Below are 132,739 nucleotides of genomic sequence, written 5' to 3' on the forward strand. Positions count from 1 at the left end.
ATATATCTGAACTCTTTTATGACGAAGAATGTTGCTTATATTGACGGCATCTATTCCTTTGTAAATTTGAGCTTAAGGGACTGGTGGCATGATTTGGAAGGGATATCGTCAATGACCCGTGGTGGTTTAAAGAGCCGCCTGTGATTGGCAACATCCATAATCATAGAGTTCAGTCTATATTCAGGTGTTGAAAAATCCAAGTATAGACTAGCTGTGGCTTCTTCAAATAACGTATATGAAACTCTCAATGGAACAGAGTAAAGTTTTGTACGAATATGATGTGAACCTAATTGTCTGTTGACGTAAGGTAAAAGTGAATCAAACGTGATATCATTTATACTGGGTCTTTTATATGAACGATGTCCATGACTGCGTTTCCGTCTTAGGAAAGAGTCCCATCACAGTCACGTTATTCCTTTGTGGACTAGTCAAAGAAGGTGTTGCACGTCTCATATTAATTTCCCTAAAGGTGTTGCATGAAAGATCAATAAAATTAAGTTATTCAAATATATGATAAAACCAATTGGAACTGATATGTTGATTCAAACATTTTTGAAAATAAGTTTAAAAGACGAGTATTGACAAAAATTAGCCAAAATAATCCGAGGTTAAATCAAGCAATAAGCGATTTATATGATTTTAGCGTTAAAATGGAGGGGTATCCCCGAATTTCAGAAAAACTGCCTCCGTGAAACAAAATAAATTTAGGATGAATACTAGTATGCTCTTCGAGTTTTCCACTAAAAACTGTCGTTTTGAAATTTTGTTTCACGGGGGCATTTTTTGTTGTTGTTGTTGTAAAATTCAAAAAATCGAAACGACTTCACTGATATTATTTTCAACTTCACCTGTACGTTAATTTTCCTTAGTAATGTATGGTCTACTGCGTGGTTCAGTGGGTAAGGTCGTCGAAAAAAATATGTAAAGATATATTCTTTTTTTGGGGGGAGTTGAACTATGTTCAATCTCCCTGGGTCATCACGCACTTTTCTGCGCAGTAATTTGTATTGATTTGTATAGTGGTCGTCAGCGGGGGTTCTGTGTCAGCTGATTTACTCCTAGGTAAATCAACATAAACTTTTATAAACATCCGCCATTAAATAATCCATGTAACTTTTCTGAATTGATCTAATTTTGATAATTGACATGTAAGTAAATGCAATGATATTGTATTCAAATCAATTTGAATACAAGATTTCGATCAAATTGATACTGATATACATAGAAAAATAAAAGATAAGGTTGAAAATTGTCGTTTGTAGCGCAGCGTCACCTATAAACATTGATAGGGAAACGAACGACAACTGCACACAAGACCTATTGACACCGTGGCGCGAAATATCGAATATGGTGCGAAACCTCAGAAAATTTACAAGAAATAACTCTACAACATTGTGTATGTGTATATATTTGGGTTTTTTTTAATGTGATATAAAAAATGCTTGATGTTACATGTATATTGAATTAAAACACGTCATTCCCAGTCAACAACTTTCGATCGGGATCGGAATACGAAATAAAATTTCTTATATCCGGTTGCAAAGTGAAACTGCTTCATGCTTCAAGTTATTGAATTACGTAGTAATTGCACGTTACACATTAGAGAACTGTTCCTTTTAATAAAGAAAGTCACAAAATAGATACAAAATGAGTGTACCTCATTCATTACTGTTACCGAGCTTTCGTCGGCGAAAATCTCGAAATGGAGTGTTTCGCTGCGCTTGATGACGGTAAGGTCCACATTTTCTACGTGAGTATTTTGATATTTGTTTATGAATTTTTTGCGCATACATGGTATGTCTCGGCTAGGAATAATGGAAACTTTCTCACCTATGTATGTAAAGACATATTAATCTCTATTTTTAAAAATGTAGAACACTTTTATCAAATGACAATGTTTGAAAACGCTTAGAGCCCCGATGTCAGAATTTCCTTTTCCAAAACATCAATATGTCAAATTCATTATCCTTTTCGAATAGTATGTACCATATTTTGTACCAGTTATCCATTTTGAATCCCCTATTACAATGGGATTTTGCTGCACTCTGTAATGTTTGAGTGGATGTCATGAGTGTGTGTCAAACAGAAATTTTAAGAGCATGGGATAAGGTGCTGCCATGTATTACTTCACTATCAAAGTTTAACCCAGTTGCCACAATGTTGAATTTATGCTGCAAAAAGGATTGGAAATTGCTCTGGTCAAAACACATTGTTTATTTGTCTACAGTTTATTTGCCTACAGATGAAAGAGACATGAGGATTCTCCCTCACAAACTGAAAAAAAAATAGTTATGGATCTTGTACATGTATAGTTTATTAATCACTATAGATTTCCAGCATCACAAGTCTGATTCCACAATATGCTTCCCATACTGTCAGGTTCATTCACCCCCTGTTTGAGCCACAGTATAATATCCCAAATACCTTGGCAATAAATAACATTATTTGACTAGTGTTTCATTTTTAGCGGAGTTGCGATGAAGTCGAACTCGGCTTATGATCTGATGAAGTGCCTTTGGGCGGGCAGGCGGGCACGCATCAACGTTTCATTTCCGCACCATAGCTCTTGAGCAAATTATAGGATCTCATTCAAACTTAGATGGATTGTCAGCCTCAGTAAAATGAGGAAGCCTATCGATTCTGGGGTCACTAGGTCAAAGGTCAAGGTCACAATGGCTATAAATAGACTGAAATTTGGAGACAATTTTGTTTTCCGCACCATACCTCTTGAACGAATCATACGATCTCAATCAAACTTAGAAGGATTGTCACCCTCAGTAAGACCAGGAAGCCTATCGATTCTGGGGTCACTAGGTCAAAGGTCAAGGTCACTGGCTATAAATAGACTGAAATTTGGAGAAAATTTTGTTTTCTGCACTATAATTTTTTAACAAATTATAGGATCTCAATTAAACTTAGATGGATTATCGCCCTTGATGAGACAAAGAAGCCTATTGATTTTGGTCAAGGGTTAAAGGTCAAGTTCACAAAGGATTTAAGTCGGCTGAAATTTATGTACGCAAAATTTTGCTCCCTGCTTGATAATTCTTGCAAACTTTTCTGCCGGTTCCCTCTATGCCCATTCCTTGCGCAACTCGGCTTGTGCATCTCCGATGCCGGACGATTTTTAATTTTTTTGCATTTCATTTATTTTGAGTTATTATACAATTATTTACCATTCCATTGATCCTCTACAGGACTGTAGTATACTCAGGTGACAGTTTAGCATATTGGACTACCTTTTCAAGTAATGTATCCTTAGAATTAGCTACAACTAGGATTAAACTTTAATGTATATATACAGGGGGAAAAACTTCTTCATAACTGCAAGGCATTGCTAACCATATTGATTTGAATGTTTGGGCCATAATATGTGGTCACATTTTTCATGAGAATATAAAGGGGTGAAATTCTAGAAAACAACAACACGACTTCAGTTACTCGAGGAGCGTTGTGGCCTATGGGCCTTCCATTATCCATGTTTGCTGTTGTAACGCTTTGAAAAACAACAACAGTTGATTTGTATCTAAAATCATGATAATATTCAGTCATTTATCCCCCTACCCTTCCAGTGCTATCTGTTCTAACTGAATTTCCACAATGTTCAACTCCCATGAGTACTTTCAGTACTTTGATTTTTTTAAACGACCGAGTTCGAATCCCTCATGAACACATTTTTTTCATATTACTTTTTCCATCTAGATTGCTTTTAATTGAAACACACTTCCTAGTTTTTATAAATGTTTCAGGTCAAATCTCTGTTTATTACAATGTACCGAGTTTGAAATAAGCTTCCAACCTGGACAGTTTAGTTTGTGAATGGGATTTGCTGTAAACACGCCGAATACAGTATGCAATTCCTGTGTTTTAATAGTGAAGATTGCTAGCGAGAACTTGTATGTTTTTCTGAGTGAAAGATGTTGACAAAGGCATAATATCGTGTCTTTCTCGAAAAACCGCTGTGAACTTTGCAAAGTTCTGAAAGAAAAACTTTAAGGCCAAAGAAGGTAAATAACCGTTAAACAGTTGGAGTGGATAAGATGTTTTGTATTCCAATAGCATATTGCTATGGTGAATTAATGTTTTCAGGTGCATGTACATATAATTTTGTTGAACTTTATTACTGCGTATTAAACTTCCCGTATTTTGTTTGTGGCCAGAGTCATGTATAGTTGCTAACTGTTTGTTGTAGAAAATAATACATAGAGTACAAGAGCTTTTAGACTGTAGTAGTATAGAATATTAAATATTTGATACACTCGTAACATGTAACCGTATGCATTGTTTCTGATACTGAGAAGTACGAAAGCCCAAGAAAAAACCACAATTTAATTTTCACGATTTCAAAACTTATGTACATGTATACTACATTTAAAGTGTATTGACACATAAATGTATCAGGCTTGCCCTTGGTACTAGGGAATGTTACAGGTATTTAATTGGCAAATAAGCAATAAGAGTATAAATATGGATGAGGGTCAGTTCTATATCACGAGTACTAGCACCGAGCTCCGATTAGGGAAAATTCCCGCATCGGTGCAACACCCCATTTCCCATATCTATAATTATCATTGCATCCATATAGAAATGCAGTACCTATTGTCCTGATCCAGTGATCTTCTCGTTGTCTACAAAAAGGGATACTTAATGTTGGATTGTTTGTGTGATGGTAAATTTTTTCCAAAATCCTGACCTTCATGGACAAGATGGAGTTATCTTGTTTTTGCAGGACGGTGTCTTTGATTTCCTTGTTTTTAAAGCTGCGATGGTTGGATGAAAGATGAAGATAACGAACAGTGATCAAAATAGAAAGTTGAGCAAACACGGACCCGTGGATATAGTAGAGGTGGAACCAGGTGCCTAGGAGGAGTAAGCATCCCCTGTGAGCAGGTATACGGAGTTATCCGTAGTTATTACTATTATATTCATTTATAAAGCGCACAATTACCTATAGTTTCTATGCGCTGTACAATGTTTGTGCTAATAATCATTGATAATATACTAATAAAAGACCAGCAAGAGCTATATAGAAAATGATAAAACAATAGAAAGAATTAAAATAAAACATGGTAGTAAAATGACGAAGTGGTTGACTTTGAGTTGACAAGATACAATTGGCATACAGGTATTCGTATGCTGGATCAAAATTCAGTTTGCAAGAGCTTGCACATGGAATCCTTGACATTACACCGAATTTCATACCGTAGTTAGAATCAATGTGCCATGAACAGCTTAACAATGGGTATGAAACACGTCAGTCAGGAAGTTGTATCCGGGAAGGAATTTTATCTCCTGTTCTTCACCAGTTCTTGAAGTCCGAAGCATGTTACATTCTTGTTCCATATTTCCATGCCGATTTATACAAAAAACTTTCGCATAGACGTCAAATAAAACTAATAGTTAGAATATACTAAAGTATTTGTAATGGTCAACCAAAATTTTAATAAGAATAGTTGAGTTATCAGTGAGATACAGCACTCACAATTCTTAATTAAATTAAACTAGGCTCGTGCAATGTTTTTGTTTACATATAGATTGCTCAATAGAAAATAGCATGTTTGAAACAAAATGTGCCAAACATTAAAAACTATTTCATTGGGTTCAGATCGAATTAACTTGTAAATTGAAAAAGATCTGCTTTAAATGAAATTTTTGCTAGTATAATTCCAATGTTATTAGTTATTACTGTTTTGATTGGACAAAAATAAAGCTGAACGATAGTTTACACATCAATAAATCCGAAAACGCGATGTATTCATACACGCCCTGAAAGCAAATAACGTAGTACGGGGAAACTATTCAAATTTTTGCAATTGTTAATAAAGTGAATGAATTGGAATTATAGAATCAAACATTCTTTTTTAAGAAATTATAGATGTGTAAATTCCGGACATTTTACGGAAAAACTTAACATAAAAGTGCTTCGCACTTTTATTCAGTTTGTGAGTAAAATGTCCGGAGTTTACACATCGATAAATTCTTCAAAAAGAATGTTTAATCCTATAATATTTAACTTACGTAAACAAGAAATATGACACGAGCCTTGTTTACATGACAAACAATTGTGAGCTATCCCATGTAACACGACAATTGACATTCACACTCACTACGTGAGAATTTATTAAAAAACTTCTACCTGAGGAGAAAGAATCTCTTCCTGTGGCCTTCAATTCGACATTTAGACATATCGACGACGTTTTGTTTACTAACAATAATAACTTTCATTCATAATTATGTCGATTCGATATATCCCTGTGAGCTCGAAATAAAAGACACCACAGAGTCGTCCACTTTTAATTCATACTTAGATATTTTATTGAAAGTAGACATTAACGGAAAACTGACAACTCAACTGTATGACAAACACGTTGATTTCAGCTTCTCCATCGTCAACTTCCCATATTTATGTAGCAATATTCCATTATCACCTGCATATGGTGTTTATATCTTTCAGCTGATTCGATATGCAAGAGGTTCTGCGTATGGCCAGTTTTTAAATCGAGGCAATCTACTGACTAACAAGTTGATGGTACAGGGGTTTCAACAGTCTCGATTGAATCAGCATTTCGCAAATTCTATTGGTCGTTATAACGATCTAGGTCGTCAATACAACCTATTATTGGGTCAAATGCTGTCTGATGTGTTTCATACCGATTGTTAGGCCGTTCTTGGCACACTGATTTTGACTACCGATAGCTCCATTTAAATGAGCAAGATATAGGGCTCACGGCGGATGTGACCGGTCGACAGGGGATGCTTACTCCTCCTTGGCACCTGATCCGTGTTTGCCCAACTATCTATTTTGTATTACTTGTGGGAATTATGAGATTGATCACTGTTTGTTATCTTCACCTTTCATGATCGTTTATGAATTTAAAACACTGCCTAGCCAGGGAGGCATCATAAAGTTGATTGCTTGTTGGAATTTTAACTCATGTAAAAACTCTACTGTAAATTCATTGATCGAAGTTGCCGATGTTTTCTCGATAGAACTTGAAGCGGCCGACGATGTTTCTGATCATGTTTTAATTCCTTTTATGAAATGTATGGGATAGTATACATAGAAATTTCTATATGTATTTATTCGTTTTGATATTTTTCATTTATCGTTTTGCTAAATACAATCTTAAAATTCAATTTACCATAAGTTCAATTGCGCATCTGGATTGAGTTGGCTGAGTAAAGTTTTATTCTGTTATTTCATTGGTTCTTTGATTTCATTGGTCATTTCATATTTCTTTATCGAATAATAGTCTTTCAGTATATGTATAAATCTACTGCGCTTACCTATGTAGTTAGAGCAGTAATACGTTTTGAAGAGTTACAACCAGCTGATATCTTCCGCATCTTATGGACCGCCGCGGTGGCCGAGAGGTTAGAGCGTTCGCCCCGCATGCGGAAGGCCCGAGGTTCGAATCCCGGTCGTGACACACCTACATGCAAGTCGTTAAAACAGGTAGTGACAGTTCCATCGCCAAACGCTCGGCATCAGATGTGAATGTCACGGGTCCTTGGAGATGACCTTAAAAACGGATGACCCGTGTCACAGTAGGTGTGGCACGCTAAAGAACCCTCACTGCTCAATGGCCGTAAGTGCCGAGCAAAGGCCTAAATTAGAAGCCCTTCACCGGTCTTGGTGACGTCTCCATATGAATGAAAAATTCTCGAGGTAATCAATCCGCATCTTATGGTATGTTATTTCTATATTTAAGTATATGTAGCTGATATAGGTAATTATTTTGCAAGTTATTTACTTTATTGTTATGTTGCTTTCAAAGTCGTAATGATTATATGAGCACACTGATTTTGACTGCGGACCGGTCAACAGGGGATGCTTACTCCTCCTAGGCACCTGATCCCACCTCTGGTGTGTCCAGGGGTCCGTGTTTACCAAACTATCTATTTTGTATTGCTTATAGGAGTTATGAGATTGATCACTGTTCGTTATCTTCACCTTGCATGAGTCTGTAAGATCTAAATCTAAATTATTTACAGAACACATGTACATATTTTTATAAAATATAGGATACTTCTAAAACGTTTACTGTGGGCACAATTTACAATTGTCATATTTCACTTATGCTTTTTCTTTCTTGATTTGTAATATTATTTATCGTTTATTGTAGGTCAATGCCTTTATTTTCTGCCAGTGTAAGCGATTTGTCCCTTAAGTGGCCTTGGTCACTTGGAACATTTGCTTATTCACAAGACTAGAATATGGTCGTTTCCACGAAAAAGTATCTGCTATGGCTTTGAAAAACTAAAACCAATGATAAATCAGTCAAATGAATCAAAATTTTGAATTAAAAACTAGTTTTGGTTGAGGCCAAAATAATTTCTATATGCCAAATTTGAGGCCAGGCCAACTTTTGAGGTCAGGCCAAAATTTGTGATGGATCCAAATTAAAGGCCAAAATTGGGGCCAGGCCAGGTTTTATAGTATGCATCGATCATAAATCTTACCACGCTGGCACTCGCTAATAGAAATGGGATACAGTTATTTGACGTAAATCAAGAAGATCTGGCGGTCTGGACAGTTAGACGGTTCCAGGTGTCCGTCTGTTCTCCAGAAGTTTTTTAAAGACCCGCCTCATCCTGTGATGAATCAACAAGATCCACTACAGGTATGAAGCGCCAAATTAACATAAACTCAAATAATTGAAGATATCTTCAATTATTTGAAGATATCATCAATTCATTTGATGCGCGCAACAATTTAATTAAAGATTTCTTCAAATAATTAATGATATCTTCAATTCTGAATTATTGCGCGCATTAAATGAATTGATGATAGCATTAATTCTTCTGGTGAATTGATGCGCGCTTTAATTGAATTAATGATCTCTTCAAATGAATTAATGATATCAACAATTGAATTGGTGCGCGCTACAATTCAATTGAAGAGAGCAATAATTGATATAATGCGCGCATTAAATCAATTGATGAGAGCAATAATTAAATTGATGCGCGCATTAATTCATTTGATGAGAGCAATAATGGATTTAATTCAGTTATTGCTGTCTTCAATTGAATTAATTATATCTTTAATTCATTTGAAGAGAGCAATAATTCTTTTAGAGAGAGCAACTATATAATTAAAGATATCTTCAATTCAACATATCCACAATTGAATAAATGATCTCTTTAATTGAATTGTTGCTCTCTTTAAAAGAATTGATGCGCGCATTAATCCCTTATACAAAAACATTGTAAATAATTAAAGATATCTTCAATTGAATTAAAGAGATCATCAAATCATTTATACCGATCTCTAAATCAATTATTGCGAGCAATATTTCTACGAAATTGATGCTCTCATCAATTGAATTGAAGAGATCAATAATTGAATTAATGCGTGCATCAAATCTATTATTGCTCTCATCAATTCAATTAATGCTCTCATCAATTGAATTGAAGAGAGCAATAATTGAATAAATGCTCGCATTAAATCAATTATTGTTCTCATTAATTCAATTGATGCGCGCATTAATTCAATTGATGAGAGCAATAATTGAATTGAGGCGCGCATTAATTCATTTGATGAGAGCAATAATTGATTTAATGCGCGCATTAATTCAATTAAAGAGAGCAATAATTGAATTGATGATATCTTCAAATAATTGAAGATATCTTCAAATAATTGAAGATATCTTCAATTATTTGAGTTTATGTTAATTTGGCGCTCCATATGCAGGGCGGTTCTATGGAAAGTCCGAAAGTGACAACCAAGAGAATTATATTCTTGATTCGAATGCATGAAACAAAAATTCGGAAACCTATCATTTGAAATATAAATAGTATTTTTAGAAAAAATGTGTGCAAAAAAGAGAATCCTTTTGGGTTCAATGAGGTACCAGATATATCGTGTGAATGGCTGTTATAGCACCACTAGCCTGGTTTATGAAAATCAAATACAAAGTCATCATCAAATTCAAAGAAGTGCATAGTTGTTTTGAGTGGAGTGCTCATTCATTTTAGTATGAATAGAATCAGAATCTGTAAGAATCGTACCAATTTAACTAAAATTAGATCCTATGATCCGCTCATTTACTATCGCTACATATAGCGGATCATAGGATATAATTTTAATTAAATTGGGAATCGTACAAACTCCTGCTATTTAAGGAATCGTATATACTCCTGCTGTTTAAGGAATCGTACATACTCCTGCTGTTAAGAAACCGTACATACTCCTGCTGTTTAAGGAATCGTATATACTCCTGCTGTTTAAGGAATCGTACATACTCCTGCTGTTTGTGTAAGATACAGGACACGGGGGTGACGAGTTTGAAAAAGAATTTATAAAACGTATGGCATTTATGATGAACTTTATTTACATTATACATAAAAATTGTTTCAATTCAAAGAATTTACATCATTCAAAAGTATGTTAACGGTAATAAATTGTTCACATTAGAAATCTTCACTTGAGATCATTCAGAGCTATGAAAACACAAATAAAAACAGACAATTTGTAGATGAATTGTAAAACGGCTTTACCACGGAACGTTGCATTTTCCGCAATTTACAAAAAAAAAGGGGGGATCACAGGAGGGAAAAAAGCTTACAACATAAGGAGATAAATGAAATGATGTTCCAATGTGCTGATGTTGCGATTTCAACGTAGATGGTGTCAATTGTGTACACAATGTTGTTTACAGGATTATGATGAGGCCACAATCAAACAGAAAATGTCAAATGCACTTTGTTTAATTGCTTTGTAGGCTATCCTTTTATGATTGCCTATTTCTGTGTAACTGACGTTCAACAAACACTATTTTCTGTAGCTGTCTGTATGTTGTAGTGTTGTTCTTGTCTGAGTGATTCTTGATAAGACTGTAACGCCCCGTGTAAGTCCCCCACAACATGCTGACAGATCCCCAGTATCTGCCAGGAAAGGTTTCTGAGGTGTAACGGTACATATCTGCCATTATCGTAGAGCAGCAGGGTGTGTAGGTGTGTCAGTGACTGTAGATACTGGGATCTGTTACCTAGTCTGTAGTGAGATAACACCAATAGCATCTCTGTCAACACAAACGGGGGAATCCATAAGGCATATATACCGTTTTGTTTACACACTTCTTGTTCTAAGATTAATTCCTCAATAAAGTGGATGTTTTGAGTAAAGATCACATTGTCTGCCCAGGCTGTTTTCATTTTCCTAGACAGAGACATACTACCTACAGCCTCACTGTATCTCTGTCTGTCTACATTACCCTCATACAGGATATAGGGCTGTGGTAGTCTTTGTTTAGTGAGATAAGTGACACGGAGTGGTTCATTATATCTACCTGTTCTACAGTAATACAGGGCGAGATACAATGAATGGGACACAGTGCCTACCCTTGATGCCAGTGTCACCATGTTACAGAAAATTCTGTCTACATTGTACAAGTCTCTAAGTGTATGGTATGAAGTACTATTTACCATTACGAAGGCCATGCGAACGAGTATGTAAGCTGTATAATACTGTAATGTTAATGTGTGGTATGGTGAGAGTGATAAGCTTGATAATTTATCTACTGTTGACAGTAAAATGAAATATTGAGAGAGCCCCTTAGCTGTAAACACGTATATAGACGTCTCCCTCCACACGATGCTATCTAAATCTACAACAGCTTCATCGTGTCCTTCAGCAGATGGAATCACTAAGGTCAGGTTACTGAAGGCTGGTTCTAAGATGGATCTGAGGGTTGGACTGAGTAGGAGACAGGACACGCCCGTTTGGTAGTAATGATAAAGCTGTTCCAATAAGGCAGTGCGAGCAGCACCTACAACTTTGTTAATGAACATATTGTTCTGTGGAATGAAAAATTTTGGGAATACGCCACGATAAACGCAGTGAATGAGGTATTCGAAACACTTCCAGAAACAATTCAGTAAATTGTTAGGGCGCCACTCAACAGATCCCTCCTGTATCATCCAGAATACGGTGGTTTTCAAGAAATAAGAACACAGTAATGGTTCCTCCACACCATCATTGACTATCTCCTTTAGAAATATTTTCAGAAGTCCGTAAACTAAAAATTGTGTATGATTCATATTATACACAAGTTTTTGCTCGGCTTGAGAAAACGACAATCTCCACTCTAATAGGTTTCCATTAGAAACAGTTTTACTTCCTATTGGCACACAGTGATATCCATCTTTTAAAATTTCTTCAAACATAGGTGCAGGAGGCCAAGCATACCGGAAACATCTTTCAATCCAAGGTCGTGTCAATTTAGGCCAATGTGTACCCGCAATACAAAGAGCATTGTCAAATTCGTTAGGTCCGACATAACTGTTAGCACAAGGACCGTGACTAGTGACTCTCTGGTGATTTTTTTTTTTTGGCATTAAATATTTCAATGCCTTGAAGTTGAACTAGCAAACTCGACATATAAATTCTGTCATTGACTGGAACAGCAGCAGTTCCGTTTGTTGGCCATGTCAGACACTGTAGTTTGACAAATCCGGGCGGTGTATCACTGTCCTCCATCAGAGTAATGTCGTGTTTTGTTCTATCGTAAAGTCTGGCCTGTGAGATATCGCTTATCAGTTTTTGCCTACAGATCCAGAACATCATGTCCCTGTCTGATGATTTAAACCTGAATCCTTCCCTATAACTGCCACTTAACATACGTCTTTCTCCTCTATATATCTGTACAGGTTTCTCTATCATTTCCCTCATGTCATTCACGTCCCTTCTGATGGTCACTTCAGTCGGTGTCCCTATCTTTCGACACAGACCTACGTACATGACTTCTGATACACGGGGAATGTCATCCATTCTGTAACTTAGTAAATAAAATTGGCTTATTGTGCATGAAATATTGCAGTCGCATATTAGAGTGCAGTTTAAATGTACTTCAAATTAGTATAATTTATGTATGTGATCTCCCATGGTTTGTGGTTTGATACAATTTATGTCAACGATGTTTTTCTATCCCAAGTATTGACGAGGGGATAGACAACACACGACGAGTTGGATGAAAGGTGAAGATAACGAACAGTGATCAATCTCATAACTTCTATAAGCAATACAAAATAGAGACTTGGGCAAACACGGACCCCTGGACCCACCAGAGGTGGGATCAGGTGTCTAGGAGGAGTAAGTATCCCCTGTCGACCGGTCACACCCGCCGTGAGCCCTATATCTTGACCAGGTAAACGGGGTCATCCGTAGTGAAAATCAGTGTGCGAAGAACGGCCTAACAATCGCGATGAAACACGTCAGACAGCATTTGACCCAATGATAAGTAGTATTGGTAAAATAGACTGGTATAACGACCATAGAATTTGCTTAATGCTGATTTTAAACGAGACTGTTGAAACCCCTGCACCACCAACTTTCATATTATTTAGAAACATTTGATGGATGAGCAGTTAGACAGCTGGATAGTAGCATCGAGTCAAACCTAGGAAGTATGTTTATGATTTTAGCCCCTAATCCTTAATATTTGGAAACAAAAATAATCGGATCCAAACAAATTGGGAATGTGTTGTTCATACAAATATGATTTAGTGTAGCCAATCTTCGTTATTCGAGGGTGATGTTGCATGCTGTTTCTCTGTTCAGGAAAGTTTAGGAAAGTTTACACGAGAAAATCTAAAAATATTTTTCAAAAACACCTTTAAAGTGTAAAGAAAATAAAAATCACATTTTCTGGCGTAAAATTTTGAATGGTTATGATTTGATCATATATGAATCTGCACTATAGGGCTCATGGCGGGTGTGACCGGTCGACAGGATATGTTTACTCCTCCTATGCACTTGATTCCACCTCTGGTATGCCCAGGGGTCCGTATTTGCCCAACTCTCTATATTGTATTACCTTATAGGATTTATGAGATTGATCACTGTTCGTTATCTTCACCTTTCATTGAAATGCTTCGCATGACCGTTAGTTTTTTGCGAAAAGGTGAAGTTAACGAACAGTGTTCAATCTCATAACTCCAATAAAGAATACAAAATCGAGAGAAGGGCGAGCACGGATCCCAGGACAAACTAGAGGTGAGGGTGGAAGAAGAAGATATAAAGCACCGAAATAGCAATAAACTCTTTTATAAACAATATAACCGTCCTAAGTGAAGAAATATTTAATATAAAGCACGTACATTCTCTTTATTGTATTTGAATAGTAGTACCCGGGGTTTATCGAAATTTAGCAGTGTGGGACTAGCGCGCTAGATCGTCCAGGCAAGTCTTGGTCGTAAGTTTAGGTGCAGTTTACATTCTCGTGTATTTTCAAAAACGAACGTCATTTTTCAGTAAACCTCTACTTTTTCAACTTTATTTATCTTGACAAAAAGCGATATTTCTGCCTTAAAACAAAGTATATAGAATTTATTAAATTGATTCAACCAAAAATCGGTTTGTTGATTGTATATGCTCGAAATGGTTTTAATCATATGAAGACGTCACCATTGCTGGTGAAGGGTTACAAAATTTAGGCCTATGCTCGGCGCTTACGGCCATTGAGCAGGGAGGGATTTTTATGGTGCTGGTACCACACCGATGTTCTACAAACATGAAAAATATACCATTATTCTTGTGACCACTTTTGTGTTGGTGATTACACTGAATACAAAACGATGACTAACAAAGAAACGTTTCGACATTTCTAATAAAAAAAAAGGCAAAGAGATGTAGCGGAAGACGAAGAATATAGATTTCACACAATTTATACCGGTATCAACCGCGACAGCTGATGATAAAGAATATCTAAACTATATTTGTGAAAAGCCTCTTTAAAAATCATCGTGCTACGGAAACCTGCAACAGATGATAATGGAGAATGTCGTTTACACAAGGAGATAAGGTAGTGCATGGATACTATTTTTGGTGTGCAGAATAAAGATATTTTACTTCAGAAACTTATCAACAGGACACCAGCTAGTGGCTGCACTGTCGCTGATTCATATTTGTTTGGAACTAAATATTTAAATGGCGTTTTTCAACAGTATATGTTGTATCTTGTTATTGTTGTTATAGTTCGTTTTTCAACAGTACATATACATATTGGCTAATCGATTGCTTTTAAACATTTAGATGAAACAATGTAGAGGAAGTTTACAAATGCTTCCATACATTTGAATCTATTAAAACCTATATCTAAAAATGTACAATGCATATACAAAGTCTTATTTCAGTGAAACCACATCATCTAAAACTAAGACGTATTTGAATTGTCAGCGTTAGATTCATTGTAATGTCCGCCTCAATTCTATACGAGATGTCTATATGATGCTCAAAATGGTTAGACCAATTAATCTGCATGACCAATATTGTTCCAAAATATAAATATGCGATTAAAATTTGATCTTTTTATGTACATCTCTTTTATCCATTAAATGGATTTATTTATCTATTTAATCAATTTATTCATTGATATTTTTTGCATTGACAGGATTCAAATCTTGTAGACTGGCTGGTACGATGTCTATGCATAAATGTACCCTTCCCAACCATACATTTCAGTCCTGCGCATGCCTGACGAGATTTATTTAATTTTACTTTTAGCCATGCGCGTACATAGAAATGCAGATTTTATTGTATCTCTGTCTTTGATTGGTTGCTTAGTTGTTGTTTTCTTCGCTCTTATTTAGACGTCACAAGTTGTAGATGAACTACCGGTACCACTACTTTAGACCTATGCTCATGGCCTTAGCAATGCAGGTTCTTTAAAGTGCCAACGCCTGCTACTACACCGGTCGTCCGTTTTCAAGGTCATATTCGAAAGACCCGTGATTCTCACTAATTCTAAATGCCGAGTGTTTATCGAGGGAGTAATGGAATCTTTGATTTGACTCCGTCATGTTACCAGCAGTGCTCGAACTCACGACCTCAAGGTTACGAAAGGAACGCTCTATCACTGAGCTACCGCAACAAAATTATACTTGTACACCTATCTTAAAGACACGCAAATTAAATGTGTCAATATCACGAGGCAGTCGCGACCATTTGATTTTCAGTTTAAAGTAATTTGATAGTGCATAAATAAATTACATGTATTATTCAAATTGAATAATTAATATTCCGTGAAAACACAATTTTTACATCTTTTATTCTATAATCAAAGTTAAAAAATATTTCAAAATGTATATTCATATTCAAAGATATTAATTTAAAACATATACATGTCTTTCTTCTAACGTGTTTTGTTACCTGTCTTAATCAATAAGTGTAACCCATGTGTGTAGAGATAAAAGCCTTGGGTTGGTCTGAAGATATCCGTATATCCAAACCTGCAACATAAAGACGCATTTATACATAATATTTACTGTAGCTGTAATTCACCAAGTACAATATTGTAACTTTACAGCATCGTATCAGACGCGTATTATCTTTAAATGATAAATTCGCGCATAATTAACTAATATAGATATGTTTACCGATCTATCGCTTCAGTCATGTAAACCTGACGAACAATGTATACTATATAGTATATATTTACCAGTCTATCGCTTCAGTCATGTAAATCTGACGAACAATGTATACTATATAGTATATATTTACCAGTCTATCGCTTCAGTCATGTAAACCTGACGAACAATGTATACTATATAGTATATATTTACCAGTCTATCGCTTCAGTCATGTAAACCTGACGAACAATGTATACTATATAGTATATATTTACCAGTCTATCGCTTCAGTCATGTAAACCTGATGAATTTATAGTGTATTTACCAAAACCTTGACAGTCGCTCAGTGAATCACTGCATATGAGAGAATAGCATGCGTGCGCGGTTTTTCATGCGACTCTCTTTCAATCACGTGACATACGCAAACCGCACAAAATGACTTCCTTGGTCACATAAAGTAATCAAAGTACTGAAAATCGCTAAGCTGACTTCATAAATTTTGTCTGAAATGTTAATGAGGAGGAACAGGAGAAGTTCATGCATTATTCTCTATATCACAACTAAATAATACATTTTCTGTAAGGGTCTCCGTGGCCGAGTAGTTAGAGCATCGCGCTCAATATCACACGGCCTACCACCTTTGTTCGAATCCCGCTCGCGCCGGTAAGTATACTTTCGGAAGGTCGCTGGTCTCTTCCCAGGTACATTGTATCTTGGTTCTCTCTTCCACCAATAAAACACTGGGCGCAACCAGAGGCGCCACCAGATAACTGAAAAATTATTAAGTGTGGCGGAAAACAGCAAAACAACAGACGTGAACGTGGCACGTATAACCATTTCATTAAAAGTTACGATTTGCGATTTAAGACCAATATTGATCGTAACTCTACAAATGTACGAGTGGTCTAAGACTATCGTAAGTGCTCCCACATGCACGTAAATGAGCAATAAATATAGCTGCCATACTGGCCCTGACTGAGATCATTTTGTGGTAGTATTTACCTGAGTTTGTTGACGGATCCAGGAATAGTGGTTAGGGGCGCAACTTTATGGGGTCTGGGGACCGCCTTGAGGTGGGAGCCCAGAGGGCGAAGCCCCCAGGAGCTCCTGGATTTTACAGATTTTATAGGGCTTGAAATTTGTCTCCTAAGTAGTCATTTTTACTATTTCCTGTCATTTTTGTTAGAGGGAAATCAATAAAATGACGCAAATTTTAACGGCTTTTGGAAACAAGAGGCCCATGGGCCACATCGCTTACCTGGTCACCTTGGCCTTTATATGAAGACTTTCCATATATATTTGCATGTAAAACCTTAGCCCCTATTATGGCCCCAACTACCCCTGGATTCCACGATTTTTGCAAACTTGAATCTACACTACGTCAGTAAACTTTCATGTAAATGTCAACTTCTTTGGTTCTTGAGAAGAAGATTTTTAAAGATTTTCCCTATATTTGTATGTAAAACTTTGACACCCCCCCCCCCCACTTGTGGCCCCATCCTACCCCCCGGGGGCCATGATTTGAACAAACTTGAATCTGCACTATATCAGAAATGTTTCTTGTAAATATCAGCTTTTCTGACTCAGTGGTTATTGAGAAGAAAATTTTAACTATATATTTGTATGTAAAACTTTTATCCCCCTTGTGGCCCCATCCTACCCCTGGGGGTCATGATTTGAACAAACTTGAATCTGCACTATGTCAGAAAGTTTTCATGTAAAAATCAGCTTTTCTGGCTCAGTGGTTCTTGAGAAGAAGATTTTAAAAAGATTTTTCTTATATATTTGTATGTAAAACTTTGATCCCCTATTGTGACCCCATCCAACCCCCGGTCCCATGATTTGAACAAACTTGAATCTGCATTATGTCAGGAAGCTTTCATATAAATCTCAGCTTTTCTGGCTTAGTGGTTCTTGAGAAGATTTTTAAAGTTTTTCCCTATATATTTGTATGTAAAACCTTGATCCCCCTTGTGGCCCCATCCTACTCCCGGGGGCCATGATTTGAACAACTTGAATCTGCACTATGTCAGAAAAATTCCATGTAAAAATCAGTAGACCATGGGCTAGTAAAGGTAATGGGGGACCCCCTAGGGATTTTTGCAAACACGTATTTTTTTAAAGTACATAGTCCCTAGATTATAAATCAGGTTGTTTGACATTTCTATGTGGGAGCGTAAACGAGTTTTGGGGCAAAAAACATGAAATTTGTAAAAATTATGGCCAAAAACTGGAAAAACTCTTCAGATCCGATATAGATGTAATTGACATTTGCAAACAAGTATTTTGTGAACGAATGTAACCCTTTGTTTATATATATATAGTTGTTTGGCATAAATATGTGAGGGCAATTACGAGTTTTGGGGCTGAAACATGATTTCTTTCTTTAAAAAGTGACGAAAAATAGAAAACTCCTTCAGATACTTCATGTATATTAATGACATGGACATTTGAAAACAATTATTTTTTGAAAGTCTGTAACCCTTTAACTATAAAAAAAACCTCTTCACATCCGATATGGATGTCATTTACATTTACAAACAAGTATTATGTGAACTTATGTAACCCTTTGATTGACAAGATGTTTGACTTAAATAATTGGGGACGTTTACGACTTCTGGGGCTAAAACATGATTTGTTTTCTTTAAAAATCGCCGAAAAATGGAACAGTTCTTCAGATCATATATAAATGATATGGACATTTGAAAACAATTTTTTTTTAAAGTATGTAACCCTTTAATTGTGAATAAGATTGTTTGACATTAATGCAAGGGGACCTTTTCATGTTTTGGGGCAAACTCATGAAATTTGTAATTAAAATATTGTTTAAAATTTGACAAACTTCGAGAATCTTACACACAATATGGACATTTGCAAAAATGTATTTTGCATTAAAAAGAACTTAACTCCTTGTTTATGTATCAAAATATTTGACATTAAGGCGAGGTATATGAATTACTGAGTTATTTGTAACAGATAGTCTTGCATGCAATATTAATCCAGAATTTGTAATCACATTGCAAATAGTAGTTTCAAACTCTTGAGTCTGTGAGTAACTTCTACAACCAGCCGCGACAAACCTAAGTCGTTAAAACAGGTAGTGACAGTTCCACCGCCAAACGCTCGGCATCAGGTTTGAATGTCACGAGTCCTCGGAGATTACCTTAAAAACGGATGTCCCGTGTCGCAGTAGGTGTGGCACTGCTCAATGGCCGTAAGCGCCGAGTAAATGCCTAAATTGAAGCCCTTCACCGGTCTTGGTGACGTCTCCATATGAGTGAAAAATTCTCGAGAGGGACGTTAAGCAAAATACAATAAATCAATCTACAGTGACATAACATGTTTGATAATGTAATTAACTTAGTACTTCTTGTCATTTTAAACGTGAGGTGCTTAGGTAATATCCATTTGCCATCCATAGCTGAGACACATATATCCTGAGAGTACGATTTGGGAAGCCTTTTTGCCCTTGAAAATAAGATGGGTTGTCTGATACGACTTGAGAGAGTCATGCAATGAGATATTATATACACATGTATTCAGAGATGATGGAGAGGTGACCATGGTAAGTTATTGCATGGTAATTTTGTGGCAGTGAGAAATCTGCCTTTTGATTATCATAGCAGATTCTTGAAAGGGCTAACGCAAATGCAGTAGCAACACATATTATATAAGTTCGCCTTTGGAGTTTTCCGAAATTCAATTTTGCTACCAAATTTTCTTTGTGTTTTTGATTTAGGTTTCAAGTTTTGTAATCACGGTCATATGAATCGGGATAAATGACAAGAATTTCTCTCTGAGCATTGTCATACTCTCAACCACATGATTCTACACGATATTTATCTCCATATATTCGGATAAAGTCAAATGCCTTTCCATGTTGCTCAAGAATTATATAAATTTTAGGTTCTGACTTGTTTAAAGATCATCGGACTTAGTGTACGTTTTTATACAGGTTGAATAAAACATCCCCCTTTAGAAACCAAATCAATATACTGAACTTTACTTATAGTTGTCCCGTGGGTATTTGGGTTAGAAGGGATAGGTCCTCAGTACCTTTTGCTTGTCGTAAGAGGCGAATAATGGGGCAGGAAAACCATTGTCCCGTGGGAATCCAGGTTAGAATAGGTCCTCAGTACCCCTTTGCTTATCGTAATAGGCGACCAAACGGTACAGTCATTTGGATGAGATCGCAAAAACCGAGATCTCGTTACACAGCAGATGTGGTATGATAAAGATCCCTCCCTGCTCAATGGCCGTAAGCGCCGAGCATAGGCCTAAATTTTGCAGCCCTTCATCGGCAGTGGTGACGTCTCCATATGAGTGAAAATTGTCGAACGTACACAATATACAATCAAACAACTAATTTACTGTGTTATAGTAACTTATATTTTATGCAAAGTTTTTTAAATGACTTCTACTGTTTTTGTCACACACTTTACCAGTTTGTTTTTTCCTTGTACTTGAGTTCCTATGTTACAGAACAGACATATATTTATGGGCGGGGAGAAGTGTCGAAATTGAACACAGGTTGAGTGAACGTCTATTAGTTTTACAGTTCACTTGACTCAGCGCAACTTCGTCAACGCTCAAGTTTTACTTCTAGTAACTAATATATGTAGATTATTATAACACCAGCGAGAGAAACCATGTAAGGCACCATTTAAAGCTAGTAAACAATATATGCCTATATTATTCTTGGGACTATGTCTTATGTGGCATCTTTATAAGTAAGCTGAAAATTGTAAAGGTGTTCAATATTACGTATGACAATATATTTATTTATTTTACAATTGTAGATTAATATAATTCATTAATCTAAATTATTCATAAATTAGTTTATTGTTTGTAATATGTCATATTCTCAATAGTCGAGCCATTATTTACCAGGGTTTCCCCTATTTTTGCATCAGTCAACAAGAGATGTTTACTCCTCCTAGGCACCTGATCCTACCTCTGGTGTGTCAAGGGGTCCGTGTTTGCCCAACTATTTATTTTATATTGCTTATAGGAGTTATGAGATTGATCACTGTTCGTTATCTTCACCTTGCATATTCAAAAGTAATCCACGTGCTTTCTTTTTATTGATTATATACATTTATGGGCTTCCATACATTTGATATATCGTGTGAGACTTGGAAATGTGGACAACGACTTTTATATTGAAAGGTTTATTTATTAATAGCTCAAGATTGTATATATATCATATAAAGATAGGGTATATGGATTATAGTATCTAGGAATGAACCGTTTTTCATACTGTTTATTTAGTAGTATTTAGTATTGAACATGTTTTAAAATAGGCACATGTTATTTTGGGAATGCATTATACACTGTAATTTCGTAAGACATGAATTTGTAGACATTTAAAAATATGTACCACTTCATAATACACTGCATGTTTTCTATTTTTATACGTTATTTCTCACAAATGTCCTCTCTGGGTAGTCCCTATCCCGTTGTGTTTACAATGTGTCGTCTTTAATGCGGTATGGAACACCGTAACAGCCATGTTGAATTTGCCAAAAATTCTATAAATTCAAAGGCCATATCTTGAAAAAGCCCCAACATAAATTTATCAAACAACCTTCATTAACCTTTATTTTATACACACTTTTAAAAAATCATAGTGTAGAAAATTCCCTAGAGGGTAGAGGTAATGTGTTACTGGCCCATGGTCTACAGCTTTTCTGGCTCAGTGGTTCTTGAGAAGAAGATTTTTAAAGATTTTTCCTATATATTTATATGTAAAACTTTGATCCCCTATTGTGACCCCATCCAACCCCCGGGCCCATGATTTGAACAAACTTGAATCTGCATTATGTTAGGAAGCTTTCATGTAAATCTCAGCTTTTCTGGCCCAGTGGTTCTTGAGAAGAAGATTTTTAAAGATTTTTCCTATATATTTATATGTAAAACTTTGATCCCCTATTGTGACCCCATCCTCCCCCGGGGGCCATGATTTGAACAAACGTGAATCTGCAATGTCAGGAAGCTTTCAGGTAAATCTCAGCACTTCTGGCCCAGTGGTTCTTGAGATGAAGATTTTTAAATGATCCAACCCTATTTTCGCATTTTTGTGATTATCTCCCCTTTGAAAGGGACATGACGCTTCATTTGAACAAACTTGAAAGCCCTTCACCCAAGGATGTCTTTGGCCAAGTTTGGTTGAAATTGGCCCAGTGGTTCTGGAGAAGTCGAAAATGTGAAAAGTTTACAGACGGACGGATGACGGACAAAATGTGATCAGAAAAGCTCACTTGAACCTTCGGTTCAGGTGAGCTAAAAATGAAAGTTTTTCCCAATAAAAGCAATTCAAAAAGTAAAAATAATCATTTATTGCTTCGAGAGTGGATGAATTTGTTTCTTTTATCGTTTACATTTTTTTAAACAAGGGACCACGATTGCCCTTAAATTTGAAAAGTGGAGGGAGGGCGGCTGCGCCCCCCTTAAATCTGCCACTGACTAAAACAATCACCATGACTTGTAGTCTGCTTTTTCACGAGAATACCGAGCCCGAGTTTGAAATTAATTCGAGTTTTCTTTCTTGGCTTCACAGATCTACTGAAATGCCAATCGGCCAAACTAAATGTAATAGCAATAGATTCATCGCTACTCTAAAAAAAAATAAGGAGGATTTATCGAAAACAGTTGTCTCAAAAAAAGGGGGGTTTTGGGTCACATGGGGCTTTAATGAATATATGAAGGTATGTTTGGATACAAGTATAGTAGAAAAATATGTTAGGAATTTTTATATCAAAATAAGACAGCAACACAAGGATACAACGATATCAGGCCTCAACCGTGAGTAGCTTTTTGTGCACCGTAAATCGAATGCTTTTATAAAGGGTGGATCTGTAGCTCTCTGATCTGTCCCAATATTTTCTCGGAGAGCTACAGTTCTGCAGCTAAGTTCTTTGTTGCTTCGAGCTTTATAATGTGTAGTGACGATCACTTTTATGTTGCGCATCTTTACAGTATCTTTGTCCATCACTAAATATTTACATTCACTGAATCTTTTCTCTTATATTTCTTTTGAACTTGACATTGCTTTCATCATACAATAAACACATGTTTGTTGCAAACTAGATCGATCCGGTTTTCTAGTACTACCTGTCTGCAAAATCATTACCAAATATGGAATGTCATCAAGGTCAAAGGGTGCATTGGCTGTTCCATTTAACGTAACAAATGGGTAAAACCACAGGCACTCGACGTTTTAAATATTTATAATAAAAACAATTGTCTTCCTGTAAACATAATATTCACAAGATATATCACGCCACCATCTTGGTTTTCTTTTTTACCAGCTACACCGCTTGATAACAACGAAAAGTTCGATATATTATAATAATTAGACCCCTACCGTTTAGGCCAACTCTGTCAAGGTCTTACCTCTCATATCGTCATGGTGAACTGGAAATAAAGACTAATGAAATGAAGGTAGCAATCATAGCAGTAAAAATTTGTATAATGCATTTTTTCATCTCCCGATGAAGCAACAACGAAAGCATTTTATTGTTCAAATAATCCCCTTCCACGTTTTTGCAGGAATGGTTGTCTTTCATCGTCTCGCTTGTTTCAGCCACACGAACACAAAATTCCTTGACAGGGAATGGATCTGGTAGACGACAGTATGGAACTACCAAACGAGACATACTGAAGGTTTCTATCTATCTTCAGAATATTCTGTCACTAAAGATGATGGAAATTCCATGATTAATTTGCTTTTTAGCACTGTATCGAATTTTGAAGGAGAGGTTATCGCGTTTTGAGCAATGTGAGTACTTTTCTCGAGTGGATCTTGATGTCCACGGGGTAAAGTATGTGATGATTTCAGCTTCTCCATCGTCAACTTCCCACATTTATGTAGCAATATTCCATTATCACCTGCATATGGTGTTTATATATCTCAACTGATTCGATATGCAAGAGCTTGTTCTGGGTATAGTCAGTTTTTAAATCGAGGTAAGCTACTGACAAACAAGTTGATGGTACAGGGATTTCAACAGTCTCGATTGAAGTCAGCATTTCGCAAATTCTATGGTCGTTATAACGATCTAGTTCGTCAATACAACCTCGCCTTGGGTCAAATGCTGTCTGACGTGTTTCATACCGATTGTTAAGCCGTTCTTGGCACACTGATTTTGACTGCGGATAACTCCGTTTACCTGATCAGGATATGGGGCTCACGGCGGGTGTGACCGGTCAACAGGGGATGCTTACTCCTCCTAGGCACCTGATCCCACCTCTGGTGTGTCCAGGGATCCGTGTTTGCCCAACTATCTATTTTGTATTGCTTGTAGGAGTTATGAGATTGATCACTGTTCGTTATCTTCACCTTGCATAGAACCATTTGTCTCTTCCTGGTCTTTGTTCCCTCCTCTGTAACACAGAAATCTAGATTCGTTTCTTGTATGGAAGGATTGGTCACCAAATACTTATCAATTCCCATAACAGCCCCCGCCTTCTTGAGCCTCGCCCTTTCTTCTGTTTGTTTCCAATTGTGGTTGTGAACTTCTAGAAGATTCTTGAAGGATTCTGGATTCTCATGTACATGTATACCTTCATCAACTTAGTCATATTGCGGAGTGATTACTTTCAAAAACTCTGGAAACACTTTTGAAATCGCGGAATATCTGACCCTGTCTAATTCCTTTAGATCTAGCTACACCATTTGTAGGGTATTCTTCTGGCTACTGATGAAGGAACGTAACTTTGTTTCATCTTCTATACATGCTGCAGAAATTGTTTTGATACGTTCTCAATGATCAAACATGTGCGTATTCAAGGAATCTACCATGCACGTGATCTTGGCAGAATGTCTTCTGCTGCTCTTGAATTTTTTTCTTCCATCTCTCATGTTGTCTTGCGACTTCTGTTGTTTCTCGACAGATTTTTCTAGATCACCCCGTACTTAAATTCCTCCTCTATTCCCTTGTTCTCTGTTTCTGTTGGGTGCGTTTTATGATATTTTGATAGGGACCATTCTTAGCCATGAGCTTATCATATACATCTCTGTGAATCTCTACCAAGCAGTCTACGTTTCCAGACGGGACTGGTTAGCAGAAAGTAAGAGGATCTTTGTTGTATTTCTATGTAGTGGTACTGCTTATCTTGTCTGTTCCTACTTCCTCTCTTATATTTATACCATTTGTCATTAGTCATCTCCTATCTGGATGTTTTCAGCATATTCAGCTTCCTTGTCATACATTTCATTTGTCATTAGTCATCCCCTGTCTGGATGTTTTCAGCATATTCAGCTTCCTTGTCATATATTTCATTTGTCATTAGTCATCTCCTGTCTGGATGTTTTCAGCTTATTCAGTTCCTCTGTTATACATTTCATACCACTACTTTTATGACTAAGAATTCTTCATTTCCAGTGATCACAGATGTTGCATTTAAAACAGTAGACAGTCTCGTTTAAAGTCAGCATTTTGCAAATTCTACGGTCGTTATAACGATCTAGTTTGCCAATACAACCTATCATTGGGTCAAATGCTGTCTGAAGTGTTTCATACCGATTGACAGACCGTTCTTGGCACACTGATTTTGACTAAGGATAACTCCGTTTACCTGATTAAGATATAGGGCTCACGGCGCGTGTGACCTGTCGACAGGGGATACTTATTCCTCCTAGGCACCTGATCCCGCCTCTGGTGTTTCCAGGGGCCCGTGTTTGCCAAAATCTCTATTTTGTATTGCTTATAGGAGTTATGATATTGATCATTGTTCATTACCTTCACCTTTCAGTGCAAACTGACCTTGTTGTTGTTTAAGTTGACATTTGTTTGAAACTTTGATTGACACATAGGTGGGACGCATGTTCTCAAGGGAAGGGAAGTCAAATTATCTCCCTTTGGTTATGTAATTGAATAAGTGTAAATATGTGTATTGATTTAATAGATTTAACAAGAATTAATATTATAAGATAATAAAACAAACAAAAATAGTTTATACATTTCGTGAATAGTCAGGAAACGTTTGGCCCGTAATTTATATATATATACAGTGGAGCCTCGTTAATCCGGACACTTTGGTTCCCAGCAAAATCGTCCGGATAAATGAAGCGTCCGGATAATTGAATCGCATATTTTCTATCTTTACATAAGTAACCAATATATGCCTACTTTATTGATGCATAGTGAATTAAACACATTCTATCATTGGATTTGACCATTTGCATTAGTAAATAAATTATGATGATGTTAACTTTTACATGTATTTCAAAGCACTAAAATTTAATACGTGTTCAGTGTATTTGCCTGTGCTTACATTGTACATATATATGAGCCCTACAAATAAATATACAAAACTATGTACTGTATGCACTAAAACAAATAATGAAGCACTTTATGTAACTATAAGTAAATGAATCATTAGTAAAGTAACTAACATAATCATTTACACTTCAAACATTTCATCACACTTTTACTTCTTAAAGAGGCCGGTAATTTCCATATGTCACGATTCACGGGTTCGGCGGTCTGTTAAAACAATCTTCATCGTCCAAAGTTGATATAAGAATTTCGTGATTATCATGTCAGTTGACAGTATTCTTTAACCAAAATTCCATCTGCCAGAGTTTATATTTCTTATTCTATAATTATCCAAGACAATATCGGGAGAACAAAAATCATTTAAGCTCGTAATATCAAGACCTACTACTGCTTTGATCTAGCCACGCGCACCTATTATTTTCATGATGCGATAATAACGGAATAAAACTCGGGTGAAACTTAACATTACGGGTACATTCAAAATTTAATTGTCATTTTCCTTAAAATGGTAATTTTCTCACTTCTACCCAGAGTTTAAAAATTCGAAAGCAATAAAGCTCTACAACATCGTAACAAGAATCAATCGTACACAGGTACATTCTACATTCATGACATTATAAACGTTAAAAATTTACTACATATACATGTACATGAACATACATGTATATTTCAAGCCAATCAACAGTATAAAATCCAGAATCTAGAAGTATAATCTACACTCTTTAGATTTGCATAAGCCGATAATCAATTTACGAATCAGTACAATTGATATGTGTAACACATGTAGCAGTTAACAAAATTATCATTACGACATGATGTATAATTTATTAATACTATTAGGGTATTGATCAAGACTATAAAATAATATGCTACAGATTTATATACAAAATCCAACACTACACGCAATAAAGATCTTATGTGCGAAAATTGGAAATACAATGTCTCGATCGGCACGTGCTACATGTATCTAATTGACATATCATTACACACCACCTAATCATAGGGAGGTGTTGACAGGGTACAGGTAATCGCTTCAATTAGACACTTTGGCTTGTTTTCTTTATAATTTACGCCTTGCTAAAATTGTCCGACAAAGACCTTCCCTAAACAAAATTACCGTCCGGATTAACGGTACAATTTTCAATGCATTATAACGTTTTGTAGTAAAAAGTGACCGTCCGGATCCGGAACGCGAATTTCCGGATTAGTGATGCAAAATAACGTATAAAAATTCCGTTCCCTAGAAAAATCGTCCGGAAGGTGAAGCGTCCGGATTAATGGCGTCCGGTTTACCGAGGCTCCACTGTGTATATATATATATATATATATTAAATATTCTATACAATTGCATCGAGAGATCCACTCTCCTTATAAAAGATCTTAAACACTGAATGACACAGCGACTGTGTGGGATTGCATCAGTGTGTATAAGTAGCGCTTATAGGAGCATAACAAAGCTTCCTTTTATTAGGGAAGTCGTTGTGGCCGAGTGGACTTACGCACTGGTTTGACAATCTTGCTAGGCGGTGGGTGCCGTACGTCGCTGGTTCGACCCCGGGCTGGGGCGAAAATTTTCAGTACCTAGTTGTGATTATTTAGTGCTTTATATATTAATTAATTGATTTTCACATGTATCGTTTATATCCTAGGGGTAAACGTAAGGTTGGGTGTTATAATTGTTTGTTTGTGCTTTATATTAAATATTCTATACAATTGCATCGAGAGATCCACTCTCCTTATAAAATATCTTAAACACTGAATGACACAGCGACTGTGTGGGATTGCATCAGTGTGTATAAGTAAGGCTTATAGGAGCATAACAAAGCTTCCTTTTATTAGGGAAGTCGTTGTGGCCGAGTGGACTTACGCACTGGTTTGACAATCTTGCTAGGCGGTGGGTGCCGTACGTCGCTGGTTCGAAAATTTTCAGTACCTAGTTGTGATTATTTAGTACTTTATATATATATATATATATACAATGCCTTTAAAAGTATTTTACGTGGATTTTAATGTAAGAGTCCTTGTATTACACATACATGTAGTGTGTGTTTATCGAAAACAGGAAGTTGACTGGAAATTGCGGAAGTATGTTTATGGATAGACCACTTGTAATATTTGAGTATACATATATGCAAGTAGAATACTGCATCAGATTGATTCCCAGTGTTTAGTTGACGCTCTGTAAAAAAAAAAAACTGAAATAAAACTCCTGCATGATTTGAGGTCACGATACAAAATGGCTATTGTGGGATATTTACTTTACATTTGTTTCATGAGGGTGTGTTATTTAAGCTGCTCACAAGTCGGACAGTTTGAGGTAAGAAGTTCGTTATTTGGGGTAAAATATCAAAATGATGTATGATTTGTGTAGTACCGTGTTACCTCGGTATAACATAGGAGTTATGAGATTGCATTGATCACTGTTCGTTATTTTCATCTTTCACGAAAGTCACATGACACACGAAATTTACAGCAGCTGATGGCAAACGTCCCCGTCGAGGCCTCATGGTACAGAGCAAACGAACATTGGCGGAAGTTTGCAAGTTCAAGTTCAAGTTCTTTATTACCCTTGAGCTAAACGGCTCATCAGAAACAGAATAACATAAATATGGTATATACAGACATCACACAGGAGAGTATACATAAATAGAACAAAAGCTAAATTAAGCATCTCTTTTTAAACATGCTAAATACAAGTATTTACCTAAATTAATCAATTCTTTGACATGTTGAACACTTGGTAATTGAACTAGTTTGAAAGTACTTGGTCTTTCATAATAATATCTTTTTATATATTTTGATATCAGTTCATTATAGAATGGACATTGAAGAATGAAATGGAATTCGTCTTCTACAACAGACAAGCTACATTTTTCACAAAACCTATCTATTGTTTTTTGCAATGCCATAATGTCTTCCTTTTTCAATATTTCGATTATGAGATGAAGTTCTGAATGTACTTAAATATTTCTTATATTTGCTATCGATAGGTTTGCACAGGTAATATGTACAACAATATTTTGAAGTTGAAAATTTTCAAATTTGCTTCATTTTGTCAAAAAATACAGTTTTAGTAGAAGGTAATCTGAAAAAAATTTAAAACCCCTGCTGGACTCGAACCTACGACCTACAGTTCAGCAGTCAGTATTCTTTTTTTTTTTTCTCTTTTATTGATTAACATTTAAACAGATATCACAGACTAATCATCAGTTACAATCACATTTAAAACACTTTGTATCTAAAATATGAACAATAATATTCCCTCTGTTTCTTTCAATAGAGGATTTCTATGTAAGAAAAACTTTTTAAACAGGTTCATTTTCTTTTCTAAAACAGTCAATTGATAATGGTTATATGAAATGTAATGTCTCAATGTATATCTACAAAGCCTTTCAATATCAATTTTCTTTTCACTTTGCAAAAAAATCTGTCTTCTTCTATAAATACAAAATCTGCATACTGATATAAAATAATTTACAAAAAATACATTCACGTTTTTCATACCCTTATGTAATGCTGTCATGAATATTTCTTCAAAGTTTAATCTGTTAAAAACATCACTTTCACAATCTTTCAATAACGATTCAAGATGATAAATAACAAAATTGTTCTTAAATTCAGCCAACTCTTTACATCTAATAAATAAATGCATTATATCCTCGCATTCTAGCATACAAATTGGACATATTTTAGAATCAGACTTCCCTATCTTAAAAAGTTTCTCATATGTAAATATAATATTGTGAGAAATTTTGAAATCCAGTTCAGTAATATCTGGTGTTTTGTATAACACCCATACCGTTTCCCATCGCTTTTCAATGGATGATTTATCATTCATATCAAGTTTATCTCGCCAATAAATATTTGACACCGGTTCTTGAAACATTTTTTGAACTAACAAATTATAAAATATTTGTACTGTACCGGATTGGAACACTATCCTTTGATCTCTATATGAAATATCAAAATTTGGCTGAAAGCATGTTCTTTTGTACTCATTTTCATGAACATAATTTTTCCATTCTTCTGGAATAGATAATAACAAATCCTTATAATTTTTTGTAATCAGTGAGACATTTACCTCTGAATTTTGTTCTTGAAAAATCTCCACAATACATGATATTGGTAAAAATCCCGGAATTACTTCATATGAAATATCCTTGACATGTGTAATACTAGCACTAATAAAATCTTTCCAATTCAACATTTTGTTTCTTCTTTGTACTTTCGGATTAAAAAACAGACAATAATTAAAAACATCATTTTCTTTTTCTGTAACAATGATATAATCTTTTATGGCATACCATGCACAAAATAATTCATTGTAAAACTGTGGTAGACCCTCTAAATCTGTTTTCTTAAACTGTAGTAAAAATATCTCCATTCCTGCTCCTAAATTTTGAATCTTTGATAGGAAATATCTAAAAATATGTTTCCACAGAAAATCTTTATTACAACAAAAGTGCTTTGCAAGAAACTTTAGTCTAAATGATAACATTTTTAGATAGATATCAGCTATTTTCAAACCACCATTGTGTTTTTCACCAATTATTGTTTTATAAGATACCAAGTGTGAGCCAAAATTCCATAAAAAATTGGTACACTCCTTTTGAATACTGTCTCTAGCCCATTGTGGAATCGATATAACTGACAATGAGTACCATAATTTAGACATGAACAAGGTATTAATTAAAGTGGCTCTACCTTGAACTGCTAAGGATCTCTGTCTCCATAAATTAAGAGTTTGCTTAATGTTTCTAACTTTGTCTCTCCAATTTAAATTTTCACACTCTACTCCATTTTTGCCAAAATAAATACCAAGAATTTTCATGACACTTGTCTCAGAAACACTCAATGATATCTTTTCCTGTTCAAAACTTCTACCAGTTCCTATACACATTATTTCAGACTTGTGAATGTTTATTTTGGCACCAGATGCTTTTTCATACATGTCAAATACTTTGAAAACTTCAAAAACAGAATTTTTGTCACACACTGTCATTGTAGTATCATCAGCATGTTGAAACATCAACCCATTCTTTTCTGACATTGGTATTGGAATACCTCTTATTACTGTATTTTGTTTCATGACATAATTCAGAGGTTCTGCTGATAAAACATATAATAATGCAGATATTGGATAACCTTGTCTAACAGAATTTTTAATAGGAAAATATTTTGTTAAATGTCCATTACACTTTACACTACTGTATATATCCGTATAAAATATCTGTACCCATTTTCTAAATTGGGTTCCAAAACCAAATACTTCTAATACATCAAGTAAATACTCATGACTCACTCTATCAAAAGCTTTTTCCTGATCAATTTTAACCACATAACCCTCTAAATTATCCATCTCTACCATATCAATCACATCTCTAATGCTAACTAGAGTATCTGCAATATCTCTTCCTATTATACAACAAGTCTGTGTTTCAGACACAATATTTGGTAATACCTGTTTCAGTCTATTTGCCATAACTCTTGCTATTATCTTATAATCTACATTTAACAGGCTTATAGGCCTCCAGTTTTTCAACAATTTCTTATCTCCTTTCTTCTTGTATAACAACGTAATAACACCCATTTTCATAGAGTTAGACATCGTTTGTTTTCTGTTAATTTCTTTAAATAAATTGAGTAGAATATCTCTTAATTGTGGTAAAAACATTTTATAAAATTCAACAGTCAACCCATCAGATCCTGGGCTTTTATTATTAGCCATTTCCTTGATTGCAGTTTCAATTTCTTCTTTGTTAATATCCCTTTCACACATTTCCTTATCATTTTCTTCAATTTTTCTATTCACATATGACAAAAACTGTGCCTTACTTTCAGAGTCAATTCGCACTGATGAATATAAGTTAGAATAGTAATTGTACTCTATTTCTAAAATTGAATCAATATCCTTCTTTATTTCTTCTGTGTCACTCAACAATTCTTTTACTGAATTTGATTCTTGTCTTCGTTTTTCTAAATTCAAAAAATATTTCGTGCATTTATCTGATTCATTTGCCCACTGTGCTTTTGATCTAAGTATTGCACCCTGACACTTTTCATTTTCAAAATCTGACAATTCTTGTTTGATTGCTTCATATTTTTCAATATCAACTTGTACTCCATTTGCTAAATTTTGTGAAATTCTTTGCATTTTGTTTTGTAAACCATAATATTCTTTATTTCGTTCCCTGGCTCTAGTTTTGCTAAAACTTTGAGAAAACTTTTTGAGCTTGTATTTCAAATTATCCCACCACACCAACATTGAATTTTCATATAATATACAATTTTTTTCTCTTTCAATAATTTCTATGATTTTTGTTTTATATGTATCATCATTCAATAGCAAATTATTATGTATCCACAACCCTGGTCCTCTTTCACAAACAGTATTATTCAAGTACATCACGACCATCGAATGATCGCTTAGTGTAGTTTCAACATAAAATATATTTCTAACATGTGTTCTTATAACGTGTGAAACTAGAATGTAATCTATTCTACTTTGAACTAACATGTTTCCTAATAACATTTTTCTTGAAAAAACTTTTTTCCCTCTATTTCTACTTCTCCATAAATCTGCTACACCATGTTGATTCATCATATTGAACAGGGCTTTGTAACCCTGGTCATATACATGACGTGTCTTACCACATCTATCAATCTCTGCAAGTGTGTTATTAAAATCACCTAGTATTATAAGATTCACTGAATATGGAATGATACTAGACATATCTTGAAAAAAATTGGCCCTTTCTTTTGCAACGTTAGGTGCATATATGTTTATAATATCAAAATTTTCATCATTTTCTTTGTATTTTATATGTAGAAATCTACCATCGCACCCTTTTACATATTGAATATTATCTTTTAATTCATTTCTAATCAAAAAAGCTACACCCTTTGACGACGTCTCAGAGTTATTGTACATAATACTTCCTTTCCATAAATGTTTATATTTTTCAATGAAGTCATCTCGCCAATGAGTTTCTTGTAAACCAATGATATCATACTTCCTTTCATCCAATAAACTAAATATCATTTTCATCTTATTTACATTACACAATCCATTACAGTTCCACGAAGTTACTATCACCATGATTGTAATTAAGAATAAGAGTTTGTCCATTCTTTCCATTTCATTTATTCTTTTTTGCGTTTCTCTTCTTCTTCAATTTCTTTTTTCTTTTGGCTTTCCCCTCTACGATGATGATTTCATTTTCCGAATCTGTTCCTACATTAGAGTCACTCTCACTCCGCTCTTGAATCATGTTTTCACAATCTTGAGAGGCTTCATTCAATTCCCGTTCTTGAATTTCGTTTTCACCATCCTTAGGGGCATTTTTATTAGTAGACATATTCACTTTATCGTTTTTATTCACAATAATTTGATTTTCTGTCGTCTCAGTATGTTTCTTTTGTTTTGTTTCCGCACAAATAAGTGATTCGTCTATATTTTCGTTCTCATGTTGCACCCCTTCGTTCGCCTCTTCTGTTTCCATATTTGTGTTACCCTCTAACACGTCCTCTTTCTCCACCTCAGACACTTCCAATTCATTTTTTTCTTCAGAACTGTGATCACTCATGCAACACTGGCATTTAAATGTCCATTCACCACACTGCTCACACAAGTGATTTTTACAGGCCCTCGCGTAGTGACCTTGCTGCTTACACTGGAAGCACACAAATTTTGGACATGCTCTAAATAAATGATCACTCGCGTAACACAGCGAACACACTTTCATTTGACCGTTATGAATACACCTATGATACTCCTTTTGAAATTTCACAGTGTATGGAAAAGAGGGCATATGAGGAGGTAGTTTCACCCTAACGTACCTTGTTCCGTCAGCAATTGTAGTTCCAGGATAAAATCGTCTGTTAATAGGTGACAGCAATTCAACACCCATTGATGTTAAAGTTTGTTCAATCTCTCCATCATCAATGTAAGCAGGAAGGTGTAAAAAACTAACAATCAGTGAAGTCTGTACAACTTCACGACATTCAAACAAATCATTGCCAAGTCTTATTCCTTCCAGCAAATATTGTGTTGGTGCTTTTCCATCAAGAGTAAGTTATACAAATTACCTGATTTAGGCACACATGCATAAAGAGACCCCAAACCACAGTTCTCATTGACGAATTGTATTATTCCCTCGGGTTTGATGAGAGAATTGTCTCTAACATTTACAACCACAGTGTTCTCACGACAGTACTTTCTGTCTTTGAATAAATTGTTTGATCCGCCAAGATGGCTGCCACCCGACGTGGCTGCCATCTCACGTTTATGCACAATTATTTACAATGTTCTCAAAGTCTAACTATTTTACACAGAAAATTGAAACATATATACATAAAGCCTTCTGCAGAACAGCAGTCGGCAAATATACTACTCACAGTAGACGCAAAAAGGTAAATTTTCCGACACACAAAATTTCCTCGTGCTCACTACAACAAGTAGACCGGAAGTCTCTCTGTATTCTAACCCACTGAGCTACTCGGTTAGGTAAATAAATAGAAAAGGAAAAGTCAAATATTACTGATATCGATTTTGTCATCCATTTTTCTAAAGGAAGTCAGCCATTATGACGATGTAGAGTACTACCTTAACCAAGCTGTTGCAAGAAATAAAAATATCATTAAATTACAGGATTTAGTATGAAGGTTAGGCAGACGATAAAACATGATCACTAAACAGACCCTAGAACAATGGAAGAGGATAGCACTACCCCTAACACCAGCGGCATTGACTTGGTAAGTCTTCCAATCTTTTATTATTGTCATTATTGCTATTTTTAAAACAGAGCTTAATTTGGTGTATAATGATTATACATGTATGTGTTATAGCTGTTTGATAATCTGCTGTGTGAAAATGCAGTATAAGATGATTGAGCTTCAACACAAAGTAGACCTGCTAGAGAAAACCACGGCATCCCAATTAACAAAAATAGAGCACACGCAAGAATTGCACAGAAAAGCTCACTATAATTTTACAACAGATCTGGAATATTTGACTCAGTCTGTTGATGAACTACGTTATCTAGTCAAGATTACAGTAGAAAAACAAAACCATTTTAAAGAAATCTTTACAAACCATTCCCAGGATTTGCACACTTTATACCGAATTCACTCAAAACACCAAGAAACCTGCCTGCACACTGCCAAAGCTGAGTTAAAACACCAATTTGATGTTGAAAGACGAAAAGTCTTTGAAAGGCTCTTCGAGCAAAAAGGACAAAGTGTAAATGAAGTGTTAGAATTGTACTCACTCAGAACTGGCGGTACTAAGAGTGCGGGATGTCAGTCATCTGACCACCATGTGTTGGAATCACGTGCAACTATTAGGTCCCTTAGGCACTTGTTTACTGATATAAAGATGAGCGTCCAGCGGTGGATGGTGACGTCACAAAGTGCTCTTTCATCCTTTCAAGGGTTAGTGTACCGACACGTGACTTCTGAAATAATGGGTGTTAAATTATGGACTGTAGGACACATCCAACGAAAGTTAACATATAATGCAAAGCCTTTAAATAATCTAAAAGGACAAGTATCTAGAAATACTGCAAAAATACTGGTTTTGAACAACACAATGAAACGGAATTCCTGTTCTTTTCCGAGTTTTACACCTACATATAAACCAAGGCATGCAACAAGGACAACCACTAGAGACTCAGGAGAGGAAACAAAAGACTATAGCAAAACCACTAAAGACTCGGGAGAGGAAACAACAGACTCTAGCAAAACCACTACAGACTCAGGACAGGAAATGACAGACCATAGTGAAACGATTATAGTCTTAGAAGAGGAAACAATAGACTATAGCAAAACCTCTACAGACTCAGAAGAGGAAACAATAGATTATAGCAAAACTGCTACAGACTCAGGAGAGGAAACATTAGACTATAGTGAAACCATTAGACAGAAGCAGATAGCGGACTACAGACCAGGTGAGATCAATCAATTGCTATAAAGTTCTGCCTTCTGTATAATGATACCGATTCACTATTTTAATGTTAACAAAGTATTTTCTATGTGCAGATACATCGTTGGGGCCTCTATTTACACTCCTCCTACTAACACCACTTATGTGTATCTTCATGTGCTGTTTATGGCTAATGTGCTCCCGTGTGACTAAAACTATCGGTTCAAATGAAAGAAAGAATCATTCTTACAAGAAATTCAAACCTTCAGAGGCTCAATCAACTTCAAAGGTAGTTTATCATTTTGCATCAAGTAGAAGAAATACACTATAGATCCATTTAACTGGTGATTAAAGACATTAAGAAATCCAGACACGTGTTTTGTATGTTCATGATGTTATGTTGATTTAGTATATATCTATTTGACATAGAGCAAACTTGAAAATTCGCTATGCTTGGTTGGTTTTGAACCTGGGATCGATCAACAAATATACGTACAAATGGCATCGGACCTGGTTGACACTAAATGCACTCTGCAAATAAAAAGAGTTTTGGTTCATTCCACAGAAATCCTTCACACTATACCACCATCCAAGGTTGGATTATTTTTCGAAACCCTATTTGTATCACCGTACAAACCAGAAATAAAGAAATTTATTTCATTTTCGACATTTCTAATTTGCATGGTCTGATATTTTTTATGCATGCTTTAGTTACCCTAATCATGGTCATATCACCTTATTTCATGTAGGTCTTCCTTATGTTTGTGAATTACAACGAAAAGAATTTGATTATAGAAGAGACAGAGGGTCTGAGGAGGAAGACGTTGTCACTGCTACAAAGCTCTGGAGGTAAGAGACACTGTCACTGCTACAAAACACTAGAGGTAAGAGACACTGTCACTGCTACAAAACACTAGAGATAAGAGACACTGTCACTGCTACAAAACACTAGAGATAAGAGACTCTATCACTGCTACAAAACACTAGAGATAAGATCAAGAGACACTGTCACTGCTACAAAACACTAGAGATAAGAGACACTGTCACTGCTACAAAACACTAGAGATAAGATCAAGAGACACTGTCACTGCTACAAAACACTAGAGATAAGAGACACTGTCACTGCTACAAAACACTAGAGATAAGAGACTCTATCACTGCTACAAAACACTAGAGATAAGATCAAGAGACACTGTCACTGCTACAAAACACTAGAGATAAGAGACACTGTCACTGCTACAAAACACTAGAAATAAGAGACACTGTCACTGCTACAAAACACTAGAGATAAGATCAAGAGACACTGTCACTGCTACAAAACACTAGAGATAAGAGACACTGTCACTGCTACAAAACACTAGAGATAAGATCAAGAGACACTGTCACTGCTACAAAACACTAGAAATAAGAGACACTGTCACTGCTACAAAACACTAGAGATAAGAGACTCTATCACTGCTACAAAACACTAGAGGTAAGAGACACTGTCACTGCTACAAAACACTAGAGATAAGAGACACTGTCACTGCTACAAAACACTAGAGATAAGATCAAGAGACACTGTCACTGCTGCAAAACACTAGAGATAAGAGACACTGTCACTGCTACAAAACACTAGAGGTAAGAGACAGTCACTGCTACAAAACACTGGGTGTAATAAAATCAGCAGCCGCTCATCAAACAAAGCATTGGCGGTAAGCTGCTCCTCACTAAAACACAACGCAATGGAAATAAGTTGTTGCTAATCAAACAAAGCATTGGCGGTAAGTTTCTGCTCACCAAATACACACGGCTATTATTCATCAAACAAAGTACTGAAGGTAAGCAAATACTGACCAAATAAAGCACTGGAGGTAAGCTGCCCTTCATCAAAGAAAGTGCAAGAGGTAAGCTGCTGTTCATCAAACAAAGGAAGCACCATGCTTGACACATCAGTTTGTGTAAACATGTATGATTAAAATAGTAGTACAAGAAACACATGGAATGTATCAAAAATAACATTTTTTTTTCAATCCCCTTTTCAGCTGAGGTGACTGTGGTTTACTATTGGGAATTGTCTTCGAAACGCCTTGATTGTGGACAGCTGTATGCGCAAAAATTGACCACGATTGATAAAATGAAAGAACTTCGAGATCTTCGTGAAAGGAACGCAATATTCAGTATCTATGACAAATTCAACCAGACTCAAAAAGACGTTTTCCGTTCAAAACTTCGTGATTTTGTATAGATTAGCGGTTGCATGTGAATTCATTATTATACGTTAGATTATATTTTATTGTGAATTAATCCTGTAAGTTTCAGTATGGAATCGTTTTCAACACGCTTGTGAAATGTGAATTTGAGAAACAAAGGTAATGAAACATATATACAATGACAGAAAAAGCAATCATTACGTATGATGAAGTAAGACAAAAACTTTACAGATCATACATCAGACTAGATATTGATTTTTTTTTTTAAATTTCGGACTAGATATTGATTTTCAAGGGTACAGCTGTTGTTGTTTTTTTAAAACTTGCAAGATGTTACCATTCAAGTACACTACGGATGTAGCGACAGTGTAATGCTCGTCCTAACGATCTCACACAATAAGCGAGCTAGCCTGGTTCCCGATCTCTGCTATGCTCCATGTCGCAAGACCTTTAGTCAATGAGCCAGGGAACTAACTAAAGGCGAGCTTACTTTTGATTTATGACAGGCAAATGTAGGGAAGGCGAGACTGAGATTAAATTGAACTTATCTCAGGTCTATGACTCTGAGGCTTGATTGTAAGAAATCAATTGCATTGTTAAATGCATGTATTATCTATGGAGCGCCAAAATAACCTAAACTCAATTATTTGAAGATGTCATCCATGATTCATTTGTTGCGCAAATCAATTCAGCTTAAGATTTCTTCAAATAATCAATGATATAGCTTCAATTCTGAGTTATTGCATGCATTAATTGAGTTGGTGATAGCATGTATACTGCTGAATTGATGCGCGCTATAATTGAAGTAATTCTTCTTTTACAGATAGCAACCATCTAATTAGAGATTTCTTTAATTCAACATAGCCATCATTGAATTAATTATCTCTTTCATTAAATGTTGCTCTCTTTAAAAGAATTGATGCTTACATTAATTCCTTGTACAAAATCGTTGTATATAATTAAATATATCTTTAATGAAATTAAAATTAAAATTTTAGGAGCAATAATTCCACCACATTAATGCGTTCCTCATATTGAATTGATGAGAGCAATACTTGATTTGATGTGCGCATCAAATTAATCATTGCTCTCGTCAATTCATTGGATGATATCTTCAAATGGTTAAAGATATCTTAGATTATTTGAGTTTATGTTAATTTGCCGCTCCATAATTATCATCCTTTCAGCATTGCGCACTCTTTTTTCTTCGACAATATGGCATCATATGTTCTATTCCAGAAGCTGTTCCGTACTTACCCAAAGTATTAAGCGGGAATTTTGAAATATAGATATAAAAAAAAATGCACACAGTAAAAGGTTTTAGAAATTTAGATTATAAACAATAGATTATTATTTTTCTAAAGATGTAGTCTCATTACTGCAGCGATGTGTTCTTCAATCTGTATACACAAACCATCGCAGTTATGAAACTATATCTTTCAGACAATAAGCATTGCTTAGATATCTTTAACGTTGTAAGATTTTTTATTTGTATTATGTTTGCCTTTTTGTTTTGTTCTTAGATGCATGATGAAGACTTCCTCTTGTTAAGATCTTTAATTTGTATTTTGTTTTCGTTCTTACATGCATGATGAAGACTTCCTCTTGTTAAGATCTTTTGATGTTTATGAATGAATGAGCTTCCCTTGTGGGCTTTTCAATCAAATGTGCACGAAAATGGAAATTCCCGAAATATAAACAGCACAGAGAAAGATCCTTTTCCCCGAAATGAATTGATTTACATACTGATGTTGGTATTTTCCGCATTTTAGCGAAAATGATTTCCAAAAGAATGTCATATTGTGATCACCAGTACTTTTTTTTTTTAAATGTTTGATTATAAGATATCAGTAATTAAGATTTCTTTTCATGTTTTTCAGCATGACAACATTACACGGTATGATCAGAGGGGCAACAAAATATGTAGTTTTATATCTTTATCATTTTAGAAGCAAATTAAATCAACTGTATACACATCGTACTTTTGAAATGAAAAAAAAAACAATGGTTCAATCTATCAATTCATATGAAACTGAGTAAACATGAACATTGTTTTAAACCTGAATGCACGCTTTAGAGAACCGTATGATCAAAGTCTGTAAGAACCCTTAATGAAATCATTGATGTGTCCTAATACGGAGGATAGCTTACCGTGACATACACGTGTGAAATATTGATCCACACTATCAAATATTCAAAACAATTTACATACACTGTATAGAGGGTTACTTGATGAAAGTTTTTACTTGTTTGGTAAATTTGAATCAACTTGTATCCATCAATAAAGCGTTCTTGATCCGCCTCCCCGTCTCCGAAGATTTTTATAAAGCGGGGTGGCCACAGATACTTGCCATTCTTTATCCATTTTTCTTTTTACTATGAAAACTGGACAATGTGATAATTCTATGAATAGCACTGATGTAAATACAGAGCTTACAAGCCAGAAAAGGGGTAGTAACTGTGTTTTATTGAGGGGGGGGGGGGGTCTAAGAATCTTTCATGCGTCTAGGAGCGTTAGCAGCTGTAGACGAAGTATCGCTTATTGATCCATGCACGGCGATCCTCTAGAGAATCGTAGAGATTATCCTTTATCGAACTCTTTCCGCAGCAATGGACCTCAAGGTCGTAGTATGGGTCTTCAAGGTCGTAGAAAGGGTCCTCAAGGTCGTACCATGGGTCCTCAAGGCCGTAGCATGGGTCCTCGAGGTCGTAGCATGGGTCTTTTAGGCCGTACCATTGGTCCTCAAGGTCGTACCATGGGTCCTAAAGGCAGTAAGAGTAGCGGTTCTTTATTGTGTAATTTTGCAAGACGTGCAATATTCACTTTTATTATATAGCTAATAAATAGTCTATTATAAAATCTGCGTAAAATCTAGAGAATGTTAGCGTTCAATATCCTGAGACTTTATTGAACGCTAACTTTGCATTGCGTAAATTGTATGCGCCCGAAACATTCCGAGTATGAGCGTTCAATATTGACGTTACCGTAACGACGTAAACAAGCCAAAATGGCAGACGACGGTCCTCCGAATCTGACAGAGCCGGTATTTGATATTTACTTAAGCAAAATGTTTTACTGTACATAAATTATGATGTCCCCATTTACAAAATCAGTTTGCTTCATGCATTAATGACGGGTTAAATATTGAACAGTTAAGAAATGCTATAGGGTTATTGAACTTATATTGGTGAATATTGGCACGAGTTGGCTGTCAAAATGCACGAGCTTGCGAGTGCATTTTGACAGCCAACGAGTGCCAATATTCACCTATATAAGTTCAATAACCCTTTTACTATATAGCTAAAGTATTTAGTTGTTAAATTATATCCCTTTTCACTCAAACTACTCCAAAATAGACGAGAATTCATCAATATTGGCAGTGTGCAATAACAGCATGCATTTCTTAACTGTTCAATATTTAACCCGTCACTAATGCATGAAGCAAACTGATTTTGTAAATGGGGACATCATAATTTATGTATAGTAAAACATTTTGCTTAAGTAAATATCAAATACCGGTTCTGTCAGATTCGGAGGACCGTCGTTTGACATTTTGGCTTGTTTATGTCGTTACGGTAACGTCAATATTGAACGCTCATACTCGGAATGTTTCGGGTGCATACAATTTACGCAATGCAAAGTTAGCGTTCAATAACTTCTCAGGATATTGAACGCTAACATTCTCTAGATTTTATATTAGACTATTTATAAGCTATATAATAAATGCTGTTATTGCACACCTTCACCTTAGATGTCAATATTGATTACTTCTCGTCTATTTTGGAGTAGTTTGAGTGAAAAGGGATATAATTTAACAACTAAATACTTTAGCTATATAATAAAAGGGTTATTGAACTTATATAGGTGAATATTGGCACTCGTTGGCTGTCAAAATGCACTCGCAAGCTCGTGCATTTTGACAGCCAACGAGTGCCAATATTCACCAATATAAGTTCAATAACCCTATAGTATCATATACTTGGTAATGATTATGTCAATTCAGCACTGCCCGATACGGATGATGTCACAATAGCCAATATCAACGTACAAAAATGCTTATCAATCCGGAAATTACGTATTCGCTCGTAATCAACATATCAAAGTTTTTACCATGGTTGGTTGTGTGTTGTTTAACGTCCTGTCGGAGAATTTTTCATTCATATGGAGACGTCACCAAACTTTAGGCCTATGCTCGGCGCTTACGGCCTTTAAACAGGGAGGAACCTTTATCGTAACATTTGCTGTGACACGGGACCTCGGTTTTTGTGGTCTCATCCGATGGACCGCCCCCATTTAGTTGCCTCTTACGACAAGCAAAGTACACTGAGGACCTATTCTAACCCGGATCTCCTCGGGAAGCTTTACCAAATCAATGTATCATTGGTTTACTGTAGAAATCAATGTACATTGTATGATGAGTTTTTACCATAGTTAATTATAATTGAATTATATCAAAACTTTTACCTTAGTTAATCAATGTATCAAAAATTCACCATTATAGTAAATCAATGTACTAAAGCTTTCATCACAATAAATCGCTGTATCAAGGCTTTTGCCTCAGAAAAGTAAGGTATCAAATATTCCTTGGCGTGCCTTTAAAATGCCAAAAAGTAATCCACAAGAATATTATTTTATGAAATCAGCTTTTGGACTCTTTATTAATTAAAAAAAAACATATCAAAAATACTATACCGTTTGTATGAAATATTTAAGCATGAAAAGTGCAGTGAAATGTATATGATGAAAAGAATATTACATGTCAAAAATCCATATCATATCAGCCCTAGGGCCCCATATCAACTCTCGGGCTTTCGGTTCTCGGGCTGATATGGGGCCACTCGGGTTGATATGACTTGATATGGATTTTAGCATGCAATATTCTCTATTTATTGTCGGGCTGTTTAAAGATATTGACCTGTATGAGGGAAAGTTACATTCAATAAGAGATATGGCCGGTATCTGATATATTTTAACTTGTCACTTACAACTATGCATCCCAATCAGTTTTCTCCGATCTGCTCGATTGCACTGCAATATCTAAATTCTGAAAATATGGAAATTCTCGAAATATTACAGAAACACCATATAGTGCATTCGGTGAATCCTTCTCCCAGCGAGAGTGAATTAATTTGCATACTAATTACGTATTTTCCACTTCTCTGTCGGGAATAATCTTGTGATTGTTTTATAATCATATCTTACTTCATTGTTATGGGACATTTAATGGTAGGCGTTTCGTATACGATATGCTCAGGACATTTACTTTCATCCTTTCATTTTGGATTTATGTTGCCTTGCACAAGGCAGCTGTGTTAAATGGCGGGAGACAGGGCCTTAGAAGGGGTAAGGAACATTTTAAATCGGCATTTAACATCTGTTAGATTTATATCTCGGCACTACCGCATACGCATTTTATAGTGAATGCAAGATGGGACAAGTATTTATTACAATGATCTTTCAATATTCATATTTAGATAAATACTAAATATGATAAACAATTTGTATATCACGCTAATCCTACAATTGTGTATCTTACTTATCCCGGATTCTTTCTTACTTTACTCCCTCTTTACTCATCATTCAAACGCTTTCTCTTATCTTGTTAGGCTTGTCCATCCTGGCGCTCGGCTGTTTCCGTAAACTCCAACGACCGAGAGTCTGGTTGAAACATAAACGAATATTTAAATCAGAGGTACTGCATTGGGATAATACCTAGTGATTTAATATTTTGGTACTTTTGGAGCGGATCCTGCAAATTTTCAAAGGTAGTGGATGGGAATTACGATCCAAGTTTTTCGCACAAAAGGAGGGGAGGGAGTTGAAAACCGCAAATGTCAAAAATGACAATTTTGGTTTAAATGTTCAACTAAGGGGTAGGGGTGCAAACCCCTATAGACCCGTCACTGACCTTCAATAACGATAGCAACAGAGGAATCTTGACCAGGGGAGTCTTTTCCATACCCCGTCGGCTACACCGCCAAAACATCTTTCCTGCTAATTATACTTGTCAAACATTTGACCTGCAAATCTTTGAGTTTGAAAGGTAAATTCAATTCGTTCGATCTTTCAGTCATTTTGGAGACGTGTTCTTCTTCGGCAATCCGACTCAATACCAGAAGCTTGGTAAGCCTTGTTCTTACATCAAACTGCTATCGTGACCAAACTCTCGCTCACGTTGGAGTTGACAAAAACAACCAGGCGCCTGGTGGAATGATACTACATGTATAATATCGTGGGTTCCGCTAAAGTCAAACTGGCTTGGTCTGACCCAGTTTTCATGGTTGGAAGTTGTAGAAGAAACAGGCCAGCTTATTGCTCCGATTGTCTATTCACCAAACGCTTTAGTCAGTATGACACAAATACTCCATCTCACATTCAAGTTAGAAATATTTGATTGATGTTATTGTTTGTGATAGATTGGTGTTGTTGTTTTATTTCAGGATTCCTAGACAGCCGTCTCACACATGGTCCTCCACCTGCGGATCCAGGTAAACACAAGTCCCACGGGTACCAGGCATAGCCTGTTTGTTTTACGTCCTGTCGAGAATTTTTCACTCATGTTGAGACGTCACTAGCTGTAGGTAAAGTGCAACAAAGTTAGACCTATACCTGATGCTCAGGGCCGTACAGTGATCGACGGTTCTTTATCAAAACAACGCCTGTCCCGACAGGAGACAACCGTTTTAATGTCATATAATAATGATAATGATAATAAAATTTATATAACGCCCTAAATAAAACAAAGTATTCTAAAGTGCTTTAAAAAGGTAAGAAGAGGAATTCAACAATAAAACACAATTAATTAAATAAAATAAAATGACAGTATGACAAAATCTTATACTAGTATCTATAAAATTATCAAAATATCATAGCACTACAATCAAGATTGATAGCTAAAAGCTTTTGTGTGTTTGTTAATTTAAAAGTCACGCTCTTTTTGAAAATTTCTAAAGATGTTGACTTCCTGATGTCATCTGGATGGTCATTCTAGAGATGTGCTGCAACCCAGCTGTGTTGGCGTTGTCCGTATTGTTTTTGTTGTTGTTTTTTTGGCACCACAAGTCGCGACTTCGATTCTGACCGTAATGGTCGACTTGGTTTGTGTTCATTTAAAAGACTTGCGATGTACATGTATGACGGCTCAGATCAATATGTATAAGTCAAAAACTTGATTGGGGTCAGTAATGTATGGTTCCGCCAGAACGGGAAATATGCGTTCCCGTTTCGGCGACCTCGTAACTAGACGAGCAGTAGTATTACGTACCCACTGTAGCCGTCCAAATTGTTTGTTCACAACTCCAAAATAGAAACAGTTTCCTTCACAACTCCAAAATAGAGACAGTTTCCTTCACAACTCCAAAATAGAGACAGTTTCTATAATCAAGTTTAGATGTTACAAAGGCGTTTATCAGCGTTTTACAAGCTTCATTTGTTAAGTAGCGTCTTATTGGCCCAATGTTAAAAATCTGATGGTGACATGATTTGATGACTGATGACAGTTGTTTTTCCATTGTAAGATGTTGATCGAAAAATACGCCTAATTTTTTACGCATGTTGTACTCTTGATAGTATGTCCCCTCAAATGAAATGTGGAAACATAAAAACATTCAAATATTTTTACTTCATTATTCACTATGGGTTTAATTTCGCGAAGAAAAGATAAATCGTGAACATAGTGAAATTAAAACCATCGTGATTATTTCCCAATCTACAGTATTTGCAAGTAATATAAGGAGAGGCCCTCTCACGGCTTGTAGGGTCGTGAGAGCGGAGCTCTCCCAATACATAACACGTATACACATGTCAGAAAACTGATGAAAAATTAAACCATACTTATCGAACTTGAAAATTTTGCGTAGATTCGAATGTAACAGCGAGTTCATCAGGGCCGTAAGTAGGGTTCTAAATCAGGGGAGGCAGGGGATTGGGGGCCGCCGATTGACTTTACGACTGAAAATGACACTTTTTAAATCCCAATTTATCATGTTTGTGTTTCATTTGTACTATGTAAAGAATCGTAATATGGTGTCAAAGACAAAGGTGCTTGTCTTCATTTTAAACATATATCCTATAATATAACATTTATATAATTTTATTTTCTTTTTTGCCAAAAAATCAGACGAGGCAGTTGCCTCGTCTGCCTCATCGGCAGTTACGGCCCTGTTCATGACTATTGTATTTCTCCATTTTGAATCTTGTGTAATTGAAACTCACTTTGAACAATTCTCGAATGGACGTAAAACAACACGCAAACAAGACTATTCTATTTTGGGACAACTTACCTGTATTGATGGGTTTTAATGTGCCAATGCTTTTTGAATTTTTCAATCTGCCATATTTATATCATATCCATACCAACATTGATGCGAGGAAACGTGAGCAAGAATCTAATATCACTATTATATAGTTACTGACTAGTATTCTTCAAACGAGTTTAAGTACACGCTTAATTTTATTAGCTCCCATTACTGGTTGCGGTGAAGGAAAATAATGGCAGTAAAGAATTTATGAAAATGAGTTTATTTACTTTTGCAAGAAATATGTATCGTTAGGCGGATGTATAATTTATATCTGTAGGAATCTAAGCTCATTCCTTAATTTCAACAGTTCGTCCAATGATCGGTGCTACGAGGTGTTTAATTGATTGTTATCTCAAACCCAACTCTCCTGTTCCACAGAAACCACTACCATCACCAACAAAAACGACGAGTTTCGTAACCCCTCGCCACACTACCAAACCCACCACAACAAAGCTAGCCGCTGAACCGATAAAATCAAGTTTCGTAACCCCTCGGCAAACTACCAAAGCCACCACAACAAAGCTAAACGCTGGATTCCATCGAGTCAATGTGAAGGCACCATTCTTTGGTTGGGGGTTTCCAGTATAAAGTTAATTTATTTCATATACTCCAAAATGCTTGTCTCTTTTTATTCTTTAAGTTACGAAACATGGACTAAAGAAACCTATCACCCGGAGGAAATCAGTAAAACTGAAATTATGGTGGGAGATGTAAGAAAAAAAACCATCAAGTTCTTTTGTCGGGAATTTTCTGACACTCGATAGGCGGGGGCAAATTAAAAGCGCTTTGATTTTAGCCCCTCTCTTTTGCATAATTTTCAATAAAGATAGATTTACAAACACGTGTCATGTATGTCAATATACATACAATGGTCATGTTTTGAAATATGAGAAATATCGATTTAAATTGTATTGCATGATATAGATTGCAGCCTGTGCTATCATCAATATTTCAAGAAATAAAGTCTGTCATGATCACCAGTTCATTTCTTACAAGATCTGGCCTGGCTTGGATTTCTCGAAAGAAACTTGGACTGAAGTCTGATTTTTTTTTTTTCATTCCTCGCAACTCCCGTGCTCGATCACAAAACTTTTCGCGTAACGTCTTGTTGACACCGTTAGAGATCTCTTTTGCATTCTTATTTTGTCCACAATGTTTTTGTTCAAACAACTGCAGAGTAGAACAGACAGTGTACTTAGACTTGCAAATCAAAATCAGCAATGTTTCTCAAAACGCAATAAAACCTTCCCGTGGTGGGAGGAAAAACAACGAAAACTTGCGAGAGGACTTGTGCAAAATCCTCAGAGTCGGTGAATGTCGATTTGGCACCTGCTGATATCCTGGCCATTCATCGGGTCCCAGGTAGAATGAGGGACGGCCCAAGACCGGCTATAGCCACTGTTCGCGACCTAAAGATGGATTACGTACATCACAAAATTCTGTGACGTAAATATATCCAGATCGGTAAAGTTGGCTACTAGTAACCAGCTACTAGTAACTGGCTACTTAAAAAGAGAAAAGTTGGCTACTAATAGCCAGCTACTTGAACCAGGAAAAGTTAGCTACTAGTAGCCAGTTACTAGTAGCCAGCTACTAAAAGTATGAAAAGTTAGCTACTCGTAGCCAGCTACTACAAAATATAAAAGTTATAATTACTGATACCTCGCTACCATATAAAGGTTAATGAGTTTGAAAATTATTATCTATCAGATTTATTTCTAAAGAGGACGAGGAGTCGTATGAAATTTCATGCTCAATTATCCCCAATTACATAACGTTGCAATGCAAAATACGAATACACTTTTTCAACTGAGTGTTTATTTTAAAAGTGATACGGATTGAATCCAGACCTTCAATCATTTGATATACCATCCATTTTGAGATATCTGCTACTTTTACAATTTGATTCGAGTTACCCTGAAATTTCAACATAAGTGTGAATACTATAAGAAACTTTATGTTTGACTTTATGTTCGTATTAGATATATGACGAATATACGACTATACATATGGCAAGAAGTCATAGATGGTGTTTTGGTACTCCACGAATTTTCAGATATCGCTCTTTAGGAAATCAGTTACTTATACATTTTGATTATCGGTACAAGATCCGTGTGAATACCTTAAGGAACTCCGTGTTTATATCATATATTTAACTAACTTACAACGATACGTATGGCGAGTAGTGATATTGGGTATCGTGATATGTCATTAATTTTCAGATATCACGCTTAAGGAAGTCAGCTATATTTACCTTTTGATGGCAGGTAAACTGAAATTTCAAGTTTTTCGCAAATATCTTAAGGAACTCTGAGTTTGTATTAGATATCTGACTAATTTACAATTATCAAAGTGAAGAAGAGTGATATTAGGTATCTTGACATGCCATAAATTTCCAGATATCACGCTTAAGGAAGTCAGCTACTTATACCTTTTGATTCCTGGTATCCTGAAATTTCACGTTTATCATAAATATCTTAAAGAACTCTGTGCTTGTATTAGATATCTGATTAGTTTACAACTATCCATGTGAAGTGGAGTGGTACTAGGTATCTTGATATGCCATTAATTTTGAGATACCACGCTTAAGGAAGTCAGCTACTTATACCTTTTGATTGCAGCTGGTAACCTGAAAATTAAAGTTTATAGAAAATATATTAAGGAACTCTGTCTTTGTTTTAAATATCTGATTAATTTACCAATGCACATCTGACAAAATCTGATACTATGTATCTTGATATGCCATCATTTTTCAGATATCACTCTTAAGGAGGTCAGCTACATATACCTTTTGATGGCTGGTAAACTGAAATTTCAAGTTTTTCGCAAATATCTTAAGGAACTCTGTATTTGTATTAGATATCTGACTAATTTACAACTACCCACGTGAAGTGGTGTGATATTAGATATCTTGATATGCCAACAATTTTCGGATATCATACTTAACGAAGTCAGCTACTTATACCTTTTGATTCCAGGTAACCTGAAATTTCAAGTTTTTCATAAATATCTTAAAGAACGCCTTGTTTGTATTAGATATCTGACTAATTTATAACTATCCATGTGAAGTGGAATGGTATTAGGTATCTTGATATGCCATCAATTTTCAGATATCACCCTTAAGGAAGTCAGCTACTTATACCTTTTGATTCCTCGTATCCTGAAATTTCACGTTTTTCATAAATATCTTATAGAACTATGTGCTTGTATTAGATATCTGACTAATTTACAACTGTCCATGTGAAGTGGAGTGGTACTAGGTATCTTCATATGCCATTAATTTTGAGATACCACGCTTAAGGAAGTCAGCTACTCATACCTTTTGATTGCAGGTAAACTCAAATTTCAAGTTTTTCATAAATATCTCAAGGAACTCTGTGTTTGTACTAGAAATCTGACTAATTTACAATTAACCACGTGAAGAAGACTGATATTAGGTGTCTTGATATACCATCAATTTTTAGATATCACGCTTAAGGAAGTCAGCTACTTATACCTTTTGATTGCAGGTAACCTGAAATTTCAAGTTTTTCATAAATATCTTAAAGAACTCTGTATTTGTATTAGATATCTGACTAATTTACAACTATCCACATGAAGAAGTGTGATATTAGGTATCTTCATATGCCAACAATTTTCAGATATCACGCTTAAGGAAGTCAGCTACTTATACCTTTTGATTGCAGGTAACCTAAAATTTCAAGTTTTCCGTAGATATCATAAGGAACTCTGCGTTTATATTCGATATATGACTAAGTTCCAACTATCCACGTGAAGAGGAGTGATATTAGGGATCTTGATATGCCATCAATTTTCAGATATCACCCTTATGGAAGTCAGCTACTTATACCTTTTGATTCCTCGACACCTGAAATTTCAACTTTTTCATAAATATCTTAAGTAACTCTGCTTTTGTATTAGATATCTGACTAACTTACAACTATCCACATGAAGAGGAGTGATATTAGGTATCTTGATATACTATTAATTTTCAGATATTACCCTTAAGGAAGTCAGCTACTTGTACAATTTGATTGCAGGTAAACTGAAATTTCAAGTGTTTAGTAAATATTTTGAGGATTTCCGTTTTTGTTTTAGATATCTGATTAATTTACCAATGCACATATGACAAGGAGTTATATTAAGTATCTTGATATGCCTTCAATTTTGAGATATCACGCTTAATGAAGTCAGCTACTTGTACATTTTGATTGCAGGTAACCTGAAATTTCAAGTTTTTAGAAAATATTTTAAGGAGCTCCGTGTTTGTTTTAGATATTTGATTAATTTACCAATGCACACATGACAAGATGTGCTATTAGGTATTTTGATATGCCATCAATTTTCTAATATCACGTTTAAGGAAGTCAGCTACTTATACCATTTGATTCTAGGTAGACTGAAATTTCAAGTTTTCCGTACATGCATATCTTAAGGAACTCTGCGTTTGTATTAGATATATCATTAATTTACCATCTCACATATGACAGGGAGTGATATTAAGTATCTTATTATGATATCAATTTTCAGATATCACGCTTAAGGAAGTTAGCTACTTAGACCTTTTGATTCCTGGTTACCTGAAATTTCAAATGTTTTGGGGATATCTTTTAAGGAACTCTGTGTTTGTATTAGATATCAGACTAATTATCTACTATCAACCTGAAGAGGAGTGATATTAGGTATCTTAAAATGCCATCAATTGTCAGATAGATATGTTAGATACTTGACTAATTTATCTTTGCCGATATTACAGAGCTTTATATGAACTGTCTTGATATGCAATCAATTTTGAGATATCACGTTCGACGAAGTCAGCTACTTATACCTTTTGATTCCAGACATCTTGAAATTTAAAGTGTTTTGTATATAGCTTAAGGAACTCTGTGTTTCTGTTAGATATCTGACTAGTAAGCTACTATCCACGTGAAGAGGTATGATAATAGGTATCAAGATACCTAATATCACTCCTCTTCACGTGGGTGGTTGTAAGTTAGTCAGATATCTAATACAAACGCAGAGGTCCTCAAGATATTTACGGAAAACTTCAAATTTCAGGTTACTTAGAATCAAAAAGTATAAGTAGCTAACTTCCTTAAGGGTGATATTTGAAAATTGATGGCATATCAAGATACCTAATACCACTCCACTTCATATGGATAGTTGTAAATTAGTCAGATATCTAATACAAACAAGACGTTCTTCAAGATATTTATGAAAAACTTGAAATTTCAGGTTACCTGTAATCAAAAGGTATAAGTAGCTGACTTCCTTAAGGGTGATATCTGAAAATTGATGGCATATCAAGATATCTAATACCATTCCACTTCACATGGATAGTTGTAAATTAGTCAGATATCTAATACAAACAAGGAGTTCTTTAAGATATTTATGAAAAACTTGAAATTTCAGGTTACCAGGAATCAAAAGGTATAAGTAGCTGACTTCCTTAAGCGTGATATCTGGAAATTTATGGCATGTCAAGATGCTTAATATCACTCTTCTTCACTTTGATAATTGTAAATTAGTCAGATATCTAATACAAACTCAGAGTTCTTTAAAATATTGTTGAAAACTTGAAATTTCAGGTTGTCAGAAATCAAAAGGTATAAGTAGCTGACTTCCTTAAGCGTGATATCTAAAAATTGATGGTATATCAAGACACCTAATATCAGTCTTCTTCACGTGGTTAATTGTAAATTAGTCAGATTTCTAGTACAAACACAGAGTTCCTTGAGATATTTATGAAAAACTTGAAATTTCAGGTTACCTGCAATCAAAAGGTATAAGTAGCTGACTTCCTTAAGGGTGATATCTGAAAATTGATGGCATATCAAGATACCTAGTACCACTCCACTTCACATGGACAGTTGTAAACTAGTCAGATATCTAAAACAAACACAGAGTTCTTTAAAATATTGTTGAAAACTTGAAATTTCAGGTTGTCAGAAATCAAAAGCTATAAGTAGATGACTTCCTTAAGGGTGATATCTAAAAATTGAAGGCGTATCAAGACACCTAATATCAGTCTTCTTCACGTGGTTAATTGTAAATTAGTCAGATTTCTAGTACAAACACAGAGTTCCTTGAGATATTTATGAAAAACTTGAAATTTCAGGTTACCTGCAATCAAAAGGTATAAGTAGCTGACTTCCTTAAGGGTGATATCTGAAAATTGATGGCATATCAAGATACCTAGTACCACTCCACTTCACATGGACAGTTGTAAACTAATCAGATATCTAAAACAAACACAGAGTTCTTTAATATATTTATGAAAAACTTGAAATTTCAGGATACCAGGAATCAAAAGGTATAAGTAGCTGACTTCCTTAAGCGTGATATCTGGAAATTTATGGCATGTCAAGATACCTAATATCACTCTTCTTCACTTTGATAATTGTAAATTCGTCAGATATCTAATACAAACTCAGAGTTCCTTAAAATATTGGTAGAAAACTTGAAATTTCATGTTACCTGCAATCAAAAGGTATAAGTAGTTGACTTCCTTAAGGGTGATATCTGAAAATTGATGGCATATCAAGATACCTAATACCATTCCACTTCACATGGATAGTTATAAATTAGTCAGATATCTAATACAAACAAGGCGTTCCTTAAGATATTTGCGAAAAACTTGAAATTTCAGTTTACCAGCCATCAAAAGGTATATGTAGCTGACTTCCTTAAGAGTGATATCTGAAAAATCAAGATACATAGTATCAGATTTTGTCAGATGTGCATTGGTAAATTAATCAGATATTTAAAACAAAGACGGAGTTCCTTAATATATTTTCTATAAACTTTAATTTTCAGGTTACCAGCTGCAATCAAAAGGTATAAGTAGCTGACTTCCTTAAGCGTGGTATCTCAAAATTAATGGCATATCAAGATACCTAGTACCACTCCACTTCACATGGATAGTTGTAAACTAATCAGATATCTAATACAAGCACAGAGTTCTTTAAGATATTTATGAAAAACGTGAAATTTCAGGATACCAGGAATCAAAAGGTATAAGTAGCTGACTTCCTTAAGCGTGATATCTGGAAATTTATGGCATGTCAAGATACCTAATATCACTCTTCTTCACTTTGATAATTGTAAATTAGTCAGATATCTAATACAAACTCAGAGTTCCTTAAGATATTTGCGAAAAACTTGAAATTTCAGTTTACCTGCCATCAAAAGGTATATGTAGCTGACTTCCTTAAGCGTGATATCTGAAAATTAATGACATATCACGATACCCAATATCACTACTCGCCATACGTATCGTTGTAAGTTAGTTAAATATATGATATAAACACGGAGTTCCTTAAGGTATTCACACGGATCTTGTACCGATAATCAAAATGTATAAGTAACTGATTTCCTAAAGAGCGATATCTGAAAATTCGTGGAGTACCAAAACACCATCTATGACTTCTTGCCATATGTATAGTCGTAAATTCGTCAGATATCTAATACGAACATAAAGTCAAACATAAAGTTTCTTATAGTATTCACACTTATGTTGAAATTTCAGGGTAACTCGAATCAAATTGTAAAAGTAGCAGATATCTCAAAATGGATGGTATATCAAATGATTGAAGGTCTGGATTCAATCCGTATCACTTTTAAAATAAACACTCAGTTGAAAAAGTGTATTCGTATTTTGCATTGCAACGTTATGTAATTGGGGATAATTGAGCATGAAATTTCATACGACTCCTCGTCCTCTTTAGAAATAAATCTGATAGATAATAATTTTCAAACTCATTAACCTTTATCTGGTAGCGAGGTATCAGTAATTATAACTTTTATATTTTGTAGTAGCTGGCTACGAGTAGCTAACTTTTCATACTTTTAGTAGCTGGCTACTAGTAACTGGCTACTAGTAGCTAACTTTTCCTGGTTCAAGTAGCTGGCTACTAGTAACCAACTTTTCTCTTTTTAAGTAGCCAGTTACTAGTAGCTGGTTACTAGTAGCCAACTTTACCGATCTAATATATCCATGGGACGCCACCCGAAGACTGTTTACGCATCCGTGCGTTAGGGTTTTGCCTGTTCGTCACGCGTTCATGTATCTTGATTTCAATATATGTATATATGGTGAGAAACCGTTTATCTTGATTGTATATTGTCATTTATTCGCAAAACAACGCTGTTGTGCATATAAAATCATCTGCTGTGTATTAAGTGGTTTGTTTCGTTTTTATGTACTGTTCGTGTAGCAAAGAGAACTGTTCGTTTTGCATTTACATCTATTCGTTTATACGTTTCAGATTGTTAATTTTGCTTTTTACATGTATATTTGTTATGTAAAAAGGTCCATTTAATGTCGTTTATAAAGTTTTTATGGTCATTGAAATTATATGAGCATTTATTTTCTCTTATATGGTATTTTTTGCCCTTTCCGCCACCCATGGCAGTACAAGCAGCCGCCTCCCTCATGCATAGCTCTTATCCTTGGACGAATTTGGCTCCACTTTTTTGGCACTCTGTTTTTGGCTATATTTAGCTCTAAAACTTCATAGTTATTTCGGATTTCAAACATTTCGGTTGAACATCACTGAAGAGACATACAAGAGAGTTGGCGGGGATTGGACACCGAAGGTTCCATTTTTTAAAACTCATTCATTTCAAGGACCAATAGAAACATACATTGGTTCTAAATAACAATATATAATAATGATGAATAAACCAGGCAAGATCTACTGAAGAGGCGATGGGAATGGAACCTAGAATAGTTTATATAATCGGAGATCAATTTTCCGATTTGAAGATTTCATGTATTTTTTATGATATTCTTCTTTTGTATATTTCAATGAGTTGATTTAGATTGTTTATGTTCTTTACATACATATACTCCATGGAAACTGTGATATGTTTTCTACATACATATACTCCATGGAAACTGTGATATGTTTTCTACATACATATACTCCATGGAAACTGTGATATGTTTTCTACATACATATACTCCATGGAAACTGTGATATGTTTTCTACATACATATACTCCATGGAAACTGTGATATGTTTTCTACATACATATACTCCATGGAAACTGTGATATGTTTTCTACATACATATACTCCATGGAAACTGTGATATGTTTTCTACATACATATACTCCATGGAAACTGTGATATGTTTTCTACATACATATACTCCATGGAAACTGTGATATGTTTTCTACATACATATACTCCATGGAAACTGTGATAAGTTTTCTACATACATATACTCCATGGAAACTGTGATATGTTTTCTACATACATATACTCCATGGAAACTGTGATATGTTTTCTACATACATATACTCCATGGAAACTGTGATATGTTTTCTACATACATATACTCCATGGAAACTGTGATATGTTTTCTACATACATATACTCCATGGAAACGGCGATATGTTTTCTACATACATATACTCCATGGAAACTGCGATATGTTTTCTACATACATATACTCCATGGAAACTGTGATATGTTTTCTACATACATATACTCCATGGAAACTGTGATATGTTTTCTACATACATATACTCCATGGAAACTGCGATATGTTTTCTACATACATATACTCCATGGAAACTGCGATATGTTTTCTACATACATATACTCCATGGAAACTGTGATATGTTTTCTACATACATATACTCCATGGAAACTGTGATATGTTTTCTACATACATATACTCCATGGAAACTGTGATATGTTTTCTACATACATATACTCCATGGAAACTGTGATATGTTTTCTACATACATATACTCCATGGAAACTGTGATATGTTTTCTACATACATATACTCCATGGAAACTGCGATATGTTTTCTACATACATATACTCCATGGAAACTGTGATATGTTTTCTACATACATATACTCCATGGAAACTGCGATATGTTTTCTACATACATATACTCCATGGAAACTGTGATATGTTTTCTACATACATATACTCCATGGAAACTGTGATATGTTTTCTACATACATATACTCCATGGAAACTGTGATATGTTTTCTACATACATACACTCCATGGAAACTGTGATATGTTTTCTACATACATACACTCCATGGAAACTGTGATATGTTTTCTACATACATATACTCCATGGAAACTGCGATATGTTTTCTACATACATATACTCCATGGAAACTGCGATATGTTTTCTACATACATATACTCCATGGAAACTGTGATATGTTTTCTACATACATATACTCCATGGAAATTATGAATTAAATTGTAATGATAAAGGTGACATTTGAATTAAACTTTGAAAATTTTATAAGGGGAGCCTACCCCCAAAGGGAGGGGGGGGGGTGAATTGAACAAACTTGGCTACATGTAATCTGTTGTTAATATGAAAATTTCAAAAGATGTTTCCTCTATATTCCAATTCAAAACTCTGACCCCCCCCCCCCCCCCTCATATAGTGGCCACAATCTACTCCCCGGGACCACAATTGGAACAAAGTTGAATCTGCACTACGTAGGAAAAAAAGAGAATGTTACTTCATATGAGAAGGAGTCAATAATGTTAAAAGTTTGTGAACAGACGGACGGCACAGGCAGACAGAAGGACGCCAATCAAAAACTGCTCAGAAAAGCTCACTTTCATTTTAGGTGAGCTAAAACTCCTGAAAACCATATTCGACAACTATGAAGTCCCATATATCTCGTAAAAATCATTCAACTGTCACGAAACTTAAACTTGATCCGTAAACATAAGTAGGTAATCACATACCAAACTTCCTGAATCACAGCATGATGAAAAAAGATGAAAACTAAGTTGTTACAGACAGACAGACAGACAGACAGATGGACGGACTGCAAAGTAGTAGTCGCCTTCAGCTCCGTGAGTAGGAGACTAATACAGTACACAATGAAACATTAAGGATATTTAAATTGTAACTTTGTGGTTGGTCTATAGTAAATTAATCAGGTACAGTGTATACAGATATTGAAATTGTGGTAAACCATTTGTCTTTGAAGCAAACAAATTTCACACACTATCACCCTCATTTTACGACTGTTATGCAAAAAAAGTTAATTTCACACACTACCACCCTCTTTTACCTGTTCTTGATAATCTCTCCTTGGCCCTTCATTTGAAGAGTTTAGATTTTCCTCTACCAAATGATGCTCTGTTCCAAGTTTGGTTCAAATTGACCAAGTGGTTCTATAGTCTAAGTCAAAAATGTAAAGTTTACAGATGGACGGACAGAGGGATTACGGGTGATCAGAAAACTCAGGTGAGCTAAAAATACTAACATACAGTAATCAAAGTCCATGCAACAGTGTCTGTTATTTGTTTGCAGCTGAGATGAAATCATATACATGTACAAGAACAAGCTATTGATAGCGCCGTCAAATTATGAAATACATATACCGGTAAGTCTTATCCCCAGTAATGTCATATCCAATATAAATCTGCGGTGTTTTAACGACAAAATATACAGTCTATCTATACTATAACAACAAGCGAGTTCTGTTCAACAAAATCTACAGTCTATCTATACTAAAACAATTAGCGAGTTCGGTTCAACAAAATCTACAGTCTATCTATACTAAAACAATTAACGAGTTCGGTTTTGCAAAATGAAAATAGATTACCACTGTTCCCAAACACTATATGAAAATCACCTTAATTCTAAAAATCGCCACAGACCCAAACTGATACAACACTTGACGACCCTCCTTCTGCTACAGATACCGAAAAGGCTATAAAGCAAATGTCAACTGGCAAAGCTCCTGGTGTGGACGCCATCCCAACCGAGATCTATAAATCCGCAGGTCCTATGACGATTCAGAAACTTTTGAAGTCAAAGTGGGCAAAGGAAACCTTACCACAGGACCTAAAGGGTGCTTCATTAGTTCACTTCTACAAGCGTATAGGAAACATACGGTCGTGCAACCACAAAAGAATTTCACTCCTATCCATTGACGGAAAGATCCTTGCACGCATGCTGTTGAACAGATTCTTTCGCCACCTTGAAAATCGTCTCTAACCTGAAAGTCATTGTACATTCCGTTCAGGTCGTGGAACAGTGGACATAATCTTTGCTGCCAAACAAGTACAGAGAAATGCTAAGAACAGAACGCCAGCCTCTACATAACATTTGTAGACCGTGTGAAAGCATTTGATATCAACAGGGCTGGTTTATAGTTAATCATGGAGAAATTTTGTGTCCACCAAGGTTCATCACGATGGTGTGTCAATTCCATGATGGCATGCAGGCCCACGTTCTCGATGATGACAATCAATCTTCACCTTTTGAGGTCACAAACGGTGTCAAGCAAGGTTGCGTTTTATCCCAACGCTGTTCAGCATGATGTTCACTGCTATGCTAGCAGATGCCTTATCTGAGAGTGACCCAGACATTGACATCAGGTAGCGCACGGATAAGGGAGTCTTCAACCTACAGCGCCTGAAAACCAAGACCAAGATTTACTTTAAAAGACAGAGGCCTTCTCTTTGCAGATGATTGCGCCCTTAATGCCTCAACAGAGCCTGGCATGTAGCAAAACCTGAACAGGTTTTCAAATGTTTGTGACAACTTTGGTTTGACGATAAGTGCAAAGAAAATTGAATTCATGTTCCATCCAGCACCAAACAGCCCTTACATTAAGCCGAACATCTACATCAAGTCTGAGTGCCTCAATTTACATACCTTGGAAGCACAGTATCCAGAAACATCCACATTGATGACGAAGTCAACCCCCGCATAGCTAAAGCAAGCTCAGTCTTTGGCCGCCTGAACAAAACTGTATGGGGTCACCGAGGCATTACCACAGCGACAAAGCTTAGCGTGTCGAATCGTGATTCGAATTTCCTCCATTGCTTACCTATAGGTTATAGTGTAATATCCTTAACCCAAGCGCCAATGACATTATACATCAGACAGTTTTCATGTTCCGTTCCGTTTCGCGTTTTAGCAACATTCATATTCAACTGTATAACAATATTTAGCCTTCTCCTATGATCGCAAGTTATATTTCAAGTCTAGTACAACTGAGAGAAATATATTGTCGCTGAGGACAATAAACTTGCAATTTTCCGTATATACAGTAGATCAATAGAAGTACCTCGGGAGGAGTGGGTTATTACTGTTTTCCTCATATCCATTGATTAGATGTGTGTGATTTTCAAAAGTCATTAAAAATAAATGGCGTCCGGGCATATGCAAGGTGAAGATAACGAACAGTGATCAATCTCATAACTCCTATAAACAATACAAAATAGATAGTTGGGCAAACACGTATCCCTGGACACACCAGAGGTGGGATCAGGTGCCTAGGAGGAGTAAGCATTCCGTGTTGACCGGTCACACCCACCGTGAGCCCTATATCCTGATCAGGTTATCCGCAGTCAAAATCAGTGTGCCAAGAACGGTTTAATAATCGGTATGAAACACGTCAGACAGCATCTGACCCAATGGCAGGTTGTACTGACGAACTAGATCGCCATAACGACCATAGAATTTGCGAAGTGCTGACTTCAATCGAGACTGTTGAAACCCCTGTACCATCAACTTGTTTGTCAGTAGCTTACCTCGATTTAAAAACTGACTATACGCAGAACAAGCTCTTGTATATCGAATCAGCATATAACGATATTCATTATACTAGTTTTCAGTGAAGAAATTACGCTATGTCCTACAATCAATAGAAAATATTAGTCATTTTACGAATAAGGTTAACCAGCATGATGTTGTGGAATCTGTAATCAAATGCTGAGGAATGAGAGAACGAATGAAGTATGGGATGAACTTTTCGAAGCTTTGTGGCAAATTGCACAAATAGTTGGAGATAAATCACCCACACCCAGACATGCTGGGCGGTAAATACATCGTGCAAACTGTCCGGGAAATGATTCCAAGGCTAACTGGAAGGTTTTCCATTCTTCAGTGAACTAGAAGGCAGATTTGAGGATATCATCAATTCAGTTATTGAGTGCATTCATTCAATTGATGAGAGCAATAATTGATTTAAAGTAATTCCACCCTCCTATGATGTCATCAGAGTTTGCAAAATCTATGATTTCTTTAGATTTAGGCATGATCAAGATGAGGCATGATAGAAACATAAAGTTTGCTTGAGTCTATTCCAATAGTTATTATAAAAAGTCTTGTTAAAAATAAACTATTCAAAATGTCTAAGTTATAGATGAATAATCTAAGATATGTTTCAAAATATAGAATCCAAGGGCAATAACTCTGTTTTCATTTTTATCTTAATCAAGTCTGTTATGCGATAGATTTTCTCTGTCTTTATAGACATTTTGTATATTCTTGTGAAAGAACAGTTTTATGAAATTTTTAGGAATACTATTATGTATGTCTCGCATCTTAAAAAGTGTGATGAGCTGTATATTTTATTTGATAATTTGTTAGTTTTAACTCTAATAAATGGAAATAAATACACTTTTTAAATTTGTATCAGATAAAACTGCAAGGATGGAGTTACGCATTAATTCAATTGATGGAAGCAATAATGATTTGATGCGCGCAGCAACTCAATGATGCACGCATCAAAGTGGTGGAATTAATGTTCGCAAAATTGCATTTGGAGCTCGGTATAATTGATTTTATATCTTTATTTTGATTGAAGATAACTTTAATCGTTTATAACGCTACTGTATAAAGAATTAATGTGCGCATGAATTCTTTTTTAAAAAGTATCAATTCAATTATATAGATCATTCCTTTAATAGTGGATATGTTGAATTGAAGATATCTCTATTTATAAAGGTGCTCATGAATTGAATTAATGATATAATTCATTCAATTGAAGAGAGCAATAATTAATTTATTGCGCGTATTGAATTGATGCGCGCTACAATTCAATTGAAGAAAGCAATAATTCAGTTATTGCGAACATCAAATGAAATGATGCGCGCATTAATTAAGTTATTGGTCTCTTCAATTGAACTGTAGAGCGCATCAATTCAATTGTTCATATCATCAATTCACTTAAAGAGAGCAACAAATTCAATTATAGTACTCATTAATTCAGCAGAATAATTAATGCGATCAACAATTCAATTAATGCGCGCAATAATTCAGAATTGAAGATATCATTAGTCATTGAAGATATCTTTAATTGAATTGCTGGGCGCATCAAATGAATTGATGATATCTTCATCTTCAAATAATTAAAGATATCTTCAATTATTTGAGTTCATGTTAATTTGGCGCAACATATATATATTGTATATATAATATACATTGAGATAAAAGAAAAAAAATACCCCACAATATTAAATTTCAACGCAAGGGCTTTCACTTAAAAATGCTCAGTCTATGATGAAAAATGTTCCCACTAGTGCGCGGCGATAAGAATGGATATATTCTCCGTCCGCCAATTGCATTGTGACGTCAAATGCTTCGACCATACTGTTGTTCAAACATCACAAATGCCACATATATATTTCATTTCATGCCACTTAATGTTCGCCGGTCTTAGCATCTCGACAAATTAAAAAGGGGGCGTCTTCAATGCAAAGTGTAATACAGCACAATCCGGAAATTAACAGCAAACTTTTTCAAATTCTTTTATTGTAAGGTTGAAACCACCAACGGATTCCACCCCCCCCCCCCCCCCCCCCCCCCATTATTTTATACTTTGTACGTGACCGTCGTCTCGATTAAAAATGGTGTAAAAGTAAACAAAATAAACCCTCACAATTTCTTTAATTTTTGTGATGATTTAAGGGTATTCAACTCGTCAAAATCAAGGAGTCTCACCCCCTAAACCAACTGGGGAGCCCCCCCCCCCCCCCTCGACCCCTGTCCGTCTGCGCATGTACTTCATTTTCGGCCTAGACATGTCACTGGGGTTGATCATATAACCACTGGGGATTAACAATCCATATCTTATTTCTTGAAAGAACAGGCTCATGTGGTGAAGTTTCTTGGAGCATATCTATATATCTTTATCATATATAAATTATACATCATGTTGCAATAAAGGCATGTTAGAATTTTGGGTAAGAGGTAAAAGTAGGACGACCGAACCCCGAAAGTCCCGGATTGCGATTTCTCCCTTAATACGGCATGTAATAACACACAATTTGCAGAGGTTACTCTTTACAAACTAGGTACATAAAATTATTAACTTTTCCTGAGAAGTATATTACAAAGTCACCGAACTAGTGTTTTCACCTGCCGAAAAGTGGCAATTACTACGTTATATAAATACCGAAACCCAAACACGGTCAAAGACACGAAATTGATTTCCAGTTTCCTTCGTAATACTTGGTTTAAAATTATCCAATTCCTACAATGCAGGACTTTTAGCAGTACTGCAATTTACCGCTTACCAGAATTTTGACCCCTGGCGCTTTCCCCGCCACATGACCAAATCAACCAATCATATATTTGAGGTACACTATTCTTACTTTTTAAAAAAAAAATTTAATCAAAATAAATTATTCTAATACTATGTTTTAGAATGCACACATTCGTTTTCAATACACACAACAGTGCCGGTAGGAAATTACTTTATTAAGTGTTAATAGCAGACAACAAGAAATAGCAGAAATCAGCTAATATGCTATATAACGATGTGAGAATTACACTTTTTGGTGTGAATGACTCGTCATTTATCGGAAGGTAACCTATCTGTTGGACTTATAGTGCCGTCTGAATGTCTTTCATGTAAACTCTTCTGAAGAAATGCTGACTTCTCGTGATTCATTGGAACTGAACTTCTTCATTTATTTTCTGATCGGATTAACAATCATTGGGGTCACTGTATTCATCACTCTCGTTCGCTTCCTGGCGTATTTGAAATGCAGAATGCTAGTTAGTGACGTCAGTATATTGTGTGTTTAACCGAACTCTGCCCTATAGGGAGTGCCGCAGAATCGTGGATATTTCTACAGAATGGAAATTCTAGTTACGTGTCGTGAGTGGCCAGTGCCTGTGATTTGGTACAAAACTCTTACAGAACATTATCAATGTTTATCTTTGTGATTCATATACCAAAGTTTACAAGGAAATGGAACAGTTTTAATGAAGTGATTGTAAATGGTAGAACTTCACTATATCCTTGTCAATAAAGACCAAAATTTGGGTTTTATAATATACATGTAAAGAGAGTGAACAGAGACCTGTAAGACTATAGAATAAACAATATACAAACTGTACAATATATGATAAATTTTAAGGAATTTTATTATTGCATAAATTCATTTGTATACAAAGTCAATGCAATGTACATCATAGTAATGCTTAAAAACAAACTGTTCTCTTGATAAGAAAAATAACACAGATTCCTTTAGATTATCCAACATCAAAATTGATTCAATATTTTGGATTCTTATGTCAACTCATTAAATGAAAAGGTTTCAAATTCGAAATGAATCTGAATGGTTTATAAATTATGAGTTCAATTCAAATTTCACAATCAGCCTGGCTGAGGGTTATCTCATTTTTAATCTCTGTCCAGCATGAGAATTCATTGTTTACTTATAAAGGTATGCCCAAGACAAAAGACTAGAAAACTTGTCTAAAATATATCTTAATTTCCTATAAAGAGGACATGTGTAACATCTATGTTTTTAGTGTCCAATCACATGAAATAAATGTACAACACAATTTCCCTCAAATACAAATATTTAGTTATGAATGCGTCTATTTCTAAGTACACATACATACAGCTATACAGGGCTCTGTCAATCATTTGTGGGCTCTGTTTCAGCATCCTCCTCCTCCTCCGTGGGGTTATATTTAGTTATGACCTCCAACAAGCTATATATCTGATCTTCCATTAAGCGTTCCTCACTCTCCTCCACAATAAGCTGGATTTCCACAGCGGTGGTGGGACACAGATTCAGAATCTGTACTTTTTCTGCCTTGGTTAAATTGTAAGGCTCTAGTTCTTTCATGAATTCAACAATGCTCTCCTGTGACTGGATCTTACAGGGCTTTGTCTCTAGGTATTTAATGGTCTCATACGTGATGGTGGCCAACTGTTGTTGATGTTTGTTTGGTTTGTTTTGTCCCCTCCCTGCCTGAATGTCAGTTAGTAAACTATACACTTCATAGTTACTCAGCATGGCGGAATTTTCATTGATGACCTCCATGACGAGTTTATGAGGTAGGATACAGCTTATTCAGATGCTTCACTGTTGCATACCTGCCTGCTATGATTGTGTAAACCCAGGACAGAAGAACGATCACCAATAAGAGCTGAAACAAAAGAATGATCACCCATTACAACTCAAACAAAGGAATGATCACCCATTACAACTCAAACAAAGGAATGATCACTAATTAGAGCTGAAACAAAAGGAAAATGAACAGTAAAAGTTAAAACAAAAACAGACAAGCCATGGGCTACAATTGTCATACTGATCAATAATTGACAACGTAAGGCTGATAAACACTGCTTTTTAAAACAACTGGCCCAAGGGCCTTCATCTGAGTATCACACAACAAAAACTTAATTCAAAAGCAGTGGTGGATTTAAGGGGGAAGCATAGCAACCCCCCCCCCCCCCCATAAATTTTCAAATTTAAGGTAAATCATGGTCTCTTCAAAGTTTAGAAAAATGTAAACGACAAAAGAAGCAATAATTTCTTCCACTCTCAGAGCAATAAATGACAAAATCTTTTGATTTATGAATTACTTTCATTGGGTGAACTTACATTTTCCCAAAAAATCCTTAAAATTTGGGTCATTTTATTGATTTCCCTCTATCAAAAATGACAAAAATAATATAAATGATGACATAGGAGACATATTTGAAGCCCTATAAAATCTGTAAAATGTGCCAAATATAATATTTTCTACCGTACAAAGTTTTGACCAGGCCACAATGTAGGATTGAAAGGCACAGGATGGATGTTTAACGCAGAGCAATTCCTGTATATACACACAAACTTTGTTTTTCAAGATTTTTAAAAATTCAAAGCATTTTCACTATATGAGTCATATAGCCACCCCTGGGGCCTGTTAACTCCTGACCCAGGGGCCATAAATTTGGCAATATTGATTGAGATCTCAGTGTGAATTATATTATTCTACATCATGTCAATATGTGCAACATGCTCAGGAGTAAAGATATTTTAAAAAGTAATGCATCTTCACAATTTAAAATGTAGAGCCCCACTGTAGCACAACAACCCTGATCCAGTGGCCATAAATTTTCCTGGTTCATACTGGTTCAGCAACTTTAAATTCCATGACTTTTACAAGACCTTTCCAGACCTTTTTATTGGTTTTCCATATCTAATTCCAAACAAAAGGATAATTGATGAAATCCTCCCACATACTGAGTAAAGTATACAGATTTATAGACATAAGTCTACTGATCTTATCATAGATTTTCACATAAAAGTTAAAGGCATTTATCAACTATTTGACACATGCATTTTTCCTAAGTGTCCACCCTTGTCGTTAAAAAACTGACAGGTGAAAATGCCTGCCAGGGAATTAAATTCCTGGGTTGAACTTGATGTCTTCCAGGTGTGAAGACATTCAAGGAGGGGGGAATGTGGCAGTCAAATGGGTTCGATCGCCAGTGGCCAGATAGCTCAGTTAGTAGAATACCGACTAGAGATTCAAGGGGGGGGGGGGGGGGGGGGGGGGGTCTAGGTTCAAATCCCGGCCTGGTCTGTTACATTTTCTCCCTTCTTGTTACAATATCATGGATACTCTTCCCTAATTTACACATTAAAATGAATTGTTTGCAAATCAGTTCAGCAAAAAGAGCATTCAGTTAACCAGTATTGATTTAGTATTTGCCAAAGCTGTGACATAAGACTAAGAGATACAATCAGTGGTATGCTTACTGCTTAATATTCAAAATACTATGATGATAGGATTTAGAGGAACTTAAAATATCTTTGATTATTAAATTGGTATGCATAATTTAAATACTGCATACAGGAATACTGTTCGCCTCAAGATAATGCAAAACTTCAAATCGATAAGTTGCTAATCTCTCTTTATTACTTATATATGTCTCTGATCTATCATATGGGGGCCATTCCTGAATCTTGCATGCCATCTGAAAATTTGAGAAAAATGAATTTATACATACAGTCATAACAATGGATGTACTGAGACTTCCTACCTGTCAAAAAAACAATTTTGTAGACAAAAACATGAGATCAGCAGTTTTCAAAAAATCTGCAATCAGTAAGAATTGAAATAGTTATTGTAAGTGAAAAACCCCAAAAGTTAGTAAAGTATCACCTCCTTTTTTTCCTTACAGTAGCATTGGGCGCCATCGGTAGGTGGCGCTGGCGGAAACAATTTCCCGCAATCACAAAAAGTTGACCTCACTGCGTTAGGTACTTTTCACCGTTTTATATGATAAAGCCCGAGGTTTAAATACGAAAGTATTAACGTGAAACGAAAGTAAGGAGTTCAAAGTTTACGTATATGGTGATATAGAAAGCACGTGGTACGAAATGACATTTTGTCGGTATTTTGAAGTGAGAAAATATGTAGCAAGGCCAGAAATCGGCCATATACGCAGATTTCACGGTGATATTTAAATAATTTGAACCTCCTTTTTCTTTAAACAACACTGAGATAATGCGTATATGTCCAGAGAATGTGGTAAAATAAATTTTTCAACCTGTTAGGTAGAATTTACAAGAACGATAACTCTAATATTTGTAATCGGAAACAAAGGGAAAATAAATCATGTGCACTTCATTGTCCGCAATAAATCGCCGATATATGTGATTCAATGAAGTTTCCCGTTATCAAATTGTCATGTTAATTTTAAAAGATATATAATTATCCTAGATTTTGTACTTCACCTTGCAAATTGATACTGTACCATCAGTAGGTGGCGCTCGCGGCATAAATAAAGGTTGGTTTTTTTAGGACCGCCTTGTTTGAGGCCACAAGCGGTGTCCAGGGCAGAGCCCTGGTGGGGGTGGAGGGGTTGTGTGAAGGATAAATAACACAGCAATTTAAGACCGACCATCCCATCTTTGTTCCAATTCTTAAGATGTCTCATTGCAGAAAATGATCTTTCGCAAGGCACAGAACCAACTGGCATGCTACTTTCCAGCATGTATAACTGCTTTGTTTTGCCCTCACTAGTGGCTTTGGTACAATCTTTTAATCTTTTCTATCAAGGATATTGATAAACAACAATTAAGATATACATATGTAATTGATACAATGATATTTGTGAAGAATTTCATACAGAACTACTATAATTTTCCTCGTCTGGTAGCTAAAATGACCGAGGGTAGGTATGTTTATTAGCGTTTTGAAGCAATATTGATTCTTATTTTCAATAAAATAACGTCATATTCACATTTTGCACACCCCGAAAAGGTAGAACAGGCATCAAGTTAATTTCTGTTTGGTCTGTTTTCACCAATATTACTTGAGGTCAAATATTTACATAAGTCAGAAAAATAACTTCATGGAAATATGTGAGGGTACTCGTGTTTGCCTGTCAATTGTGATGCAGGGAAAAGGGATATTTTAAAATACTTATTAATTTTGAAATCAGCACATTTAAATTAAGTGGAATATTGATTAAAATGTTGAAAATATATTGCTTTTAAAAATCTTCCCCTGTCGCTACTTAAAGGTCTCTTCTCTTGCCAATGCCATTAATCAAAACAATGCTTACTATACCATTTAAACTAAACACATTTGCAAAATAAATTTTATTTTACATCGTGAGAATGTAAATAAATATTGGTTAATGACAAAACCTTCAAATCAATTTCTTCTTAAGCATCCGAATGAGACTTGACAGCATGTTGAAACATGAAATTCATCATGCATCACATAAAGAAGTATATACAACTTAGAAAAAATGGAATATAAATTTTACAATTAACCAGAAAACTAATACAAAAGTTTATAAATCTGATATATGAACCACCAAAATACATGATACTCACAAAATTCAAAATCAAAGAAACAGTCTTTTTGCTAACAATGTACATCGTGTTTACTTTATTATACGTCTTCCGATCCCGATCGAATATGTTTTAGGGGTCATACTAAAATCGCGGAAGGTATTGAACCCGAGAAAGAGAACACTACATCGTTCAAGAGTAACAAGTTTGGACATTTTGTGCTTTGATGAATATAGTAACCTTACATATAAAAAGCAGCTTGCAAGCATATAACATCGGCATTAATTAGTTTGACATTCACATAATTTTATTTCCTATTTCACTAGTCTACCTTACCTTAGGTTACCTTAGGTGGTTTCTGTACGCAGGTCCATTTGGTCCTCTAAATGCAGCTCTTCTTCTAGTCCTTTCTGTACCATCGTTCTTCCGGTGTAGTTGTATTCAGCCGTGTAATCAAATAACATTTCTTGGTTCTCCCAGAATTTGTCAAGTCTATTTTCGACTTGATGCACTTTCTTTGATGCGATTACATTTTCGGGCAAAGAGTTCCAGATGTCCGCAACTCTGTGAAGCTGAATTTACGGAGGTCGATCTAGTCTACTTCTTTGTTTCTTTATTTTCATTGAGTTTCCTCTAGTTATATCATTATAGCTTAGTTCAAACATTCCTGATGTTAAGCTCTTGTCATAAATTCCTTTTAATATCTTGAATGTTTCAATCATGTCCCCTCTCATACGACGAAATTTTGGCAACTTTAACCTTTTTAATCTCTCTCCATAATTTAAGTTTTTCATCTGGGGTGACATTTTTGTCGCTCTTTTCTGTACATTTACGACTGCCTCGATGTCTTTTTTCTTGTATGGTGACCGTGGGCAGACGCTACTTGCGTATTCCAAATGTGGACGTACCAAAGACTTAAATAGTAATGTGAATGTTCTATTGTCCATGAAGCAAATTGAACGTCTCATTAATCCTGCTATTTGGTTTGCCTTGTTTATTTGAATCCGTATGGCTTTTCAAAATTTAAATTCGAGTCTATTGTTACTTCTATGTCTTTTTAGCTATCAATATTCTCTAACACTGTTCTTTTTCCATCATAAGTTTTCATGGTGTAGTTTAATATGGTTCATAATATTTTTGCCTCTATTCAATACTGGTAATACTTTGCATTTGTCCGGGTGAAATTTGAGAAGCCATGGTTCATTCCAATCGAAAAGACTATCCAAATCTTATTGTACTACATTAGTATCATCGCTGTTGATTTCCTTGAAAATTTTAGTGTCATTGGCAAACAGAAAAACCTGGGATAAAACATTCTCTGGTAAGCCATTTATGAAAATTACAAATAGCACTGGTCCTAAAACTGAGCCTTGCGGTATTCCACTCGTAACTGGGTGTCATTTAGATCTAGACGAATTAACCTGTACGCACTGTTTTCTTCTGGACAAGAAACATCGAACCCATTTACAAATTTGTTCACTAATTCCATATGCTTTCATCTTTTGGAGCAATCTCATGCCAAGAAATCCCGTCCAGTCTGAATTCGTTGGCTTCAATAGGGCCAGATTACATGCTGGTTAATAGTAGCCGTCGCTTATCTCTTAATTGCGGTCACTGATTTATAACGGTTTTTCTATACCGGAGATTTTGCTAAGAATTTCTTGGCATGGTAAACGAGTACGATATAGCCGAGTTTGGAACGGAAAATTTGAAAGGGTGGGGTGGAGGGGGGGTAGTAAAAATAATTTTAAGAATATGAACTACTGTATCAATACACATTCTGCAGACAGAAAGGTATATTCAATATTCTACATAATATGCCGGGATCGGGATCGATCGTGTAATGTGTAAAGGTATCACACCGGTAATTGTCCAATCAAAATGAACTTTGTCCAATCAAAATGAACTTAGTCAATGGTAGTTCCATATATTTAAAAGAATGATTTTTTTCCCCCTGTGCGATTCTTCTCATTTCCTCTTCTTCTTTTCTCTTAATTTTTGTACCCCTGATTAGGAAATTTTGTGTAATTTTCGGGAAAAAATCAGTTGTATACAAAGGAACTATTTGATGTTGGTAGCTGAGTCTACTTCCTGAGGTGCACTCAGGCTGTTTACACACATGTGAAAAACATGTGGATTTGAGTGTAGTCTTGTTTGCGGGTAAAAACTTTCGAAAATTCTGCGTAGGATGTTGTTTTACGGTGTCGGCAGACGAGACGGGTAACAATGAGCATTTCCAACAGCGTTATTCGGCATTAGCGCGTTATTGGCATAAATTTAAACAAGTGATAAATTACAACGTTCTCTAACGATTCATTCAAAATATGTGAAGTGCAAAGGGGGGGGGGGGGTCACAATTTGTAATTTTTGCCATTAATGTGCAAAAATAATTTTCAAAACTGACCAAATAAGCCGGTATGGGGTTATTTGAGTGTTTTAGTTGAATACACAAAAATCATGACCATGCCAAGAAATCCCGTCCAGTCTGAATTCGTTGGCTTCAATAGGGCCATATTACATGCTGATTAATATCTCTTAATTGCGGTCACTGATTTATAACGGTTTTTCTATACCGGAGATTTTGCTAAGAATTTCTTGGCATGTTCATGGGGAACTTTGTCGAAAGCTTTTCATAAAGATATTTGATCATATAGTGACAAGTTTCCGTGTTCTTGTCATCCAATCTAATTAAAATCAGATCTTCTCTAACCGTTACTCCAGTGTAACGGTTAGAGATATGGAGCGCCAAATTAACATAAACTCAAATAATTGAAGATATCTTCAATTATTTGAAGATATCATCAATTCATTTGATGCGCGCAACAATTGAATTAAAGATCTCTTCAAATAATTAATGATATCTTCAATTCTGAATTATTGCGCGCATTAATTGAATTGATGAGAGCATTAATTCTTCAGCTGAATTGATGCGCGCTTTAATTGAATTAATGATCTCTTCAAATGAATTAATGATATCAACAATTGAATTGATGCGCGCTACAATTCAATTGAAGAGAGCAATAATTGATATAATGCGCGCAATAAATCAATTGATGAGAGCAATAATTGATTTAATGTGCGCATTAATTCAATTAAAGAGAGCAATAATTGAATTGATGATATCTTATATATAGTTTATGTTATGATATATAGTTTATGTTAATTTGGCGCTCCATATTGAGAAGATCTGATTTTATTAGATTGCTTGTCATCAGGACTAGTAATTTCGAATACCCATATTTTCATATTTATATATCACAATCAGTAGGTCTTTATCTTTTCCGTACAAAAACATGTGATAATCAATTTCTATAGGGGGGGGGGGGGGGGGATTTGGGGATTTGCACCCCCAAATCACCAAGCACCGCTCTAAAATCCTAATCGGAAAAAAATATTTTAACAGCATTCATTTGACGTTTAATTTCCGGACTACAACTTCCTGTTATTTTTTCAATGAAAGACACGTAATCGCGAATTATTGACTGTCATTTAAATTTAGAAATCAGTGAAAATGGACGCTGACGACGGGGTTGATATAGAAGATGTGAATGATGGGAATTTTATTCCTAAAAATGAGGACCCTGAATTTGTGACTGGACTCTTCAGCACAGGTGCAGTACTAGGCCTACTGATTTAGTTCCTATACTGAAACTGAAAGTATCGATTGTTCTGAATAATGTTTGATGTGTTTCATGTATGAATCTTCATTTCATTGTGAACTTTGTCACAGAGTTTTACAGCACTTACGAGATGATGTTTGTAGTTTAATGTCCCAGTGATTAATAATAATTCACTCTCATTGAAATGTCTTTAGTTGTGCTACAAACAAAACATCTAGATCAGGGTTCGAAATCAACTTTTTCAAGCACTAGTCCATACGGACTAGTCACTGTTGTGATGTTTACTAGTCCGCAAAGCATTTCACTAGTCCGTCCAGTACATCATATTAAATAATCTTCATTTTATTCAACAGTATTTAATGAAACCAAACACATCACATTAGCAATCAGTTTAATTTCTGACACCTACAGAAGAAAGAGACCACCATATTTTATTTCGCATTCAAGATCTTCAGAAGCATACAATATTAACCTTCGAGTTAATCCTTTTATAAACATCCATAAGTGCGTTCGAGATCGACGTTCCTGTTGTTTTGGTGCTCAGATCTTAGAGCAACAGGAGTTTGAAATTTTATCAATAAAGTCAATAAAATTCACTCGATTGACAAGTCATGAGCTATAGTGTTATGAACTACTGTGTTAGAGTCGCGAATGATGAGAACATGTGCATACAAACGTGCATGTTCTCAGACCACACTACTTGCAATTCCTGCACCTAAGAACACGTTCTCGTGATGTGTACTCGGCGTTCGGAATTGGCAGGAATTTGACAATTTGTGCACGTTCGAAGAACGGCGGTCTCGAATGCACTCCATGTGTTTGGAAGATCAGGATGTCATAGTCACGCAAACACTTAACCATGCAGGTAATTAATCGACCATAAGTTCAAACATCTAAGAGACTCGGACAAATCTTGCTAAAAATCTTTACCATATTCAAGATTGATTTCCGGATTTTCACTTGTCCGTACGGACTAGTGCTATAGAGAGTTCACTAGTCCGACACTCGGACTTACGGACATGAGTTAATTTCGAACCCTGTAGACTATGGACTCAGGTGGATGCAATGAGGATTCTTTATTTTGACTACATCTTGCATGATGTGGAACCTTTGTAAAATCTCATTCGAAAACCCGCATCCTTCACTTTTAATTTAATGCCGAGCACTTGGTAAAGGAACAGCTTATTACACAAATGGTATACAGCTTGGGTCTTTTGAGGTCGGGGCTAGAACCCACAAACTTCTGGTTCCAAAGCGATCTTTCTATAAAATGAGCTTACCACAACAATCTAAAATAACAATATACCCAAACAGTGTAAAACTAATAAAAAGTGTGTGACCTGGTTGATGATTTATATATTGACAAAATACCAACAGGACTTAATTTATGAAAGTCTTGAATAATATGTCTTAAGGCGTGACCATTTTTGAGGGCGAAGCAAAAATATTGGCATTAGTATCTATATCCAAAACAGGAGAAAAAACAACCTGAAGTTAGCACGAGGACAGAGCTGTATCAAAGCATCCTAATTTTGGACATTTGATCCGCCCATATAATGAACGCGGGAAATATAATGCAATTGATGTAAACAGTACATTGTGACGTCATATTCAGCGTTGTTATTTAGCAAATTTACAAACATAGGAGACATTGTGTTAATCAAAGATTGATTAGGCCTATATATATGATTAAGAAAATAAGATTTACATGCTTTTATGGATTTTATGTAACATCTCAGAATGACGTGAACTAGGGTAGACGAGATTAATAAATGGAGGAATCTATAATATGGAAAGTTAACTAGTCAATGGCCATTTAATACACAACTTCTGAGATATCAGCTCTTCTGTGATCGAGGTATATTCAGTGGTCTGTTGAACACTTGGGTGGGTACAAGATGTTTACATATACTATAGACTAGCTATGCTAATACGGATAAAAGTAATGAAAGTGTAAATTTTGTTTATATCAGCCGTTGGTATACATTAAACTGACCGTATTAAGAATAATATTTGATTGAATTAGGCCATTAAATTAAATATGAAATTATTTTTTATTTCCTCTTCTGCACAAGTGATATTTTAATCAAAGAAAAATGGTGATTATCGATTTATGTTTGAGCTGTTTTATTATCAAATACTAATAATCTTACTGATATTGTGTGTCCCTCCAGTTTGGGTGGTTGCATGATGTCTGATAATCGGCCTCTAGGCAATATATGAAGGCAGCAATAAGCATTTGTACCCACCGTGTGTGGACGATAGTATGTTTTGTGTCTCACTGTGCGTAAGAGTTCCACAAAGGGAAAGAACTATTGAGCAACTCGGAAATTGCGTATTGGAATTGATATTTTATAGATCTACATATAACCATGGAATTGATATTTTATAGATCTGCATATAACCATTTATTAGATCTGATATTCTGTAGCATGTATATTTCTTGCATCATCACCAGTGTGAGATCTACCTTACCTGTGGGAGACTAATGGACTCCTTCATTAGTACAAGTGTGGGATAGCTTAAGGGAAATACCACCGAGAGGACAAGATTTGCAGTCTAGGACGAGGCTTTGAATGATTATTTTTCTCACATTTTACCGACAGTTTAGTGCATAAATGTAGGAGCTTTGAGAAAATTCTAAATTATCAAAATCCTCATTTGAAGTTCGATGCAAAAACTAATCAGATAAGCAGAAAGAGCATACCCGAAAATGGTTAACACTGTAAGTGTAAAGTAAAAAACCCAACGTTGTCCACCAGAAATTTAAAGGTAACAATGTAAAATATTTTTACTTCACCGTGTAACGTAAATCTTCACCATGTAACGTAAATCATAGGAAATATATGACGTCACAATCAATTGACGTCGCATCAGTGTGAGACAGAAAAATCTCACATGGGTAAAGTTGATCTCACACTGGTGATAATGGGAGAAATTGGTGTGTCTGGGATTTTTCTGTCTAACACTGCTGCAATGTCATTGATTGTGAAGTTGAAAATACGGATGTATATTTAATTGCTGTTATAAAATTTAAAAATTCATTTCAAAATTAAGGATTATCTCCCTCATGCATAGCTCTTATCCTTGGACGATTTGGCTCCACTTTTTTGGCACGCTGTTTTTGGCTATATTTAGCTCTAAAACTTCATAGTTATTTCAGATTTCAAACATTTCGGTTGAGCATCACTGAAGAGACATTATTAGTCGAAATGCGCATCTGGTGCATCAAAATTGGTACCGTATAAGTTTTACATTATGACCCCTGTTTCGAGGCCTCTGCTGGTGGACTGTTAGTCCCCGAGGGTCTCTACAGCTCAGTAGCTAAGTACTTCGTTACTAGCTTGAAAATACGGATGTATATTTAATTGCTGTTATAAAATTTAAAAATTCATTTCAAAATTAAGGATTATAGTCTCGTTTACTTTCACTTTCGATTTACTACTTCCGGGCAGCAGTCGATAAATGTCACTTTGTTTTGCTTTGGTTATGCTCAGATGACAGCATTAAAATGAACCTACAGCCTATATAGATTCCCTACTTATGCAAAAAGAGGAAGAAGTGGATTTATAGATGCAGGTAAACAAATCATAATACTTATATTTTTATAGTTAAATCGCCGATTGAGAACTCAGAAGCAGTGAGCTCTACCCACGACCGGGTGATTGATCTAAAACATATTTTACTGAATATTTTCGATAATAAACAGCTGTTAAGTTGAAGGATTTAGTTTTTTATGAGTTGGAACTAACATTACATGACACAATTACGCAGTATGTTACTTTTGATAAAGGAGACAAACTGAATGGAGTCGGGAATAAAACAATTAGCTGGGTAAAGTAAATATATGCAGGTATCTATTTGTACCATGTTTTGTCAATCTCCCTGATTAATAGTTGATCATATAAACTTGTAATAACACATTTTTATGGGATGCTGATAGCTAGGGGGGGGGGGGGACACATTTACAAGGTAATGCAGTTTCTCACTTTCATTATGTTTTAATTTTTAATTAATATTGATATTGCTTATGTTTTTATTGTGACTCTCACGGAAAATGCTACCAATTTGGAAACAAAAAATTTTCAAAGACGATTGGGATCACTGAAATTACATGTTTTTACAATATTTACATTAAGAAACATAAAAGAGGACCTAGAAAAAGTTTTTGATACACATATACTTCATTTCTGTATATGTGTTTGTAAAACACTATGCCTCTTGTGGCAACAAAGAAATAGTAAACATTCACCCATACATTTAGATCTTAAATTAATTCAATTGAGATTGTGGTGTTTGAATTCTTCTTGAAAATGAAAATTTTTGATACAAGATGTTTATTTACTGTTTAATAATGCAGTGGTGGGACAAGAGGGGGTGGGGGTGGTGCCATCCCCCATTTGGTAGTTCATATGTAACAAATATGGGGATTTGGGTTGCAATTTTGATAATTTTAATTTACACACATATTTCTTTTAGGGGGATAGTATAAATTACACTTGCCCCCTCCCCTCCATTGCAAATTTTCTTGATCCACCCCTGCAATACTTTTAATGATATTCACTTGATGTCTATGGTTGTTACAGATGCTGTTATATACATCATTTCCTTCAGATGTATCAATGTGTTGGTGACTGTTATGAAGAGAATGGGCCCATTTTAACAACTTCTAGGATGGGCGGTACAAGGGTTCATACCAGTGATCAATTTGTCATGACTCTTCTGAAGTTGCACCTAAATCTAAGGGATCTACATTTAGCAGGCCAGAGGGCTCAATGCCGAATTTACCTCTGAAAGAATTGCAATGGATACAACAAACAGAACACTGGATTTAATTTTAAAAATGAATAACTAGTCATTATCTGACAGCAACTACATTGTGCAAAATTTGTCACACAGCAAAGGCTATTACTTCTGTAGCACAATTGTTCTGAATTCTATCCTGGATCCACCTTTGATGGTGACATTGTTGATCACTGAGGTGTATTGGAGATGTTGAAGCCAGATGATATATGATTCTTGCTAATAAAGGATTTGATATATTTGATAAACTTTAATCAGGAGTGACATTGAACATATCACCTTTTCTTTCATCAAAATCTCATTTCAGTAAGGATGAAGCACAGCTGTTACAAGACCAGGGAGAGTCAAATTCATGTGGAGTGTGCAATTTAATAATTAAAAACATCCATATTCTAAATCATATACCTTCACAATACAGACGTATATATCTGCCCACTCAGATTTTCAACTCTGTGTGACTCTTGTACATTTGCAAATCCTCTATTGAAGGAAATAGCTGATATGAATTCCACAATTTATTAAATCTTATCTTTGGACTTAAGATACTATAAATGTACAACTTCTTACTCACATTATTCTGCATTGTCAAGTTGTATTAAATGCATTCAAGTAAATGATAAAGTGAACATTTATTTAAGGCTGCAGCGTCTGCTAGTCAAAGAAATTGTTACAATGGTGATTCATGTACATCTTTATACTGATCATTTGTAGCAAAAACAAAATAAAACTAATGGAAGACATTTGAATTTTCACAAGTCTATCTAGTTGGTTATTGCAGAGAGGGCACAAAGGCTCGATCATGTGTGCCAAGTATAATTCCCATAATTCATCTCGAAGGATGAGAATCACTTCCATGTTCATTGGTGTTCAAACTATGAAATCACAAATGGTGCCTGTGAGGTAAAGCTGATGGAGAACTTGATGCCCATAACCATGGCTCTCTTTGAGCTGCAGCGCACCTTCCGTGTTGCACTCTGAAAATTTTACCAAAAAAAAAAATTAAAAGAGACTGACATCCACTATGTCTATATATTCTTTCATAAAAATACCAATGCTGGATAATTCTTATTTGGACATTCAACATTTTCTTATAGCATAATAAAATTTATTTACTTTTACCGCTGTCTGATAGAATTTGTAAAGAAAAACTTTATAATGATATCTGCATTTATCTAGTAAAAAATCCCTATATGTTTGCACAGACATCCTTTGCTGTACGTTGCAGAGAAAGGATATTTTTAAAATTTCTATATTGTCTGGAGATGCATTCATTTTTGGTGAACCTTTATATTTTGGGATCACCTGAATTTACATGTATACAAGTTTTCATTACAGAATTAATATCATTTAATATTGATAGCTTGATGAGCATATATTGCATAAAGAGCTCTGGTGAGTTACCAATATTCTGATTGCCTGGGTGGATACATTTCTCTCATTGTCATAGCTTTACGAGGTGCAGACTTAAGATGCTTTATCCAGCTGTGTTGTTTGCCCTTTTATATCTAAAAGATTAAGAAATTAACATTATAGTCATTGTCACACAAAACATGTAGATTATGCACACTAAACTGCAAATTGACTATCTGGACTAGTCAATATTTCATAATAGACATATAACATCTTCTATCAATTCAGCTGAAATTCAGATAAACCAAAATTCATAAGATATACATGTATTTATATCTACAATCTGTGAAATATGCCATTGGCGGCCGCGGATTTAAGGGGAGATAGATCTCCACCTCATGAACCCCCCCCCCCCCCCCCCCCCTTATTTGAATTCCTGGGTCTGCAATACTAGTATATATAGAATTGCACTCTAAAATGTTTGTTGACCATCTGGATTAGTGATAATTGAACTGAAATTCAGATAAATCAAAAAAATCTTAGATACCAGTCGCGGATTTATAGCCTCCCCCCCCCCCCCCCTCCCCGAATTTCTAGATCTGTTCCTGTATGCAGTTTTACATACCAAATGTATATAATATAATATTATAAATTACTGCAGCTACATAGTGGAAACAAAACTGACTCATGGGACTTCCATATGTCACTGATATGATTGGTGTCAGTAAAAAGTTCTGTCTTCATTTTATAGAAATATCTTTATGAAATAATTTAGATAAATTTCTAAATGAAACTGTAAAACGTTCAAAATCATAGAATAAAATAGAGATATATATCCATGTTATGCACAACAGGAAAAGGTTTCATTCTTTTCTAGTGCTCTAGGGTTTTCACTCAATGCAGATTATTACGGGGGGGGGGGGGGGGGGGGTTACCACAACATCAATCAAGAATCAGTCTAATCAGAACTAGGCAAATATATTGCTGAGATTTTGATCGAGGACTTCCGATATCTTGAACTAAACTCTGAGATATAGATGTATGGGTGTATATGATGCAAACGACTGTACAGTGCATATGATGCAGACGACTCTATGACGTAAACATACCTGTACTTTGTTGGAAAATGTCTCGTATTGACGTTTGAACAACCGCTGTAATAACTCAGAGCTCTATCTAGAACAATTTTTCTAAACCCAGTTGTTATCCACCGCTTTCTCGCTTTTTGTAGTAAGCTCTATGTGGTTTTGAACGTAGCGAGTCTAGTACATTATTGATAATGCCATCCTGACAACTGCCCGGAAGTACGATTTCACGTTATTTCTCGCGAGTCACATGACAAGACTTTCCGACCCTATAGGCATATATAAATAACCATTTATTAGCTTTGATATTTTACAGGCCTACATAATATACAATTTTCATGATTCTTGAGGACAATATGATGCTTTTGATACTTGAGAGGTACAATATTCATTGAGCCCAAAGGGCAATGTGAATATTGTGCTACAAGCATAGCTAAATTAATATTGACTGAGGTAATGTCAATAAATACACCTATCCAACAGTAACTTGAATTATCTCTCTTTGTAGGACCAGCCAAAGGTAACCAAGTTTTCATTCGTTGTAAGAGATTGCATCTGGGAATTATAGCTAATAATTACGTTTTAATAGAAGTTTATTGGTTGCACCATTATTGCAATCCATGAAAAAAAAACCAAATGTCAAAGCTACAGATAAAAAAAATTACAAAGGCCAACATAATTTGTTTTAACTGCAAGATGGCAGACAATTTAAGGGATGTAACATGCAACAAAGTGTTGATATATGTATTGTTTGATTACATGATTGAATAATTCAAAACATTGAAACAGGCTACTGATACCTGCTTGGCCATTTTTGTTTACAACTAAAGTGAAGACCTATACTTGTAAAATTCAGGTTCTTTATTAGGTCATCTGAGTAAACTCTGGTCATCATCCGTCATGCATCATCCATCGTGCAATAACAATTTAACATTTTTAACTTCTTCTTGGTAACTACCATTTCAATTCTTTTCAAATTTGGTTTGAATCATTTTTGCAAGAAGGGTTACATAAATTGTAAATTTCAGAACTCCTGCACCCCCCGGGCTATAAGGACGGGCCAAAAACTCAAATATTTACCAATTTAAAAAAATCTTTTCTACAACCACTAGGGGTGAATCAATATATCGGTATATCGAAATGTACCGGTATACGTCTGTCCAGCGATATACGATACGGTGTTTCGACGATACGATATGATGTCGGGTTTAAAAATAGCCCTTTTAATAGTCGGGATGGAAGTTCATAATCTAAAAATGGCTTCTAACAGGAACACGATTCCTCAGACTTTAATACCCGCTTTTACATTGTGACCAGAGATTCCTCAGACTTTAATCCTCGCTTTTACATTGTGACATTGGAGATTCCTCAGACTTTAATACCCGCGTTTACATTGTGACATTGGAGATTCCTCAGACTTTAATACCCGCTTTTACATTGTGACATTGGAGATTCCTCAGACTTTAATACCCGCGTTTACATTGTGACATTGGAGATTCCTCAGACTTTAATACCCGCTTTTACATTGTGACATTGGAGATTCCTCAGACTTTAATACCCGCTTTTACATTGTGACCAGAGATTCCTCAGACTTTAATACCCGCTTTTACATTGGAGATTCCTCAGACTTTAATACCCGCTTTTACATTGTGACATTGGAGATTCCTCAGACTTTAATACCCGCTTTTACATTGTGACCAGAGATTCCTCAGACTTTAATACCCGCTTTTACATTGTGACATTGGAGATTCCTCAGACTTTAATACCCGCTTTTACATTGTGACCAGAGATTCCTCAGACTTTAATACCCGCTTTTACATTGTGACATTGGAGATTCCTCAGACTTTAATACCCGCTTTTACATTGTGACATTGGAGATTCCTCAGACTTTAATACCTGCGTTTACATTGTGACATTGGAGATTCCTCAGACTTTAATACCCGCTTTTACATTGTGACCAGAGATTCCTCAGACTTTAATACCCGCTTTTACATTGTGACATTGGAGATTCCTCAGACTTTAATACCCGCTTTTACATTGTGACATTGGAGATTCCTCAGACTTTAATACCCGCGTTTACATTGTGACCAGAGATTCCTCAGACTTTAATACCTGCTTTAACATTGTGACATCAGAGATTCCTCAGACTTTAATACCCGCTTTTACATTGTGACCAGAGATTCCTCAGACTTTAATCCTCGCTTTTACATTGTGACATTGGAGATTCCTCAGACTTTAATACCCGCTTTTACATTGTGACATCAGAGATTCCTCAGACTTTAATCCTCGCTTTTACATGGTGACATTGGAGATTCCTCAGACTTTAATACCCGCTTTTACATTGTGATATCGGAGATTTCTCAGACTTTAATAACCGCTTTTACATTGTGATATCGGAGATTTCTCAGACTTTAATCCTCGCTTTTACATTGTGATATCGGAGATTTCTCAGACTTTAATCCTCGCTTTTACATTGTGACATCAGTGATTCCTCAGACTTTAATACCCGCTTTTAAATTGTGATATCGGAGATTTCTCAGACTTTAATCCCCGCTTTTACATTGTGACATTGGAGTTTATGCAGACTTTAATTGTCATTGTTTGTTTTGTTATGAAATAAAAGATATTAAAGGGACTGATTCACGATTTTCCCCAAAATTTTATTTTTCACTTTTAATGATCAAAATCTACTGTCTAACATGTTTTTAAAAAAAATCACATAAAAATAAGGTTATACATGATCACAGAAGCTGATATTAGAGAGTTCATTATTTGTTTTGTAAACAAAGATTGCGGTACGTTATTGTTTACGAAATTTTCAAAAGAAATGGATATCGATCTAGGTTTATAATAATTTTCACATTTCAAGCATTCTTCGGGTAAAATGTGTCATCTAAAAGTTAAAATGTGCGACTATGCAAAATAAAGATGCTTTACATTACAAATTGATATTTCACTTGTTTGTTTGTTTACATAAAAAGACTCTCGTCTTTGTTTACATAACACAGATTCAAGGCTAAAATATAGCTATTATTCTTGCATTCAGAAGGTCAAAATTTTGGTTGTCAACATTAAATGAGTTATACTTTTAATATCTAACATCAAAAATTGAAAATATTTTGTTCAAAAATCGTGAACCAGTCCCTTTATACCACTTCATTTTTTTTTTATTTTAATATTTTACTTCAGAAAATGCTTAACTACATTGTAAATCCAATATATCGGATATCGCATCAGAGAATATTGTATCGTATTGGAAAATCTTGAGCAATACACACCCCTAACAACCACACACCTCTAAAAAAAAAAAAACAAATGCATAATATAGCCATGTAGAGCAGGAAGGTATTAACCAAAATTGTAAATTTCATGATCCCTGGGGTAGATTCAGGTTCTGACTCCAGGGTGGGGCCAAACTTGGTATATAGTGTTTATGTGTAAAACATTGAAAATGCATCTTCTTAAATGATATATTGAAACTAAATAGATATTTAGGATGAGCATATAGCCCTTTACCAAAATTGTAAATTTCATGATCCCAGGGGGGTGGGGCCAAAATGGTTAGTGATTAAAAAGTTATAAGAATTGAATATTTTTAACTTCTTGATAATTACCATTCCAATTCCTTTCAAATTTGGTATGAAGCATCTTTGGGAGAATGGGGATATAAATTGTAAATTTCAGGACTCTCGCATCCCTGAGGTCTTAGGGGCAGGGCAAAAACTGCCATCCATTGACCAATTTTTAAAAATCTTATCTTCAATTACACATCTTTAATTAAGAAAAATTAAGTGCATAGTGATGTAGAGCTGGAAATTATAAATTTCGTGATCCCCAGGGTAAAGCTTCTGACTCCAGAATGTGACCAATCTTGGTGCATATAGTGTATATGTGTAAAACACTTGAATAATATTTTCTTAATGCTATTGATAGTTAATTGAAACTTACAATAGATATTTAGAAGGAATTGGTAATCTTCTACCAAAATTGTAAATTTCATAATCCCAGGGGGTATAGTGATTATATCTTTAAAATCCCAGGGGTATAGTGATTATATCTTCATAATCCCAGGGGGTATAGTGATTATATCTTCATAATCCCAGGGGGTATTAAAGTGTTTTAGTTCCAGGGTGGGGACAAAATTTTTATAGTGATTATATCTTCATTGTCATTTGAAAGACTTCTTCAAGTTTGCTAATATGGAATAAAAACTAAATACATATTTACATGTAGGATGTACGTCTCAGAATTGTGAATTTCGCAACCCAAGGGTTCTGACTCTAGGACAGGTCCAAAACATGTTAATATTATATATATCATAATACATATGTATGTAAAGTCTTTCATCAGTATAGGCACTTTTGGGGGCATTTACATTCTAAGACCACAGCTTATTTTATACTGTTACTGATTATTAGAATTTAGAGATGCAGAGAACAGGAATTTTTTCTAGATTCCATAGCCAGGGCAATAACTAATACTCAGGTGACTGATAAGTGATACTTTTAACTCATACTCAGGTGACTGAAAAGTGATACTAGTGATACTTTTAACTCATACTCAGGTGATCGATAAGGCCTGTGGACTAGTGATACTTTTAACTAATACTCAGGTGACCGATAAGGCCTGTGGGACTAGTGATACTTTTCACTAATACTCAGGTGACCAATAAGGCCCGTGGGACTAGTGATACTTTTAACTCATACTCAGGTGACTGATAAGTGATACTAGTGATACTTTTAATTAATACTCAGGTGACTGATAAAGCCTGTGGATATCTTCTATTTCATATACTTAATTCAAAATGTTTATTTATATTTTATCACCTTTTATTTTAGATTTTTATTAAAAATCTTTTTAATTTCATTGGATTATGTATGGTTTTTTTTAAATGTGTTTCATGTTTCAACTTTTTATATTTGATCTTATATTTATCTTTAATTGCAATGTTCAGTCAGAATATTTTGGTAGGTCATATATTTATTGTTCAACTCACTTAACAATTCAATGAATAAATCGGCATATGCATATGAAATTCAGTATGTCTTTTTCCCAACTGAATTAAACCTTTTACTTTCAATTACTGGAAAAGTTTTTATCATGGGAAAGCTTTAAATGTCAAGTGAAAATACAACTCCCTCTGTACGTTTCTATCTGTGTCTCCAATGGCGGAGACCCTAAAATTTTAAAATTTAAGATATCTTGTTTAGAAAAATGTAAATGATAAAAGAAGCAATAATTTCTTCCACTCTCGGAGAAATAAATGACAAAATCTTTCAATTTATTGAATTACTTTTATTGAGAGAACTAACATATTTTCCAAAAACCCTTAAAATTTGCACCATTTTATTAATTTCACCTTATCAAAAATGATTTTAAAAAAAAATAGTACTAATTACTATATAAATAGGAGAAATATTTCAAGCCTTATGAAATCTGTAAGATCCAGGAGCTTTCGGAAACCTTGCCCCTTGGACCCCACCAGGGCTTTGCCCTGGACCCACTGGGGGCCTCAAGGCGACCCCCAGTCTCATGAACTTGTGCACTCCCCCCATCGCAATTTCTGGATCCACCCCTGGTCTCTGTCTCTCTTTGTATTCTCTCTCTCTTGTATTAAAATTATTGTGTATGTACCAGTTTATATTGATATTTTAGGAAAGGGACTGTCATAATGTTATGTTTCCTGCATTCAATGAATAGGAGTTGTTAGAACTTGTTATCCTATTGATTTGATCAATATGACTTGTGTTCAATTGGTATACAGTACAATTGACATAGATAAGCATTATCACAAAAACTGTATAAACATATTCAGACTGTTATTTTTCAGGTTTAGGAATTCTGCAGCAGTATGGCTGGTTTGTTTTGCTGGGAATTCTCATTCTGATCTACATAAAATCTAAACTGAACCCAAAAATTCGGGAAATGAAATCCAAGGCAGAAGACATCAGTTACCAGAAAAAGTATGGTGAGTAGTGGTAAATTAGTTCTCTGTAGAAAACAGGGCATGATGGGTACAATCTCCAACCCAATCAAAGACCAGTCCTTTCATGTTGAATAGTAGGTTAAGGAGGTAGCTACACCAGAGAAATTTGATATGGATGAAAAGTGGAGGATATGTATAACAATATTTTGAACTTGAAAACTTTCAAATTTACTTTATTTAGTCAAAATATGCAGTTTTAGTAGAAAGCAATTTGAAAAAAAATTTAAAACCCCAGCTGGACTCGAACACATAATCTTCAGTTCAGCAGTCGACGTGCTCACCTACTGAGCTACTTAGCTAGGCGATAATTTTTTAAATGAATAGACAAATATTGCTAATATTCATATTTTCATCCATGTTTTAAAAGGAAGTCAGCCATTATGACCATGTAGAATACCTCCTTAAGTACTGTGGACGTCTTTCATTCCATGGAGTCATCAATCATCATTTTGCGGAATTATCATTTTTGGTTTGGTCCGCGGGTATTAAATTCCACCGAGTTGCATGTGGCGTACATGAAAATAGCTTTTACTTTAAGTCCGCTGATATGAAATTAGGCGGATTTTATGTGACCACAGACTTGGCAGAAAAAATATCATGTGTTAAAATGTACGTTTACAGGGCATGATGGGTACAATCTGAACCTGAATTGAGGACCGGTCCTGTGGTGGTGAATAGTAGGTCATGCTACAGATGTAATGGGCTCCAGACATCTCAAACTGCTGCTGTGTTGATTATTAGCATGCAATCTGAATCAGGGTTATTTGGAGAAAAGTTTTTATTGTCTGATGAAATACTTCTGAGATGCCGATCCCAAGAAATTGTAGCATTCAATGAGTCTGTGACTGGTTGGCTATAGTTTTCTGGTGCAAAACAAGCTTCGTGTCTAATTTAGTTGTCCTAAATTTTGTTATTAGTAGAGTATTCATAATTAGGACTATCAAAGCAAATGAATGGCCTTTCTTGATTTATCAAAATTAAAAAGAAAGTTTTAAAGAAGAAAGCCACTTTGAAGTCTGATTCATCTATCAAAAGAGTTTGTGTCTTTGAGTTATGTAATGACAGGGTTTCATGTATTCATAGACAGGAATAGACCCTTTAATATTCTTGCACAACTTTGCAGAAAAGATTCACTACTGACTCGATTTATAACCAAACTGCATTTCTGAGACTAAAATTGCAGTTCTGGAAAATCAAAACATATGCGGAATATATGGAATATATTTATATGTACGAATAATCAAAGGACTGAATGTACTCCTGGGAGTGGAGCCGTTTCTACATTAAAAAAAATATTATGTATCGAAAGTAATTTCACTGGGATTTGTCTTTTTTTTTTTTTCTTTTTTTTTGTTGGTCTTTTTTTAAATATTTCATATTGATTATTTTCACTAATCCTTTCCTAGTTTGCAATTTAGAATAAGGATGGTTATTTCATAATGCTCATGAAAATTGAATCTGAAGTTTATTTTACTTATATACATGTACATGTATACACTGTAAATTGAAAAAAAATTATCTCTGTTTATCTCTGTTTCATTTGATGCAGGTTTGATGAAACATTTCTTTCTGTATTGAAATTGAGTTTTGAATAAAGGACTATATGTTTAGTGGATATTTTCTATTATGTCTGCTATGTATCAAAAAAAGATGAAGGTGTGATGTGGCTCACACATAAGTCCCCAGCAATATATCCATGTATGCTGTACCTGATTACTTTGAGGGCGTTAAACGAAATCCAACTCCCAATAAAAGTAATTGGTCTCTACACAGAACAATGATACATGTAATTCATATGTACTTATTTTTACCTGCAATTAATTTTTATATGCCCGTCTTTATACAAGATGTATTGCAGTACAGTGATATCTGTACATCCATCCGTTCGTGGTTTTCTGTTTTTAATTTCATTTTTTTTACATATCAAGTTGAAACTTGCTGTGTAGTTCCTTTGTGGATCACACTAGATCATATGTTACAATTATGATCCATTTCGACCCCTCTTGCAGGAGTTTTGCCCCTTTTTGTCTTTTATTTTTCTTCCACACTTTTCAAGTTAAGACCTTTTTATTATACAGAGTATTTGTATGGGTATGGAAGATGTGCATGTGGCAAGGATTTTGATTTTCTTCAATTTTTGAGACAATTACAGGTTATTGAACTTAGTCCGTTTTGAGCAAATATATTGAATAAAGGACATGGTTGTCCTATATTCATATAATGCAAAGAATGTCACAGCCTGATGATGGCTGATGTAGTATCAAAATTCTACAAATTATGGCCTTTGTAAGCATTTTCTCGGGCATATTATGTTTGGTTTGTGGTACTCTTGTTTATATTTACAATGAAGTTTTTACGTATTACTATTACTAACCACTCAAAAATATTTTTTATTGTATTATTTTGGTATAGTTTTATGTTGTATTTATTCATCACTGCTTTGGCCAATGTCATAAAATGAGTTAAATTGATGGACTACTTTTCAGACTCCTGTTTCAAGAAAATAATCAGGAAGCTGTTTTCATCGACAGAGGTTTTAAATTGAAATTAAAAAGACTATAATGTGTACTTTAACATCTCCCGTCAAAAACCCGTGGTAGGGTAATAGGGTCTGTCTAGAAATGCCATCAAAACTAACGAAGACGAATCTGACCTTCCTTGCCTCCCATTAAGATGGTCTAGTAAGAGGCTTTGCTTTTGTTTGATCTTCCCGTACTACAGAAGCTGGCTTCAGTTCAGAACAAGGACATTTGTCAGAAGTGGAAAGTAATGTAGACAGGGTTTTTTTATGCTTCTGTGACATCCTCCAGTGAAGCTTTTTTTTTTATCAAATGCTGTACATTAAAAATACCAATATATGCATGCCATTAAGCTGCTAAAGTTTACTGATGTGTTCTGTACTCTGGATCATGTTTAGCTGCAATAGCATTCAATATCAATATACAAAAGTTGGTTACATGTGTGGGAATTTTTAAAGAGGTCTGTATAAAACACTAATTGTGTTGACTTAAAATTTTGGTTCATTTTTACTCCGCAATGAAGATATGAACAATTCATAGGTTGTCTTGTTAAAAGCAATAGTTCATAGATGTATAGAGCATTACAATGATTGCATAATTTTGTGAGAGACTTTGGACTCTTTCTTATAGCAGTATAATGAATGAGTATTCTTAGACCTTACATAAAACACATTGGTAACTTATATCAATGTGGGAATTTTATAAGTATATTAAAGTACATGTACCTCCATACTGGTCCTATGGGGAGAGGATCATACATTTTGACTGTGGTTTGCGACAATTTGGTTGCACAGGTGCAAAATGTCATTGCTGTAAGAAAAAGGGTACTTATAAAACATTCTGGATGGATGGACAGATAGAGTGAAAACTATAGGGTCCCACATCTAGATATATATTGGACCTTTAGTACAGGGCTTGAAATTAAAATATGCCTGTCAATTCGTGACTGGTTAAAAGTCTGGCAGACTGACTGACATTTGCTTTAGTCAGTCCGATGGGACTGGTTAATTTTCTAAAGCATCATTTTGGAAAATATACTTATGAAATTTTAAACACACATTTGTCATGCTTTGATGTCTAGATAAATATTCGTAAATATAAATCCCACAATATTTTCTGAGGCATATTTAGTTAAATTTCATTTTAATAACATTAACGAGATTAAATACATGTATGTTTAATTATTTCTGGAAAACTCAGTTGGATTGGTAAATTTTTCTGCAGACTGGTTGAAATTATACCCCATCAGTCCAGCTGGACTGGTGACATAAAACGTTAGCTTCTAAACCTGTTAGTACATTTTCTTTGTTCTGTAGACCCAGACACAGCTCAGAAGAGACTAGAGTCTATGGAGAGGGCCAGGATGAGGCTCCAAGAGGAACATGATGCTAAGGCTGCCATGTTTGCTGAGCAGCAGAGACAGGTATCTGTAAATTCTGAAACCAAGCTGGTCGTAATGGATAGATTTATGTTTCAGTGTTCATCTTGAGATCTAAAACCCAAAGGGAAAAAGAGAGTAGTTAAAATAAAGCATTCCACAGATCACCCCTCCCCACCACAAAAACTTTGGATCAAGATTCAGATCTCAAAAGCTGATTCTCTTGTTGCCTCCTTACAGTTACATCCTTGTCACATGACCCATCATGTGTCCCATGACCATCTTTGTCACATGACCACCTTGTTTCACATGGCCCACCTTTGTCATATAGCCCACTTTTGTCACATGACCACCGTCACATGGCCACCTTTGTCACATGACCACCTTTGTCACATGACCCACATTGTGTCACATGACCACTTCTCAGAAACCACATTCTAGTAGGTTTCTCACACAAACGAATAGAGATGCAAGATATAAACTAAAATATCAAATTTATCTATCTGATTATTCAAGGAACTTTTTCATTTTAGATGTCAAATTTGTAAAAAAATAAATACCAAACGTGTACACTTAAAAAAAAATCCAAACCAGAATGTTTTGTATTCAAGTGTTTACTTACACAGTAGGCATATCATGGAACATACATGTCTTTGAAGTTTGAACAAGTTGAAGTGGGCTTTTTTTTTTATATGGGAGGAATGTGATCTTCCAATCTCTTTACAGCCTTTATCTTTCTATTACAAAGTATTACAAAACACAATCAAGGAGATCATAGTAGACTACAATACATAAAATGTATCATCATTATTCATATTTCTGTTAATAAAATTTGGAATGCTTCTTTTTATTTATCCTTTAGAGGGAAGAAGAGAAAAGAAAACAGAAAATAGAAGAATGGGACAGTCTTCAAGAGGGGAAAGGTTACAGGTCAAAGGTTAAACCAGTAAGTGAATCAACCGGCTGGGATGATATTAAAAGCTAGCTTTTATTTGATTTGGGTAAACATTTTTCATGCGCAAGAAAATGATTTTGAAGGACTGTATGTATCCATATACCCTAGCTGGTATAAGAATATTAAAATCTATATAGGCTTAGGGTTCAAAATAATCCAATGCATATTTTTCTATCAGTAAAGATGGCAAGCATTCCATTGCACCATATCAATGATCGAATTTGTTGTTAGCAGAAAAAATATACTTACCAGTCTCTGTACATGTACATTGATAGTCAACTGTAAAATTGAAAAGGAAAACGGAAATTTATATATCTGCTTTATTTTGAAAAAATAAACAAATGCTTGTCATGGTGATTGGCATAAATCCATGAAGACAAAACTGTCCGTTAACCGTATCTAAGGAGATTTGATGAAGCGCCTTTGCTACCTCCTCCACTGACTTCGTCACGTGGTACAGACACGTATCCCTGCGCCGGCATCCAAATCCATATCCCTCCGCGTTTTTGTGTAGATCTGTTTCCGAAAATGGATCTTTTGGCATTTAATGATGAAGGTTGCAATAAAACTGGAAATGATTCTGAGTCAGTGTTCCGTAACTTTTGACGAATATTGGATAGAATGTAAGCAAGCTCTCCGCCCATTTCCCGATCCGTAGGGACAGTCTGAAAGTCGTCACGTGATGCGCTCGCTGTACACGAACAGAACAGTACAAATGAAAAGAGTACTAGGGCTGATCTCCAAAGTCGATGAAAATTTATTCCTTGCATTGTTGTTTCCTACAAGGAAATAAAATACATATATATTTGAAATTTGTACATGTTTTATGTTTACTGTTTGTCAACATCAACTCGAATTCCTTCTTTTACCCATCTAAATAAATACCTTGACCTTGTCACATGATTCTAGAATATGAAAAGCGCATGATTGTTTCTGTTGGAGTAATCAAAAGTGAAATTGTATCCCTTTTGCATGAGTATCCTCACTAATATCTATTACAATCCTGCGAAAGTAATTTGTGAAGATTTATATTTCATTCTTTCATTTCCGTTTCAGAGGGGTTGTACGGTTACAAACATTTTCTGTTATTAAATCGCATTTATTGGTCAGAGCTTCTTGCTCAGGCACCGACGTCACCAAGCAGTTCTGACTTGCATTGTTTATGAGTCTTCTTTCTTGGGCCATAAACTTTACAGAGGAGTGTCGACATTACACGCTGTTATGCAGCATTTATAAGCTATTTCCATATTAAGTCTATACAATCACCTGAAGATGGCCAATTGAACTGCTGTAATGTTAAATATTGAGCTCATAAATTGAGTCAAATTGTAAGTGGCGATGATCAAAAATCTAAATTTTACTATCTAAATGTCGGGGAAAAGCGTAGATGTATTTCAGGTATCATGACAAAAAACGACGGAAGGGCTTCAAGCTATGACATAATTGCCGTTAGTTCCACGAAATAACCGTAAACCTGAGCACTATAGTTAAATACATAAGATTTAGTTGGATGCTTAACGTAGAGGTTTTGTTCTTTTTTTCTGAACGAACAACAGAAACAGTGGTTCTTACCACATTTCTTATGCAGGTTAATGTGGTGTAGCGCAACAATTTTAGGAAAAATATCTTTATATTTTATTCGTTCAAACCTCATTATGCTATTCAAGTTTGCGGTTGATTTTTTTTTTTTTTTTTTTTTTTTACTTTCCCTTGCTCTTATCTTAGTGTGGCAGAGATTATAGATATAGCTCTACAGTTCGAAAAAAAAAATGGGAGAGGCTGAGAGAACACCAGAACTTATTGAAAACATATAAGGTGATGTTTGGAAACAATATGCGATTCATTCGCTTTTCTCTCGACTACAACCTTTATTTAGAGCTAAGTAATTACTGATGTAAGGGTACCAAGTATAGAGTATATTCATATTAGAACCTGCAATTGAAATTTAGTAGAATATAGATCACGAAATAATTGTAATATAGTAAATGTGAGAGGGTTTTGTTTTTTTTCAAACCGTGTCTGTATATAGTAAGGATCGTAACGATGTATGTATTCCCAAAATAAAGGAGTTCAGATGATTTTCAAAAATAAATGGAATCTTTAGAAAAAAAAGTTTGCAATGTCATCTATCGGAATTTGACTTTATCTTCTTTAGATGCGTCTTGTATTTCATTTTTTTGAAACTCAATCTATTGATTGAATACAATTGCAGTCCTTAACTTGACTCCGTTGGCGTTGAAATTTTGCGTAGGTCACGATTTGTTCAGGTGTCACTCAAATCTTGAACACAGCTTGTCTGTAGTTGATTCTCTTCCCAATTGTTTTATGTAATGTGAGGAAATCGACTTATTCCAGTAATCTCAGGGAAATTTCCATGACAAGAGAACTTTGGAAAGTAAATTAAAAAGGATTTGATGCGTTTTATCGTTAACGCAATGGTGTGTAACTTAACGACGCCTCTCGGAGAAATCCCCACGGACTGGTGCCTACTGCAAGTGATTTTATTTATCACTTTACAATTGCATCTTTTACATTTTTGTCAAGTAGCTGATTAATATGTTTTTGTCCTTTTGTATTAAGCCATTGGCCTTTTTTAGCAGATGTAATCCCGTTTTGTCCTCAGAGATCGAATGTTGAAGCCACTAGATTGTAGTATTTTGATGCCAATACACGTACCCTCACCGAGATTTTATGAACAGGCGTTACCTTACTTCAAATGAGATATGATGATAAAATTGAAAATACTGGCAAAATATTAGACTAACACTTGATTTCCATTGGGGGGTCTAAGTCTCGTAGTGTGAAATATTTTACATTTTATTCATATGACTGTAGTTGCTTTATGAACAGATATGAAATTGTCCTGATTGCTTTTTACAACTTATAACTAATCGGCCTTGCATTATGGCGTCAATATTATTGTCCAGTTTTCCACAGTGGTGTCATTGCGAAATATTGTCAAATACATATACGATTCCAATGTTTCTGTACAAATTGTGATGATGGCCATTTATTTTAGAGTTCGATGTAATTGTGACCAATGCGCGTATGAATGTTGATAAATATAGTACATGTATATTTTAACAAATGGGAATTCCGACAGCAAACAAAGTAGAATGTAAATATGTGTAAGTAAATTTCCTTTTTTAAAATACATGCGAGTATAACGTGTATAGTGCAATGCTTCACGCAGGCATACTTTTGATGAAGAACTAACGGGCTTCATCAATGTCCGCCTGAAGCATCGCAGTTTATACCCTTATACATTTTCAAAAATGCAATTATTTTTTTTTTTTGAATGAACAACAAATTATTTTTTTTTAATTTTTTAAATGAAAATGATACTGGAATATAGATATATATATATAATCTAACATTAAAACAACTATCGCTCTCGTCGCTTAGAAAGACGCTCGTAATTTGTCATGTTTTTATTTTACTTGTACTCGTGACTTCATTAAAATCAGCCAAATTGTTTCATACTCTTAAGGGGTCAGAAAATCACCACCAACTAGATATCATGTCATGTTTTAGTTAGTATATTTGCATTCAAAAAGTAGATGTGACTACACACGAACTGATATGAAGCGCTTATCACTGTTATTAATGTGAGGGAAAGTTGTCAATCTAAAACATAATTGTAAGATAGGGAGAGATAACAGAGCAATGTCCTGCTCCCCAATATTCAATAAAATTGTTTAAATTTAATTCTAAAATTGTAATGTTAATGAATTACATCAGATTTGCTGAATTTTTATGAAACATAAAGACAACAAATTTTTGAAACTAAACGTTTGGAAATTTAGACTCGCTGATGAACATGGTGTTCAACTGATGCATAGTCACTGAAGGCTGTAGATTTCTTTATAATTAAATTTCAGATTTGCATCTCCTAAGTCTGAATTCAATTTGTAAAGATACATTTTATGTGAGACTTCGTAATTAGAGTAGTACCATTTACAGTATATAAGGTTACAGCATTATATTGACCTTGCTCAGTATTTTTATAATGTTGATGTATGTATGAAGGTTTATATCATTTGATTGTCTTCATAAAATAAAATGCAAACTGAGTTAACAAATAGGTATCGTGCTTTCTTTCTCAACTTACTTAATATTTATCTATTTAGTTTTTCGATTATTTCTGCTACTACTACTACTACCACTACTACTAAATTTATAGATAAAAAATTATTGCACAATTACTGCATTCATGTAATTTTATTATTTGTATATTCTATGTCAAATCTAGATCGTATAGACAAAATATTAATAGAACTTACCTTCAAAGATCCTGAATGCTTGTGTGGTAACGGACCGTTTTCTCTCTGAAGCAGTTCATGTCATCGTGTGGAATTTATGATGGTTGGGTAGCCGCCCTCTTCGGCACTATTGGACAACGGTTTTCTCCTACTCACGTAGTAAACGGTCCATCTTATAACGTAATTAAAACAGCTGTAACTGGAGGTTTTGGTCGCCTTGAAATGATGGCGATGAAACTGTTTTGCGTATGGAAGGATTGCTGATACACCATCACTTTTCTTTTAACGTTAAAGTAGTAAATCTTTCAATATATCAGCAAGGAGTTTGACAAAATTGATTAGTGTTGTTTTAAACAAATGTAACAGAAAGTAATGGAATATGAAAAACTAATGAAATGGTATAGGTCTATTTTATCTGGCTCAGAAAGCATTACAATCCCATGTGTTTTTTACCGTTAAAAGAAAAGTTAAATGCCGCGGATTTTAATGGCATTTCAAAAATACCTTAGCCATTTGTTGATGGACAGTCGCAATTAACCGGCATCAATTGATAATAGTAGTGGTAAACAGCTTTCGTCTTATTTGTAGCTACTGATGACAAGAGATGACCACTATGTTATGTTTTCAGTATGCAAAAGTCGTCATGTTCACTGCTTTTTGCCAGAAATATCGCGCATTTTTATTTGTAATCGGAATCTTTTGGAAATCATGGGGGTGGGTGTTAGTTTTTGTTTTGGTTTTTTTTTTGTTTTTTGTTTTTTTGTTTTTTTTTAATTATTATTAATTTTTTTAGTTTGAGATTGGAATTGTTCAAATTTATAAAGATTTTTAATCTTACAAACAAAACAAGCTCTTTGTGACGTATGAACCTACCTAAATGAGGAATTATAAACTTTGAAGTAGCAAATGATTGTTATTGACCAAATGTTGGTGACTGTTAGTTTGCGTTTATAGAGAAGATTTTACAATTTTGACGTTGGGAGCAAACTTTGATCTCTCCATTTCTTTATATGCTGTATTAGTTCTACTTTTTAACATAGTGATGTTCACGAGTCAAATAGAAATATGAAACTGGCAGTGAACAGGTACGACAATTTCTTTTTTTTATTCTTATTTGAATTTAATTACCAGGCGCGTCAATTTTTTTGTTTGATCCTCTGACATGTAAATCCAAAGTACCTTTACATTGGCTGCCTTTGTCTGTTTTCAACCGCGTAATACTTGCCTAAACTAGCCAATCCTATTCCTCTTGGAAAGACTCTCTCTCTCTCTCTCTCTCTCTCTCTCTCTCTCTCTCTCTCTCTCTCTGAATCGGGCGGGTACTTCTGGCATTACCCCCAGCAGACCAACAGAAAGACTACGATCGGAAAGATGAGAGTGTACATCATGTAAAGAAGGAATATGACCAATTACTTGTAAACAATGGTTTCAGGATATTGTGAAGCTCAATGTAGACTTCATTCCATGAGAGGAACTGAAAGACCACTAGGGCACCCTCTATACAAACAATATATAGGCAATAAAGTTCAGTATTACAATGTTGGGTCCACAGACACGGCAAACTTCAACAGGCAACAAAATACAAAAAATGACAACAGCATTACTGCCTCGGTGTTTTTCAGGGTCAATTTTCAGTTGGCATGAAATATGTTTGGTTTACAAAAATAAAATGTCACACGTTGGTTGCTGTGATTCTGGGCTATATCTATTGAGTCAATGATGAAAGACTTGATGCTTTGGGTAGGAATTAGTTTCGACTGCAAAAGGCGATCATAACATCATTTATACTGTTCCTTAATTATCCCCCCGCTGTTCATTGTGAGAGGGGGTATAGTAACGGGACCGTGTGTATGTGGGTGAGTATGTGTGATAAGACTGAGCTTATACACATCTACAGGCCACATGTTTTGCCCACAGGGGCTAAGCCCGTTTTGACCCGAAACTCATGAGTTGAGTTTCGGGTCAAAACGGGCTTAGCCCCTGTGGTTTTACCTGATTGATTTGAATTTTCACATGTAGCTTTGTTATCAAGAGAGGACAAACCCTGTTAATTTTGGAGTCCAAAGGTCAAGGTCACTACGGAACTTCATATAAAAAGCTTGTTGACACTCGTTGCGAGGGGATATGTCCCGTCTTGCAGAGCTCTTGTTAAATGAAGACTTCGGGATGGAGTTATTCACTCCATTGTGAGAATCGTGACTGAGGCTGAAGAGAATAACCTACTCTTATAAACGATATTGCTGGTGGACATTGGCATTCGCTTATGAAGGAGTACTTGGTGAAGTATGGAGTGGTAAAACGTTACCAAAACTTAAGGGACTCCAGATGACTGTGCTAGAGAAATGGGAACCATTTACTCACCTGTTTCTGACGTGCCAATTTCTTTATATTTGTTATACACCTAAACATCTGAATGCAGGATGTGCCCATGCTTTCGTTATTACATTAATGTGCGACTTCTGAAACAATTGTTATCGATTAAAGTTTTGATTTTCTAACTATAAATCTGTAAAGCATGTAAATTTACCATACATTCTTTTATCATCATGAAACATGCCGGTATTTCTACTAATAACACAAATTCTCGATGCCTAAGTCGTTAGACTGATACATTTAAACAATAATAATAGGTGGAAAGGGGGGGGGGGGCTACATGTTATGCACAAGAAGATAAAAACGTGGGAAGTAAATCTTTACAAGGCTTGCTGAAAGTTTGATTGTCGTATTATTAACGGATATTTGTTAGTCCGGCAGACTTTTTAGATAGTTTATGCCTAGCGCTTTTAATCTGATACCTAGAAACATGAGGTATTGTCGCTATATTAGTTCGGCTGAGAATGGAATACGAGTTTCTCCTCCGTCAATCGGTCCTAAATGACAGATTAGTTATTATTCTGACTGATTTCAATTTCCGGATAATTTGGTTATCGTTAGAAACTTGTTGCATATAACAGGTTTTTTCATTATGGTTTTATGTTTTAATTATAGGCATTCATTAAGACCTTATTTATAATGAATAGTTGTGTGCTTGTATTGTATTTTGACACGACAGTGTGCGATGCTTTTTCAGAAAAGCTACTTTGCCTTAAGAATTTGAAAGTGATGCGTAATATCTCCTGCATTTGCTGCGGTGAAAGAACCCAGTATTGAAATAAAAATCATGATTAGATGATAGTCTCATATTTCAGTTATCAATGAAATGTTGCCTTGAATCGTTTAAATACCGCTATTTTGTCACAATTCGTAAACATAAGAGAGCCTAATTTAATAAGTCTCAGCCGATAGTTACACCGTGTTTTGAATTATGTCAATGCTCACAGAATCGCCTACGTTTTAAAACTGAAAAATCGTAAGGAAGATGCGTATTTCTAGAATTTGATTTGTTTTAGTGATGTTCATTTTAAACATATTTTATTATGTACTAAATGCATAATACATGTAAGATTAGACAGCGGGCATTGATGCCTAATGGAGTCTTCTAATTAAGATGATTTCATAAATTCTACACATTAGGATACTTGCATGTACATCTATATTATTGCATTTGTCATGTGTTAAGTGAAATTCAAATTATGAAAAATTAAGCAAAGCAATTAAAAACAAAAGGGGTGTGTGTGTGTGTGTGTGAAAAACTGATGTCTCTGTACCACAGGGACTTAGCCCGTTTTGGGCCCGAACTCTGTGATACCATAAATATATATGGTATCACAGAGTTCGGACCCAAAACGGGCTTAGCCCCTGTGCTCTGTACGACAGCAAAGTAAATCTGGTACCCAAAGATAGGTCTTGTCCCAGGGAATACTCATGGGAAATATTAAAGCACAAGAACTAACCTTTCAAAGTTATGGCCAAGGTTCACGTTTATCTAAAATAGGTCAAACCACGAGTTAAAGGTCACAAAGTACCAAAAGGAAGGTCTTGTTACGAGGAGTACCTATTTGAAGTATGAAAACCTTATCACCATCTTTTCCAAAGTTATGGGCAGGGTTTAAGTTTTCAAACTTTTCGCGGATAATTTGACAGACAGGCGGACAGACCAAAAACTGTATGTCCCCGACACGCTGATTACGGGGCATAAAAAGATAGACAGAAATAAAGGAGGGGAGACAAAATTGCCAGAAAACTAGTTTAAATTGGAAGGAGAAAAAATACATATGACTTGAAAGTAAAATATAATGATTTTGAATGATAGGCATTTATATTATAGGTTATAGGTGTTTAATAGACAAATGTTTCGTTGTTTTGGTGACAGTTAAAATTCTAATATACATTTATGTACAGTGATCTTGAAAACTTCTTGTGAAGCAAAAAAAAAATATTAAACGTACAATACTATTACTGCGGACAAGATCAATTCCGACGAGAGTTGTAAGGCAACTTGATGTACAATAATAGGCCAAATCTCGTGAGCGTACCCCTGGAGATGAGATAGAGGTTGACGTAATTTTGTCTCGGAAGGACTTTGTCTAACTTTGATAGATTAGTAGAAACGGAAATAAAAAAAATGCTTTGTGTGTCGGATGCCTGAAAGACCCTGAAAACGAATATCATTACCATTAATTGAAACAGTATTTTGATTAATTAAAACTGTCTTTTATTGATTGTTGTATTTACTGCAGAGTACTTCATTTCAATGGCTGTTTCTTGGTTTTGCAGAAAGACGATTCTTCAGAGACAAGTCAAAATAAACTTAAGCCAAAACCAAAATTACGTCAAAGTGGTGAGTAGTTCATTATCAGTTATTTATAGAATGGTGAGTAGTTCATTATCAGTTATTTCAGATTTATAGAATTGTGAGTAGTTCATTATCAGTTATTTCAGTTGTATAAAATTGTGAGTAGTTCATCAGGGCCGTAAATTAACCTTCAATTTGGAGGAGGCAGGAAATTAGGCGGGGGCCTGGGCGGCCCCCAGACGCTGAGCACATTTTGTGCACACTGAACACGTTTCGTGCAAAATCCTTGATTCTAGGGCCTTCTAAGATGTTACTTGACTAACTCATTCTAAAAGAAAGATTTGGAATGCTTTTTAAGGGAGGTATCATGTTCTTAGTTATTGGAAACAACATAAATTCTAATGAACTTTAAATTTTAATTTTTTTTTGGCTCAAAAGTTGGAGGAGGCAGCTGCCTCCTCCGCCACCATGTAATTTACGGCCCTGTTCATTATCAATTATTTCAGTTTTATAGAATGGTTTGATCTGTGAATTTTCAGTTTTATAGAATGGTTTGACCTGTGAATTTTCAGTTTTATAGAATGGTTTGACCTTTGAATTTTCATTTTATAGAATGATGCGACCTATGACCTTGAGACTTACGTTAAGCAAATTTCATGCAACTTGAGCCTTTGGCTTTCGAGATTCACATACATATGTCAAAATGGCTCTTCGCCTACCACTCGGGTGACGCGTCTTCATTCGTTAAAACTCGTGAGTGAATTGTAAAACACAAATAGGATATAAATTTGATTGACCTTCTTACTATAGACCTATGTTAGGTTGTAACTAAATACTAGAAATATTACTATAGACCGGAAATTGTTAGTTTGTAACTACATACTAGAAATGTTACTAATATACTGGTAATTTTTAGTTTGTAAGTAAATACTAGAAACCTTACTATAGACCGGGATATATTAGGTTTGTTGCTATATACTTGAAATTTTTAGTGTTACAAAATACTGGGAAATTTTTAGTTTGCTACTATATACTGGGAAATTTTTAGTTTGCTACTATATACTGGGAAATTTTTAGTTTGTAACTATATACTAAACACGTTACTACTCGTATATACTGGGTTAGTTTGTTACTAAATACTGGGAAATTTTAGTTTGTAACTATATACTGGGAAATTTTAGTTTGTTACTAAATACTGGGAAATTTTAGTTTGTTACTAAATACTGGGAAATTTTAGTTTGTAACTATATACTGAAATTTTTTTTAGTTTGTTACTATATCCTGGGAAATATTTAGTTAGTTACTATATCCTAGGAAATATTTAGTTAGTTACTATATCCTAGGAAATATTTAGTTTGTTGCCAGATACTGGGACATTTTTAGTTTGTTACTATATACTAGTAAACTGTTGTCCTGTTAATTGTCCATTTTGTCCACATCCTGATAGGGCAAATTCCAAACTGAGCAGATCTAATATACTCATTATCCTGAAGTAGTTTTAAAAGTGTTGGATGAATTCAAAACTGAGCAAATTTAAATATACTCGTTATTTTAAAGTACTGTTACAGAGTTTTGGTGAATTCAGAACGGGGAAAAATGTTTCTCTCTGAGTCTGAGTGAACATAACAGGGGGCTAAACTTTCTCAATTTGCCTGTATGCAGTATTTTAAATGAATTGGCGAGTTTTAGATTAATTGTGTCTGCTTTCAGATTATAATCCTCTAATGGGTGGAGGCGGTACTGGGTACAGACCGGCAAGACGGACTGGAGGAGGATGAGGTTAACTAGTGTATCTTGGGAACAACCACGTGATTTAAATGCATCACGTGGTGATATCCTTAGATACATGTTTCCCCTTGATTTACTTCCCTTTTCTCTGAAGAATTTACAACTTGTGAATGCTGAACAGGATAGCAAAATTGCTTCAATTATGCAAATAACACTCAGGAGTTAGAAATATTTATGTTATTAAGGATTGTTGAAATAAGTTTATAGGTAGCTTTCGAGTATCGGCAGTGATGTGTGAATGTGCTGAAGGAAAATTGTGGATTTTTACGGTGTTAAAAGAACACGGACGCATTAAAGTAGTCGTAAAATAGTAAACCTCACCTGCGGCGGCTACTCGAAAAATAAGGCGAGTCTGATTGATTTCATAATTCTAATACTTGCACTTTGTAATTAAATTTTATATCTGAATAATAGGTCTGATCTATTTTATCATTTCCATAACTAATAAAAATGTCGTTCGTATACAAGAATGAAGATTCTCGGGGCAAAAAAATGTTTCTTGGGATTGTTCATTTTTGGAAGTCTTAAATATAGTTTGAGAGCGGTGTTAGATTTGTATAAACGTTATCCTGTGTCGCCATCGTAAACAAGGGGATGTTATACCCTAACAATGTAACTTGATGTCATCAAGTGTTATGAAGCATCATCTGGAAAGAGATCCAGATCTCCGAGATAATGTTGAAGATTGCTTTGTTACTGTATAACAACATTGATACTTTAAAGTTTTTATCTAATGTGAAATAAAAGTCTCAACTGTTTTAATTTTGTTGCTTTTTGTTGTTTTTATTCAAAAGAGATTCATGGTCGAAACGTCCAATGCTGTGGTTGATTACCTATGCATTTTATAAAAGAGACACGTGTTCGATATGTGCGTTCCCATGGGGGCCCGGGTTAGAAAAGGTCCTCAGTACCCCTTGCTTGTCGTAAGAGGCGATTAAATGGGGCGGTCTTTCGGATGAGACCGCAAATACCGAGGCTCATGTCCCTGCTCAAAGGCCATAAGCGCCGAGCATACGCCTAAATGTTGCAGCTCCTCACTGGCAATATATGAGTGAAAAATTCTTGAGCGGAACGTTAAACAATATACAATCAATCGATATGTACGTAAAGCCTACGCTGAATGTCGAATTTAGTTTTTAGTATCTTTTGTCCATCCATAAGATCACCTGAACTCTGTTGGAATACACAGAAAATTTTTAATATATTCTTTTCAAAAACCAAGAACAATCAAAATGATAACCCTGGACACAGCGTGTCGATAATAGGGATTTAAAGATGGCGTCCAAAACTTGGTAGTCTTTAGCTCAGGTGAGCATCATGTCCCTGGGGACCCCAGTTCATTAAGTCGTTATAACGATATAATTTACACTTGCATCCTGTCATTAGGTCAAATGCAGTATGACGTGTTTCATACCAATTGTTAGGTCGTTCTTTACACATAATAAATTTGACAACGGTTTCACCGTTTACCTGATCAAGATATGGGGTGAGTGTGAATGGTCAACAGGGGATTCTTAATCCTCCTGGACGCCTGGTCCTATCTCTGGTGTGTCCAGAGGACCGTGTTTGCCTTGCTCTTAATTTTTTTTATTCTCTACAGAATCAATGAGATTAATCACTGTTCGTTATTTTCACTTATTCATTTTTGAGCGTATAGTCACTGGTACTGGTGTAAGCTACATGTATAAGTGCACCCTGGTAATTGTACATAACTGTCTAGTACACTTTATGCGTCACCATGTATTTTTAGCAGAGTTTTGATTGATTGTATGTTGCTTAACGTCTCTCGAGAGAATTTTTCACTCATATGGAGACGTCACCAAGACCGGTGAAGAGCTTCAAATTTAGGCCTTTGCTCGGCGCTTACAGCCATTGAGCAGTGAGGGTTCTTTAGCGTGCCACACCTACAGTGACACAGGACATCCGTTTTAAGGTCGTTTAGCGATGGAACTGTCACTACCTGTTTTAACGACTAAGGTCTGTTGCGGCCGGGATTCGAAACCCGGCCTTTCTCATCCGGGGCGAACGCTCTAACCTCTAGGCCACCGCGGCGGTCCAGCCAAGTTTTAACATCTCTAGTATATGTTGAAACTTTTACTTGCGAATATATAGTCAGAATCTTCTTCTCAAGAACTACTGGGCCAGGAAAGTACAAATTTACACGAAAGCTTCCTGACATAGTGCAGATTCAAGTTTGTTAACATAACACTCCCCTCCCCCCACAATAGGGGATCGAAGTTTTACATACAAATATATAGGGAAAATATTGGGCTAGAGAAGGCTACATTTACATGAAAGCTTCCTGACATAGTACAGATTAAAGTTTGTTAACATCACGGCCCCCGGGGGTAGGATGGGGCCAAAATAGGGGATCGAAGTTTTACATACAAATATACATGTATAAGGGAAAATCTTTAAAAATATTTTTCTCAAGAACCATTGGGCCAGAAAAGTCTACATTTACATGAATGCTTCCTGACATACTGCAGATTTAAGTTTGTTAAAATCATGTCCCCAAGGGTAGGTTGGGGCCACAATATTTTACATGGGAGTATGGAGGGAATTTTTTAATAAATATGGTCCAAGGTGACTCAGGTAAGCGATGTGGCCTATGGGCCTCTTGTTTAAAATTTCAATGACACTGAGGTCAAGAAATTTACCGAATTTAAACGCATTGGAAAAAAGGATTATACCGTACTCATAATGAGTCTTGAACATTGCATCAAATATTCTCGGATCATGGTAATGCTCGCATTGCTTTGACACCATTGTCTTCATTACGGTATGTGCGTTAGCTTTTCTAGCTTTATTTATTGTTCATGGTGAAATGGTTTTCTCGATCTTAAAGCTGACATGAATTAATAAATATAGTATAATTCTATATGTCCGCCATATTTCTCTGTTAATCCGCCATATTAGTTGGAATTTCTATTGTTATATGTATCAGGGTTCGCATGGTATATAAGGGGACGAGCTTTGCTACGCTTCACTTCACTTCACATCAGTGTCTTCGATTTACCTGTGCGGGTAGCTTCGACAGGTAACACGTACATCTCCGATACTAATTTATAGGACATCAAGAAGAAATGAAATCACGTTTTGGAACACCACGCAGTGCTCAAAATTATAATAAACATATCGTACAGTAGTAAATCATTCTAAATATATATATTTGGATAAATATATATAGAATGCCTTTTCTTTACATGAACGTGCAAACATTTGCAGTAAATATGTCAAAACTATACAAAAATGCGGAGAAATATTTCATCTTTTATCTATTGATAAAATGGAATAAGCAAAGAGTATACAATCTATACCATTCACAATTACTTCAAGTAAAAGGCAAAGACATAAATACTACTGTACTTATAAAAATGAATGTATGCTCGCCATGAAAACGCATCGAATGCGGACGACTGTTTACCTGGGCCTACTCGTAATATCTGTAAAGGACCGCAGATGTACGTGTACACTTGTCGAAACTCCATTTGCATTCCAACAGTAAACAACATTGTCCATTGTACAGACTACGACACACTTAGCCCGTGCCGATCAGCTATCTTCAATCAGAGTATAATATTTACCCTGTATTGTGCATGAATCCTTATACTATATGATTTACTGGTCAGAGTATTGCAGATTTATAAATCAGGAAATCATTTAGGTACATAAATGTGCATATACAACACGGTACGGGTGTATGGGATGAGAGAGAGAGAGAGAACCGATGATCTTGTAATAATCGTGCGCTTATTAAGACAAATGATATCGTTAATTCAATAAAAAAAAAAGAACAGTACTAGTAACCCAATACTGCTCTCATTAATTGTAAATACAGATTTATTTGATTCATTTAAAGCACGCAATAATTAAAAATTAAACATATTTTTAAATAATGTTATTTTCAATTACTTCATTTTATGCTAATTTGGCGCTCAATAGATCTTATATATCTATGCCATTTTGCGTTATTACATTCTGCGTCGAACTCGACGCAAATTGTACTAATGCAAAATGTAATAATCGAGTTTATCATATTATGCGTCGTTATCAAAAATCAAGGGGAGAGGACAAGAGTGTCTGTCACCCACCTTTAATAACAATATCCATTTTTTGTTAGTTTGTAATGCAAATAAAAGATACATTGAGTGACAACCCCTCCCCCACTTACCCCAGCTTGAAAGTTCTGATATAATAGTAGAAGACACACACCACCACCAATTAAAAAAATGAAGATATTATGAAGCACTCATGGTAGAGGACTCTAACCACCCCATCCCACCCCCAACGATGGAAGAAAATGAAGTGTAGAGGGAAATTATTGAGGTAGTCAAAGTAAAAGACTCTTTAACCCTTCACCCCCACATTAGGACTTTGAACATCGGACAAAACATCTTGGTTTGTTTGAGTGTTTTGTTTTATTTTATTGCTGTTTTCGTTCATATTTTTTAATTATTATTTTGAATGCCAAGAAATTTTGAAGAATTCAATTTTCCATTTTCCCCCTGTTGTACCCCCCCCCCCCCCCCCCCCCCCCCCCCATGAAAAATGACGATACATGCCTGGTTATTACATGTACATTTTGCTTTGCAACACATGCATGTATACTAATTGTATGCATGGTGCATGTAGAATTGCACCCTTTACCAAGTTTTCCTTCATTTACACAGTGTAAGGAATGGTAAACCAAAATCACAAAACAAAATGCATAAAGACCAAGATATTTTCAAGCGTAGGAACTTCATTCATGAATACATAAATACATGTATTCATAAAAATCGCATGCATTGCAGGACTATAGCATTTGTGTGTTTTAACGTTTCTGTAACATGCCATAATGATTACTTTGAGGCTTGAGTGTAATTTATTCATAAATATTTTCATTTCGTAGATCTGGTGCAATGGCCATACCGCTGTACGTAGAAATTTCAAATTCAAATGTATTCGATAAGATGTTAGTATGCATAAATCAGTAAAATTCGTGTTGAGGTTTTATTTGATATGATACAATGTCAATATACTGTAATGCATTAGTAGGATATGAAGAAGGCAAGAGTATAAACATTTTCTTTTTTCATTATCAATATCTATATGATCACGAAAAAACATTATATAATTTATATCCGGATTCATTTATACCGATTTAGATATCAATAAAAACAAAGCTGCATAGTTTGGGAGAGGGGTTTCTAATGAGTCTGATGAAATTAAAAGAAGGAACCCAACATTTGCATTCAAACTAGATGTACTTCAACATGAATTCATTTCTGCTCTGACTGAATGCATGATTCTAAATTCGAGAACGAATCTTGCATACAAAATAATTAATAGGGGAACACATAAATTCGAGCTCCTTTGGAATTTAATGAAATGTAGATATGTTCCTTTCTTTCAACACGAATTGATATGTTGTTTCAGGCACGAAAAGAGGGGGTTGGGGTGGGCAGGAAGGCTGGTCTGCTTTCCCCACTTTTTTTATGACAATTTACTTTTTCCCCGTTATTCTAACATACAAAGTCAGTATTTTCTACATGCACAGTTCAAACTAATATATATATATTTTAAATTTGTAATGAATTCAATTATAAGCATCAACTCCTGTAAGTTTCCAATATATTGTCAATCACAAATTTTTAAATAGCTGGAAATTTTTAATGCTTGTAAGCTTACATTTATATAAGTGATCAATTTTCTTTCCTTCTGTGAAATGATATATTTTAAATCAAAGTAGGACGGTCGCTCTCTCTCTCTCTCTCTCTCTCTCTCTCTCTCTCTCTCTCTGAATATGGACATACAGAGACCGTAATTATGTGGTTCCAAAAGAGACAACAAAACTATATTTTCGTTTATAAATTTCCTTTCATATGTGTCTTTGTGTAATCAACTGTTTATTATGGATTGCAAATGTAATACACGCATTTGCACACAGATGTATATTTTCGATCATTATTCCCTTATTTGTATATCCAAGTTTGTATATGATCATCGAGAAATTTTGAATTGTGCACGCAATATATCCAACCAGATATTAGATTCTCGATTTCTACAAACTGCAAAACCTCGACCAGACAAGCATTCAATATAAGAAAAAAAAATTCGACTCTGACATCTCCCCTGATTGAAGACGCCCTGTTTGGCACGGGTGAAGTGTGTCGCAGTCTGTATAATGGAATGACAACGTGTTGTAAAGTTCTAACGATATACAAATGGAGTTTATCATTTTGTTTCGTGGATTTATCAGAATAAAGAGAATCTAATATTTTCGGTAAGTGCACATCTCCGATACCTGTTGAATAGATGCCCGTATTTGATACTTTTTTTGGCGATTATACCTTGTGCATTGCATATTATGCATATGGCATGCACCTTTATTTTGCAAGAATTGATAAAAATAATATATTTTATGCTCTTTGCCTATTCCATTCTATCAGTATGTAATTGGCAAATGATTTATCCGCATTTATTTTATTAGAAAATGCAAATACTTGCATGGCATGCACCACTTGCAAGTATGCAAGAAAAGCATTTTTTTCCCCCATTTTTGTCTAACTTATCTAAACTTCCAGAATGTTGCATTAGTATACAATCAATATTTTGTAATTTTGAGCAAAGCATAATGTTTTAAAATGTTATTCTATTTGTTTCTCATTCCCTACATATTACTATCGGAGATGTGCACTGGTCGAGTCCACCTAGAAAAATCACTCAGGTGTGACAATCATATTTGGGGTATATACGGGTAGAGTAAATTAGGCTACCTGAGAGAAATATGGCGGATAAGATGAGAAAGGTGTACGTATTTATTAATTCATGTCAGCTTTAAGGCGAGAGTCCTCTTGCATTGCTTTTATGGAAAAAGTCGCGAATTTAAACAGTACCAAGAAATCATATCTATACTGATAAATTAACAAATTGTACCCAAAAAATCCGAAACACTTGTTCCGGGAGTTACTGTTTGCACCTTTAATATTGTTTCATATGTGAGGTGAAGTCCGTAAGCTATAATAGAATCTTACTTTAGTAGTAAATATCGTAAAATTACGCGGGATTTCATCTAGTTTATTATATGAATACATAATACATAAGCAACTGAATGAACGGGAGAGGAAATTTTACAGAGGTATAACATAAATCACAGGTCTACCAGCTGAATACACCACATTTTCCTTAAGGTCAAGGTCACATTCATCTTGCAGAACAAACATAACACAATTATTTGTTTAATTGACAACTTGTTAATGATGTAACTCTAAAACATACTGACATTTATGTATCGAGAAATTCTAGTGATAAAATACAAATCAAATCTCGGCTAACACTGCTAAGAATATCTATAACCAATTCTAGTTATGCGACATGGCTAATCTGCAGAAAGGCGTCACTATAGTCAATAATTTGATTAGAAATGCAAGCTTTATCAAGTTTTTAGGAAACATTTGGAAGTGATGTTAAAGGTAAGTAACACATTGCTGTAATGACTGACTTCCTTTTAAAACACGAATAGAACAGTGAATATCAGCTATATATTCCTCCTTTTAAGATTTATTACCCGGTCCGATAGCTGCGCAGTGGATTAAAAACAAACAAATCCCCTCAATAAAAGTGTATTTTGTGTTCGAGTCAAGCGCGTATTTTCAGTTAACTTTCTACTAAATCTGCATTTTATTCATTAAATAAGGTAAATTTTTACAGTTTTCAGTTTCAAGATAATGCAAACATCTCTTCTGACCTGACACAGATTTGTATATTGCTATTCTTAGGATTAAATGTGCCCTCTGTTTAATTTGAATGTGATGTATTGACATTTTCCTTTAATATAAATGTGATCTATTGACAGTTTCCTTTGATCTGAATGGGATCTATTGACAGTTTCCTTAAATATGAATGTGATGTATTGACAGTTTCCTTTAATATGAATGTGATCTATTGACAGTTTCCTTCAATATGAATGTGATGTATTGACAGTTTCCTTTAATATAAATGTGATCTATTGACAGTTTCCTTTGATCTGAATGTGATCTATTGACAGTTTCCTTAAATATGAATGTGATGTATTGACAGTTTCCTTTAATATGAATGTGATCTATTGACAGTTTCCTTTGATTTAAATGTGATGTATTGACAGTTTCCTTTAATATAAATGTGATCTATTGACAGTTTCCTTTGATCTGAATGTGATCTATTGACAGTTTCCTTCAATATGAATGTGATCTATTGACAGTTTCCTTCAATATGAATGTGATCTATTGACAGTTTCCTTCAATATGAATGTGATCTATTAACAGTTTCCTTTGATATGAATGTGATCTAATGACAGTTTCCTTCAATATAAATGTGATCTATTGACAGTTTCCTTCAATATGAATGTGATCTATTGACAGTTTCCTTTGATATGAATGTGATCTATTGACAGTTTCCTTCAATATAAATTTGATCTATTGACAGTTTCCTTCAATATGAATGTGATCTATTGACAGTTTCCTTTGATATGAATGTAATCTATTGACAGTTTCCTTCAATATGAATGCGATCTATTGACAGTTTTCTTTAATATAAATGTAATCTATTGACAGTTTCCTTTGATATGAATGTGATGTATTGACAGTTTCCTTTGATATGAATGTGATCTATTGACAGTTTCCTTCAATATGAATGTGATGTATTGACAGTTTCCTTTGATATGAATGTGATCTATTGACAGTTTCCTTTGATTTAAATGTGATGTATTGACAGTTTCCTTTAATATGAATGTGATGTATTGACAGTTTTCTTCAATATGAATGTGATCTATTGACAGTTTCCTTTGATTGAAATGTGATGTATTGACAGTTTCCTTTAATATGAATGTGATGTATTGACAGTTTCCTTTGATATGAATGTGATCTATTAACAGTTTCCTTTGATCTGAATGCGATCTATTGACAGTTTCCTTTAATATAAATGTGATCTATTAACAGTTTCTTTTGATTTAAATGTGATGTATTAACAGTTTCCTTTGATTTAAATGTGATCTATTGACAGTTTTCTTTAATATAAATGTGATACATGGACAGTTTCCTTTAATATAAATGTGATGTATTGACAGTTTCCTTTGATCTGCATGCGATCTATTGACAGTTTTCTTTAATATAAATGTGATGTATTGACAGTTTCCTTTAATATAAATGTGATGTATTGACAGTTTCCTTTGATCTGCATGTGATCTATTGACAGTTTTCTTTAATATAAATGTGATGTATTGACAGTTTCCTTTAATATAAATGTGATCTATTAACAGTTTCCTTTGATATAAATGTGATGTATTGACAGTTTCCTTTAATATAAATGTGATGTATTGACAGTTTCCTTTAATATGAATGTGATGTATTGACAGTTTCCTTTAATATGAATGTGATCTATTGACAGTTTCCTTTGATATGAATGTGATGTATTGACAGTTTCTTTTGATTTAAATGTGATGTATTAACAGTTTCCTTTGATTTAAATGTGATGTATTAACAGTTTCCTTTGATTTAAATGTGATCTATTGACAGTTTCCTTTAATATAAATGTGATGTATTGACAGTTTCCTTTAATATGAATGTGATCTATTGACAGTTTCCTTTTATATGAATGTGATGTATTGACAGTTTCTTTTGATTTAAATGTGATGTATTGACAGTTTCCTTTAATATAAATGTGATGTATTGACAGTTTCCTTTGATATGAATGTGATCTATTGACAGTTTCCTTTAATATAAATGTGATGTATTGACAGTTTCCTTTGATATGAATGTGATCTATTGACAGTTTCCTTCAATATGAATGTGATGTATTGACAGTTTCCTTTGATCTGAATGTGATCTATTGACAGTTTCCTTTGATATGAATGTGATCTATTGACAGTTTCCTTTGATTTAAATGTGATCTATTAACAGTTTCCTTTGATTTAAATGTGATCTATTAACAGTTTTCTTTAATATAAATGTGATCTATTGACAGTTTCCTTTGATATGAATGTGATCTATTGACAGTTTCCTTTGATATGAATGTGATGTATTGACAGTTTCCTTTGATTTAAATGTGATGTATTGACAGTTTCCTTCAATATGAATGTGATCTATTGACAGTTTCCTTTAATATAAATGTGATCTATTGACAGTTTCCTTTGATTTAAATGTGATGTATTGACAGTTTCCTTCAATATGAATGTGATCTATTAACAGTTTCCTTTGATAAGAATGTGATCTATTGACAGTTTCCTTTGATATGAATGTGATGTATTGACAGTTTCCTTTGATATGAATGTGATGTATTGACAGTTTCCTTTGATATGAATGTGATGTATTGACAGTTTCCTTTGATATGAATGTGATCTATTGACAGTTTCCTTTGATATGAATGCGATCTATTGACAGTTTCCTTTGATTTAAATGTGATCTATTGACAGTTTCCTTTAATATAAATGTGATCTATTGACAGTTTCCTTTGATTTGAATGTGATGTATTGACAGTTTCCTTCAATATAAATGTGATCTATTGACAGTTTCTTTTGATTTAAATGTGATGTATTGACAGTTTCCTTCAATATGAATATGATCTATTGACAGTTTCCTTTGATCTGAATGTGATCTATTGACAGTTTCCTTTGATTTAAATGTGATGTATTGACAGTTTCCTTTGATATGAATGTGATGTATTGACAGTTTCCTTTGATATGAATGTGATGTATTGACAGTTTCCTTCAATATGAATGTGATGTATTGACAGTTTCCTTTGATCTGAATGTGATCTATTGACAGTTTCCTTTGATATGAATGTGATCTATTGACAGTTTCCTTTGATTTAAATGTGATCTATTAACAGTTTCCTTTGATTTAAATGTGATCTATTAACAGTTTTCTTTAATATAAATGTGATCTATTGACAGTTTCCTTTGATATGAATGTGATCTATTGACAGTTTCCTTTGATATGAATGTGATGTATTGACAGTTTCCTTTGATTTAAATGTGATGTATTGACAGTTTCCTTCAATATGAATGTGATCTATTGACAGTTTCCTTTAATATAAATGTGATCTATTGACAGTTTCCTTTGATTTAAATGTGATGTATTGACAGTTTCCTTCAATATGAATGTGATCTATTAACAGTTTCCTTTGATAAGAATGTGATCTATTGACAGTTTCCTTTGATATGAATGTGATGTATTGACAGTTTCCTTTGATATGAATGTGATGTATTGACAGTTTCCTTTGATATGAATGTGATGTATTGACAGTTTCCTTTGATATGAATGTGATCTATTGACAGTTTCCTTTGATATGAATGCGATCTATTGACAGTTTCCTTTGATTTAAATGTGATCTATTGACAGTTTCCTTTAATATAAATGTGATCTATTGACAGTTTCCTTTGATTTGAATGTGATGTATTGACAGTTTCCTTCAATATAAATGTGATCTATTGACAGTTTCTTTTGATTTAAATGTGATGTATTGACAGTTTCCTTCAATATGAATATGATCTATTGACAGTTTCCTTTGATCTGAATGTGATCTATTGACAGTTTCCTTTGATTTAAATGTGATGTATTGACAGTTTCCTTTGATATGAATGTGATGTATTGACAGTTTCCTTTGATATGAATGTGATTTATTGACAGTTTCCTTCAATATGAATGTGATGTATTGACAGTTTCCTTTGATCTGAATGTGATCTATTGACAGTTTCCTTTGATATGAATGTGATCTATTGACAGTTTCCTTTGATTTAAATGTGATCTATTAACAGTTTCCTTTGATTTAAATGTGATCTATTAACAGTTTTCTTTAATATAAATGTGATCTATTGACAGTTTCCTTTGATATGAATGTGATCTATTGACAGTTTCCTTTGATATGAATGTGATGTATTGACAGTTTCCTTTGATTTAAATGTGATGTATTGACAGTTTCCTTCAATATGAATGTGATCTATTGACAGTTTCCTTTAATATAAATGTGATCTATTGACAGTTTCCTTTGATTTAAATGTGATGTATTGACAGTTTCCTTCAATATGAATGTGATCTATTAACAGTTTCCTTTGATAAGAATGTGATCTATTGACAGTTTCCTTTGATATGAATGTGATGTATTGACAGTTTCCTTTGATATGAATGTGATGTATTGACAGTTTCCTTTGATATGAATGTGATGTATTGACAGTTTCCTTTGATATGAATGTGATCTATTGACAGTTTCCTTTGATATGAATGCGATCTATTGACAGTTTCCTTTGATTTAAATGTGATCTATTGACAGTTTCCTTTAATATAAATGTGATCTATTGACAGTTTCCTTTGATTTGAATGTGATGTATTGACAGTTTCCTTCAATATAAATGTGATCTATTGACAGTTTCTTTTGATTTAAATGTGATGTATTGACAGTTTCCTTCAATATGAATATGATCTATTGACAGTTTCCTTTGATCTGAATGTGATCTATTGACAGTTTCCTTTGATTTAAATGTGATGTATTGACAGTTTCCTTTGATATGAATGTGATGTATTGACAGTTTCCTTTGATATGAATGTGATGTATTGACAGTTTCCTTTGATATGAATATGATCTATTGACAGTTTCCTTTGATATGAATGCGATCTATTGACAGTTTCCTTTGATTTAAATGTGATCTATTGACAGTTTCTTTTGATATGAATATGATCTATTGACAGTTTCCTTTGATTTAAATGTGATGTATTGACAGTTTCCTTTAATATAAATGTGATCTATTGACAGTTTCCTTTAATATGAATGCGATCTATTGACAGTTTCCTTTAATATGAATATGATCTATTGACAGTTTATTTTGATATGAATGCGATCTATTGACAGTTTCCTTTGATATGAATGTGATCTATTGACAGTTTCCTTTGATTTAAATGTGATGTATTGACAGTTTCCTTTAATATGAATGCGATCTATTGTCATTTTCCTTTGATATGAATGTGATTTTTTAACAGTTTCCGATATATTGACAGCTTCTCATGAATTGAGTGTAATCTATTTATTAAGAATTTTCCCGTATTTTGTTGCGATCTATTGACAGATATTCGCGACTTTAATGCAATCTGTAGACATTTGCCCCTTATTTTAATGTGATTTATTAACAATTGACCCTTATGATCTATTGAGAGTTGTCCCTTATTGTAATCCGTTGACAGTTGACCTTTATTTCAAAGCGATCTATTGACAGGTGCGCCTTACATTGGCGGTTTACTCATGATTTTAATGCGATCTATTGAAAAGCGTTCCTTATTTTAATTGTCAATATGTAAACATTTGTGGTGGTTGCTCCTTCACCAAAGATCAGCATTTAGAAGTAGTGATAATTACCGAGTCTTTCAGCTACGACCTTCAAATTGGGGTTGACACGTTAAAGAACTTCACTGCTTCGGCCCTGATTGCTGACCATGTGTACATACAATTTGTGGTATTTTACCTACCACCGGTGACGTCTCAGTATGAGTGAAACCTTCACCGGTGACGTCTCAGTATGAGTGAAACCTTCACCGGTGACGTCTCAGTATGAGTGAAACCTTCACCGGTGACGTCTCAGTATGAGTGAAACCTTCACCGGTGACGTCTCAGTATGAGTGAAACCTTCACCGGTGACGTCTCAGTATGAGTGAAACCTTCTCGAAGGAACGTAAAACAAGTTAACAAACAATCCTAATCTTATTTGTTGACAGTTGTCACTTATTTGAATGCGACCTATGAACAGATGCCCCTTACTTTAACGCGATCTATTGACAGGTGCCCTTTATTTTAAAGCGATCGTTTTGACAATTGGCCCTTATTATAATGTGATCTCGTGAAATTACCTATTCCAAACTTCACACTATGTGTAGTCTGTATATACATAATATATTTGAATGAGCAGAAAATCTTAGATACTGAATAAAAACTGTGTAGAATCATTATTTTCACGAGACATAACGAACACTCGGCTTTACAACTGCCAATCTTCTACAAAACTACAAGATAAATTTTCACCAACTGTGATAGGTATCGTTTGTCGGGAAAGGAGACAAATTGTCAACTTCGTGATCCTTACCGGCGTTGGGGCAGAAAGACGGGGACAAAATTCCCACAAAATGACACAGCCTTGAAACTCTTTACTTTCTGATATATTACCACAGTCAAACGGTGTACTTTGTCATTATCAACAACGAGTTTTCCACTACAACTGGGAAGCTCAGGGTTCTGGTGCTAAGGCAGGGGTTCTATATGGATCTTATATTGAAAATGCATTCATTCTTCAAAACCCATCGTCTTTGTTATAGAACCATATATTACTCATTTGTAATATATTCATACCTATATGTTTTGAACATCTTTGTAAATTAATGTAACTTGACTACTGTGAAGAGACCAGTATATATTATCCTTAAATATTTATCATTATAACTATACGGTCAACTTACGACTACATTGTTTATACATTATTCCTTAAGTAATTTCTACGTTATTCTACTGTTGCTATATTAGCTGCAATAATGTAGCCCTCTCTGATTTTTTTTTTTTTTTTTTTTTTTTAGGAGAGGGCTACAACTCCTTAGGATCTCCGTAATGGTGCAAATGCGGGAGTGATTCACTCCCGCAACATTTGCGCTCATTCTAAACATTTCCTGACTTTCTTTACGTAAATAAAATGATATTCTATGTTTCTTAGTCAATATATAAATTTACAACCTGCAACTTAAGATTTGTGAGGCTCTATTCTACCGTTTTCAACAATTTCGATAAATTCCAATTTCTCGATTCATATTTGTGCGCCATGTTTGATGTACTGAAGTATAAACTTCCGATTGTCAAGTCATTTGCATATGCCATATAAGGTAATATTTACATCAATGGAAAAGTATGGAGGCGAAAGCTATTTCGTCGGTATTGAAAAGGTTTGAATTTAATATCAAGTTAAAAACCGAACAGCAGAGTGTAAATTCTTTCTGCAACAATATGATTTTCCTTTCTTTGTCGAAGTGGCTCGAGTAACTACATTTTCGCGCTGATTGTCAATGCTTAGGTTTTTCATTAGATTCGCCTACGAGATCTCGCGATAACAAGCATGGCGGAGCAGACGAAGAATTTTGCATGCTGTACATTGTATTTAATGAAAAACACCTTTATTAGACATGCCCGAGCACAAAGTTGGTACTCCTTTTGGTGTAAACAACATTTGGGACTAATACACAGAGTTTATTATCGGTTATTCATAAAATTATTTTGCACCATTACGGAGATCCTATGGAATTGTAGCCCTATCCCGAAAACGTCAGAATTAAAAAAAAATTTGGATAGGGCTACATTATTGCAGCTATTGCTATATCAACATCAACGTTGTATATAATATTTCTATGACTTTGAAAACTACTTCTAACAAATATTTGATATATGTTATTATACATATAGTGATATTATGTATTTTTATAAAAATTATATGTATGCCTTATATAAAATAATAATCATAATAAAATACATTCAATCTAATGGGCCCCTGGCACCATTGGTGAGAATTATGCGGGATCGAGTATCCGAGGATATTTTATCTCAACCAATAACATGTATACTTTCTAATAAATGATAAAATATAAAAAAAAAAAAAACACCTATATGTTTCGTGTGAAATTTTTGAATTTTTGGTAATTTTTCATTTTTCTCTGAACGTAATGAAATTGTACTAAATAAGAAAGAAGAAAATCTTGAACCGGGAATCGAACTTGGAACCCCTGCATTACTAGTCAGGTGCTCTAACCACTGAGCTACCCAGTCCACGATCCGTATATCCCTAACTACTACAATCCCCCCTACTTTAATTTGTCATCGACCTCGAAGACACGCAACCCAGATTCTGGGTTGTTGTTTTTTTTCCTCCTGAAAGGACTTTCACCTGAAGTCCAGTTGTGGTCAACGGCACCAAATGTAGAATACAGGAGAAAAGCTATGTATTGATCGGGAATCAAAACCGGGACCCCGTATTACTAGTCAGGTCACAGGGGCTAAGCCCGTTTTGGGCCCGAACTCTGTGATACCATAAATATCTATATTTATGGTATTACAGAGTTCGGGCCCAAAACGGGCTTAGCCCCTGTGCACTGAGGAGGCCGATATCCACGATTCGTATAGCCCTAATTATTACAAATATAGATAGATATTATTATTAGTTTTTTATTTTTTTTACATTTATCAATGTTATAATTTATTTCTAGGGCTATATAATATCATATTCTGTTATGAATCGATCGACCAGAGTTTGGATTATATTTTAAACATCACCATAACCATTTCAACATCTTAACTTTGAATAAAATGAGTGGATAGCAATATAGAGGAATTTTTACTAAAATCGTCAAATGCGTGACCCCTGGTTCAGGGTTTCTGATGTCAGGGCTGTGTTGCAATACGACTCGTACAATGGAAGAACATTAAACTTCATTTATAACTTACACAATAAAAAAGACAAAAGAAAATATTTCTAATTATAACATACAATCAATGATTTTTGTTTGCTTTATTTTTCCTTTTCAAATGTTCTTTACCAATTGAAATGATAGCCATTTCTTCTTGAATGTAAGTCTAAACACAAATATTAGGAGTCTACCGAATGTGAATAATGTGCGTATGAATCTTGTTAAATATAGTGCGGCTATTTTAACGGCTTGGAATATTCCGACATAAATAAAAATAAAATGTAATATATATATAAAATATCATTCATTTCTTTTTTTTAATATACATGAGTCACGCTTCACGCCCTTATTTATTTTCAAACGTAAATGCGTGCTATATATCTATATATTTTTTATTCAATGAATCTAGAACATGTGATGTACATGAATAAAATGGTGTCACGGCACTGTTTTACACAAATCCTTGGATTATTCCCAGATTAGATCAATATCCCAAACTTGTTAATGATTAGTGTCATTATTCAGTAATAAATCCTACAATGTTAAAGCCATTATCTCTTCAAATTTTCTCTACATGAATGAACACGATCTTCCTCCTTTCCGTGTTACGTCTGCTTATAACAAACTCCCCAGAGCATTTTTTTTTTGTAACAAGTTTATGGAGTAACAGATGAGTAAAACCAAAAATAGAATTGTTTCCTTCCTCTGCTGAGTGCTGATAACCAGGTATAACTAATTTGAATTTTTTTTTATTGGTAACAAATATGAATGATATAATTTCATTTGTAACGCGCAATTTGATTGGATCATTTGACTTTATCAACATTCCTTATATCCAAACTTCCGCCAGAGGTCGCTTGCACACAAACCATCTCTGTGTGTGGAGACGCAGAGGACTATGGGTAGTATGTCCTTATATCGTAAAAACAAAGTTGCCCTATATAGTTCCGCTATTATACGTTTGCCTGTTCAATTTCCATTTTGTTGCTAGAGCAATATTGGTCTGCGTCAGATAAAATTCATATTTTCTTCAGAATTATTCGTCAAATAATATCAAATACAGTTTGCTAAATTAAAATATAAGGAATGAAAATAATTCGCGGTTTATAATGCGTAAACTGTCCTCATAGTTATAAAATTAATGTAACAATTTGCCTAACGTTCCGTCCTATTCCGACATGACTACAGTAGCTTAGTAGTATATGCTAGAGTGCTTAGCTCATTCAGTCCGCTCCTTTGTTCTACCAACACATACACGAAAACGATTGTATATATGTAAGAAATAAATTTCATGAGAAAATGGTTATCATTATAATTGGTAGCGATGTCAAAGAAAATATATTGGAAATGTAAATATATTTTTAAAAAAAGCATATATGACAACACACTTCATATATCATACAATAGTCAAAGTCTATCTGCACGTTACTCACGATAGTGCAGACGACTGAAAATGTTAAACATTTGTAGGTGACGTACAATGCCCCCCCCCCCTTTGCTGTAATATATTTAATGTTGACTGAACCATAAAACCAATAATGTACATACGTCATCCAGATGTAGTTAGGATTCGTTGATTTTATGCTGCATCCAACAGAAGAAATTTTAAAATAACATGTCCTAAAACACAACCTCGACTGTTGAAATACTGGGCTATATTTAACCTCGACTGTTGAAATACTGGGCTATAATATTATATATTTAACCTCGACTGTTGAAATACTGGGCTATATTTAACCTCGACTGCTGAAATACTCGGCTATATTTAACCTCGACTGTTGAAATACTGGGCTATAATATTATATATTTAACCTCGACTGTTGAAATACTGGTCTATATTTAACCCCCACTGTTGAAATACTCGGCTATATTCAACCTCGACTGTTAAAATACTGCGCTATATCTAACCTCGACTGTTGAAATACTCGGCTATATTTAACCTCGACTGTTGAAATACTGGTCTATATTTAACCTCGACCGTTGAAATACTGGTCTATATTTAACCTCAGCTGTTGAAATACTGGTCTATATTTAACCTCAACTGTTGACATACTGGGCTATTCTATATTTAACCTCGACTGTTGAAATACTGGGCTATATTTAACCTCGACTGTTGAAATGCTGGGCTATATTTAACCTCAACTGTTGAAATACTGGGCTATTATATATTTAACCTCGACTGTTGAAATACTGGGCTATATATATTTAACCTCGATTGTTGAAATACTGGGCTATATTTAACTTTGACTGTTGAAATACTGGGCTATATCTAACCTCGACTGTTGAAATACTGGGCTATATTTAACTTCGACTGTTGAAATACTGGGCTATATTTAACTTCGACTGTTGAAATACAGGGCTATATCTAACCTCGACTGTTGAAATACTGGGCTATATCTAACCTCGACTGTTGAAATACTGGGCTATATTTAACTTCGACTGTTGAAATACTGGGTTATATATCTAACCTCGACTATTGAAATACTGGGCTATTATATATTTTACCTCGACTGTTGAAATACTTCGCTATATTTAACCTCGACTGTTGAAATACTGGTCTATATCTAACCTCGACTGTTTAAATACTGAGCTATATTTAACCTCCACTGTTGAAATACTAGACTATATCTAACCTCGACTGTTGAAATACTGGGCTATTATATATTCAACCTTCATTGTTGAAATACTGGGCTATATTTAACCTCGACTGTTAAAATACTGGGCTATATATAACCTCGACTGTTGAAATACTGGGCTATATTTAACTTCGACTGTTGAAATACTGGGTTATATATCTAACCTCGACTATTGAAATACTGGGCTATTATATATTTTACCTCGACTGTTGAAATACTGGGCTATTATATATTCAACCTTCATTGTTGAAATACTGGGCTATATTTAACCTCGACTGTTAAAATACTGGGCTATATATAACCTCGACTGTTGAAATACTGGGCTATATTTAACTTCGACTGTTGAAATACTGGGTTATATATCTAACCTCGACTATTGAAATACTGGGCTATTATATATTTTACCTCGACTGTTGAAATACTTCGCTATATTTAACCTCGACTGTTGAAATACTGGTCTATATCTAACCTCGACTGTTTAAATACTGAGCTATATTTAACCTCCACTGTTGAAATACTAGACTATATCTAACCTCGACTGTTGAAATACTGGGCTATTATATATTCAACCTTCATTGTTGAAATACTGGGCTATATTTAACCTCGACTGTTAAAATACTGATCTATATTTAACCTCCACCGTTGAAATACTAGGCTATATTTAACCTCGACTGTTGAAATACTGAACTATTATATATTTAACTTCGAGTGCTGAAATACTGGGATATATTTAACCTCAACTGTTGAAATACTGGTCTATATTTAACCTCGACTGTTGAAATACTAGGCAATATTTAACCTCGACTGTTGAAATACTGGGCTATATTCAACTTCGACAGTTGAAATATTGGGCTATATTTAACCTCGACTGTTGAATTACTAAGCTATATCTAACTTCGACTGTTGAAATACTGAGCTATATTTACATGCTTGCTGTATTGAAACCATTGTATACGATGTTTCTAGAAAGTTTAATACTAAAGTATATTTGTTGTTCAAATATGAGATAATCAATTTTGAATTAAATGGACGTATACATATCAAAGAAAGCGTGTGTATAAAATTACCTATGAGGAAAATTGTCAACGAAAAACAAAATCAGGACATCCCTTCTCTACAACGGATTTAGAAAGGTTAACAGATTTAGAATGGATTTAGAAAGGTTAACAGATTTAGAACGGATTTAGAAAGGTTAACAGATTTAGAACGGATTTAGAAAGGTGAAGGTTTTTTCTTCCAAACTTTATATTTATAAACAATAGATTTCATGCAATATGAAAGTTTGGCCTAGATCGATATAAGACAGTACTTTCAAGACAGCGAATATTCATTATTCGACATTGAAAAGTAACATTTTAAGGCTGTTTGCCTATTACAGGGTGTATATTTCAGAAGAAAAATCGATCGATTCTTTAAATATGGGGAGATGGGATTATTCAATGACAGCAGACATGTATTAGCTCGAGGCTGAAAGCTGTACACAGTTTAGCAAAACAATCTATATAATGATATTATAGATAGTATATATATATATATGAATATATGTATATAGAGTATATTTATATATATGCACGTAAGAATAGCATAGAAATATATAGATACATAATGTGTGTAATATCAAATAATAGCATATAAATACAGATATAAGTTCTATTACCAGTGCGAATTTGTAATCTTTTTTCTTTTTCAAACCCGGAAGTTTCTAGATTTTGAATTATAATTTTCTCGAGACACGAGGCTTGCAGAGTGTCATGATTTTTTTTAAAATACATAAATCATTCACTAGTGAGCACGTGTTAGGGAACCTGTTTCTCCCATTGTACATTTGTTTTGGTAAACATCTTTCTATCAGCTGATCGATGTCAACTCTATTGAAATAAACACTTACATGCCCGAGTTTGTAGTTACAAGCTGTGGAATGAAATATACATTTCCTTGCATTAGTCTGTAGATACAAGCTGCAAAATTGAAATATACATTGACAAGCACTGATGCAAATGTTCTCGATGATCTGTCGAAATGAAATATACAAGGCCTTATTCCAAGGATGAAAACTTTACAAATATAACCAATCAGAAAGGTCCAGGTGCTTCTCCTAACATGTTAGTAAAACCCAGAAAACAAAGACAAACAAAACTATCAATGGAAGAATAGAGAGTATCTTATCTTGTCTTACAGGTTGGTGTTACTTTTGATGTCTTTGTGATATCGACCTTTCAGGTTGATGTAAAACTTATACGGTACCGATTTTGATGCACCAGATGCGCATTTCGACAAATAATGTCTCTTCAGTGATGCTCAACCGAAATCTTTGAAATCCGAAATAACTATGAAGTTTTAGAGCTAAATATAGACAAAAACAGCGTGCCAAAAAAGTGGAGCCAAATTCGTCCAAAGATAAGAGCTATGCATGAGGGAGATAATCCTTAATTTTGAAATGAATTTCTAAATTTTGTAACAGCAATTAAATATACATCCGTATTTTCAAGCTAGTAATATGTTATATTTTATATTTCAGTTCTTCTTGGCTCCTCATCACTGGGTGTTGTAAGTGGGTTCTTGTTTCCTTATTTCTGAGTTCTGTGGGGATCCGGGTTAGAATAAGTTCTCAGTACCCCTTGCTTGTCGTAGAAGGCGACTAAATGAAACGATCCTTCGGAGGGGACCGCAAAAACGGAGACCCCGTGTCAGAGCAGGTGTGGCACGATAAAGATCCCTCCCTATTCAAAGGCCAAAAACTCCAGGCATAGGCCTAAATTTTGTGGCCATTCACCAGCATTGGTGACATCTCCATATGAGTGAAACAATATACAATCAATCAATCAATTATTTCTGGGTGTTATAAGCGGAGTTTTAGTTCCTTGTTTCTTGGTGTTATAAGCGGGGTTTTAATTCCTTATTTCTGTGTGTTAGAAGCGGGGTTTTAGTTTCTTATTTCTGAGTGTTAGAAGCGGAGTTTTAGTTCCTTGTTTCTGGGTGTTATAAGCGGAGTTTTAATTCCTTATTTCTGGGTGTTATAAGCGGAGTTTTAATTCCTTATTTCTGGGTGTCATAAGCGGGGTTTTAATTCCTTATTTCTGGGTGTTAGAAGCGGGGTTTTAGTTCCTTGTTTCTTGGTGTTATAAGCGGGGTTTTAATTCCTTATTTCTGGGTGTTAGAAGCGGGGTTTTAGTTTCTTATTTCTGGGTGTTAGAAGCGGGGTTTTAATTCCTTGTTTCTGTGTGTTATAAGCGGAGTTTTAATTCCTTATTTCTGGGTGTTAGAAGCGGAGTTTTAATTCCTTATTTCTGGGTGTTATAAGCGGGGTTTTAGTTCCTTATTTCTGGGTGTCATAAGCGGAGTTTTAGTTCCTTGTTTCTGGGTGTTAGAAGCGGGGTTTTAGTTTCTTATTTCTGGGTGTTATAAGCGGGGTTTTAATTCCTTATTTCTGGGTGTTAGAAGCGGAGTTTTAATTCCTTATTTCTGGGTGTTAGAAGCGGAGTTTTAATTCCTTATTTCTGGGTGTTATAAGCGGGGTTTTAGTTCCTTATTTCTGGGTGTCATAAGCGGAGTTTTAGTTCCTTGTTTCTGGGTGTTAGAAGCGGGGTTTTAGTTTCTTATTTCTGGGTGTTATAAGCGGGGTTTTAATTCCTTATTTCTGGGTGTTAGAAGCGGGGTTTTAGTTTCTTATTTCTGGGTGTTAGAAGCGGAGTTTTAATTCCTTATTTCTGGGTGTTATAAGCGGAGTTTTAATTCCTTATTTCTGGGTGTTAGAAGCGGAGTTTTAATTCCTTGTTTCTGGGTGTTATAAGCGGAGTTTTAGTTCCTTGTTTCTGGGTGTTATAAGCGGAGTTTTAATTTCTTATTTCTGGGTGTTATAAGCGGAGTTTTAGTTCCTTGTTTCTGGGTGTTATAAGCGGGTTCTTGTTTCCTTATTTCTGGGTGTTATAAGCGGAGTTCTGGTTGTTATAAGCGGGTTCTTGTTTCCTTAATTCTGAGTATTCTTTCTGCTTCCAGATAATATGTTAATTTTACTTCCCTCTAGTCGTTCGTGTGCTATATTCTGCCAGTTAGTCTTGTTCATTGTCCCCAGCTGCCATCAAGTGGGAGAGTTGTTTTTAAAGCATTTGGGTTTTTTCCCTTGTTTATAGCGAATATGTTACGCAATTTCATACCCAATTTTTATCAATTTGAAGAACATTTCTGTTTTTCAATAGTTTCTTTTTCTATACGTTTCTTCCCCAACCAATCTTCATGCAGATAATATTTCAGAAACTCTTCGATTAAATTGTAAAAAGATATGATGGAGATGTTATACTATACTAAGAACAGTCTGAAATATCAGTATCGAAGCAACCCTTTTCATTAAAACATCAAGATAATCTAGACTGATGTGTTTAACTTATATGATCATTAATATAGTTTTATGTAGACCTATCATATACAAGGTTGCCTTTCACTATTTTTGGAACGAGATACGAATAAAGTTTAATGTCTCAATATTTCTAGTTGGATAGATTCCTCCTGAAACATTCGTGTATATGTTTAAATTTGGATACTATATATACTCGTATATCGCTAAATGAGGATACTTGCCTAGTAAATCGACAAATGATAGACATGTGGTTTTGAGGTTTTGAAGGTACTATTTTTTAGAAGCACGATATTCTTATGTAAACCTCTTAAGCTTCTACAGCGTCCTTGTCCTGCTTCACGGGTGGGTGTGGGGGAACCTATTTTCAATGTAACTCATTCAGCACGAGCTTGTCATATTCCATCCTTGTTACGTAAGGTTGTACAATTGCAATAAGATAGTATTAATCAATAGTATCTTCATATCCTTATGAAGACACATAAAACAGGGTATATTTCACGTGAATGGCGTGAAATGAACACGTACTCTAAACACGACATCGCAATGAAACAAGTGTTTAATAACCTACAATAAACTTATCTGATCACTAATAGACTTACAGCCACTGGCACGATTCGGCACGAAAGTTACCAAACCAGTCACATGACAAACAGATCACTTAATTATTAAATCAAATGTGGTCTTATTCCTGACTTTCGAAGAAGGTTGTGACGCAGAAAAGAACTGTGATAATCACTTGGGGGTGGGGCAGGGTGTCTTTTCATGAATACAAATGAAATTAAAATATATATTGAAATGTATATTCCTCTTCCGATTGAGGAATAGTAAATGTACTAAATGTATATGAAAAATAAGGAGATCTTGTGTATGAAAGGTGAAGATAACGAACAGTGATCAATCTCATAACTCCTTTAAGCAATGCAAAATCTAATCCCCCATAGGTTTCACATAATATATGTGAATCAGCCTCATTTTTTGTACATCACGACAAAAACGTTCGAAGGGTTCCACTGTATCATTGATATAACACTTTTCTTCTCATGTTTTTATTCATATTTGCTTGGTCTTTCTCAGCGAGCTAGACATCTGCATGATCTCTCATCTCCTCAGCTTTTGAGCAGTCAACCGCGCGAGATGCTATATTTTGTGGCAGAAGGATAAATCTTCATTATTTCACCATTTCCGTTTTATAATTTCATACTCCTGGATATTTTTGTAGTTAGTGATACGACTATTGGAGACTAATTCAAATGCTGTGGATTCATTGATTTGGTCGATACACAACACCGATTCTTATAAAATAAATACATTCTAGGTCAATAATTTGATCTTTATTATGTTTCATCTTAATAAAATATGACATTGTGCAACTTATGTGCAAATTCTTCAACAGACAATAATCCTACTCTACAGCTTAAAGATAAGTGAAAGACATGTGAAAGGAATATCTAAGTGAAAGAGATATATCTCTAAGTGAAAGGAATGTCAAAGTGAAAGCGATATACCTTGAAATGAAGATATCTCTCTCTCTCTCTCTCTCTCTCTCTCTCTCTCTCTCTCTCTCTCTCTCTCTTAGAGAAATATTCTTTAAATCAGAGATGTGCGTTTACAGCTGACCATTGGACTTTGTGTACTTTTCCGTATTCACTAACCCAGGGCACGCACTTTCAGTGCCACCTTTGTAGGGATTAGCCTTGATTGACAGTAAAAGCAGATTTTCTATATTCCCAATACTGAGAAATATGCAATTATTAATCGAATATAGCTGAAGGACATTTGCTTCAGAAAAACATATCGATAAATGGGTTGATGAAGCAGTTTTTTGTTGTTTATTGGGGGGGGGGGTGGCGGTCGGAAAGATTTTGACTGAAAACAAAAAACTGTCAATGTTCTCTGTTTCTATCGCACGTAGAATTACCATACTAGTATAGATTTGCTCCAGAAAAAATCCTTCAAATATTGATATAAGTTATGTGACAATTTGTTATTGTTAAAAAAAAATGTTACTTTTTCGTTTGAATTTTCCTTTGTGTTGACTTTCGTCGTCATTTTCCAGTGTAATGGGTCATGCCAAAGTCAGGTAATTCGCCACCGTGACAGCATAACTGTACTTGTTTTTTGCACCACTTGCGCTCTTCCAGGTATATGCTACAAAACCATTGAGATAAGCTCAACAGATTTTATAAGAAGAGTCCATCAGATCTATGAGATCACTGTCCCACAGTACTCTATTGAGGACTTCAAGATGCATTTTCAACTTACAAGGACAACTTGACAATCTACATGTGCAAGACTATCACAAGTTGATGCATATTCTAAAGCAACTGGCCCATGGCCAACCCTAGACTCGCAATTGTTTAAAAGTTCTTATGTATACATTCTTCATTGCATACTAGACATAATAAGGAGGACGAGATTCTTGTGTCCTTAAAATATTAAATTCTCCTTCATTTTGTGTAAATGTCGCCGCGCTGCAAGCGAAAATTAAGGTCGTACTCTACATCGTCATAATGGCTGACTTCCTTTAAAAACATGGATGACAAAATCGATATCAGCAATATTTGACTTTTCCTTTTCCATTTAAATACCTAGCCGAGTAGCTCAGTAGGTCGCAGGTTCGAGTCCAGCAGGGGTTTTAAATTATTTTCAGATTACCTTCTACTAAAACTGTATTTTTTGACAAAATAAAGTAAATTTGAAAATTTTCAAATTCAAAATATTTTTGTACATATCCTACACTTTTCATCTACATCAAATTTCTCTGGTGTAGCATACCTCCTTAATCGGGTAAATAATAAGAAATAGAAATGTATTTGCTTTCAGAAGTAAGCTTAATCAAACTGCTTTTCATAACAAAAAATGTAGCAGCTAGCTGTTCCCTCCTATTGTCGGTGATAAGGGGGAGATAGATTTTCCAAACCCAGGATCTCCATGATAACTGTCACACGGAAAATGACTGTGACGTCATTTACCTACGCTTCCATCACCTTAGACTGTCTGCAAGAATGGTTACCATGGCAATTCTCTGGTCTCACGATCGAACAGAAAGCAGGCCTATAAAACCCCTTACAACTATCTCGACCTCGCATTCGCTTTGGCCTGGCTACGGTCAATGGTAGAACTCTGAACCCGGTGAATGTTCCTTCACCAAGCGTCTGGTATTGTAAGTGAGAATCGTGGGTCTTATGGATATGATCTTAAGAGTACTGCAAACGGTACATCATACGCCCGTCGGACAGTGAAGTCAAAATTTCAGTGCAATATACGTATCCCATAATGAGAAAATTTGACCTACTTATAGCCCTAAAGTAGGTCATGGTGGGCCAATTAAGCTGAAATGCAGCCTGAATTTATATTTCTCTGAGAGGAAGGTTGTCACTACATTTCAAGGCAATACATGTATCCATAATGAAAAGAAAATCTAAAAAAAAAAAAAAAAAAAACCTGTTTGACCTACTTTTCGCCCTAAAGTAGGGTCAAATTTTGTTCCAGGCTATTTAATCAGTTTCCTCAATTGATGTTTAGAGTTAAGAAGATTTTTTTTAACAAATGTTGCATTTTTCACTGCATTGATATAAATAATAAAGCCCAATCTAGCACTACAACCCTTGACCTAGGGGTCATGAATTTCACAGTTTTGGTAGAAGAGGCTCATCACGTCCCTGAGTAAAGATTTTTAAGAATTGCATCATTCTTAAGCTTTTGACCCTTATCCCTCAGACACCATGGGTACCATCTTTACTAGCCAGGGTTTACAATCCACTCCACTTCAACATTGTAGAGAAACTGAGTGGATCATAAACCTTTGGCTAGCGAAGATGCATAGGTACATTGACCATGAAATTCAAAAATTCTACTTCACCTTTATGACATGTCAAACGTTGCAATATTTGATCTTTTTCATTTGTATTGTATAATCTTCCATTTGTATTCTATATTTTCCATTTGTATTGTATATTTTTCCATTTGTATTCTATGATTTCCATTTGTATTGTATAATTTTCCATTTGCATTCTATATTTTCCATTTGTATTGCATAATTTTAAAATCAAATATTGCAACATTTGACATGTCATACCCCTTAACCCAGAGAGAAATTCACATTTTTACTTCCCTTTAACCCAGAGAGAAATTCAGATTTACTTCCCCTTAACCCAGAGAGAAATTCCGTTTTACTTCCCCTTAGTAAAAAAATAAAATAAATTTACAGTTCTACTTTCCCTTAACCCAGAGAGAAATTCAGTTTTACTTCCCTTTTACCAGAGAGAAATTCAGTTTTACTTCTCCTTAACCTAGAGAGAAATTCAGTTTTACTTCCCCTTAGTAAAAAAATAAAATAAATTTACAGTTCTACTTCCCCTTAACCCAGAGAGAAATTCAGTTTTACTTCCCTTTTACCAGAGAGAAATTCAGTTTTACTTCTCCTTAACCAGAGAGAAATTCAGTTTTACTTCTCCTTAACCCAGAGAGAAATTCAGAATTACTTCCCCTTAACCCAGAGAGAAATTCAGTTTTACTTCCCCTTAACCCACATAAAAATTCATTTTTACTTCTTAACCCAAAGAGAAATTCAGTTTTACTTCTCCTTAACCAGAGAGAAATTCACTTTTATTTTCTCTTAACCCAGAGACGTTTGATATCAAAGGACTATACATGATAACAACCCAAATCAACTTTCATGCTATTGTTTTAAAATTAAGTGTACCTTATGAAAGATTTATTATGCAACTCAGTTGTTATTCTTAATTTAAGGTCAAGGGCATGAGGTCAAAAAGTTTGCTCCTACAGAAAGGTCTTATCACAAGGAATACACACGTGAAATCTCTATCACCAGCCATTCAAAGTTATGGCCAAGGTAAGTTTTTGCAGACAAACAGACCAAAAACTATGTGCCCCCAATTCTCTGATTACAGGGAATAAAAATGGCCATGTTGATTATGTACAGATGCTAACAAATAATGATGGACAAATACCAATCGTAATAGGTCATCTAAGTGACTTGGGTGACCTAAAATGCAAAACAATGTTAAGAGTTATAATTTTGATCAGAAATTTCACTTGAGCCTATCACTTGAGTAAGCTATGAACTGAAGCTTGGAATTCATTAACATTTTCAAATAAGATAGACTTGGTGACTGGGTGAAAAGATTATCAAAATTTTTTTTATCACATATAGTGGTGAAACATTCAACACACAAAGAAAAATGTACATGGCAGGTAGCATAATTTAATAATGAACAATGATTGAACAGTTAACAGATGTGAGCACTAAACAGAGCATGATAAACTTAGACACACATACACACAATGGCAGTATCACAAAGCCAGATATAAAACAAAGAGGCCCTTGGGCTACAACACTCACTCGAGTAACCTTGCTCCTACAGGTATACTGTACAGACTTGTAGCTGGACACTAGGAGTGTACTGGTAAATCTATAAAATCTCTATAACAGAATGAAGAAAATTGAATCCACTCTTCCATGTTCATCGAACTGTAGCCTCAAGATTATAAAACCATATTCCTATATATTCCTACATGTATGTGAAACATTTAACCTCCAATGTGGTCCTGCTTAGGACCCACAGGACATGGTTTGAACTTTGAATGCACACTACATGAAGATGTTAGCACATTTAAACACTCCTTGTCCCTAGGAAGATTTTAAACTTTTTTCCCTATATTCTCATGCATAATTTTAAACCTCTGTTGTAATTCTCCAGGTTTAAAACACTACAAGAAATACTTGCATATGAGGTTAGAGCAGAAGATCTTAATTGTACACACTTTTCACTCCTGTTGCATTCCGCTCGGGCTCCTGAGTCACAGTGTCAACAGGAATCTACGTCACAAGAGGGCGCTTTCACCTCATTCTGACACAGTATAATCCTTGTGGTTCTTCAGAAGATAATTTTCAAAGATTCCTCTTACATATTTCTATGTAAAACTTATGAATACCTATTGCAGTCCCATCCGGGCCGGGTATAAGGGAGATTTCAAGTAAAATTTGGCACTATAGGTAGAGTGTCTTTTGAAAAGATTTTTTTTCAACACCCTACCTTATTTTCACTATAGCCAATTATTTACCATTCAGAGAGTGTTTAAGGATACTATGTGCCAAGTTTGGTTGAAATTGGCCTAGTGGTTCTGAAGAAGTAAAACATGTGAAAAGTTAACAATGACAATAAAGACAGATAGATAAAAAAAATATGATCAGAAAGCTCACTTTGAGACTGACTCAGGTGAGTTAAAAAATACAAAACTTAATATTTTCTAAAATTCTTCACTGAAGAATTCATTAACTCTAGCTAAATGCAGGCATACAGACACTGAAATTTACATACTTCAAGGCCCTACAATTTGTTTAACAATAATGCCCATTGTAAACTACAACCTATATGAATGTACATAATCTATCAATAAATGAATACACAAGTTTATCAGGCCCCAGTACACTACAGACTGGAGATTTACCAACCAAGTTCAGTTGGAACTGAAAGTTGATGAAATTGCCTTTCAGATACAATAAATGCGATGTAGTTCATCAGTATGTGTGCGAATATGTGTGTGCGTACATTACCAAATTAAACTTTACAAAGTTAGTTCAATTTTTTGTGGATTTCAGAACATTTACCATCTTAAAAGAATTTTTTTCTTCGAATTATAAAATACAAAATACATTTTAACATTCCTATTGCTTACGTATATTTTACTTTCTCTTTCAACCCTGGAGGTCTGAGTAAACTACGATCAGATGCATAGCTTCAATATTCTGTGATTATAGCTTCAATATTCATATGTAAAATAAATATAGGAAGAATGCATTCATGTAATAGTAAATGCATGTAAATAAAGAAACTGATGTGAAATCTGCAGCTACCACTGAAACTTAATTCTTCAGCATTTCATTAGTTCCATCCGATTCCAAATTATTCACCAAACAGCTAACAAAAAAAACCCTGATTTCTATATATCAAGTGACCATACTTGGATATAAAAGAGGAAAATAGCATAATAAATTGGAAGAATCAAAATGTGGGCGTGGTATACAGGTTTTATCAGTAAAAGCCATAGGTGTGCAATTACATCCCCACATTTACAATAAAATGACACACCGAGCCAACACATCAAATCCAGTGTGTTGTGCTATGAACTGCTGGATACAGTACTAGTCACCGTTTCCAAGTTTCCAGTTTCCTTCCCATTGGAAGAGAGGTTTAATGGATATGAAGAGCCATATTTATTAGCAGTCAGCGTACTTTTTACACTCTTTAGGTGTGCTGCCAGTAGGGAGGCTGTTCTGGCATTTATACTGGTCACACTCTCCACCGAGCCAGTGGACTTTGCCGGACCATTGCTGACAAGCGCAGACCTAACAAAACTATTCACTTGTTCAGCATTCACTGCCATTTTGCTGTCCGCCACGGAATTCACGACCCCTTTAGACGATTCTGATAGACACATTATGTCAGAGGAAAGCTGAAAATCAATGTCCATGTTATTTTCACTTTTAGTACTTTTCTTTTGTTTATTACGCTTTGGTTTTTCCTTTTTGACAGGAATGTTTGATGTCATTTGATGAGATCCCGGCATCATCTCATTATCCATCGCTTCTCTCCTAACCACCCCTACAGGCAGTGTGTTGAGGATTGCTTTAATGTCCTTGATCTCACTTTTCACTTCGTATTCTCCTTCAGCGCTTTCAGGTATCCTCAGAATATCAGTTCTCTCCCCTGGTTTCACATCATCTTCCATGTCGTGACATGCTCCTTGTAAGTTATCTTCGTTCTCACCACTGCCGTCTTTCTTAATTTGTCTCTGGTTTCCAGGAACAATGAGGTGGGCCTTGCTTGGAATTCTGGGTATTGGCATCTACAATAATAAAATACACATTCTCATATTTACATTCACTGTTTGTATTCTATTTAATTTCTGTTGAAATCCATTGCTTGTCCTTAGCAACTATGAAGGCACATTTTGTTTCAATCTAG

The 132,739-nt window shown here is 34.9% G+C and overlaps 6 protein-coding genes and 3 long non-coding RNA genes across 16 annotated transcripts in view; 4 read left to right on the top strand and 5 right to left on the bottom strand.

Annotated features, from left to right (window-relative positions):
* Positions 1-10,311: 10,311 nt before the first annotated feature.
* On the bottom strand, positions 10,312-16,712 carry LOC125678440 (uncharacterized). Of its 5 annotated transcripts, none has more exons than XR_008800282.1 (3): positions 16,676-16,712; positions 16,151-16,230; positions 10,312-12,779 (listed from the first exon to the last, which is right to left on the bottom strand). XR_008800282.1 is itself a non-coding variant. In XM_048916904.2 (3 exons), the coding sequence occupies exon 3, from the start codon at positions 12,337-12,339 to the stop codon at positions 10,765-10,767; it is 1,575 nt and encodes a 524-aa protein (XP_048772861.2). In that variant the 5' UTR covers positions 12,340-12,773; positions 16,151-16,230; positions 16,626-16,698; the 3' UTR covers positions 10,312-10,764. The 5 variants fall into 5 exon arrangements, 4 of the variants coding, with proteins under 4 accessions (XP_048772861.2, XP_048772857.2, XP_048772863.2 ...); XM_048916904.2 differs by having other exon boundaries at positions 10,312-12,773; positions 16,626-16,698; XM_048916900.2 differs by having other exon boundaries at positions 16,626-16,698.
* Positions 16,713-28,423: 11,711 nt separating this feature from the next.
* Positions 28,424-41,049, top strand: LOC125678434 (uncharacterized). Of its 2 annotated transcripts, none has more exons than XM_048916884.2 (7): positions 28,424-28,950; positions 35,284-35,387; positions 35,481-36,580; positions 36,672-36,844; positions 36,985-37,149; positions 37,305-37,404; positions 38,580-41,049. In XM_048916884.2, the coding sequence occupies exons 2-7, from the start codon at positions 35,317-35,319 to the stop codon at positions 38,780-38,782; spliced, it is 1,812 nt and encodes a 603-aa protein (XP_048772841.1). In that variant the 5' UTR covers positions 28,424-28,950; positions 35,284-35,316; the 3' UTR covers positions 38,783-41,049. The 2 variants fall into 2 exon arrangements, with proteins under 2 accessions (XP_048772841.1, XP_048772843.1); XM_048916886.2 differs by having other exon boundaries at positions 28,430-28,547.
* A 1,661-nt stretch (positions 41,050-42,710) lies between these two features.
* LOC130051981 (uncharacterized) lies at positions 42,711-48,025 on the top strand. Of its 2 annotated transcripts, none has more exons than XM_056155515.1 (3): positions 42,711-44,091; positions 45,189-45,236; positions 47,427-48,025. In XM_056155515.1, the coding sequence occupies exons 1-3, from the start codon at positions 43,995-43,997 to the stop codon at positions 47,510-47,512; spliced, it is 231 nt and encodes a 76-aa protein (XP_056011490.1). In that variant the 5' UTR covers positions 42,711-43,994; the 3' UTR covers positions 47,513-48,025. The 2 variants fall into 2 exon arrangements, with proteins under 2 accessions (XP_056011490.1, XP_056011489.1); XM_056155514.1 differs by having other exon boundaries at positions 43,067-44,091; positions 47,356-48,025.
* Positions 48,026-64,207: 16,182 nt separating this feature from the next.
* Positions 64,208-69,024, bottom strand: LOC125678451 (DNA-directed RNA polymerase III subunit RPC9-like). 2 transcript variants are annotated; one of them, XM_048916921.2, is made up of 2 exons: positions 68,938-69,024; positions 64,208-65,242 (listed from the first exon to the last, which is right to left on the bottom strand). In XM_048916921.2, exon 2 carries the CDS (start codon positions 65,134-65,136, stop codon positions 64,726-64,728), a length of 411 nt encoding a protein of 136 aa, XP_048772878.2. In that variant the 5' UTR covers positions 65,137-65,242; positions 68,938-69,024; the 3' UTR covers positions 64,208-64,725. The 2 variants fall into 2 exon arrangements, with proteins under 2 accessions (XP_048772878.2, XP_048772879.2); XM_048916922.2 differs by lacking the exon at positions 68,938-69,024 and adding an exon at positions 67,253-67,271.
* A 3,280-nt stretch (positions 69,025-72,304) lies between these two features.
* Positions 72,305-102,078, top strand: LOC125678449 (selenoprotein S-like). Its single transcript, XM_048916918.2, has 6 exons — positions 72,305-72,506; positions 85,584-85,721; positions 89,575-89,681; positions 90,499-90,582; positions 99,510-99,573; positions 101,239-102,078. Exons 1-6 carry the CDS (start codon positions 72,407-72,409, stop codon positions 101,304-101,306), a joined length of 561 nt encoding a protein of 186 aa, XP_048772875.1. The 5' UTR covers positions 72,305-72,406; the 3' UTR covers positions 101,307-102,078.
* LOC125678457 (uncharacterized) lies at positions 76,117-78,058 on the top strand. The gene is made up of 2 exons (XR_008800283.1): positions 76,117-76,368; positions 77,102-78,058. It is a non-coding gene; the product is annotated as an uncharacterized LOC125678457 (long non-coding RNA).
* Positions 77,332-79,865, bottom strand: LOC125678458 (uncharacterized). Its single transcript, XR_007371533.2, has 2 exons — positions 79,778-79,865; positions 77,332-78,292 (listed from the first exon to the last, which is right to left on the bottom strand). It is a non-coding gene; the product is annotated as an uncharacterized LOC125678458 (long non-coding RNA).
* On the bottom strand, positions 90,898-95,313 carry LOC125678456 (uncharacterized). Its single transcript, XR_007371531.2, has 2 exons — positions 94,875-95,313; positions 90,898-91,370 (listed from the first exon to the last, which is right to left on the bottom strand). It is a non-coding gene; the product is annotated as an uncharacterized LOC125678456 (long non-coding RNA).
* Positions 102,079-129,959: 27,881 nt separating the features above from the next.
* Positions 129,960-132,739, bottom strand: part of LOC125678432 (POTE ankyrin domain family member E-like) — a 22,905-nt gene continuing 20,125 nt past the window's right edge. Inside the window, exon 7 of the mRNA XM_048916878.2 lies at positions 129,960-132,620. Coding sequence (XP_048772835.1) covers positions 131,895-132,620 — 726 coding nt within the window. The 3' untranslated portion in view covers positions 129,960-131,894. The remainder of the gene's footprint in view (positions 132,621-132,739) is intronic.

The sequence above is a fragment of the Ostrea edulis genome, chromosome 2, assembly GCF_947568905.1.
Source record: "Ostrea edulis chromosome 2, xbOstEdul1.1, whole genome shotgun sequence".
Classification (NCBI taxonomy): Eukaryota; Metazoa; Mollusca; class Bivalvia; order Ostreida; family Ostreidae; genus Ostrea; species Ostrea edulis.

What these genes read in the sequence shown, in the direction of transcription:
- LOC125678434 (XM_048916884.2), top strand. Translation starts at nt 35,317, where the DNA reads ATGATCACTAAACAGACCCTAGAACAATGGAAGAGGATAGCACTACCC. An exon ending in ACACCAGCGGCATTGACTTG is followed by an intron (nt 35,388 to 35,480) that starts GTAAGTCTTCCA and finishes TATGTGTTATAG; the next exon opens with CTGTTTGATAATCTGCTGTG. An exon ending in ACACTATACCACCATCCAAG is followed by an intron (nt 37,150 to 37,304) that starts GTTGGATTATTT and finishes TATTTCATGTAG; the next exon opens with GTCTTCCTTATGTTTGTGAA.
- LOC125678449 (XM_048916918.2), top strand. Translation starts at nt 72,407, where the DNA reads ATGGACGCTGACGACGGGGTTGATATAGAAGATGTGAATGATGGGAAT. An exon ending in GACTGGACTCTTCAGCACAG is followed by an intron (nt 72,507 to 85,583) that starts GTGCAGTACTAG and finishes GTTATTTTTCAG; the next exon opens with GTTTAGGAATTCTGCAGCAG. An exon ending in TTGCTGAGCAGCAGAGACAG is followed by an intron (nt 89,682 to 90,498) that starts GTATCTGTAAAT and finishes TTTATCCTTTAG; the next exon opens with AGGGAAGAAGAGAAAAGAAA.
- LOC125678440 (XM_048916904.2), bottom strand. Translation starts at nt 12,339, where the DNA reads ATGCCAAAAAAAAAAAATCACCAGAGAGTCACTAGTCACGGTCCTTGT.
- LOC130051981 (XM_056155514.1), top strand. Translation starts at nt 43,995, where the DNA reads ATGCTCAGGACATTTACTTTCATCCTTTCATTTTGGATTTATGTTGCC. An exon ending in GAGACAGGGCCTTAGAAGGG is followed by an intron (nt 44,092 to 45,188) that starts GTAAGGAACATT and finishes GTTTTATTTCAG; the next exon opens with GATTCCTAGACAGCCGTCTC. An exon ending in TCCTCCACCTGCGGATCCAG is followed by an intron (nt 45,237 to 47,355) that starts GTAAACACAAGT and finishes TAATTTCAACAG; the next exon opens with TTCGTCCAATGATCGGTGCT.
- LOC125678451 (XM_048916921.2), bottom strand. Translation starts at nt 65,136, where the DNA reads ATGGAGGTCATCAATGAAAATTCCGCCATGCTGAGTAACTATGAAGTG.